The sequence below is a fragment of the Papio anubis genome, chromosome 1 (assembly GCF_008728515.1).
Source record: "Papio anubis isolate 15944 chromosome 1, Panubis1.0, whole genome shotgun sequence".
Lineage (NCBI taxonomy): Eukaryota > Metazoa > Chordata > Mammalia > Primates > Cercopithecidae > Papio > Papio anubis.
In genome coordinates, this window is record NC_044976.1 from 18,203,288 (window position 1) to 18,346,848 (window position 143,561).

Here is a 143,561-nt window from a genome sequence, read left to right on the forward strand (position 1 = left end):
TGGAGGGAGGGGCGATGGCTCTCAGAGGGAATTTGGGGAGCTGGGGCCACAGGAAGCGAATGGATAGTGGGGAAGATGATGCACGCGAGCTGTGTTCTAGTTTTCAGGATCTTGGGCTTCCAGGCAGAGTGAAGATCTTCAGCTAGAAGGAGCAGGAGGAGCAGGCAGGGGAGACCACAGCAGGGAGAATGGCTTGGTGCCCAGTCCACCCATTTTATGTATGGGGAAACTGAGGTGTAGAAAAGGAAAGTGACTGCCTCAAGACTCTAGAGCTGCTTTGCAGCAAAAGACAAGAACCCGGGGGTCTTGACTCCCTATCCATTATAATGCCCTTCCTATTATTTAAAGGTAGTGGTTTTGGGGAGGTGGGGGGTAAATGCCCAGGCCTCTCATTAATCCAGAAGCGACTTTCTTGTCCCTGAGTGGCAGGAACCAGGGAGATTCTCCCTAGTCTTCCAGGAGGTAGCGGAGGATGGGTGAGCCTGTGTGTGTGGTGGAGGCTCAGCGGAGCTGTGGGAGTGCCTGGACAGGGTGGCAGTGAGAGTCCGGGTCTGGTCCCCGGTGGTGCTTGTCTGCCTGGTTCTCTGGAGGATGGTCTGGGGTTTGGAGCAGGCAGCAGCAGTGTACTTCAAGCTACCTGGGTCTCAGCCTGCTGAGAGTAGGAGTCCGCCCCTGCCGCTGCAATTGGCCACACGTGGCCACTCCCACTCTAAGGAGGCTGTACTGGGGGTGAGGGCCTCAGCATCCCTACAGCTATGTGGAGGGCCTGAGATGGCCAGCAAAGCGTCCATGAGTGGACAGCAGAGGGTGCATAGACAGGGCTGTGGCCGAAGAAGAGGCCAAGTCTTGGAGGTCCCAGGAAGAGGCTTGGCTCTCATCCTGGGGGTACTGGGGAGTCTCCGGAGGGATTTAAGCAAGGGACGACCTGGGAGTAGGTGGAGGATGGATGAGGGAAGGTGAGAGATGGTGGAGAAGCTAGTGTGGAGACCCAGGGGAGATGCAGTGGACAGAATCAGAGCGATGATGACAACAGTGGGAATGGAAGGGGGCGGAGCCCTGATGGATATGCAGCAGGGGAATCGGATGCACCTGTGCCTGGATGGGGAGGGGAAGGAGAGCGGTTGTTAAGGTGATGAATGTGTTCTCATCTTGGGCAGTTGGGTGGAGATTGGGTGGAGATGGGTGCACCTCCAGATGAGCTAAGGACCCTGGGAAAAGGTCTTAGATGGGGCTGTGTGGACTGGATGAGCTCAGGTTGGCCCATGTTGACTATAAGGGACTTATGGGACCCCTGGGGAGATGTCCAGTGACATCTGGTGTATGCACCCTGCAGCTCTTGGGAGGGGCTGTGCTGGGACCCTGGATCGGAGAGTCATCCGATGAGAATGGAAAGAAATGACCCATTTGGTGACGTTTAAGCACCCAGAAAGCAGCAGAGAAGGAACAATCAGGAAGGTGGGAGTGGAACCAGAGATAGCCGTGTCATGGGCATCAGCAGGTAGAGGGGTTAGAGCAGCCAGAGGTGGTTACTAATGTGAGAAATAGCGGCGTGATCGGTGATAAGGAGGGAGAGACCTGGGCCCAATAGAAACCTGGGGGAGTGCACATTTCATGGAGTGGTGAGGACGAAGCCAGACTGCTGCGAATCAGGGGAGATGGGAAGCTGAGGAAGGAGAGGCAGTGAATGCAGATAATTTGGTTTTAGAGAGTTTGATAGTGAAGGGGAGAAGAGAGACACTGGGCTTGCTAGAGGAGCTGCTCAGTCTGAGACTGATGATGTAGAGTCTAGGATGAAGCTCTGAGCTAAGCCTTGGGGGTCTGCTCCCTGACTTCCAGGACCTCCTTCATCAGAGTGAGGCTCCCTTAGTTCAGCAGCAGTGTTCCCTTAGGGCGTGGAGTGTGTCTTCTCCTATTAGATCAAGAGCTCCTTCAGAGCAGCAGATGCCTTCCATTGGACTGGGAGCTCCCCAAAAGTTGCAGTTGTGTCTCCACCATCAGGCTTGGAGATTCCTGGTGAAAGACCATGTCTCCTCCAGTGGACTGAGAGTTCCTGGAGGGCAGAGGCTGGGTCTCCCTCATCAAAATGAGAGCTCCCTGAAGCCAGGTACTGTGTTGCCCTCACTTGGTTAGGAAGTCCTGAGGGAGGTACTGGGTGTATCCACGGGTCTAGAAGCCTAAGAGGTGAGGGGTGAGTTTCCTTTGTCCTCTGTCCCTCCTCATGGTGTCCAGCAATAGAAACTGACCAGTGTCTTTCCCTTGCCACCTCCCCCACCCCATATCTGTTTCCTGTGATTTCAGACGGAGGTGACTTCTGGCAGGAGGCAGCCTGTGATTGTGACAGAGAGGCCGCCCACTGTTCCTTTGACAACCTTGGCACCTACAATAAAACCATGTGCAACTACCCCAGCTTCTTATGTGAAAAGCTTGTTCCCAGTGCTGAGCGCCCCCTCTTCTCTCTTGCCTTGTCTGAGACAGAGTCTTTCTTTCCTCCAGCTGCACCATAATCCTTTTCTGTCCCCATCCTCTCCATGCAAGAGTAGGATGTGGTCACACCGAAGAACAGAATGGCCAAAGCCAGGCTGAACCCCTATTCCCTCTCCCAGGGCCTTGGTTCCTCGGTGGTGGTTGGGGTATGTGAGACTTTCTGGATGGGGTCTCAGTCCTCCTTCTGCTTCTAGGTCCATTCCCTTAGTCGTGTTGCACTTGCCTTTGAAATAAACCAACTCCATTGCTAATTGTGTGAGGGCATGGGAATGTGTGATAGGTGTGTCGAGTGCAGGCATTTCTGGGTAGGGGGCATGTTCATTCACTTATTCGCTTATTTATCTCACAAATAGTGATTCAAGAACCTACTGCATGACTCGCTCTGTTCTGGGGTTTCAGGATCCAGTGGGGAGCAAGACAGCCAGAAAGAGAGCTCCTTGTTGCCTGCTTCACTCCAGCCACTCTGGCCTTCTTGCTGCTCCTGGAATGAGATGAGTCTGTTCCAATCTCAATGCCTAAAAGGTTCTTTCACAGTGGCTTTCTACTCTTCTCTCAGTTTCCAGCTGAAATGTCACCTCTCCAGGGAGCCCTTCCATGGCACCCAAGTTAGAGCAGCTCCTCCCTTTACCCTTTCCGGCATCATCCTGTTTGTTTCAGTCTTGGCAGTTGTCACAGTCCCGAGTAATCTACTTATTTCAGTGTTTTATTTTTTGGTTAGCTAAAGGAAAGCTGAAAAGTGGAGATCTATAAGTTTCTTGGTAGGGAGCTTAAAGGTTTTCCTTCTTTCTCCACTCATCTACTTGCTTTCCCCTGAGAGATGATGTGTGAGTTCGGATCCTCTGGAAGCAGATGCCAAGATGCAGTTGGAAGTGCAGGAGATGTATGGGGGGAAGCAACTCTAAAAGATAAAGGACGCAGGAGAGGAGTAGGGAGAGAGAGTGTTCAGATCAGGAAGCAGGTCTGACACCTCTGAAGGGAGAGAGGAAAGGAAGGAGCATTGAGTAGAAAGAGGCTCAAGCTGTGGCACAGCTCTGAGAATGTCTCAGCAATCTGATGGGGAGTTCTCATGTGAACAATGCCCATTAGAGGAATCCTCTATCGGGAAACAATTGCCTGGCTCTAGTCCCCTGTCATCACCATCATGGGAATGGCACTGGAGAACATGGCTTTGTCGTGAATACTGTGGCAGATTCCAAAGCAGCATGGGCTTGGGGCTGTTCACTAAGTACACTCCCTGAACAGGTTCTCATGTGAAGGGAGAGCTGAGTGGTGCTGTCCAAGGTTGTCACAGAAAGAGTTACTGTGGATTGGTTGGACTTGAGGATACTGATTGAGCCTTTCCCCGCCTCCCCGCCCTGGTGGATGGGTCACTGTGAATTCAAAGGTTAAGCACAGATGGTGGAGCAACTGGAACTCTCACACCTTGCTGGTGGAAACGTAAAATGGGACAAGCACTTTGGAAAGAAGTTTGATCTGACTCTGTAACATTAAACATACCCTTATCCATTGAGTAAACATTTCCAGTCCTAGGTATTTATTCAGGAGAAATGAGAACGTAATGTTCACACAGATACTTGTATAAGAAATGGTCATAGCAGTTTTATTCAAAATATCCCAATACTGAAAATAGCAAAAACGTCCATTACCAGGAGAATGGATAAACAAATTGTAACATGTGCATGCTATGGAAAGCTACTCAGCAATAAGGAAGAACAGATTATGGACATTCGCAACACCACGAATGGATCTCATCATCATTATACTGAATGGAAGAGGCCAGATGTAAAACAGTACACATATGGGAGGTGGAGATCATGCCACTACACTCTAACCTGGGCAACAGAGCCGGACCTTGTCAAAAACTAAAAAGTGCACATAATATATGATTCAATTGATAGAGAGTTCTAAAATAGGCAACTAAGGTGAAAATAATCACAATGGTAGTTTCTGTATGTTATGAGCTGAATTGTGATTCCCCAAAATCCATATGTTGAAGTCCTAACTTCCAGTACTTCATAACGTGACTGTGTTAGGAGACCGGCCCTTGAAAGGGGTGTTTAGGTTAAAGTGAGGTCATTAGGGTGGGTCCTGATGCAGTATGATTGGTGTCCTTAAAACAAGAGGAGGTTAGGGCACGGACACCTGAGAGAGAAGGCCATGTGAAGACACAGGGTAAGACAGCATCTATATGCCAAGGAGAGAGATCTCAGAAGAGACCAACCTGTCAATGGCTTGATCTGAGATTTCTAGTTTCCAGGATCGTGAGAAAATAAATCGCTATCGTTTAAACCCCCCAGTCTGTGGGACTTTGTTATGGTAGTGCAAGCCGACTAATTCATCCAGAGAGGGGGTTGACAGGGAAGGGATGTGAGGGAATTTTCTGGGAGACGGAAATGTTCTCGCGATGGGATGTGGGTGTATCCATTTGTCAAACATGTTCAGCTGTGATTTATGCTTTTCAACCTATATATAGTTTACTTTTAAGAAAGAACTAAAGGTGATGTTGGTGATGATGGTGATTGATTGGAGGTGCAGAGTGGTTGGAGGTGTAAATGATAAAAGAAGGCAGAATCTTGATAAGTGTTGAAGCTGGTTGATAGACACAGGAGAGTTCACAATATGATTTTGTTACTTTGTATGTGTTGGAAATTTTTGTGAATTGGAAGTTCAAGCCCATGGGAGTGAAGTTTTCTTCTCTCTTCCTTTTTTCTTTCTTTTTTTTTTTTTTTGAGACGGAGTCTCGCTCTGTTGCCCAGGCCGGAGTGTGCTGACACGATCTCGGCTCACTGCAACCTCCACCTCCTGGTTCAAGTGATTTCTCCTGCCTCAGCCTCCAGAGTAGCTGGGACTACAGGTGCCCGCCAACACACCTGGCTAATTTTTGTACTTTTAGTAGAGACAGGGTTTCCACCATATTGACCAGGTTCGTCTTGAACTCCTGACCTTGTGGTCTGCCTGCCTTGGCCTCCCAAAGTCCTGGGATTACAGGCATGAGCCACCACGCCTGGCTTCTCTCTTCCTAGCTGGTAGGGGACTTCCTGGCTCTGTCTTCTTGGATAGTAGGGTGTGGAAAGATTCTGAGATTTCAGGGTTTCACAGAGGTAGTGTAGCACTGGAATTAGGTGCTAGTCTTTGGAGCTCTGGGGTAAAGTCCCAACTACCATTAACTAGGTAAGAGTTTGTGTTAATTATTTGATCTTTCCTAACCTCTGTTTTCTCATCTATACAAGGAAGTTAATAATAGCTACTTCGTCAGGGAGGTTGAAAAATATTAAATGTAAAAATGTATACAAATCTATTTGGACACTTTTATTTTATTTATTTATTATTATTATTTTATTTGAGATGGATTTTCGCTCTTGTTGTCCAGGCTTTGAGTGCAATGGCTTGATCTCAGCTCACTGCAACTTCCACCTCCCGGGTTCAAGTGATTCTCCTGCCTCAGCCTCCCAAGTAGTTGGGATTACAGGCCTGCACCACCATGCCCGGCTAATTTTTGTATTTTTAGTAGAGCCAGGGTTTCACCATGTTGGCCAGGCTAGTCTTGAACCCCTGACCTCAGGTGATCCACCTAAGCCTCCCAAAGTGCTGGAATTACATGAGTGAGCCACCATGCCCAGCCTGGACACTTTTAATATTAAGCAACAGAAGACCTGACTCAAATTGGTGTAAATAATAAAATAAATTTATTGACGTGTAATGGAAATGACCAGAGGCTTTCAGGTATGGTTTGATCCAGAGGCACCTGTTTCCTCCTCCTCCTTCTCTTCCTTTTGTTTCTCTTTCCCAAAGCTTCCAGCTAGCTGTGCGTATATTTACATATTTTATTCCGGACTCCTAGAATTGGTTTTTTTGTTTTGTCTTTTTGTAATCTGCCTGAGAAGCGATCTCACACATTAGCCACATTAAATATCCTAGATTTCCTCATTTTCTGCACTCTCCTGCCTGCTAACTGCACCTTCTTTTGGTTTCTTGTTTCTGTTCTGCAGCACAATTTTCTACTTTTTGTCCTCAAATGTGTCAGGCTCAGACCTGCCTCTGTATCCTTGCCTTAGCTGTTCCCCCTGCCTGGATCGATTTTCTCCTTGATTATCTTAGGGCTGACTCCTTCATATCATGGGTGATCTTGCTTCCAGTGCCTTTTCCCATCTCTGCAGAATCTTTCCTGATCTGAAACACAAGCCTTGCCTTCCCCCGCCCTCTCCTATTCTGCTGTTTTGATTCTCTTTATATTACTTATTACTGTCTCTTTTCTCTCTTGAAATTTGCTTATTGACTGCATCTGTTCCTGTCAGTGCCTTGTAAGTGCCAAGAGGGAGGGGCCTTGCCTGTCTGGGTTTCGTGGTGTTCTTAGTGCCTGGTTCTGTGCCAGACATGTTGCATGTACTCAAAAGATGTCCTGTGGAATGAATGAATGGAAGATATGAATAGCGATATTATTATTGGACTATTAAGAGGATTGCACAAGAAGATACATTTAAAGTACTTGGCCCACGACCTGCCATGAAATCAGTGTCCATTTTTCAGTAAGTGGGAGTGGTCGAGGCATGCTTTTGCTGCTGTTGTCATCGTGTTGTCCCGTCCTGGCTGGGGAGTGCCTTTCTCCACCATGCTCTCATTTGGATGAAAGTTACTCCCAGATCACGGCCCACGTGAGGAATGGGAACATCCCTCGGTTGGCCAGCTGGTTCTTTCATCCCTCTATGCTGCATAAAGTGGTTGAGGTAATTTATTCCCTCCAGGGAATGGAATTCATCTGTAGCTTTGCCCTTGAAAAGTCCCCTGGGCTGGGTTTGATCCGCATTCGGGAAGCTCAGATGGTCCGGATTTTGGTTTCCAAGGTCTTCAGAGACCAGTAACAGCCTCAGTGCCTCGCTGGCCAAATAAAAGAGTTGGAAATCAAACTAAAGATGTGCTTGTGGAAAGTGACTAGAGAAAAGGTCATGTTTTCTCAAGACATAGCCTTTTTCCGGGAATCCATTCTTGAGCTAAGACAAGCAGCAGCACCATCCTTGGACCTGGTAACTAGGACCTCTTCCCTAGTGTGAGGACTCCTAGGCCAAGGGAGGCGCCTGCTAAAGCCCTTGGTCTCCCTTCTAAACCATGATCTGAGTGTCTGTGACTCTGGAATTTCTTGCTCAAGTGACCCTGAATCACTTCCAGAACCTTTCTGGGTTGCCTGCCTAGGTTTATCCTGTTGAGTGAAGGTGACATTTGCTATAGGAGCAAGAAATAAGCTGTAGTGCTGATGGAGGGGGAGGGACATCTGAAATGAGTGGGGAGAAGGGGATAATGAGTTTTAGTTAAGACCGTGGAGGCAGCTGTAGCGGCAGGGACTGCAGCTCCTTCCCTTCCCTTCTACTCAAGTCCTTCAGGCCATCTGGATGAGATGTTGAAGAGGGCTCTGTGATCCCTCGGCCTTGCACTTCTCTCTAGGGTGAAGTGAGGGCACATGTTATCACAGGATGGAAGAGGGCCCAGGTAGTGGTGTGGGAACCAGGCACAGAGGAAGGGCATGGGAGCATCTGATAGGCTCATAGGGTAACCTCTGTGGGGTGTAGGATGTGCCTATCAGATTCTTTTTTTTTTTTTTTGGAGACCGAGTCTCATTCTGTCGACTAGGCTGGAGGGCAGTGGCATGATCTTGGCTCATTGCAACCTCCACCTCCTGGATTCAAGTGATTCTCCTGCCTCAGCCTTCCAAGCAGCTGGGACTACAGGTATGCACCACCACGCCCAGCTAATTTTTTTAAATTTTTTTTGATACGTAGTCTTGCTCTATTGCCCAGAGCTGGAGTGCAGTGGCGCAATCTTGGCTTACTGCTAGCTCTGCCTCCCGGGTTCACGCCATTCCCCTGCCTCAGCCTCCCGAGTAGCTGGGACTACAGGTGCCCACCACCACGCTGGGCTAACGTTTTTGTACTTTTTTTTTAGTAGGGGTGGGGTTTCACCGTGCTAACCAGGATGGTCTCGATCTCCTTACCTCGTGATCTGCCCACCTCGGCCTCCCAAAGTGCTGGAATTACAGGCATGAGCCACTACACCCTGCTTACTTGTTGTATTTTTAGTAAGAGACGGGGTTTCACCATATTGGCCAGGCTGATATTGAACTCCTGACCTCATGATCTACCAGCCTTGGCCTCCCAAAGTGCTGGGATTACAGGTGTGAACCACCGTGCCTGGCCCAGATTCTTTTAACTTCACAACTTCAGCATCTTGCTGTGCCCTAGGCCAGTCCTGGGGCTAACAGTGAACCAGGCTTGGTTTCTAGTCTTCCATTCACTCATTCATTGACTTGGTTAGTCTCCTATTCCATCATCTACAGAAAACATTTGCTCTTAAAGAACCATCGCTCTGCCATCCAGTATGGACCTGACTTGATTTCCCTAGTAACTAGGCAGGATGTGCCAGTTATATCCATCTTAAAACTGAGGACAAAAGTGAAATATAAATGATTTTTGGATTATCTGTGATCACCATTCATCTAGCCAAGCAAAGGCAATAATTGAGAAACTGGTACTTCATTCTGGTCCAATGGTATAAACTAGGACCCAGAGGTGCAACTGGCTGGCCTATCAGCTGACTCTTAAGGTGGAAAGACCAGACCTTAGATGGAGACAGCTCTGGGTTTGAGTCCTCACTCTCTCTCTTACACACATGAGACATGATACACTCTCACGCTCTCGCTTACACACTGCTCATGTATCATGCATTGATAGGGTACATTTCCAGAGGTGAGTTGCTGAGTGAAAGGCTAAGCACATTTATAATTGACCAAGCCTTAATCCGTGTGCACCACGGCTTCACTTCATCGCACACTGTTATTGTTGGTTTGTGCAAGGTACCAATTTTATTTCGTCCTTCATCTTCCATCTCCACTACCAATTTATTCTTCCTATGTTTATTTAGATACATGGTTTCTCGAAAAATGTTTAGTGTTTGTTCGACTCTCTGTGGATGCTTTTAAACTGGTACACAGATATTGTGCTATACATCTCCCTTTTTCTCTGCCAAGTTTGCAAATTAGCAAAGGCGCTGGCTCCCTGTGCCAAAGCCATCCTAACAAATACATGTCTGAGAGAGAACCTTGGAAGATGGAATAGCAGAAGAAGCTTTGCAGAGTCTTGCAGGAAGTTAGAATCTGATCTTGGCTGCTGGGTGTGGTTGTGGGGGAGAGGGGTTAGCTGTGCCCTGGAGCAGTGGATTGGTGGGTTTTGGCCAGCAGCGAGTAGGTTGGGAGGAAGCTGTTTAAGTTTTGTTCTTCTTCTCCTTTTGCATCGTCATCCTAGAGCAACAGCTGAAATGCTCAAGTCCTAGAGATGATTTTAGGGCTGCCCCAAAGCCCTGCTTGGGTGAGAAATTGACCTAGATGGATGCAGGCTTCTCAAGTGCCCTCAGCTATTCATTGCCCCATCTCATCCTGCACTGCCCTGCCACCTTGCACCATATCAGGGAGGGCCGGTAACAGCTTTGGGGTGCTGCTTCCTGCCAGGGCTGCTACTTCCCAGATGTTCAGGGATGAAACCGTGTCAGCAGGAGCACCTGCCTGGGGTGGCAGCAAATGGGAATCATCAAATCTTGGACTCATCCCCTTCCCCTTCCCTAAGTTTATCTTGAAACACCCAGACTACACCCACTAGAAAGATGAAATATACTTGTCAACACATACCATCTAAAACAGAATTGCCAGAGTGGATGAGCAAGAAACTAAAATATGCATATTAAACATACTTATGTAGATAAGGAAAGATGTTAGCAATATCAGGCAAGAACAAGTCATTATTTAAAAAAATCCCAATTGTAAAAGTTACTTAGGAAGAGTATAATCATTGAAATGGGACAGCTAGCTGAAGAATGTCACAGATAGAGTTAGAAGCTTAGATTGAGACGTCTTCTCAGGGAAAAAGAATAAAAAGAAAATAGAGAAAATAGCAAGGAAAATTCAAACCAGATGCAGTGGTGTGTGCCTGTAGTCCCAGCCACTTGGGAGGCTGACGCAGGAGCCTTTCTTGAGCCCAGGAGCTTGCGGCTGTAATGCGCTGTGCAGATCGGGTGTTCCGCACTGAGCTGGGCATCAGTGTGATGAATTCCCGGGAGTGGGAGACCACCAGGTGGTATAAGGAGGGGTGAACTGGCCAAGGTTGGAAATGGAGCAGGTCAAAATTCCCGGTGCTAATCGGTAGTGGGATCACACCTGTGAATAGCTGTGGCACTCCAGCCTGGGCAACATAGGGAGATTCTATCTCTTTGTTGTTGTTGTTGTTTGTTTGTTTTTGAGATGGAGTTTTGCTCTCGTTGCCCAGGCTGGAGTGCAATGGCGTGATCTCAGCTCACTTCAAACTCTGCCTCGCAGGTTCAAGCGATTCTCCTGCCTCAGCCGTCCGAGTAGCTGGGATTACAGACATGGGCCACCACACCCAGTTAATTTTGTGTTTTTAGTAGAGATGGGGTTTCTCCATGTTGGTTAGGCTGGTCTCGAACTCCTGACCTCAAGTGATCCACCCCCACTCAGCCTCCCAGAGTGCTGGGATTACAGGCATTAGCCACCATGCCGGGTGGAGACTCTATCTCTTAAAAAAATCCAAAGAGATATGGAGTACAGATGCACCAACTTCCAGATGGTAGAAGTCCCAGAAAGAGACAGGAAAAAGAGAGGGAAGGAAATGTTCGAAGAAATAATGAATATAAAATTCCTATCATTAAAGACAGGTGAAAGGACTTCAGCGTACAAAAAGGCCAGATAAAGAAAAATTGTCAACTAGACACATTGCAGTGAAAATTAAGAACATCAAAGACAAAGAGAAATTTTAAAGGCTTCCAGAGGGAAAGAGCAGATATCCAATCAAAGATGAGGAGTCAGATTAATATCAGACTTCTTATTAGCAATATTGGAATGGGATTGGAAGAAATGGAGGAATGCTTTTAAGGTAATAAGAATGGAAAAAAATGAACTGAGGATATTGTATCTTTCCAAATTGTTATTCAGTGTGAGGTTGTAAAAAAATGCTTTCAGGAATAAAAGGCCTTCAAAATTTTGCACGCAAAGACCCATGTTGAAAGTATTCTTAGATGAATACTCAGAAATGCAGTCTTTTTTTTTTTTTGAGACGGAGTCTTGCTCTGTGCCCCAGGCTGGAGTGCAGTGGCGCGATCTCGGCTCACTGCAAGCTCCGCCCCCCGGGTTCACGCCATTCTCCTGCCTCAGCCTCCCGAGTAGCTGGGACTACAGGCGCCCGCCACCACGCCCGGCTAGTTTTTTGTATTTTTTAGTAGAGACGGGGTTTCACGGTGTTAGCCAGGATGGTCTCGATCTCCTGACCTTGTGATCCGCCCACCTCGGCCTCCCAAAGTGCTGGGATTACAGGCTTGAGCCACCGCGCCGGGCCGAAATGCAAAGTCTTTACTGGAGGGAGAGATGTATACTCTTTCCCTAGATCTTTCTTTTCCCTAGATCAAGGCAGAGGAAAAGAAAGCCCTTGGCAAGCATTTGACTAAGGCTTTATTTCAAGCAGTTTTTCACCGCCTCTGTTTAGAAGCTAAAGAGCAATCACTGAGGAGTAATGTGGTCCCAACCTCACCCCGTCAGTCTACGAGGGTAGCCGGAAAGAAAATGACTCTATTTATGTTGTAATAAATGGTACTTATTCTAAGTCAAAGGACGAAAACAAACCGCTAATTCTAAAATCATTAAGGTCCAGACATGGTGGCTTACACCTGTAATCCCAGTACTTTGGGAGGCTGAGGCAGGAGGGCCGTTTGAGCCTAGGGAGTCAAGACCAACTTAGACAACGTGGTGAGACCTCAACTCTACAAAACATAAAAAATAAAAATAAAAAATAAAAAAATTTAGCTGGGTGTGGTGGCGCACACTTGTAGTCCCAGCTGCTTGGGAGGCTGAGGCGGGAAGATCACTTGAGCCCAGGCAGTGAGTGATTGTGCCACTGCACTCCAGCCTGGATGATAGAGTGAGATCCTGTCTCAAAAAAGAAAAAAAATTATTAAGGTCATTGTCTTTCCTCAATTCAAATTCAACCAGTATTTCCCAACTGGGGTTCATGGGGCGATGCTGCTCTGTGAACTGCTTCCCCTTCGTGGGGAGGTACATACAGAGACTGAGAGTGTTAGGAAATTTCAAAGCAATTTGACAGAGTAGTTTTATTATTGCTTCCAATAATAAAACATCTGGGTTTGTATTTTGTACGTTTTAAATTTAACAAAAGTCTCGATTTGAGACAGAGTTGGAAAAAAAATAAAGAATAAATTGGTCCATTACCACGAATGGTTTGAGAAGCACTGGATTATACTGGGTATTGGTAAATTCTTTCTGCAAAAGACCATACGTTCTCTGTGCAATGATTCAGTTCCACTGTTGTTACGTGAAAGCCAACACGAGAATTTACAACCCAAAGAGCATGGTTGTATTACGAGAAAACTTTATTGCCACTAAAATATGATTTTAACGTATTGTTTTTGTATGAGAGATTCTTCTGATTTTTTTTTTCAAGCATTAAAAAACATAAAAGCTATTCTTATCTTGCCTGCTAGACAAAAACAGGCAGTGCATAGATTTGGTCCACAGGCCACAGTATGCCAATCCATGGGTTAGACCATATTGTCTCTGAGAGTTAGTATCTGCCTTAGACACAGGAATGTTTGTGTGTGTTTGATGATGCTAATTTTCTTTTGAATAGGAAATATATTCATAAAGTTAAAAATCAAAACAATATAAAAAGTTATGTATCAGAAAATCTTTCTGTCACCCCATCTGTGCCGGACTCATTTCTTGCCAGCCCTGTTCCCTAAAGGTAGCCATTTTGATGAATTTCTTGCATGTTCCTTGAGTGTTACTTGAAATACTAACACGAACATATTAACAGATGTATTTTTCTACATAAATGTGGCACACTGTTTATACTATTCTCCTCTTTGCTCTTTTTTGTTACCACCATATCCTGAAGATCTTTGTCCACTGGAGCAGAGAGAGCTTCCCTCGTTATATAGTGTGTTGGGTCTCTTCTCTTTTTTTTTTTTTTTTTGAGACGGAGTCTCACTCTGTCACCCAGGCTGGAATGCAGTGGTGCAATCTTGGCTCACTGCAAGCTCTGCCTCCCAGGTTCACGCCATTCTCCTGCCTCAGCCTCCCGAGTAACTGGGACAATAGGCACCCGCCACCGCGCCGGGCTAATTTTTTTTGTATATTTAGTAGAGACTGGGTTTCACCATGTTAACCAGGATGGTCTCGATCTCCTGACCTCATGATCCACCCGCCTCGGCCTCCCAAAGTGCTGGGATTACAGGCGTTTGTGTCTCTTTTTGAGTTGGTATCATGATTTATTTAACTAGTTCTCTCTACACATACTCTTGGATTATTTCCATCTCAATTCAGAACAATGCTGCAGTGAACAAACTTGCTCATACATCACTGTGTGTGTGCACGGGTATGTGTGTGTGTGTGTGGTGTGCGCCTGCATCCATAGGGTAAATTTCCAAGTAGATCCAGTGACTGAAAGGATATATGTGTTTGTAATTTTGATAGATATTGCCAACTTGCCGTCTGTGGGCGTTCTGCCCTCCTACCAGCTACCTGTGAAAGTGCCCATTTCCCCAAGCAGCCTTGCTAGTAGATCAAGTTGTCACACTTCTGGATTTTTATTCATTGTAATAGATAAAAATGGCATCTCAGTGGAATTTTAATGTGCGTTTCTCTTGCTATGCGTGAAAGTGAACACGACCAGGGCCGCCTCCAGCAAATGAAACATTTGGTGCAGAATCAGAAAAGGTGCTGCTTCTGGGAAGACAGATTATGGGAAGGCACCTCCTCTGGGGGAATGCAGAGCTTGCTGGGCTGTGCAGGGGCTTTCTCCTGTGGGAAACTCAGCTCCCACCTGTGTCCCCTGTGCAGGGTGCCTTTGTGAAGCGATCCACACCCAGTAGCCCAGATGGGTGTTATTAGAGAAACAGGCAGGGCTGGAGCTGGTCCAGGTGGCAATTTCCCGGCGGACCCCTGAACAGCAGGAGGGGAAGTAGCATCCGAGTAAGGGTAGGACCCGCTACATAACGTGTGTGACCGGGTTGGGTGCGCTGGCTCATGCCTGTAATCTTAACACTTTGGGAGGCCAAGGCAAGAGCATTGCATGAGGCCAGGAGTTTGAGATCTGCCTGGCCAACATAGTGAGACCCCATCGCTATGAAAAAATAATAAAAATAAATAAATTTGGGCAGCCCAGTGCAAAATGAAGTGTGGGAAGGAACTCTTGATTAAAGATTAGTAAGACTTTTCAGATAGCCACAGCAGAGCATTAAACCAGGCGTGGCACCCTTCCAAACACAGGACGCCGTGGGACTGTAGGGGTTGCGCACCTGGGAAACCAACCTTGGTGACGGGATAGCACCCCCAGGGTCCAGCTGGTGGCCAGCATTATATCACCCCGCTTTTCCTCCTTACTAGACTAGGCAACACAGGAGAAGAGCATTCCATGTGGAAGATGTGGACTACAGCTTCTCAGATTAAGACCAGCCTTCCTGCTTTCTCCCAGCAGGCCAGTAGGAGCTGCTATTGCCTAGGGAAGGGGAGGGAGGTGTCTGGGTTTCCTCGTAATAGTCATGGCAGCTGTAGACATGTCAGACCCAAGGCTTTTTTCATTTGTCATCATTCTAATTCTCAAACACGCCCTTGCAGGAGGCACCAGTGTTATCTCCATCCAGATGAAAGAACTTAGGCTTAGGGAGATGGGGGAGTGGGGATTTGACACAGCCTGTCCGATTCCAGAGCCTATTTTTTTCGTTTGTTTTGTTTTATTTTTATAAAGACAAGGTCTCCCTGTGTCGCCCAGGCTGGCCTTGAACTTCTGAGCTCAAGCAATCCTTGCACTTCAGCCTCAGCCTCCCGAGCAGCTGTGACAATGGCACACACCACTACACTGGGCTCAGAGCCTGTATTTTTAACCCCTACCCCTGTTTGTTCTCACACTCACAGTGCATAGGGCAATGCACACACACACACATATACGTGATTTGCTAATTGCTTTATTCAGAAGAGACTCCTCGGAGTACAGTTTCTTTGGTTAAGCATGGAGTTGAGGTGGAGGAGTGCAGTGGAAGGCTGGAAATCTGCTGGGCGTCTCATTCTGGGTGGGTATAGAAGGGCTCCTGCCTGGCCTCTAGGATGGTGAGGGATGCTTTCTGCATTGCCAAGGAACTTGGTTAGGGTAGGGAAGGAGGGTATGAGAGAAGGAAACTCAGCATTGGGTGGAAGGTTTCCAGGGAAGAGGGGACTCAGCAACGAGGGGTGCTCCCCCTGCAGAGTTTATTGGAATAGTACTGGTAGTTTTTATTATAGGTACTCTTGTTTCTAGCAAAACAGTAGGCAGCAGCCTTATCACATTCACACAGTTGACTTCTGCAGGAGTCCTGTTTTGCTGAAATCACAAGAAAATAAACACAAGATGGGAGTTTGTTAATATTCGGTGGCTTCTTGTGGGAACCCTGGGGTAGAAGACACAGCCCTGGCCTCCAGAAGCTCCTAGTTGGAGACTAGGAGCTCCGGATATTTCTGACCAAAGGGGAGACAGAATTCTTGCCCTTGGGATGCTGGCCTCCAGCCTGGTGGAGACACAGCCAGGCACTGGGATACTCTCTCAAAGGCCTTCCTAATAGCCATCATCTCTTCCTCTTGCTAACAGATGTGTTCAGGCGGCAAAGCCCTAGCCCCGGGGGTCTGGGAATGGAGTGTGATTGGTTTAAGCCAGGCAGGGTCATCCATTTTTCCTTTGCAGTGATTGGTCTTTGTGTATTATGTAACCTTGAACAACCAATGAACAACAAGGGGAAGTCTGCTGGGGGAGGATCTATTTTCTCCCTCCAAAAAGAGAGATGCCCAAGAGGAAAGCCTCTTCCATAGTGTGAGGCCAGGAGGGTGGAACTGCAGCCTGTCTCTTGACATCCCAGGTGTAGACACTGCCCACGTGGCGTAGCTGAAGGCCAGGAGAAGGCTGGCTTCTTGATGACATGCTGGAAAGCTGCCCCAGGCCTGGCACTGCCCTCTTCCAGAATTCTAATTATGTGACAGTCACCTATCCCCATTACCCAAGCTACTATCAGCTTGGCATCATGTGGCTTGTGACCTAACGCCTGCTGGATACATGCTTCTATGGAGAGGCCATGATAGGAGACATAATTTCTGATCTTAAAGGACTCAGGCCATGGGCAGGAGTCCACGCTTTCTCCAAGTCCCACTCATGGGTCAGCTGTCTGGGTACACCAAGCACAGCCTTCCAGTGCCACCCACCTCTCCTCCCCTTCAGGGCCAAGCTTTCTCCAGAACGTTGTCTTTGCCTTCTGCCTCTACTTCCCTTCCCATCAGCCCCCACCCGCTCTAATCTGGCTTTGCCCTCCCCACTCCATGGAAGCAGCCTCCCCTGAGTCCCTCATGCCTTCCTGCCTCAACATCCAGGGGAGCCTGTTGGCCCTTTACATGGAGGACTCCTCTGTTCTATTGGCCCTTGCTAACCATCTCCTTACCGACTCCTTGACCTTCTTGCTCAGTTCTCCTTCTCCCTCTCTGTCCATCCCTCCTCTGTCTCCTTTCTAGGCTTTTAAGCAGAAAATGAGTGATCACACCCACCTCTCAGCTCTCCGCTGCCGGCTTCTGAATCTGTGTCCCCAGTCCTGACCTCTCCCCTGAGCTGCATTTGTACGGCCAGCTGCCTGCTGGACCCCTCTCTGGGTGCTGGAGGCCCCTAAACTCCACATGCTGGAAATAGAACTGCTCCTCCCCGCCGTCCACCACAACCTGCTCCCATGGTCTTTATCACAGTTGTGCTATCCATGCAGCCACATATCCATCCTCCATCCAACAGCTCCCTCTCCCCGTCCCACCCCACTCAGTCACCAGCTCAGCTGATTCCACCTCAAATACATCTTGATGTTTTCTCCACCTTTCCCATCCTGACCTCCGTTGTTTTATGTCAAGATGTTACTCCCTCTTGCCTGCAGGATGGCAATAGCTTTCTCTGCCCCCCTTCCACTTGTCTTCATCCACCCTGTCCTCACAGTGAGTCCTCTAAAATGCAAATCTGACCCTGTAGCTCCTCTGCTTAATAGCATCCTGTTGCTTTAGGGCAAAACCTAAATACAGCCTGGCCTGGAGGGCCGGATTGACCTAGCTCCTTCCTTTGTCTCCAGCATCATGGCTCAGCACTGCTTCTCTTCCTCATGTTTCTGCTGGGCAGCACAGAATGGCTTACACAACCCTTTGGTGCCTTTGACCATGCTGTGTCCTCTTCTGGGCATGCTCCCAGCCCTCCTCTTCCCTGACTCTGCACAGCCTTTCAGACTCAGCTTAGAGGTCACCCCTTCCAGGAGCCTTCCTCAAGCCTCAGGCTGTGTTCACACCTTATCTGTTTACTTCCCACTGGAGTCTTTACCACATTGCATTTTCACTTTCCTGGCTTCCCACTCAACTGTGAGCTTCCTGAAGCAGGAACTGTGTCCCTCTGTGTCTATCTTTGGTGCCCAGCACAGTCCTCAGCACTGTCTAAACAAATGAGGGCCACTCAATGGTGATGTAGGTCTCTTACCACAGGTGATTGTGCTCCCCTTGTTGCTAAACTTGTAGCTCAGAAATTTGGTGCCGCATCCACGTTTCTCCAGACGTTTGTAGCAACAGTCATGAATGACACAGCAGCTGCAAGGAGACACCCTATTGGGGCTGTTGTCCCACAGCTCCAGGAGACCTGGTGCCTGTGGTCTCACCCCCTTGGACCCTGGACAGAGACCCAGTGACTTTGCAACAGTCTAGAGCAGAAGTTCCAACATGCTGGCTGCTTTTCCAACCAGGCCATCCTGAGACCTCTGTGCCCATCAGGAACCGGCACTGTCTTTGCAGCTCCCAGCCCTGCCTGGGCCAGAGTCTAGGAGGGTAGGGAGGGATGGGTAGCCTCACCGATCCGTTGCATCCTTGGGGGCTCCTTTGCCACCCACGCCACAGTGGCAGCCGTAGAAGCCATAACTGAGTGCAGCTTCCTTTCCTGTCGTCAACTTGATCATTCTCCGGAACTCCACCAAATTCCCATGGGCCTGCAGAAGGCCTGGAAGGAAATTTGGGAGTTGTCTGGTGATGTGGCATGGGGTCCTGTGCCCTCCCTCTCTGCTACTCTCCTTCTTCCCAAACGGCTTCTCTTCTTCCCCTGAGAGAGGATTGCTGCAATGGGAGAGAAAACTAAAGGACAAGAGTGCTTCCCTTCTGGGGCTATCCCCCATGCTCAGAGGTCAGGGTCAGCACTTACCAAAGATCATGATCACTGCCAACAACAGGAGGGTCTTCATGGTAAGAGTTCTTAGGTGACAAATGCAGATGGACTGGCCTAGCTCCTCCGCTGGGTGGTCTCAGCTTCTGCCCTGGCCGTTGCGCCCCTGCTCCTCCTTGGTGGCTCTGAGACACACAGACATGCTCTCCCATCCAACCTAAGTCCAGCGTGACTCCCTCTGTCACACTCAGAGCACACAAGGAGTGCCCTCCAGCAATACACACAGACACACACACCACCTCCCGACCCGTTCTCAGCTCTGCAGAATGGTTTCACACACATCAGGCCCTCAGACGTGTGGAGAACCCCATGAGACACTAATGAGACCTCCCCTGTGCCTCATCAGACTGAGAGTTCTTGGGAGGTTGGAACCAGGTTCCTCCCAACTAACTGGGAGGTTCCTGAGGTCAGAGGATGTGGAAGACATAGCTTGCACATCTCCAAACTAGATTCAAGGCTTGGAGTCTCCAAGGCACCCATGGAGTCTCAGCCTCAGTATTTTCCTCCAGAATGAAAGCATCAACCTATCTCGGCAAGGCTTTCTAACCCCGTCCACATACACACGTTCCCAAACACATACATGCTCACAACACCTATGCCCACATACATACACTCTTGTACTTACCTGCGAGTGCAAACATCCTCTCATACACTACAATCACATACCCACTCAACATACTTATGCACACACACCCTCTTGTGCATATCAAATCATGCACATGCATGCACAGCACAGCCACTCTCAAAGGCAGCGAATGAGCAGGAATTCTGCTCTTGACAGGACATCAGCTTCACTGGCTGTTTACCTCTCAGAGGACCTCAGCGTTGTATCCCCAGGCTGTCTTGTTTGTTCTGCACTCCTGCTCCCCTTAAATAGCCGCTCCTTCTGGGAGGTTGGGGGTAGGTGAGGTACGAGGCTGGGGATGGGCGTGGTCAGTTGGTGGACTCAGGATTGGCCGCCCATACCCCTAGGTAATCCCTTTCCTTCCCCTCATCAGCTGGCAGGACAGAGTTGAGGATTGAGAAACCTTACGTGTCCGTAGCTGATGCCAAAACACATTTCAGGCCGTTTTGCAGTCTTTCCATGGAGTAAATTCCCATAATCAGCTCTGGGTGTGATCAACGGTCAGCCACCTCCCTGCAGCCGCCTCTATGGGGGGCAGGGACTGTCTGCTGTTGCCGGCTGTGGACTCATTTGTACACCCAAAGGGACCACCAATTGCTGAGCAAGGATTGCTCCCTTTTGCTCACTGTGGCATTTGGGAATAGAAAAGAGGGCTTTTAGTGGTACTCATTCATTCAGCCGCTCAATCATTCATTCGCAAGAAGTATGTACTGGGCCTCTAGCATGTTCCAGCACCTGTGCAGGCCTCACTTGTGCACCCCACAGTCCACCAGGGAGAGGGTTTAATGGGGGTGGATTTCCCTTCCCACTAACTTGGGCCAGGGCCTCAACCTTCTCTTCTTCCTTCCCTTTCTTCTTTTCCTCCGCCCCTGTCCCATATGAGCTTCTAAACCTGGAAAAAGCCAGAGGCTATCCTTAAAGTTCCCACCAAAGCACTGCCTTCACTTTATTCCCCATCCTCACCTGTTTGGAGACAGGGGAGGTGAATGCTCCCTGGATCTGTTGCTCTTTTTCCTTCAGGCTTCAGGCTCACACTGACTCCAGCTTTAATTCATAAAGTAAATATCTTTTTCATTGCTCTCCAGCACATGCTAAGAATTTAGCTTCCATGGCCTTAAGTAAACACTCTGCGATTCCAGTCCTTAAAAAGTCACTGTGGCAGAGGCTGTCGTGCTTGTGAACATTCCATCTGTTCCATATACTCTAGAGCCCCTTGCAGGGATGGAGACCTAGGGCCCTGCTGCTGGCTGGGAAAACATAAGCATTGGTATTAAGGCTCACTTCCAGGTTTCTCCAGCAGGGGGACTATGAGATGCAACTCCCCAGCCCTTCCTTGCCCCACCGGTAGAACAAGAAGATGAAAGCAATCTGGGGTGTAGAATCATAGCATGGAAGACAGTTGTCCTAGAAAGTCCTGCAGTGCACAGTGGTCTTAGCGTGAGTGAGAAATAGACTTTTGCTGTATTAAGCTGCTGATAATTGAGATGGGCAGCTACTGCCGCATAACCTAGTCTATCCCAAGAGCCATCAGACAGCTTTCCTCTCAAAAATACCATTTACCTCCAGCGCTCGACTGTGTAAGGGGTTGGACTCTGGTCTTCCTTCCTGCCCTCATGTGTTGGAGTCCCAGTACCTTAGAATGTGATCTTATTTAGAAATAGGGTCATTACAGATATAATTAGTTAAGATGAGGTCACTAGGGCAGCTAGGATGGGCCCTAATCCATGATGACAGATGTCATTACAAAAAGGGGAAATTTGGAGACAGGAAGCACACTGGGAGAAAGCCATGCAAAGATGAAGGCAGAGATCAGGGTGAAGCTTGTACAAGCCAAGGAATGGCAAAGATGACCAGAAAACACTGGAAGCTAGGAGAGAGGGATGGAGCAGATTCTCCCTCACAGCCCTCAGAAGGAATCAGCCCTGTTGGGCTCTTTGATGTCTGCCGCTGGAACTGTTAGACAATGAAATGTCTGTTGTGTAAGCCACAAAGTACCTAATACAAAGCTGAAGCAAACTAATACAACCTCCAGGGATCTCTTTTGACTTCCTTCATTCTTCTTATTCTGGGTTGCCACTCCTATAGCAGTTGGCTTTTATGGCCATGTCAGGGTTCAGAGGTCTCATCCCCCAGCGTAGACCACTGCCTTTGTTAAACATTGGACTTCTGGAAACAGTAGTTCCTCCAACAGGCAGAACCGCGTTCCTCTCTGTATATCTGGATAGCCCTGGTCCAGGCTTCAGGCGGAAGAAATACTCCAATGCTCAAGGACTCTGGTGACGTCAGATAGAGCCTCTCCTTTTCCCATCACTTCAGGATGTTTTTCAGGAATTCGAAGTCCATGAATTGGCCTCTTGTTCATCTTCCATCCCGCACCTAATTCAAGCCCTTGGACTCAGTGAGCCAAACAGAAATCTCTGCTTTCATGGGGCTTCCACTTTAGCAGAAAGAGACGGATAATCAGCAAAAGACATCCTAGTAAATGACATCGCATGTTAGGTGGTGACACTGCGATGGGGAGAGAGGCAGTAGGTGACAGAGCAGGAGCACCATCATCTCAGACAAACATCACCACTTTAAGTTCCAGCTCCCTTTCTAGCCTCATGCATTTCAAGGAAATCATTTCTCTTGTAATTACAAACAGGCAGAAAGAGTAGACAGTAAAACACAGGTAAGACAGCTCGGGCACAGAGGGAGGTGTGGGGAAAGTCTGTCTGGCAACTGCCAAGCTTCACCCTCATACAATGGGCCCCAGTAAAACAGTGGGCCTTAATAAGCACATTCTTTTCCCTTCAGGTGCACTAAGATAAGAAAGCTAAAAGCAGACTCGGGGGGTATGCCTGCAGCTGCAGAAAGATGTATGGGAACAGACACACAACTCTCCCTCCCAGATAAGCATAATGAAAAGACACAGAAGCAGTCCAAGCCTCTGTTAAACTCTCCTACCCTGAATCCTTAAAAACTCTTAGCATGTAAGAGTGTGCCTCTGACCTAACTCAGCCAGCTGCCCCTCTCTAAAATAAACCTGTTCTTGACTGCCAAGCCATCTTTCATGTTTCTTTCCTCTTTCCTTAATTCTTACAGTAGGGATGGAGGAGGGGTATCCGGAGTAGGTGGGTGGCAATTTTACACAAGATTGGAGTGCTCAGAGAGAGGTGCTTTGAGTTTAGTCGGTGCTCAGAACACTTTCCTTGCATTATTAGTAACTAAAAGAATCAGCATTTGAGACGGAGTCTCACACGCCAGGCTGGAGTGCAGCAAGGATCTTGGCTCACTGCAACCTCCACCTCCCGGTTCAAGAGATCTCCTGCCTGTGCTCCTGAGTACCTGGGACCTGCACCCACCACCATGCCCAGCCGCCTAATTTTGTATATTTTAGCACAGATGGGTTTCATGTTAGCCAGGTTGGTCTCATCTCCCCTCGACTCCCATGAACTGCCTGCCTCAGCCACCCAAAGTGCTGTGATTACAGGCATGTACCACTGCGCTCAGCCTTCCCCTTCCTTATTTATAACTCCTTTCTCTGACAGGTTTATTTTTCACAATATATTTACTTATTTGTTCAATTGTAGTACAATTGAAGTAGTTTCAGAATTATTAACCCATAACTCTGTGAGAAATAAATTTACTAACTACAGTACCGTGTTAGTGCATAGTTTCTTTGACTCAGCCTCGGAAGTACTGTAATTATAATACTGTTTTCAGTTACAGGTTGTCTGTTTTCTGTAGCTCACCCAAGTGTGTATTATATGATTTGTCAGTGAGAAGGTATGTTTATCGTTACCATTCTGTATTCCATTTTGGTTTCTACCTTTTTCCGGTTGATTTTAATTATTTATTGCTTTTGAGGGTATGTGGCTTTCCTACGCGAAAACAAGGTGAGCCAGTTAATTAAAAGTGTACTCAGAGGTGCTGCTTTCAATCATGCCTAATTATCGCCTATAGCCTCTTCTTCTCCACCTCATTCTCTCTCCCCTCTGCCTATAGACAAGTACAGTTATCTATTGCTTATTAATAGATGACTAATACACAACTGTATTAGTTTGTGCATGACTTTGTATTAGGTCAAAGGAAAGGATTTCATGCAAAGGTAAACTCACTGGAGGTCATTCTGGGGTGTATTTCTCATAGTAGCCAATCTCATTCATATTTGGTTGATTCTTCCTGAAATTTTTTTGCATAAATGTGTAGGTGCATGTTTATTTTCTTTTAACCACTGCTTTCTTACACAAAGGGTAGCATACCATAGATCATTTTGTACTTTGCTATTTTAACCCAACAGTATATCTACGAAATCACTTCATATAAGCAGCTAGAGATCTTCTTTCTTTTTAAAAAATATGTTTAATTTTTTTTTCCCTCCTAACTCAGGGAAGTCTTTCCTAGTGGCTTCCCTGACAGGGTCGAAGCCCCTCTTGCATTTCTATAGTCCTTCATTGCGGGAATGTACTATAATTTTTCCAACCATTCTCCGAGAATAGGCATTTAGGTTTTTTCTAGTGTTTCGTAATTACAAACATTGATTCAGTCAGCGACCTGTGCGTGTGTATTTTCATAACATTGGAGGTGCCTCTTCTGGACAGATTCCTAGAAGTGGGATTACTGGGTCAAAAGGTAAGTGCATGTGTAAATTTTGTTAGGTAATGCCGAATTCTCCTACAGAATGGTTGAACTAGCTCACATTCTTAGTAGTAATGTTTGAGACCGACTTTTCCTCCATGGCCTCAGCAACAGAATGTTCTGTTAGACTTTTCCTTTTGCATTCATTCTTCTTATAGTTTTAAAAATATCACTGTTCCTTCAATAAATATTTATTGAGGACCTACTCAATAATCCAGGTACTGTGTGGTAATGCAATGGTGGGCAAAACAAACAATTTCTTCCTTGAGAGCATTTTTCAATCTGGCAACAGAGACAGACATCAGTCAGATGATCACACACACACACACACACACACGCATGCACACACACACAATTATAGAATGTCATGTGCTGTGTTGTTCAATGATCCATTGGGACAGCATGAGGCAGAGAGCCCTCAACTAGTCTGGGGATTCGAGAAGGTTTTCTAAGGAGATGGCACTTTACCAGAGGTCTGGAGGGAGTTTAGGAGTTATCTGGGTAAGTGGTTTCTGTGGTTTAGCTCACTCAACATTTATTCCAGCCTTCTGGTATGTCTGTCTGTATTGCAGAGCCTAGAAGTCTAAACACTGCATTTCCTTCTCTCTCCCTCTCCTTATTTTAAAAGGATTTTTGAAAGAGCAGTGATATTCAAAGTAAACTTGATCTGAGAGTAGAGAGAGTCCCTACATATCCCCTCTTCCTCAAACACACATCTTCCTTCACCATCAACATCCCCCACCATTGTGGTACATACGTTAGAATCAATGAGCCAACGTTGACACATCAGAGGAAGTCCATAGTTCATATTAGGGCTCATTCTTGGTATTATACACTCTATGGGTTTTAGCAACTGTAATGTGACATGTATCCACTCTTACACTGTGAGACAGAGTAGTTTCACTACCTTGACAATTCTCTATGCTCTGCCTACTTAATCCTCCTTCCCCCAAACATCACCCTGACAACCATGATCTTTTTACCGTCTCCATAGTTTAACCTTTTCTGAATGTTATGTAGTTGAATCATACAGTATGTAGCCTTTCAAATTGATTTCTTTCACTTAGTAATATACCTTTAAGTTTCCTTGATGTCTTTTGATGACTTGATAGCTCATTTATTTTTATTATTGAATAATATTACATTGTCATGTGTACCACAATTTATTTATCCATTTACCTACTGAAGGACGTCTTGGTTGCTTCCAAGTTTTGGCAATGATGGATAAAGCTGCTATAAAGATTTGAAACATTTCATGTGCAGGTCTTCGTGTGGAAATAAGTTTTCATCTTATTTGGGTAAATATCAAGGAGCACAACTGCTGGATCATACAACAAGAATTCAATGTGTATTTTTGTAAGAAAATACCAAACTCTCTTCCAAATGGCTGTACCATTTTGCATTCCCTCCAACAATGAATGAGAATTTCTGTTACTCCACATTTTCACCAGCCATTTTGAGACCAGCCCAATTGTCCTGTAGAACTGATGTTTATGGTTTCTTTGAATAAACATGGAAATTGACTCTCCCAGTCTTAAAACTTGAGAAAGTTACGTTTGTCTTATCTGACTTCCTTTTTCAGGAAACCAACTAGCATTCCTCTTAGATAGTATCAAGGAATTGAAACTTACCAGATAACTGCATCTGGACAATAAGACACCAGATCCCTCACCTGTCATAATGGCCTAACTGACTACCTGCTTCCTATTGACCAACTCCTCTTCCTTATCCCTTCCTAATTGCTGTTTTCCTACACATGGATACATTTCTTCCCTGCTGTATAACTTCCCAGTTTTAATTGGTTGGGGAGTTCGTTTTGAGACTGATCTCCCATAGTCTCAGCTGCAGAATCTGATCAAAGCCTTCTTCCCTGGCAGTACTCGTTGTCTCAGTGATTGACTTTCTGTGCCGTAAGCAACAGGACTTAGACCAAACCCCTGACACTTCAGTAACAATTTGATATTTTCAGTATTTTGGACATTAGCTATTTTAATATGTGTGTAATAGTATCTCATAGTTTTAATTTGTAATTTTTTTTTTTTTTTTTTTTTTTTAGTTTTTTGAGACAGAGTCTAGCTCTGTCACCCAGGCTGGAGTGCAGTGGCGCGATGTCAGTTCACTGCAACTTCTGCCTCCTGGGTTCAAGTGATTTTCCTGCCTCAGCCTCATGAGTAGTTGGGATTACAGGCATGCACCACCACGCCCTGCTAGTTTTGTATTTTTTAATAGAGATGGGGTTTCACCATATTGGCCAGGCTTGTCTCGAACTCCTGACCTCAAATGATCTGCCAAAGGACTGGGATTACAGGTGCATCGCAAAGGGCTGGGATTACAGGTTTGAGCCACTGTGCCCAGCCTTAATTTGTAATTCTAATGACGTATCATGTTCAGCATCTTTTCATGTGCTTATTTGCCATCTGTGTACCTTTGGTGAGATATCTCGTCATGTCTCTTGCCAGTTTTTTAATTGGATTGTTCTTTTTTTAAAATTTTAGCTTAAATTCTGGGATACATGTGCTGAATGTGCAGGTTTGTTACATAGGTATACATGTGTCATGGTGGTTTGCTGCACCTATCAACTTGTTGTCTAGGTTTTAAGCCCCACATGCATTAGGTATTTGTCCTAATGCTCTCCCTTCCCTTTCCCCCCAACCCCTAGAAGGCCCCGGTGTGTGGTTGTGGGTTTGTCATAAAAGCTTTTATTATTTTGAGATATGTTCCATCAATACCTAGTTTATTGAGAGTTTTTATCATGAAGGAGTGTTGAATTTTATCGGAGGTCTTTTCTGCACCTATTGAAATAATCATGTAGTTTTTGTCATTGGTTCTGTTTATGTGATGGATTACATTTACTGATGTGTGTATGTTGAACCAGCCTTGCATCTCAGGAATGAAGCCAACTTGATCGTGGTGGAGAAGTTTTTTGATATGCTGCTGGATTCAGTTTTGCCAATGTTTTATTGAGGGTTTTTGCATTGATTTTCATCAGGGATATTGGCCTGAAATTTTCTTTTTTGTTGTCTCTGCCAGGTTTTGGAATCAGGATTTTTTCTATTGTTTGGAATACTTTCAGAAGGAATGATACTAGCTCCTCTTTGTACCTCTGGTAGAATTTGGCTATGAATCCATTTGGTCCTGGGCTTTTATTTGGTTGGCAGGCTATTAATTACTGCCTCAATTTCAGAACTTGTTATTGGTCTATTCAGGGATTTGACTTCTTCTTGGTTTAGTCTTGGGAGGGGGTACGTGTTCAGAAATTGATCCATTTCTTCTAGATTTTCTAGTTTATTTGCATAGAGGTGTTTATAGTATTCTCTGATGGTAGTTTGTATTTGTGTAGGATCAGTGGTGATATCCCCTTTATCATTTTTTATTGTATCTATTTGATTCTTCTCTCTTTTCTTCTTTATCAGTTGGGCTAGTAGTCTATCTATTTTGTTAATCTTTTCAAAAAACCAGCTCCTGGATTCATTGATTTTTGGAAGGGTTTTTCATGTCTCTATCCCCTTCAGTTTGCTCTGATCTTAGTTAATTTCTTGCCTTCTGCTAGCTTTTGAATTTGTTTGCTATTGCTTCTCTAGTTCTTTTGGTTGTGGTATAAGGGTATCAGTTTTAGATCTTTCCTGCTTTCTGATATGGGCATTTAGTGCTACAAATTTCCCTCTACACACTGCTTTAGATGTGTCCCAGAGATTCTGGTATGTTGTCTCTTTGTTCTCACTGGTTTCAAAGAACTTCGTTATTTCTGCCTTACTTTTGTTGGTTACCCAGTAGTCATTCAGGAGCAGGTTGTTCAGTTTCCATGTAGTTGTGCTGTTTTGAGTGAGTTTCTTAATCATGACTTAATTGATTTTGCACTGGTCTGAGAGGCTGATTTGCCATCAATATGTCCATTATTTCACACTTGCTGAGAAAACGTTTATTTCCAATTATGTGGTGGCTCACTTTAACAGCAGTTTGAGGAATAAATGTATAGTCTCTGATTTGCAAGTGAGTGGTCGAGATGCCCTATTAGGTCCGCTTGTCCAGAGCTTTCGAGTTCAGTCCTGAATGTCCCTGTTAATTTTCTTGTCTCATTGATCATCTAATATTGACAGTGTGAGATGTTTAAAGTCTCACCACATTTTGCAGTTGGAGTGTAAGTCTCTTGTAGGGAGGGTATCTAAGAACTTCCTTTATGAATTGGTACCCTGTATTAGTGTGACATATATGATAGTTAGCTCTTTGTGTTGAATTGATCCCTTTTACCATTATGTAATGCCCTTTTTTTTTTTTAATCTTTGTTAGTTTGTGTCTGGTTTTATCAGAGACTAGATTTCAATCCCTGCTTTTTTTTTTTTTTCCATTTGTTTGGTAAATATTCTCCTTCCCTTGAGCCTCAGTGTGTTCTAATAGATACCCTGAATACAGCACATTAGTGGATCTTGACTTTATCCATCTTAATTTGCCAGTCTGTGCCTTTTTAATTGGGGCATTTATCTTATTTACATTCTATGTTTAATATCATTATGTGGGACTTGATCCTTGCCATCATGATGCCAGTTTGGTTGTTTTGCACATTAGTTTATTGCAGTTTCTTTCCATAGTGTCATTCTTTTATATTTTAGTGTTTTGCAGTGGCTGGCGCCTCCAGTTGCCCTTTCCAAGTTTAGTGCTTCCTTGGCGAACTCTGAAGGCAGGTCTGGTGGTGACTAAAATCTCTCAGCATTTGTTTGTTCTATAAAGGGTGCCCTATTTCTTCACTTATGAAACTTAGTTTGGCTGGATATGAAATTTGGATTAAAAAATTATTTTCTTTAAGCACTGCTATAGCTGGCCTCCACTTTCTGGCTTTGTAGGGTTTCTGCAAGAGAGAGATCATGTCTGCCACCAGAGGCTTCCTCTGGTAACCTGACTTTTCTCTCTAATGTTCTTAATATACTTTCACTTCCAAACCTGAGAATCTGACACTTGTGTCTCTTGGGTTGTTTTGGAGGAGCATTCCTAGTGATGTTCTCTACTTTAAATGAATGTTGGCCTGCCTTTGTTAGGTTGGGGAAGTTCTCCTGGATAATCCTGAAGTGGCTTCAGCCTCGGCTCTACCTTCCTATCACTTTCAGTGACCCCAAACACCCAGGCTTGTTTTTCTCAACCCACATTTCTGGAGGATTTTTTCATTTTTCATTCCTTTTTTTCTCTGTTATTGTCTCTGCCATCTTATTTAAGCAAGTTATTTTTCAATCTCTGATATCATTTCTCAAGTATCAATAGCTTGACTGATTCCAAAGATGATATCAGTGCTCTGTCACCTCGTATGTGTTTTTCAGCTCCCAGCCTATGTTCTTCTCTCACAAACTGGTTATTCTTAGTTAGCAGTTTCTGCAACATTTTCCCACAGCGGTTTTAGCTTCCTCTGATTGGGTTAGAAACATGCTCCCTTTAATGAGGAGTTTGTTATTACTCCATCTTCTGAAGCCTACTTCTGTCAATTTGTCACCCCATTCTCTGTCCACAGCTCTAGCCTTAGCTGAGAGGAAAGCTGCAATCATTTGAAGAGGCATTCAGTTTCTGGGGAATTTCAAAGCATTTTTCATCCTGTTTTTCCCTCACTTTGTGGATTTTATTCTGGTCTTTGAGGCTGATGAACTTTATTTGGGGTTTCTGTGTGAGAGTCCTTTTTGTTGATGATGATGTTATTGTTTTCTATTTGTTAGTTTTCTTTTCTAAGAGTCAGCCCCTCTTCTGCAGGTCAGCTGCAGTTTGCTGGAGGTCCACTGTAGACCCTATTTGCCTGGGTATCACCAGCGGAGGTTGCAGAACAGCAAAGATTACTGTCTGCTCCTTCCCCTGGAAGCTTTGTCCCACAGGGGCACTGGCCTGATGCCAGGCAGAGCTGTAGTGTATGAAGTGTCTTTTAACACCTGTTGGGTGGTCTCTCCTAGTCAGGAGGCAGGAGGGTCAGGGACCCACTTGAGAAGGCAATCTGTTCCTTAACAGAGCTTGAGTGCTGTGCTGGGAGAACCCTCCTTGTCAGGGTCCACTGCTGTCTTCAGAGCTGGCAAGCAGGAACGTTTAAGTCTGCTGAAGCTGTGCCCACAGCTGCCATTTCCCCCAGGTGCTCTGTTCCAGGGAGATGGGAGTTTTATCCATAAGCCCTTGACTGGGGTTGTCGCCTTTCTTTCAGAGATGCCCTGCCCAGTGAAGAGGAATCTAGAGAGGCAGTCTGGCCACAGCCGCTTTGCCATGCTGTGTTGAGTTCCACCCAGTCTGAACTTCTAGGCCTCCTTAACACTGTCTGGGGAAAACTGCCTACTGAAGCCTCAGTAATGGTGGATGCCCCTCCCTGCACCAAGCTGGATCATTTCAGGTTGACTTCAAACTGCTGTGTTGGCAGCAAGAGTTTCAAGTCAGTGGCTCTTAGCTTGCTGGGCTCTGTGGGAGGGGAGTGGGACCGACTGAGTGAGAACACTTGGCTCCCTGGCTTCAGCCCCCTTTCCAGGGCAGTGAATGGTTCTGTCTCACTGGGGTTCCAGGTGCCACTGGGGTACAAAAAAAAAAATCCCACAGCTAGCTTGGTATCTGTCTGAACAGCTGCCCAGTTTTGTGCTTGAAACCCAGGGCCCTGGTAGTGTAGGCACATGAGGGAATCTCCTGGTCTGCAGACTGCAAAAACCATGAGAAAAGCGTAGTATCTGGGCCAGGTAGCACAGTTCCTCACAGTTTCCCTTGGCTGGGAAAAGGAGGCCCCTGACTCCTCACACTTCCTGGATGAGGCAACTCCCCACTCTGCTTTTGCCCACCCTCTGTGGGCTGGACCCAATGAGATGAGCAGGGTACCTCAGTTGGAAATGCAGAAAGCAGTCCGTTCCAAGATGGCCAAATAGGAACAGCTCTGGTCTGCAGCTCCCAGTGTGATCAATGCAGAAGATGGTGATTTCTTCATTTCCAACTGAGGTACTTGGTTCATCTCATTGGGACTGGTTGGAGAGTGGGTGCAGCCCACGGAGGGTGAGCTGAAGCAGGGCCGGGCATTGCCTCACCCAGGAAGCACAAGGGGGTCAGGGGATTTCCTTTTCCTAGCCAAGGGAAGCTGAGACAGACTGTACCTGGCAAATCAGGACACACCCACCCCAATACTGTGCTTTTCCAATGGTCTTAGCAAACGGGACACCAGGAGATTATATCCTGTGCCTGGATCAGTGGGTCCCATGCTCATGGAGCCTTGCTGACTGCTAGCACAGCAGTCTGAGATTGACCTGCGAGGCAGCAGCCTGGTAGGGGGAGGGGCTTCCACCATTGCTGAGGCTTGAGTAGGTAAACAAAGTGGCTGGGGAAGCTCGAACTGGGTAGAACTCACCGCAGCTCTGCAAGGCCTGCTGCCTCTGTAGACCTCACCTCTGGGGGCAGGGCATAGCTGAACAAAAGGCAGCAGAAACTTCTGCAGACTTAAACATCCCTGTCTGACTGTTCTGAAGAGAGCAGTGGTTCTCCCAGCATCGTGTATGAGCTCTGAGAATGGACAGACTGCCTCCTCAAGGGGTTCCAGAGCCCCATGAAGCCTAACTGGGAGACACCTCTCAGTAGGGGCCAACTGACACCTCATATAGGCAGGTGCCCCTCTGGGATGAAGCTTCCAGAGGAAAGATCAGGCAACAATATTTGCTGTTCTGCAGCCTCTGCTGGTGATACCCAGGCAAACAGGGTCTGGAGTGGACCTCCAGTAAACTCCAACAGACCTGCAGCTGAGCGACCTGACTCTAAGAAGGAAAACTAACAAACAGAAAGGAATAGCATCAACATCAACAAAAAGGACATCCACACCAAAACCCCATCTCTAGGTCACCAGCATCAAAGACCAAAGGTAGATAAAACCACAAAGTTGGGGAGAAACCAGAGCAGAAAAGCTAAAAATTCTAAAAACCAGAGTGCCTCTTCTCCTCCAAAGGATTGCAGCTCCTCGCCAAGAAATATGGGACTACGTGAAAAGACCAAATCTATGTTTGATTGGTGTACCTTAAAGTGATGGGGAAAATGGAACCAAGCATGGAAAACACTCTTCAACATATTATCCAGGAGAACTTCCCCAACCTAGCAAAGCAGACCAGCATTCAAATTCTGGAAATACAGAGAACTTCACTAAGGTACTCCTTGAGAGCAACTCCAAGACACATAATTGTCAGATTCACTAAGGTTGAAATAAAGGAAAAATTGTTTAGGGCAGCCAGAGAGAAAGCTTAGGTTACCCACAAAGGGAATTCCATCAGACTAACAGTGGATCTCTCGGCAGAAACTCTACAAGCCACAAGAGAGTGGGACCAATATTCAACATTCTTAAAGACAATAATTTTCAACCCAGATTTCATATCCAGCCAAACTGTTTCGTAAGTGAAAGAGAAATAAAATCCTTTACAGACAAGCAAATGCTGAGAGATTTTGCCACCATCAGGCCTGCCTTACAAGAGCTCCTGAAGTAAGCACTAAACTTGGAAAGGAACAACTGGTACCAGTCACTGCAAAAACATGCCAAATTGTAAAGAAAACCAATGCTAGGAAGAAACTGCATCAACTAAGAAGCAAAATAACCAGCTAACATCATAATGACAGGATCAAATTCACACATAACAATATTAACCGTAAATGTAAATGGACCAAATGCCCCAATTAAAAGACATATACTGGCAAATTGGATAAAGAGTCAAGACCCATCAGTGTGCTGTATTCAGGAGACCCCTCTCATGTGCAGAGACACAGATAGAGGGATGGAGGAAGGGATGGAGGCTCAAAATAAAGGGATGGAGGAAGATCTACCAAGCAAATGGAAAGCAAAAAAAGCAGGGATTGCAATCCTAGTCTCTGAAAAAACGGACTTTAAACCAACAAAGATCAAAAGAGACAAAGAAGGCCATTGCTTAATGGTAAAGGGATCAATTCAACACAAAGAGCTAACTATCCTAAACATATATGCACCCAATACAGGAACACCCAGATTCATAAAGGAAGTTCTTAGACACCTACAAAGAGACTTATACTCCAACACAGTAATAGTGGAAGACTTTAACATCTCACTGCCAATATTAGACAGATCAATGAGACAGAAAATTAACAGGGACATTCAGGACTTGAACTCAGCTCTGCACCAAACAGACCTAATGATATCTACAGAACACTCCAACACAAATCAACAGAATATACATTCTTCTCAGCACCACATCATACTTATTCCAAGATTGACCACATAGGTGGAACTAAAGCACTTCTTAGCAAATGTTAAAGAACAGAAATTATAACAAGCTGTCTCTCAGACCACAGTGCCGTCAAATTAGAAGTCAGGATTAAGAAACTCACTCAAAACTGCACAATCACATGGAAATTGAACAACATGCTCCTGAATGACTACTGGGGTAAAAAACAAAATGAGGGCAGAAATAAAGACGTTTTTTGAAACCAATGAGAGCAAAGAGACAACATACCAGAATCTCTGGGACACATCTAAAGCAGTGTGTAGAGGGAAATTTATAGTACTAAATGACCACAAGAGAAAGCAGGAAAGATCTAAAATCGACACCCTAACATCACAATTAGAAGAAGCAGAGAAGCAATAGCAAACAAATTCAAAAGCTAGCAGAAGGCAAGAAATAACTAAGATCAGAGCAGAACTGAAGGAGATGGAGATACAAAATCCCTTCAAAAAATCAATGAATCCAGGAGCTGGTTTTTTGAAAAGATCAACAAAATTGATAGACCACTAGCAAGAATAAAAAAGAAGAAAAGAGAGAAGAATCAAAGAGATGCAATAAAAAACGATAGAGGGGATATCACCAGCGATCCCACAGAAATACAAACTACCATTAGAGAATACTTTAAACACCTCTATGCAAATAAACTAGAAAATCTAGAAGAAATGGATAAATTCCTGGACACATACACCCTCCCAAGACTAAACCAGGAGGAAGCTGAATCTCTGAATAGACCATTAACAGGCTCTGAAATTGAGGCAATAATGAATAGCCTACCAACCAATAAAACTGCAGGACCAGACGGATTCACAGCCAAATTCTACCAGAGGTACAAAGAGGAGCTGGTACCATTCCTTCTGAAACTATTCCAATCAATAGAAAAACAGGCAGTCCTCCCTAACTCATTTTATGAGGCCAGCATCATCCTGATACCAAAGCCTGGCAGAGACACAACAAAAAAAGATAATTTTAGACCAATATCCCTGATGAACATCAATGCAAAAATCCTCAATAAAATACTGGCAAACCAAATCCAGCAGCACATCTAAAAGCTTATCCACCATGATCAAGTCAGCTTCATCCCTGGGAATGCAAGGCTGGTTCAACATACACAAATCAATAAATGTTATCCATCACATAAACAAAAGCAATGACAGAAACCACATGACTATATCAATAGATGCAGAAAAGGCCTTTGACAAAATTCAACAGCCCTTCATGCTAAAAGCTCTCAATAAACTAGGTATTGATGGAATGTATCTCAAAATAATAAGAGCTATTTATGACAAACCCACACCCAATAGCATACTGAATGGGCAAAAACTGGAAGCATTCCCTTTGAAAACTGGCACAAGACAGGGATGCCCTCTCTCACCACTCCTATTCAACACAGTGTTGGAAGTTCTGGCCAGAGCAATCAGGCAAGAGAAAGAAATAAAGGGTATTCAATTAGGAAAAGAGGAAGTCAAATTGTCCTTGTTTGCAGATGACATGATTGTATATTTAGAAAACCCCATTGTCTCAGCCCAAAATCTCCTTAAGCTGATAAGCAACTTCAGCAAAGTCTCAGGATACAAAATCAATGTGCGAAAAATCACAAGCATTCTTATACACCAATAACAGACAAACAGAGAGCCAAATCATGAGTAAACCCCCATTCACAACTGCTACAAGAGATTAAAATACCTAGAATCCAACTTACAAGGGATGTGAAGGACCTCTTCAAGGAGAACTACAAACCACTGCTCAACAAAATAAAAGAGGACACAAACAAATGGAAGAACATTCCATGCTCATGGATAGGAATAATCAATATCATGAAAATGGCCATACTGCCCAAGGTAATTTATAGATTCAATGCTGTCCCCATCAAGCTACCAATGATTTTCTTAACAGAATTGGAAAAAAATACTTTAAAGTTCATATGGAACAAAAAAGAGCCTGCATTGCCAAGACAATCCTAAGCCAAAAGAATAAAGCTGGAGGCATCAGGCTACCTGACTTCAAACTATACTACAAGGCTACAGTAACCAAAACAGCATGGTACTGGTACCAAAACAGAGAGATAGACCAATGAAACAGAACAGAGGCCTCAGAAATAACACCATACATCTCAAAAAAAAAAAAAAAAAAAAAAAAAGTCAGGAAACAACAGATGCTGGACAAGATGTGGAGAAATAGGAATGCTTTTACACTGTTGGTGGGAGTGTAAACTAGTTCAACAATTATGGAAGACAGTGTGACGACTCCTCAAGGATCTAGAACTAGAAATACCATTTAACCCAACGATCCTATTACTGGGTATATACCCAAAGGATTATAAATCATGCTGCTATAAAGACACATGCACATGTATGTTTATTGCAGCCCTATTCACAATAGCAAAAACTTGGAATCAACCCAAATGTCCATCAATGATAGACTGGATTAAGAAAATGTGGCACATATACACCATGGAATATACTATGAAGCCATAAAAAAAGGATGAGTTCATGACTTTTGCAGGGACATGGATGAAACTGGAAACCATCATTCTGAGCAGACTATCACAAGGAGAGAAAACCAAACACCACCTGTTCTCACTCATAGGTGGGAATTGAACAATGAGAACACTTGGACACAGGGTGGGGAACATCACACACAGGGGCCTGTCGTGGGTTGAGGGGCAGGGGGAGGGATAGCATTAGGAGAAATACCTAATGTAGATGATGAGTTAATGGGTGCAGCAAACCAACTTGGCACATTTGGCACATGTATACCTATGTAATAAACCTGCATGATGGGCCCTAGAACTTAAAGTATAACTTAAAAAAAAAAAAAAAAAGGAAATGCAGAAATCACCTGTCTTCCGTTCGTCTCACTGGGAGCTGCAGATCAGAGCTGTTCCTTTTCAGCCATCTTGCCAGATCTCCTGTTCTTTTTTTCGTTATTGAGTTTTAAGAATTCTTTGTGTATTTTGGAGAATAGTTCTTTATCATATATGTCTTTTACGACAAGTAGCTTCCTCCCTCATCTCTTTACTCTTTTCTACATAATCCTATCTATTTCCTTCTTGGCAGTTATCTCAATCTCGGGTACCTATTTATTTAGGTGGGTTTTTTTTTGTTTTTTTGTTTTTTGTTTTTTGATTAACTAAAAGACGGATGAAAAGTGGAGATCTGTAGGTTTCTTAGGTAGGGGAGACTTAAGACTTTTCTTGTTTTCTCCACTTCTCTACTTGTTTTCTCCCTGAGAGATGATGTGTGAGTTCTCATCCTCTGGAAGCAGATGCCAAGATGTAGTTGGAAATGTGAGACATGTACGGGGCAAAACAGCCATGAAAGCTAATGGGGGGAATTGAGAAAGGAGTAGGGAGAGAGAGTAAGGTGATGCAGGGCAGGTGAACCCCAAAATTGGGACTTAGCCTGTGAGGCTTCTTGGCTTCACCCAGGAAAGAATTCAACGCTGAGTTGGTGGTGTTAGCAACTTTGATTGAAGAAACAGTATGCAGCAGCAGAGGTACTGCTCCTTGAAGACCAGGGCTACTCCACAGGCAGTGTGCCCAGAGTAGCAGCTCAGAGGCAGTTCTGTAGTCATAGTTACACCCGCTTTTAACTACATGTAAATTAAGGGATGGATTATGCAGCCATTTCTGGGAAAAGGTTGATAACTTCTTGGTCATCAAGTTTCCATGGAAAGGAGCGGTAACTTCCAGGTGTTGCTGTGGCAATAGTAAACTGACACAGCACACTGGTGGACGTGTCTTATGGGAAGCTGCTTCTGATACAGAATGGCTGGGCTCCCAGCTAAACCCCACCCTCAAGCTTAGAATCTTGGCCCTAAGTGAAAACAGTGGACATTTAGCCCAGCCCTGAAGGGTCAGCTGTTTCACTTAGGGCCAAGATTCCAAGCTTCAGGGTGGGGTTTAGCTGGGAGCTCAGCAGTTCTGTATCACTTCTACCCTGATTCTGTTTTAGTCCTCAGTTTGGTCTGGTGTCCAAGCCCCATCTTTAGAGTCAAGTCCCACCTCCTACCTCAAAAGGAGAGAGAAAATGAAGGAACATTGGGTAGGAAGAAGCTCAAACTGTGGCACAGCTCTGAGAATGTCTCAGCAATCTGATGAGGCGTTCTCATGTGAACAATACCCATTAGAGGGGTCCTGCACTGGGAAACAATTGCCTGGCTCTAGTCCCCTCTCATCACCATCAGGGGAATGGCACTAGAGAACATGGCTTTGTCATGAATACTGTGACAGATCCCAAAGGAGCATGGGCTTGGGGCTGTCCACTAAGCACACTCCTTGAACAGGATCTCATTTGAAGGGACAGCTGAGTCGTGCTGTCAAAGTTTGTCACAGGAAGGGTTACTCTGGATTGGTTGGACTTAAGGACACTGAGCCTTTTTTTTTTTTTTTTTTTCTGTTGGATGGTTCGTCGAGCATTAAAAGCTTAAGCACAGAAGGTAGAACAACCGGAACACTCACACCTTGCTGGTGGGAATGTAAAATGGGACAAGCACTTTGGAAAGAAATTTGACCTGCTTTGTAACATTAAACATAACCTTATCTGTTGAGCAAACATTTCCAGTCCTAGGTATTTATTCAAGAGACATGAAAACTTAATTTTCAAACAGATACTTATCAAAGAATGCTCAATCACAATTTTATTCAAAGTATCCCAGTACTGGAAATAGCAAAAATGTCCATGATCAGGAGAATGATAAACAAATTGTAGCATGTGCATGCTGTAGTAACCTACTCAGCAATAAAGAAGAACAAATTACTGATATATAGCAAGTTTGCCAAAGGGATACACCCAGGTAATCCCCATTTGATCACAATATAGAACATTTCCATCTACCAGAAAGTTTCTTTGTGTCCCTTCCCAGTCAATTCCTTTCTCTGGGTACATTAGCTTGCTTGGGCTGTGTTTGGTAAATATCAATTCTTCATAATTTGGTCTTGAGGTCCCCACCTCTTAATACCTTTGCATTGGGGATTAAGTTTCAACATGAATTTTCAAGGAGACACAAACATTCAAACTATAGTACTCTGCCTCTGCTTGCTAACAGTTTATATCTTTCTCATATACAAAATACATTTATTCCACCCTAGTAACCCCAAAAGTCTTAACTCATTCCAGCATCAACTTTAGAGTCTAAGTTGAAATTTCATCTAACTATCATCTAAACCAAGGAGGATAATTGCAAATTCTCCTCCTTGATTTTGATGATATTTAGATGATGATATTTAGATGTGAGCCTGTTGAGCCACCTCTCTTGATGGTGACTATAAATATAGGCTGACCAGGAAAACAGTTAGGTTCAGGTGTGTTGGTCAGGTGAGACACAAAGGAGGCAGCACAACAAAGCACATGGAATAACAGAAGCAGTTTTGTTACTTACATGTCCCAGAAAGAAGAGGACAGCATGCCTCATAGGGATTCAAAACATGCATGCTCCTCTCAGCCAGTGTGTAGAGAGCAAGAGAGAGAGAGAGAGTGAGGGACCTGTAGGTCAAAGCCTTTACTGGGGTCCAGCGCATTACTCAAGCATGTTCCTGTGGGGAGTTCTCTCTGGTAGGTTTAGAGCAAGTAGGCCAAGTTCCATGGGGTCATGCTGTGGCTGAGAGGTGGTCCCTATGGCATATCTGAGCCGTCCTTGAAGGGTGTAGGGAACAAGAGGAGTGAGCCAAGTATGTTGTACCTAGCTGTCCCACAAGGAGGTTGGGGAGGTGGTCACCAGTGGCAGAGGTTTAAGGCAGATATCTGTACTGACAATCGAGGAACTGGGATGAAGTATAGAACCAGAAACTGTCAACGGTGACTGCACCCTGCTTCTAGTATGAGAAAGTTCAGCTTATATTAAAATGGATGCCAAGGAAACATACAATTATGAGAATTTACTACAGGCTGCCATAGACAAGCACCACAAAGGCCAGGCATGGTGGTTCATGCCTGTAATCCCAGCACTTTGGGAGGCCAAGACAGGCAGATTACGAAGTCAGGAGTTTGAGACCAGCCTGACCAACATGGTCTCTGCTAAAAATACAAAAATTAGAGGGGCATGGTGGCATACGCCTGTAATCCCAGCTACTCAGGAGGCTGAGGCAGGAGAATCACTTGAACCTAGGAGATAGATGTTACAGTGAGCCAAGATTGAGCCACTGTACTCCAGCCTGGGTGACAGAGTGAGACTCTATCTCAAAAACAAAACAAAACAAAAAACCAACCAACCAACCAAACAAACAAACAAACAAAAAAATCAGAAAAGTACCACAGACTAGGGGTCTTAACAGAAATTTATTCACTGTGGGCCAGACACAGTGGCTCATGCCTGTAATCCTAGCACTTTGGGAGGCCGACATGGGGGGATCACGAGGTCAAGAGATTGAGACCATCCTGGCCAACATGGTGAAACACTGTCTCTACTAAAAATACAAAAATTAGCTGGCCGTTGTGCATGTCTGTAGTCCCCGCTGCCTGGGAGGCTGAAGCAGGAGAATAGCTTGAACCCAGGAGGCGGAGGTTGCAGTGAGCCAAGATTGCTCCACTGCACTCTGGCCTGGCAACAGAGTGAGACTGTCTCAAAAAAAGAAAAAGAAATTTATTCACTGTGGAAAATAGAAAGAATCTAGATGTCTGGTCTGAGATCAAGGCATCAGCAGGGTATTTCTTCTGAGGACTCTCTCTTGGCTTGCAGATGTCTGTCTTTGCCTTGTGTCCTCACATGGTCATCCCTCTGTATATGTCTGCGTCCTAATCTCCTTTTCCTATGAAAACACCAGTCATGTTGGATTAGGGCCCACCCTCATGACCTTATTTTAACTTAATCGCACCTTTAAGAGCACTATTTCTAAACACAGTCACATTCTGAGGTACTGGGGTTAGGGCATCAACATAGAGATTTTGGAGGGACACAGTTATACATTGGGAAAAGCACTGATCTCATCATTTTCACCTTAGTTAGCCTACTTTAGAACTTCCCATATATAAAATCATGTATTGTGTGTACTCTTTTATGTTTGGTTTCTTCCATTCAACATAATAATGATGAAGTTCATTCATGTTGTTTCCTTGACTGTGCAGAAGCTTCTTTCTTTGATGGAATCCTATTTGTCTACTACTTTTGGTTTTGTTGTCTGTGCTTTTGGGTTCATATCCAAAAAATTTTTGGCCACCAATGTCATAGAACTTTCCCCCTATGTTTTATTCTAGTAGTTTTACATTTTTCAGTCTTACATTTAAGACTTCAATCCATTTTGAATTGATTTTTGTATATGGTGTGAGATAAGGGTCTAATTCCATTCTTCTGCATGTGGATATCTAGTCCCAACATCATTTATGAAGACATTGTCTTTTCCCCATTGTGCATTTGTCTTAGTTCATTTGTGCTGCTACAATAAAATGCCAGCAACCAGGTAATTTATAAACAACAGAAATTTATTTCTCACTTATGAATGCTAAGTTCAAGATCAAGTTGCCTACAAGTTCAGTGTCTGCTGAGAGCCTTGTCTCTGCTACCAAGATGGTGCCTCATTGCTGTGTCCTCTGGGGGTTGGTGGGGAATGGGTGCTGTGTCTTCACATGGCAAGGGTCAGAAGGGCAAAAAGAGCCAAATGCTATATGAAGTCTCTTTTATAAGGGCTTTAATCTCATTCATGAAGGAGGAGCCCTCATGACCTAATCACCTTCTAAAGTCCCCACCTCTTAATACTTTTGCATTGGGGATTATATTTCAACATGAATTTTCAAGGGGGACACAAACACTCAAACTATAGCACTCTGCCTTTGCCTGCCAACAGTTCGTATCTTTCTTATATACCAAATACATTTATTCCACCCTAGTAAACCAAAAAATCCTAACTCATTCCGGCATCAACTTTACAGACTAGTCAGAAATCTCATCTAAATATCATCAAAACCAAGGAGGATAATTGCAAATTCTCCTTGATGCAGATAATAGTTAGATGTGAGCCTCTTTAGATGTGAAATCAAACAAGTTATTTCCAAAATACAGTGGTGGGACAGGAATTCTCATTTTGAAAAGGAGAAATAGGAAAGATGAAAAAGGTAACTGATCCCAAGTAAGTCCCAAACACAACAAGACAAAAAACATTAAATCTTGAGGCCTGAGAATAATCTTTGACACCATGTCCTGCCTTCCAGACACACTGGGGCACAGGTTGTGTCCCCAAGGCTCTGGGGGGCTGAGCCCCATGACTTTGCCTGGTGAAGCCTACATTACAGCTTTCATGGGTTGGAGTCTAGTGTCTGAGACTCTCCTTGACGGCAGTTGCACGTTGGTGGCTCTACAGTTTTGGGGTCTTTGGGGTGACCCCACTCTCATGGTTCCACCAGACATCTTTGTGGAGTCTCTCTGTGGCGGTCCTGACCCAATGACTCCTCTGGGCATTGCCTTAGTGGAGGCTGTCGGCAGTGGCCCCACCCCTGTGGCAGTTCTCTGCCTGGGCCCTAAGGCTCTCTGGGACATCCTTTGAATTCTAGATAGAGGTATCCATCCATGCTTCTGCACCTCTTGCATTGTGCACACCATCAGAATTAGCACCATGTGCAGGCTGCCAAAGGTTACCCCATGCAATCCAGAGGGATGGCCTGAGTCACAGTTTGGCCCATTTGAGCCAAAGGTGGGGTGGCTGAGAAATCTAAGCCATACTGTGGGGAGCAGAGACATGAGGTGGCACAGGGAAGCGAGCTCTAATGTCCTATGGGCACCCTGGGCCCCTCCCTTGAAACCATTCTGCCTCCAAAGCCCTGGCACTCGGGCCTTGAGTGGCAGCCCTGAAGATCTGCAAAATGTCTTCAGGGTCATTTTTTCATTGTCTTGATAAATAGCATCTAACTTTTTTCTGTCCATACTAATCTCAAATGTTCACTTGGTCACACTTTTGATATTTTCTCCCAAACATGACTTTTTATTCTTTACAGGAAGGCTGAGAATTTTCCAAATCTTTAAGTTATGCTTCCCTTTTGATTATAAATTCTGTCTTTAATTTGTTTCTCTCTTCTCACATTTTGCTATAAACAGTCAAAAGAAGTCATGCTGCTCCTTCAATACTTCATGTAGATATTTCTTCCACCAAAATCCTCTTTCATTGCTTGCAAATTCTGCCCTCCACAAAACATGAAGACATTGACACAAGGCCACACCCAGCTAATTTTTGTATTTTTAGTAGAGATGGGGTTTCATCATGTTTGCCAGACTGGTCTTGAACTCCTGACTTCAAGTGATCCACTTGCCTCGGCCTCCCAAAGTGCTGGGATTACTGGTGTAAAACACTGCAGCCGTGGCTGCGCCTGGCCTGGATATTTTATTTTTGATTGACAGATTTTTTTTTTTTCCTTTAGCAACTTTGAAAATATCATCACACTATCTTTTGGCCTGTAAGGTTTCTGCTGAGAAGTTTGCTGCTAGCCTTCTTAGAACTCTGTTATATGTGATTTGCTTCTTTCCTCTTGCTGTTTTCAGTATCTTTTCTTTGTCCTTGATTTTTGACAGTTTGATTTTATGTCTTCATGTAGTTATGCTTGGATTGAATCTGATTGGAGTCTTTTGACCTTTCTATACCTGGATATTTATATCTTTTAAAAAATTTGGGCCGGGCACGGTGGCTCACGCCTGTAATCCTAGCACTTTGGGAGGCCGAGGCGGGCGGATCACAAGGTCAGGAGATCGAGACCACGGTGAAACACCGTCTCTACTAAAAATACAAAAAATTAGCCGGGCGCGGTAGTGGGCGCCTGTAGTCCCAGCTACTCAGGAGGCTGAGGCAGGAGAATGGCGTGAACCCGGGAGGCGGAGCTTGCAGTGAGCCGAGATCGCGCCACTGCACTCCAGCCTGGGGGACACAGCAAGACTCCATCTCAAAAAAAAAAAAAAAAAAAAAATTTGGAAAGTTTTCTGTTATTATTTCTTGATATACACCTTCTATCCCTTTGTGTTTCTCTCCTCTAACTGAAACATTTGCTTTTTTGATACTGCCCATAAATCCTATAAACTTTATTCATTTCTTTTTATTCCTTTTTCTCTTCTAACTGCATTTCCAAATAACCTGACTTCAAGTTTACAGATTATTTTCTGCTTGTGTCTACTGTTGATACTGTGTATTACATTTTTCATTTCACTCATTGTGTTTTTTAGTTCCAGAATTTCTGTTTGCTTTTTTGCTTCTATTATGATTTTTAAAATTGACATATAATAATTGTATTTATTTGTGGGGTTCAGTGTGATATTTTGGTACAGGTATATAATATGTGTAATGATCAAATCAGGGTAATGGGCATATCCATCACCTCAAACATTTATCATTTATTTGTATTGAGAACATTTAAAATCCACTCTTCTAGCTATTTGAAAATATACAATACTTTGTTGTTAATTATAGTCACACTATAGTGCCATAGAACACTGGGACCTATTCTTCCTATATGGCTGTACTTTTGTATCCATTAACCAACCCTTGAGAGTGTCCTCTCTTCTCTTCCCTTCTCTGCCTCTAGTACCACCATTCTACTCTCCAAGTCTGTGAGATCAACTTTTTAAGTTTCCATATGTTAGTGAAAACATACAGTATTTGCCTTTCTGTGCCTGAATTTTTCATTTAACATAATGTCCTCCAAGCTCATCCATATTGTTGAGAATTACAGAATTTCATTCTTTTAATGGATAAACAGCATTCCATTATTTATATATACCTCATTTTCTTCATTCATGTGTTTATAGACACTCAGGTTGATTTCATATCTTAGCTATTGTGAATAGTACTGCAATAAACATTGGCACACAGATATCTCTTTGTTATACTGATTTCCTTTCCTTTGGAGGTATATACTCATTAGTGGGATTGCTACATCATTGGTAGTTTTAGTTTTTTGAGAAACTTCCATATTATTTTCCACAATGGCTGTACTAATTTACATTCCCACCAACAGCGTATAAGAGTTTCCCTTTCCCTACTTCCTTACCAGCATTTGTTACATTCTTGTCTTTTTGGTAACAGTCATTTTAACCAGGGTGAGATAATACCTCATTGTGGTTTTGATTTGCATTTCCATGATGATTAGTGATATAGAGCATTTTTTCACAGACTTGGGCATCTGCATGTCATCTTTTGAGAGATGTCTATTCAATCATTTGCCCATTTTTAAATTGGATTATTTCAGTTGTTTCAGTTCCTTGTATATTCTAGTATTAATCCCTTGTCAGATGAATAGTTTGCAAATATTTTCTCCCATTTTTCAGGTTGTCTCTTCATTCCATTTGTTTCCTTTGCTATACAGAAGGCTTTTAGTTTAATGTAATATCGTTTGTCTATTTTTGTTTTTGTGCTTGTGCTTTGAGGTGTTCTCCATAATACCTTTGTCCAGATCAGTGTCCTAAAGTGTTCCTCCTATTATGTTTGTTTTTTTTCCTTGTACTTCATAGTTTGGAGTCTTATGTTTAAATCTTTAATCCATTTAGAGTTTATTTATTCCTTTATTTATTTATTTGACCAAGTCTCACTCCATTGCCCAGGCTGTAGGGCAGTGGCATGATCGCAGTTCACTGCAGCCTCAACTTCCCAGACTCAAGTGATCTTCCCACCTCAGCCCCCCAAGTAGCTGGGACTACAGACATGCACCACCATGCTCAGCTAATTTTTGTATTTTTTGTAAAGGTGGGGTTTTGCCATGTTGTCCATGGCTGGTCTCAAGCTCCTGGACTCAAGCGATCTTTTGCCTCAGCCTCCCGAAGTGCTAGGATTATAGGTGTGAGCCATGACGCTCAGTCTAGAGTTGATTTTTTTATACAGTAAGAGATAGTGGTCTAGTTTGTTTTTTGCTTGTTTGTTTGTTTGGTTGGTTTTTGCCTGCATATGGATATCCAGTTTTCCCAGCACCATTTATTGGAGAGACTGTCACTTCCTCCATGAATGGTCTTTGAGGCTATGTTGAAAATGAATAGGCTGTAAATACATGGATTTATTTCTGGGTTATCTATTATTTTTCAATGGTCTATATGTCTGTTTTCATGACAATACTATCCTGTTTTATTTTTAAATTTATTTTTATTTTTGGCAGAGACGGATCTCTCTTTGTTGCCCAGGCTGATCTTGAACTCCTGGCCTTAAGCAATCTTCCCATCTCAGCCTTTTAAAGTGCTGGAATTACAGGCATGAACCACTGTACCTAGCCACCATACTGTTTTGGTTAATACAGGTTTGTAGTATATTTTGACATTTGGTGGTATGATGCCTTTAGCCCTGTTCTTTTAGCTGAGAATTGATTTGACTATTCAGGGTCTTTTGTGGTTCCATAAAATCTATAGTGTTTTTTTTTCTATTTCTGTGAAGAATGCAATTGGTATTTTGATATGCATTTTATTGAATCTGTAGATCATTTTTGGTAGTGTGGTCATTTTCGCAGTATCAATTCTTACAATCCATGAACATGGGATGTCTTTTTTTGTGTGTATGTGTGTGTCCTCTTCAATTTCTTTAATCAGTCTTATAGTTTTCCTTGGAGACATCTTTCACCCACTTGTTTAAATTTATTCCTGGGTTTTTTTTAAAGCCATTATAAATGGGATTACTTTCTTGACGTTTTCCCACTAGTTAGTTGTTGGTATATAGAAATAATACTAATTTTTGCATTTGATTTTGTATCCTTTGACTTTACTGACTTGTCAGGTCTAAGGTTCTTTCCTGTGAAGTTTTTAGATTTTACTATATATAAGATTATGTCCCTGTAATCCCAGCACTGTGGGAGGCCAAGGCGGGTGGATCACGAGGTCAGGAGATTGAGACTACGCTGACCAACATGGTGAAACCCTGTCTCTACTAAAAATACAAAAAAATTAGCTGGGTGTGGTGGCATGTGCCTGTAGTCCCAGTTACTCAGGAGGCTGAGGCAGGAGAATCGCTTGAACCTGGGAGGTGGAGGTTGCAGTGAGCCAAGATAGCGCCAGTGCACTCCAGCCCGGGTGACAGAGCGAGACTCCATCTCAAAAAAAAAAAAAAAGAAAAAAGATTATGTCATTTGCAAACAGGGAAAATTTGACTTCCTTTTTTCCAATTCCTTTACTTCATTTTGTTGCATAGTTGCTCTGGCTAGGACTTCCAGTACTATGTTGAATAAAAGTGGTAAAAACGGGCATTCTTGTCTTGTTCCAGACCTTAAAGCAATAAGTGGCAACTTTTCACTGTTCAGTATGATTTAGGCTGTGGGTTTGCAATATATGTATTTTATTGTGCTGAGATACATTCCTTTTATATACCTAACTTGTTGGGAGTTTTTTTTTTTTTTTTTTTTTAAATCATGGGGAGATGTTGAATTTTATCAAATGGTTTTTCTGCTTCTATTGAAATGGTCATATAGTTTTTGTCCTTTGTTCTGTTGATATGTTGTACATTTATTGATTTGTATATGTTGAACCATTATTGCATTCCTGGAATAAATCTCACTTGACCACAGTGAATGATCTTTGTAATGTGCTGCTGAATTAATTTTGCTAGTATTTTTTTGAAGGTAGAAGAAATAATTAATAATGTTGGTTTTGCTGATTAACATTAGGGAAAGAATAACTTTCCTTATTCTTGTAAAATACCTTTACATGAATAAAGAATTTAAATGTAAGCTCCAACCATGAAAATATAATTATAGACACTCATGTAGTTGATAGTTTAGTACATCTGGAAAGTTTGAAGAAGAAAGACTTCCTAAGTACTATTTATGTGATTTTTAACAATTAGAAATAACAATAAACAGATATGATAGAAAAGGATTTTAAATACCTACACCACAAGAAGCATTACTAACAAAAGGAAAACATAAAGTAAATGTGATATAGAAGGGATTGATATTTTTGGCACACAAAAGTTATTACTTTGAATGTCTTTAGAATTCTTGGGGAGAGGGGAAGAAGGTTAACGCAATTTGCAATAAACGCTAAGACCTGAGTAAATAAACCAGAAGATAACAAGATAATAAAATTTATAAACATAAAATAACACTTTGTCAATTATAAAAATAATGCAAATTAAACAAACACTAGTGTACATATCGTACGTATTAACAAAACAAAAGTTGAATGGTAATTTATTTGCTAGTGATGGTGTATCAAAAATGTTGTCACCTACATTGCATATAGCACTTTATTTTATTTATTGTTTTATTTCAATAGGTTTTTGGGGAACAGGTGGTGTTTAGTTACATGGATAAATTCTTCAGTGGTGAATTCTGAGATTTTTGTGTATCCATCACCCGAGCAGTGTGCACTGTACCCAATATGCAGTCTTTTATTCCTAAGCCTCCTCCTACCCTTCCCCCCCGAGTCCCCAAAGTCCATTATATCATTCTTACGCCTTTGTGTCCCCATAGCTTAGCTCTCACTTATAAATGAGAACATATGATGTTTGTTTTTCTATTCCTGAATTCCTGAGTTACTTCACTTAGAATAACGATCTCCAACTCCATCTAGGTTGCTGCAAATGCCATTACGTCATTCTTTTTTATGGATGAGTAGTGTTTCATGGTGTGTGTGTATATATATATATTTAAATATATTTATATTATATATGTATATTTACCACATTTTATCTACTCATTGATTGGCATTTGGGCTAGTCCCATATTTTGCAATTGTGAATTGTGCTGCTATATACATACATATGCAAGTGTCTTTTTCATATAAATACTTCTTTTCCTCTGGGTGGATACCCAGTAGTGGCATTGCTGGATCAAATAATCGATCTACTTTTAGTTCTTTAAGGAATATTCATACTGTTTTTCATAAAGGTTGGACTAGTTTACATTCCCATCAGCAGTGTAAAATTGTTCCCTTTTCACCACATCTATGCCAACATCTTTTTTTTTTTTATTTTTAAATTACAGCCATTCTTGTAGGAGTAAGGTGGTATTGCACTGTGGTTTTGATTTGCATTTCCCTGATAATAGTGATGTTGAGCATTTTTTCATATGTTTGTTGACCATTTGCATATCTTTTTTGAGAATTGTCTATTCATGTCCTTAACTCATTTTTTGATGGGATTATTTGTTTTTTCTTGCTGATTTGTTTGAGTTCCTTGTAGATTCTGGATATTAGTCCTTTGTCAGATGCATAGCTTGCGAAGATTTTCTCCCACTTTGTGGGTTGTCTGTTTACTTTGCTGATTATTTCTTTTACTGTGTGGAAGCTTCTTTGTTTAATGAAGTCCCATCTATTTATCTTTGTTTTTGTTGTATTTGCTTTTGGGTCCTTAGTCATGAATTCTTCGCCTAAGCCAGTGTCTAGAAGGGTATTTCTGATGTTATCTTCTAGAATTTTAATGGTTTCATGTCTTAGATTTGAGTCTTTGATCTTTTTTTTTTTTTTTTGAGAGACAGGCTCTCACTCTGTCATCCAGACTAGAGTGCAGTGGTGTGATCTTGGCTCACTGCAACCTCTGCCTCTGGGTTCAAGGAATTCTCCCACCTGAGTCTCCTGAGTAGCAGGGACCACAGGCGTGCACCACCATGCCTGGCTAATTTTTGTATTTTTTGGTACAGACAGGATTTTGTCATGTTGGCCAGACTGGTTGGTCTTGAACTCTTGACCTCAAGTGATCTGTCCACCTTGGCCTTCCAAAGTGCTGGGATTACAGGTATGAACCATCACACCCGGCCTTTTGATCCATCTTGAGTTCACTTTTGTATAAAGGGAGAAATGAAGATCCAGTTTCATTCTTCTACTTGTGGCTTGCCAGTTACCCAGAACAATTTGTTTGATAGGGTGTCCTTTCCTTACTTCATGATTTTGTTTGCTTTGTCTAAGATCAGTTGGCTCTAAGTTGGCTTTATTTCTGCGTTCTCTATTCTGTTCCATTGGTCTGTGTACTTATTTCTATACCAGTATCATGCTGTTTTGGTGAGTATAGTCTTATAGTATAGTTTGAAGTTGGGTCATGTGATGCCTCCAGATTTGTTCTTTTTGCTTAGCCTTACTTTGGCTATGTGGGCTTTTTTTTTTTTTTTTTTTTTTTTTTTGATCCATATGAATTTAAGGATTGTTTTTTCTAGTTCTGTGAAAAATTATGATGGTATTTTCATGGGAATTACATTGAATTTGTAGATTGCTTTTGGATGTGTGGTCATTTTCACAATATTGATTCTACCCATTCATGAGCATGGGATGTATCTCCATTTGTGTCGTCTATAATACTTTCAGCAGTGTTTTGTAGTTTTGCTTGTAGAAGTCTTACACCTCCTTGGTTAGATATATTCCTAAGTATTTTATGTGTCTGTGTGTGTGCAACTATTGTAAAAGGGATTGAGTTCTTGACTTGAGTCTCAGCTTTGTCATCATTGGTGTCTAACAGTGCTACTGATTTGTGTACATTGATTTTGTATCCTGAAACTTTACTTAATTCATTTATCAAATCTAGGAGCTTTTTGGATGAGTCTTTAGGGTTTTCTAGATGTACGATCATATCATCAGTGAACAGTGACAGTTTGACTTCCTTTTTACCAATTTGGATGCCCTTTATTTTTTCTCTTGTCTGATTGCTCTGGCTAGTACTTCAAGAACTATGTCAACTAGAAGTGGTAAAAGTGGGCATCCTTGTCTTGTTCCAGTTCTCAGGAGGAATGCTTTCAACTTTTCCTTGTTCAGTATAATGTTGGCTGTTGTTTGTCATAGATGGCCTTTATTATTTTAAGGTATGTCCCTTCTATGTTGATTTTTCTGAAGGTTTCAGTCTTTATGATTCTTGATTTCGTCAAATGCGTTTTCTGCATCTCTTGAGATGATCGTGTGGTTTTTGTTTTTGATTCTGTTTATCTGGTGTATCACATCTATTGACTTGTGTGTATTAAACCATCCCTACATCACTGGTATGAAATCCACCTCGTCATGGTAAATCCACCTGGTCATGGTGAATCCACCTGTGCTGTTGGATTCAGTTAGCTAGTATTTTGTTGAGGATTTTTGCATCTATGTTCATCAGGGATATTAGTTGTAGTTTTTATTACTGTTGTTTTTATATCCTTTCCTGGTTTTGTTATTAGGGTGATACTGGCTACATAGAATGATTTAGGGAGGATTCCCTCTTTCTCCATTATTTGGAATAGTTTCAATTCCAAAAGATAGAGAAATACCAATTCTTATTTGAATGTCTGATAGAATTCAGCTGTGAATCCATGTGGTCCTGGACTTTTTTTTGTTGGTATTTTATTTTATTTAAATTTTGTTTTATTTCCACAGGTTATTGGGTAACAGGTGGTGTTTGGCTACATAAGTTCCTTTTTTTTTGAGATGGAGTCTCGCTCTGTCGCCCAGACTGGAGTGCAGTGGCTCAGTCTTGGCTCACTGCAAGCTCCACCTCCCTTGTTCACACCATTCTCCTGCCTCAGCCTCCCGAGTAGCTGGGACTACAGGCACCCACCACCACGCCTGGCTAATTTTTTGTATTTTTAGTAGAGACGGGGTTTCACCATGTTAGCCAGGATGGTCTCGATCTCCTGACCTCATGATCCGCCCACCTTGGCCTCTCAAAGTGCTGGGATTACAGGCGTGAGTCACCACGCCCGGCTGTGAGTAAGTTCTTTAGTGGTGATTTATGAGATTTTGGTGTACCCATCACCCGAGTAGTATACACTGTACCCACTTTGTAGTCTTTTATCCCCCACCCCTTCTCACTCCTTTCCCCTGAGTCCCCAAAGTCCACCATGTCATTCTTATGCCTTTGCATCCTCATAGCTTAGCTCCCACTTAGGAGTAAGGACATACAATTTTTGGTTTTCCATTCCTGAGTTACTTCACTTAGAATAATAGTCTCCAGTCTCATCCAGGTTGCTGTGAATGGTAATAACTTATTACTTTTTATGGCTGAGTAGTATTCCATTGCATATATATACACCAGTTTTTTTATACACTCATTGATTGATGGGCATTTGGGTTGGTTCCACATTTTTGCAATTAGGAATTGTGCTGTTATAAACATGAGTGTGCAAGTATGTTTTTTGTATAATGACTTCTTTTCCTCTGGGTATATATCCTGTAGTGGGATTGCCAGATCAAATGGTAGTTCTACTTTTAGTTCTTCAAGGAATCTCTACGTTGTTTTCCACAGTGGTTGTACTAGTTTACATTTTCCACCAGCAGTGTAGAAGTGTTCCCACATCCATGCCACCATCTATTATTTATTTATTTTTGGATTATGGCCATTCTTTCAGGAGTAAGGTGGTATCACACTGTGGTTTTGATTTGCATTTCCCTGATCATTGGTGATGTTGAACATTTTTTCATATGTTTGTTGGCCATTTGTTTATCTTGTTTTGAGAATTATCTATTCATGTCCTTAGCCCACTTTTTGATGGGATTGTTTGTTTTTTTCTTGCTAATTTATTTGTGTTCATCGTAGATTCTGGATATTAATCCTTTGTCAGATGTATAGATTGCGAAGATTTTCTCCCACTTTGTGGGTTATCTGTTTACTCTGCTGACTGCTCCTTTGCTGTGCAAAAGCTCTTTAGTTTAATGAAGTCCCATCTATTTATCTTTGTTTTTATTAAATTTTCTTTTGGGTACTTGGTCCTGAAATCCTTGTCTAAGCTAATGTCTACAAGAGTTCTTCCAATGTTATCTTCTAGAATTTTTATAGTTTCAGGTCTTAGATGTAAGCCCTTGACCCATCTTGAGTTGATTTTTGTATAAGGTGACTGATAAAGATCCAGATTTATTCTCCTAAATGTGGCTTGCCAATTATCCCAGCATCATTCGTTGGATAGAGTGTCCTTTCCCCATTTGATGTTTTTGTTTGCTTTGTCAAAGATCAGTTGACTGTAGGTATTTGGGTTTATTTCTGGGTTTTGAAAAAATTACCATTTCTATCTCTCTGCTTGTTATTGGTCTGTTCAGAGTTTCTGTTTCTTCCTGGTTTAATCTAGGAAGGTTGTATATGTCCAAAAATTTTTCAGTCTCCTCTAAGTTTTCTAGTTTGTGCACACAAAGGTATTCATAGTAGCCTTGAATGATCTTTTGTATGTCTATGGTATTGGTTATAATATCTCCCATTTTGTTTCTAATTGAGCTTATTTGGATCTTCTGTCTTCTTTTCTTGGTTAATCTTGCTAATGGCCTATCAATATTGTTCATCTTTTCAAAGAACAAGCTTTTTGTTTTATTTATCTTTTGTATTTTTTGTTTCAATTTTATTTAATTCTGTTCTGTTCTTTGTTATTTCTTTTCTTCTGCTGGGTTTGGGTTGGTTTCTTCTTGTTTCTCTATTTCCTTGAGATGCGACCTTAGGTCTCTTTGTGCCCCTTTAGGCTTTTTGATGTAGGCATTTAATGCTATGAACTTTCCTCTTAACACTGCTTTTGCTGTATCCCAGAGGTTTTGATAAATTGTGTTACTATCATTCAGTTCAAGGAATTTTTAAATTTTCATCTTGGTTTCATTGTTGACCCACTGATCATTCAGGAGCAGATTATTTAATTTTCATGTATTTGCATGGTTTTGAGGGTTTCTTTTGGAATTAATTTCCAATTTTATTCCACAGTGGTCTGAGAGCACTTGATATAATTTTGATTTTCTTAAATTTGTTGCGACTTGTTTTGTGGTCTATCATACAGTCTATCTTGAAGAATGTTCCATATGCTGATGAATATAATATATATTCTGCAGCTGGTGGGTAGAGTGTTCTGTAAATATCTGTTGGTCCATTTGTTCTAGGGTATAGTTTAAGTCCATTGTGTCTTTGTTGACTTTCTGTCTTGATGACCTGTTTAGTGCTGTCAATGGAGTATTGAAGTCCCCCACTATTATTGTGTTGCTGTCTATCTCATTTTTTAGGTCTAGTAGTAATTGTTTTATAAATTTGAGAGCTCCAGTGTCAGGTGGATGTATATTTAGGATTGTGATATTTTCCTGTTTGATTCGTCCTTTTATCATTATTTAATGTCCCTCTTTTTCCTTTAAACTATTGTTGCTTTAAAGCCTGTTTTGTCTGTGTTAGGTTTTGAAGGGAAGATGAGGGTTACAGAAAAATACACACACACACAGAGGGCAGCTTAACAGCAAGTGCAGGCTTTTTGTCCAGCATAAGACCTATAGAGGTGGGAGACCAGCTTAATGTCAGTGCCCATCCCTGCTTACAGGCTGGGGCCATCTGTAGGCCTGGGCAGGAGGGATTTGGGGAGACATGGCCTGCTGTCTGGGAAAATACTGATAACATGTTCCCAGGATGAGGCAGTTCTGGTCTGTTGTGGTGGAATGTGGTGTTCCTTGTACTTTCTCCCAGCAGAATATGATAAGAGGCAGGCTATTTCTCATGGCCTGAATCCCTGTGGAATATTTCACTTTGAGCAAGGTCTGTGAAATGGCGGGGGACTTACAAAATGGCGCAGTTTGGACGTTCTTGTCTTCTACTTTAATATAAAAGGAAAAGGGGAGTTGTTGATTATCTGGCTGTTTCCTGTTGAATTAGGGGCACTGTAACTAGGGTTTGGGTTTTGAAGTAGTGGGTGTTCGACTTTAGAGTTGAACTGGACTTGGTGGAGGAGAAGGGACGGTATCAATGTGTTTCCGGATGGCTGCCTGGACAAGGGAGTTCAGCTTTTGGGAGACTGACTGGGCTATGAAGGTGAGTATATATAGGCCAATTGTTAGTTAGGAGGAGGACGATTAAGGGCCCTAAGAAAGGGGTAACCTGCTATCCCGGTTTTGAGTGCAGCAGAGATGTTTAGTCTGAAACAAGAAAGGTTCCCTTGTACTCCTTGCAGGGTGTGCGATGGGATTGTGACTGCTTCTTCAGTGCCCTGCTGCTCAAACCTCTAGGGCAGAATACAGATGGGCAGGCTGTGGGGCTCCGACCCCACGACAGTGTCTAGGGGTGAGTGTTTACAGCTGAGGCCCCAGTGAGCATGTGTTACAGTGTGCTCTTTTAGTTTAGCCATTTATGGGTGACTTGTGTTAACCAGTTCAATTAGACCCTCTACCTTGTTCCAAGGACAGACGGCTTTCTGTATCCTGGATTCTTGCCTTGGGGTACCACAAGAATTGGATCACACATGGGCTTGGAGAATGAATGCAAGATTTTATTGAGTGGAAGCTCTCAGCAGATGTGGGAGCCAGAAGGGAGATGGTTTTCCTCTGGAGTAAGGCCGCTTGGCACCCTGGGCTCTCCTCTAACTGCTCCGCCAAACTCCATGTCCTCAGGCCGGTCGGTGGCCTGCCAGCATGCTATTGCCTGTTGGTGCATTCCTGTTGGTGCATTCCTCTGGACTTCCAGCCACCCGTGTGTTCCTCCACTGCTATGCGTCTCTCAACTTGCAGCTACCTGTGTGTTCTTCCGCTGATCTGCTCCTCTCGACGTCCAGCCGCTTGTGTGTCTGCCTGCTAGCGTCTCGGGTTTTTATAGGCACAGGATGGGGGTCTGGCAGGCCAGGGTGGTCTTGGGAAATGCAACATTTGGGCAGCAAATGCCTGTCCTCACCTAGGTTTATGGGGATGGAGCCCTACCAGGGGCCATGCACTCCTCTATGCAGCACTTCTCTTCCCCACTTCCGTATCATTTAAAGGGACCACAGTCTTCTGTTCCCAGAACTTACGTATCAGTCCTGCTAACAGAGGAATGATGTGTATAGTTAGTGTGGGGTGTGTGGAGGAGGAGGAAATAGAGATTAGGAAAAGAACATGAATAGTTTGGTTGTTAGGCAAAATGTTAATGTCTGGTGATTCAAACACCAGTGTGTATGTTCCTGACCAACTTGCCGGCAGGCAAAGATAAGAGTTTGTGCTACACAGAAAGAAAACAATAGGGGTGGACAGACAAAAGTTGTAGGTTATGGTGGCAAACCATGAGAAGGTGGGGGTTGAATCCTGGATAAAGTTTTTGTTCCAACTTTTTTTTTTTTTAAAGTTGAATAGTTGTTGAAGGGGGCCAGCCCCTCCACACCTGTGGGTATTTCTTGTCAGGTGGGAAGAGAGACAGAAAAGAAATAAGACACAGACACAAAGTATAGAGAGAGAACAGTGGGCTCAGGGGACCGGCGCTCAGCATACAGAGGACCCGCACGGGCACTGGTCTCTGAGTTCCCTCAGTATTTATTGATCACTATCTCTACTATCTCGATAAAGGGGATGTGGCAGGACTATAGGGTAATGGTGGCGAGAGAGTCAGCAGAGAAACATGTAAGCAAAGGTCTCTGTGTCATAAATAAATTTAAGGAAAGGTGCTGTGCCTTGATGTGCACATAGGCCAGATTTACCTTTGACTTCACATAAGCATCTCAGTGCAGTAAAGACGCAGTACTGACACCAGCATGTCTCACTTTCAGCCATAAGGCAGTTTTCTCCTATCTCAGTAAATAGAATGTGTGATTGGGTTTTACACTGAGATGTTCCATTCCCAGGGATGAGCAGGAGACAGATGCCTTCCTCTTATCTCAATTGCAAAGAGGCCTTCCTCTTTCACTAATCCTCCTCAGCACAGACCATTTATGGATTTCGGGCTGGGGGATGGTCAAGTCTTTCCCTTCCCATGAGGCCATAGCTCAGGCTGTCTCAGTGAGGAGAAACCTTGGACAATACCCAGGCTTTCTTGGGCAGAGGTCCCTGCGGCCTTCTGCAGTGCATCGTGTCCCTGGGTACTCGAGACTGGAAAATGGCGATGACTTTTCCCAAGCATACTGCCTTCAAACACATTTTTAACAAAGCACATCCTGCACAACCTTAAATCCTTTAAACTTTGAGTCAACACAGCACATGTTTCTGTGAGCACAGGGTTGGGGCTAAAGTTACAGATGAACAGTATCTCAAGGCAGAGGAATTTGTCTTAGTACAAAACAAAATGGAGTTTCTTATGTCTCTTCTTTCTACATAGACACAGTAACAGTCTGAACTCTCTTTCTTTCCCCTACAGTTGTTAGTAAGGGTTGCCCCTGTGAAGGCTTGATAGGGAATGTTGGTCAGGGAGGAGACGAAGGCTGTTTGGTTTTGGAGAGAGAGAGAGAGAGAGAGAGAGAGAGAGAGATGGGTTTTTGTAATTAATAGCCATTGTGGTTCTGATAGGGCCGAAGGATATAGGTTGCTGTCGAGAGAATGGATTGGCTGACTAGGTGAGAGGTAGGTTTAGTTTGGACGGGGTTTATGTGGTTAGATTAACAGGAAGGGCTGTGAACTGCTGGATTTGTGTGGACAAACAAATCTAACAGTTGGAAGAAACTGGGGAGTGTGACTGATATAAGAGGTAATGTATGAGGTTGACAAAGGGGGCCCTACTGCCAGAGGCTGGGGGCGGGGACTTAGAGTATCTCACAAAGAAGACAAAAGGAGATTTGAGTGGTAGTGAAATTTTGGAAGATACCCTGCAGCCGTAGCTCCTGGATTAGTGTAGGAAATTGGAGTGGACTATCCAGGGACGTGGGGAAGGAATACCAGGAAAGATCTGAAACAATGTACGAGATAAAAGATTTGAAATTGGAGGTGGAGAGTGTTATGGACCAGGACCTTCTGGATTGGCAACTTCTGGAATTTTTGTTAAGTGCAACTAGGTTAGTCCTGTAAGGAAGGAATAATTTTTTTTTTTTTGGTGGGGGAGGGAATTTCTGGATGTAAATTTGGTGCTCTTTTTAGTTTGGAATGGTGTATCCGGTGTGGAAAGGATGTTAGCTTTCCTGATGTGGGAGTAGTTAGGATAACCTGGCGAGTACTCTTCCACTTAGGTTGGAGAGGGGAGGAGGAGAAGTCTGTGATCCAGATCCAGTCCACTGATTGTAGGGACAGGGAGGAGTGTTTTGATGATGGATTTTTAGGCTGGGGCAGTTAAGTGTTGGGGTACTGTCTTATTAGATGTTGAGTGAGGTGTCATGCAGGCCAAGTATCCAGTATAGAAGTGGGAGGAGATACAGGGAGATTCTGGAGGATAAAGGGGCATTGTACATGAGTTTAAATGGGCTTAGGCTGAGGGGCTTTTAGGGCATGACTCATAAACCATGAGGGCCAATGAGAGAAGTGAAGTTCACACCATCTTAACCTCTAGGGACTGTTTGGTTACTTGTTGTTTTAAAAGGGCATTGGGCCGGGCGCGGTGGCTCAAGCCTGTAATCCCAGCACTTTGGGAGGCCGAGGCGGGCGGATCACGAGGTCAGGAGATCGAGACCATCCTGGCTAACATGGTGAAACCCCGTCTCTACTAAAAATACAAAAAACTAGCCGGGCGTGGTGGCGGGCGCCTGTAGTCCCAGCTACTCGGAGGCTGAGGCAGGAGAATGGCCTGAACCTGGGAGGCGGAGCTTGCAGTGAGCCGAGATCGCGCCACTGCACTCCAGCCTGGGTGACACAGCGCGAGACTCCGTCTCAAAAAAAAAAAAAAATAATAAATAAATAAATAAATAAATAAATAAAAGGGCATTGGTCTGTTTAATTTTACCTGAAGATTGGTGGCGATAAGGAATATGGAATGCCCAGTTAATGTTTAGAGTCTTTGCTAGCTGTTGGTTAACCTGTGAAACAAATGCTGGCCTGTTGTCTGACTGGATGGAAGAGGGGAGTCCAAACGGGAGAATAATGCGGGTAATACAGAGAATAGAAGTGACGGTGCGTGTGTTTTCTTGGTGGTGGTAGGAAAAGTTTCTATCCATCCAGAGAATGTATCTATTATTGTCAGAAGGTATTGGACTCGTTTTATGGGGGGTCATGTGGGTGAAGTTGATTTGCCAATCATTCTTGCCCTGGCAGGTGTCCTCAGGCCTGGTGTGTGGGGAAAGGAGGTGGTTTGATAGCTCCCTGAGGGGGAATTTGAGTGCAAAGGGGACATGCCTTAGTAATACCTTTGAGATTGGCAGTCATGGCAGGAAAATGCATATAAGAGTTGGCGTAGGGGGCGGTAACCAGTATGGAAATGGTTGTGTACGTGTGAAAGTACAGAAGGTTCCTGGGACTTGGGCAAGACAATTTTATTACTGAGGTAAAACCATCCTCCTTTCTGAACAGCATCAGCCTGGACGAGTGAGGTTTGTTGTTCCTGGGTATATCAGGGTGTATGTTGGGAAAAATGGGCAGTAATGATGGGGTTTTAAGGGCTGCCTGCCAGGTTGCCGAATTTGCTAAGACGTTTTCCTTGGTTATGGCATTTGTAGACTTTCAGTGTTCCTTGCAATAGATAATGGTGGCCTTTAGTGGTGGTTTAGCCACCTCCAACAGTTTGTGTATGAGTTTGCCATTTCCTATGGGGATTCCTTTTTGTAGTTAGAAACCCTTTTTCTGTTAGATTAAGGCGTGAGAGTGTAGGATATGGTATGCATATTTGGAATTGGTGTAAATTGGTTAACACTTTCCTTTTTCCCTTTGCTAGGATGGGCAACTAGCTCCTTTTGTTGAGAGGTAGTTCTACCTGTTGAGAGGTAGTATGGGGTGGGAGAGCATTGGATTCTAGGAGTTTGTTTTTGGCAATGATGACATAGCCAGCTGCTGGACATGGCTCCCTAAAAGAGCTTCTGTTAATGAACCATGTAGGTGTTCGCTGCAAAAGGGCTTGCAAAATGTGTTGGAAGCAGGAGGAGAGGGAGTCTAAGAGGTCCAGGCAGGCATGAGAGAGCTCAGGTGTTTACAGAGAGGAGGGTGGCTTTAATCTCTGGAAAGTGACTAGAGGGTTACCTATGAATAAGACGTAAACCTGCTGTAAGCAAGATGGCAGGAGGGATAGAAGGAATTGATGGCTTATGAGGTCCTGTAGGTTATGGGAAGATGCAATAGTAATTTGTTGGTTAGAGCGTGAGTTTCTGTGCCTCTGAGGCCAGCAATGTGGTCACACCCAAGGTTTTTAGGCAGAGTTGCAAGCCTTGGATGACAGAGTCCAGTTGTTTTGAGAGGTATGCAATGGTTTGTGGGGTGTTGCTGTATGTTTGGCAGAGTAGTCCAAGAGCAAGGCCTTGGTTAGAATGTACCTACAGAGTAAAGGGCTTGGTGGGTTGGGCAGTCCCAGTGCTAGGGTCATTAAAAGGGCATTTTGTTTTGTTTTTAAAGAGGTAGTTGATGGGGTGAGCTGGGTTCAGGGGTTCTAGGATTGGCCTTGTGAGATACTTCTGGCTGTGAATTCATGTAGAGCAGCTTGGCCAGCAAGCTGAAGTTGGGAATTCACAGTTGGAAGTATCCCACAAGGCCCAAGAAGGAGAGGAAGCCCTTCTTTGTGTGGGGAAGGGGTTTGTCCCTAATTAGCTCCTTTTGTTGGGTTGGGATGGCCAAAGAATTAAGGGTTAGAGCAATCCCAAGGTAAGTGACCTGGGTTTAGGCTACCTGAGACTTTGTGGGTGAGACCTGATATCTTCAACTATGGAGGAAGTTTAAAAGCTGAGTGGTGTGTTGGATGGACAGGTCAAAGGGGGGCTACAGAGAAGGAGGTTATTGATGTATTGGAGGAGGGTGTTAGGAGCAAGGGGAAGTTCAGCTAGGTCCTTGGTGAAGGCCTGTTCGAATAGGAAGGGGCTATTCCGGAACCCCTGTGGAAGTCCATATTAGTTGGGTGGACGTGTGAGTATCAGGATCTGACCCAGTGAAAGTAAAAAACTTTGGGAAGCCAGATCCAAGGGAACAGTAAAAAAAGGCATTCTTTGGATCCAATACAGAGAAGTGTGTGGTAGATAGGGGAATATGGGAGAGTAGAGTATGTGGGCTGGGGACCACTGGATGGATTGAAACCACTGCCTGGTTATTAACTCAGAGATCCTGGACCAAGTGATAAGACCCATCTGGTTTTCTTGACAGCCAGGATAGGGGTGTTTTGGGGAGAGTTGACAGGCTTGAGAACTTGAGCTTGTAAAAGTTTACAGAGTAGGTTTGAGGTCCCTGAGGCCGGCTGGGTTAAGGGGATATTGAGACTGATGAAAGGAGGAAAAGGGAGGTTCACCCACTAATTGGAGACAGGTGTTGGATGTGTTGTCCAGCAAAGGGGTTGATCCTTGCCAGAGTCACCCAGAAAGAGGAAGGAAGGAAAAAGAGGATGGAGAGTTTGATCAGGATCTGGAGGTCAGCCCAGGGCTGGAAAAGAAGTGAGAATGAGGGAAGGGGGCTGGGAACAGGGAGTCTACTCAGGATCTGGAAGCAGGCCTGGGTCTAGTTTTTGCTGCTTACTGCTTTCCAGATTGCAGGAGAAGACTTACCAATTTAGAAAATCCCTGTTCCAGGTTTTGGCACCCAAAATGTTAGGCTTTGAAGGGTAAGTGAGGGTTAAAGAAAGACACAGAAAGAGAGAGAGAGAGAGAGCAGCTTAACAGTAAATCCAGGCTTTATGTCCAGAATGTGACCTATAGAGATGGGAGACCAACTTAATGCCAGTTCCCACCACTACTTACAGGCTGGGGCAATTGATAGGCCTGGGTGGGAGGGGTGTTGCGGGGCATGGCCTGCTGCCTGGGAAAATGTTGATAACGTGTTCCCAGGATGAGACAGTTCTGGCCCTTTTCCGGCAGAATGTGGTGTTCCTTGCATTTTCTCCCAGCAGAATATAAGAGACAGGCTGTTTCTCACAGCCTGAACCTCTGTGGAATGTTTCACTTTGACCAAGGTCTGCAAAATAGTGGGCGTCTTACAAAATGGTGCAGTTTGGACTAACAATCTGATGTAAGAATAGCTACTCCTGCTTGCTTTTGGTGTCCATTTTCATGGAATATCTTTTTCCACCCCCATACCTTAAGTTTATGTGAGTCCTTATGTATTAGATGAGTTTCTTGAAGACAGCAGATACTTGGTTGGTGAATTCTTATCTATTCTGCCATTCTGTATCTTTTAAGTAGAGCATATAGGTCATTTAAACATTCAATGTGAGTACTGAGATGTGAGGTATTATTCAGTTTATTGTGCTAGTTGTTGCCTGAATACCTTGTTTTTGTTTTGTTTTTTTATTTAATGGTGTTACCGTTTTATAGGTCCTGTGGGATTTATGCTTTAAGAAGGTTGCATTTTGGTGTATTTCAAGCTTTTGTTTGAAGATTTAGAATTCCTTTTTTGTAGTTCTTGTAGTGCTGGCTTGGTAGTGGCGAATTCTCTCAGCATTTGTTTGTCTGAAAAGGACTTTATCTTTCTTTCATTCCTGAAGCTTAGTTTTGCTGGATACAAGATTCTTGGTTGATAATTGTTTAGTTTAAGGAGACTAAAGATACAACCCCAATCGCTTCTAGCTTATAGGGTTTCTGCTGAGAAATCTGCTGTTAATCTGATAGGTTTTCTTTTGTAGGTTACCTGACACCTTCACAACTCTTAAGATTCTTTCCTTTGTCTTGACTTTAGATAACCTGATAACTATGTGTCTAGGTGATGATCTTTTTGTGATGAATTTCCTGGGTGTTCTTTGAGCTTTTTGTATTTGGATGTCTAGATCTCTAGCAAGGTCAGAGAATTTTTCCTCAATTATTTCCTAAAATACATTTTCCAAACTTTTAGATTTCTTCTTTGGGAACACCAATTACTCATTCTTATATTTGGTCATTTAACAATTTCAAACTTATTGGAGGCTTTGTTCATTTTTTAAAATTCTTTTTTCTTTTCTGCTTGTCAGATTGGATTAATTAGAAAGCCTTGTTTTCGAGCTCTGAAGTTATTTCTTCTACTTGTTTTCTTCTATTGTTGAAACTTTCCAGTGTATTTTGCATTTCTGTGTGTCTTTTATTTCCTGAAGTTGCAATTGTTTTTTTATTCATGCTCTCTATTTCTCTAGAGACTTCTTTGTCCATATCCTGCATTCTTTTTTAAATTTCTTTCTTTTTTTTTTTTTTTTTGTTTGAGACAGAGTTTTGCTCTTGTTGCCCAGGCTAGAGTGCAATGGCATGATCTTGACTCACTGCAACCTCTGCCTCCTGGGTTCAAGTGATTTTCCTGCCTCAGCCTCTGGAGTAGCTGGGATTACAGGCATGTACCACCACGCCTGGCTAATTTTGTATTTTTAGTAGAGATGAGGTTTCTCCATGTTGGTCAGGCTGGTCTTGAACTCCCGACCTCAGATGATCTGCCTGCTTTGGCCTCCCGAAGTGCTGGGATTACAGGTGTGAGCCACCGCATCTGGCCTTTTAAAAATTTCTTTAAGTTGGTTTTCACCTTTCTCTGGTGCCTCCTTGAGTAGCTTAATAATTGACCTTCTGAATTATTTCTCTGGCAATCCAGAGATTTCTTCTTGGTTTGGATTCATTGCTGGTGAGCTAGTGTGATCTTATGGGGTTGTTAAAGAACCTTGCTCTGTCTTATTACCAGAATTGTTTTTTTCTGGTTCCTTCTCATTTGAGTAGACTGTGTCAGAGGAAAGATCTGGGGTTCAAGGGCTGCTATTCAGATTCTTTTGTTCCATGGAGTGATCCCTTGATGTGGTGCTCTCCCCCTCCTTTTAGGGATGGGGCTTCCTGACAGCTGGACTGCAGTGATCATTGTTGTTCTTCTGGGTCTAGCCACCCAGCAGAGCTACTGGGCTCTGGACTGGTACTGGGGAATGCCTTCAAAGAGTCCTGTGATGTGATCTGTCTTCAGGTCTCTCAGCCGTGGATACCAGCACCTGCTTCAGTGGAGGTAGCAGGGAAGTGAAGAGGACTCTGTGAGGTTCCTTGGTTGTCGTTTTATTTGGCGTGCTGGTTTTCTTGAATGCTGGTTGTGCTAGCAGTGAAATTGTCACATGGACAGACTCAGGACCTCTAGTTGGCCAGGATGTTACAGGCAGTGGAATTAGTTGTTGTTTTCTCCTTTCTTGGAGCAGGGTTGTACTGTTATGAGTTGCTGTAATGGCTTGCATTGGCTGGCCTCCAGCTAGCGGCTGATGCTTTCAAGAGACTATCAGCTGTGGTAGTATGGGGGAATACAAGTTTGCCCTAAGGTTGCCTAAGTAAGTATTCAGGTTTTTCAGGCAATGGGCAGGATCATAGAGCTCCCAAGAGATTATGTTTTTTGTCTTTGGCTGCCAGGGCTGGTAGAGATGGACCATCAGGTGTGAGTGGGGTTAGGCATGTCTGAGCTCAGATTCTCCTTGGATGGGGCTTGCTGCAGTGGCTGTGGGGGATAGGGATGTGGTTCTCAGGCCAATGACATTATGTTCTCAGGGCTGCTTTTGCTGTGTCATACAGGTCACCAGGGAAGTAGGGGAAAGCTGGCAATGACAGGCTTCACCCAGTTCCCATGCAGCCAGCAAGACTAGTCTCATTCCCACTGTGCTCCACCATCAGCACTGAGTTTATATCCAGGCAGCTGGAGAGCAGGAAAGGAAAGTGGAAGATAAACCAAGTGTATAATTTCTAAGAAATTGACCTTTTGTTTTAAATGTGGGGACATGAACAGTGGACTTTATAGTCTTTGGTGCCTTCTTACTGAGAAATTTCCTTTAGCACCTATTTTTATTAGTTTTTAGACCAAAGAAAGTCAAACACCATTTTATATTTAATAATGCTTCTTGTATGATTTTTATACCAGAAAAGCTAAATTTCACCTTTATATTAGTGTGTTATTAATGTTAAACTTACATTTCATAAAACCTTGTAGACATATTTATCCAATTTTTAATGTCTGACCATAAGGTACGATTTCTATAGAGTCTTTTTAACCTTTTTAAATAAGTTTTGTTAAAGAGCAGGTTAGTGCTTTAAGAAAAACCTGCTGTGCTTTGATTTTAATGTTCAGTTCACAGAAAACCTAGATGATACTCCTTTAACTTTAGCCAATATGCTTACACATAGAATTTCCTTTACAATTAATGTTTTAAAACTTGCTTAAATGTTTAAAACAATTTTTTAACCTTTTAATGTAAAAATTCACATTCTTATGCCTCCTTATAATCCTTTTACCAGAGGTATATTTTACTTTCCTTATACACCTTGCACATACACTGTTTCTTCAATAGTTTTACATTCAGGTGGGCTAATTACTTTTAAATTATACAACATTTCTTGCATAAATTCTTTTTTTATAACTTTTTTTCTCTTTCACAACTTTCACAGACAATTCTTTGACATACCTCAATTTTCTGACTTATTACAAACATTTCTTTCTTTAAACAACCAGTTAATTTATTTCAGAACAAGAATTTACCATATAACATTCTTTTTACATAAATTTCCCTGCCCCCTTTTTTCTCTCTTTTTTTTTGAAGATGATAACCATTTTTTTCAAAAGCAAATTTCCTTTATATCTGTGGACTAGACTGTCTAGGGCCACAAGATTAGAAGTTACTGTATGTTACACTATTAACTTTTAGCAAAGTTTATTTTTGTTAAAAACCTTGTAAATTTGGGATTTCAATTATCCTTTGCTATTAATAAGACCTGTTTAGTCCAAATTAACTTAGAATTGGTATAGATGGCTTTTTTTCTCCCTTCAATTACCCAGGAGGAAGCATCCACAATCCTGTCCTGAAGGGAGTTCCTCCCATACAAAGTTGGACCTTTGTATGGTAATTAAGATTTAGATCCCCCGTTAGGAAACCTGCTAGGTTAAGAGAATTTTCAGTGGTTAATGTTAAATCATCTTTTTTTTTCCCTTAGGATACTTCCGAACTGGTAAGGTGTGCTCACAATGAGGTTTCCTCTGAAAGTTATTTTTCTACTTTCTTCTGTTAGTAAAGCGATTGCCACTAAAGATTGAAGGGTTAAGGATTTTTGATAGGAAGGCCTCAGTGCTTTCGGGATATGCCCTTGTTTACACTGACAACAAAGTGGTATTGGAGTGTTATAGGGTTATGGAGAATACCTTTAATTATCAATTATAGGTTTTAAATTTACCTTGGCTTTTAAAGGAATAGGGTACACTGTGTTTTCCTTAACTCCTAGTATATCTCTCTCTTTCTTTCTCTCTTTGACTTTCTGTCTTTCTTTCTCTCTTTGACTTTCTGTCTCTCTCTCTTTGACTTTCCTTTTGCCTCTGTCTCTTCCTCTCTCTCTCTGCCTCTCTCTCTCTCCTTGACTCCCTCTTTGTCTCTCTACCTCTTTCTCTCTGTCTCTTCCTCTCTCTCTTTGCCTCTTTTTCTCTCTGTCTCTTTCCTCTCTCTCTCTCTCTGCTGGTCTTTCCCTGCCTCTGCCAGCCACTTATACTGCTGTTCTCTCAACCACTGTAGGGCGGGGGGGGGGGGGGGGGTCTAAAACCAGCTGTAACTAAGTGTTTATGTATGGGAACTGGTCTGGGTGCCCTGGCTTAAAGGTTACCTTCTGCCATACCTTTGAAACAAGAGACCTGTCCAGGCTTCCTTCTGATGGCCAACTCACCTCTAATGCTGGCCAGTCTATTTCACACAAAGTTCTAAGTTTTCCTGGTGTCATAGTAACACCGTAATCTCCCTTGAATCCTTTCTTGAAATTTTTCAACATAGTTCCTAGTGGGGTGGGCTTCCTTTGTGTCTAACCCATGCTTCCTGGAGATAAAACACCATGCTCACATCACACGCACACTACAGATCAAAGAATGGGTAAAAAGGGCACACATACACTTTTACAGTTTATACAAAACCAGAATCAAAACCGAAATCAGAGTATCAAGAAATCCAAGCTAGGTTGAAACCAAAACCAATGTATCAAGCAATCCAAGTCAGGTCAAAAACAAAACCAAAGTGCCGGTACAGGCTGCTGTGGGTGATCAGGCCACGCTTCTACTCAAATGGAGTGGGCAAGTTCCAAAGACCAGTCTTACCAAGTTTCAGATGTCCAGACCCCAAGTGCCAGTTCCTTCCCGGTGTTCAGCCACCACATTGATCCTCCATGGAGGCCTGCCACATGCTGCTCTGGTGAGGCATCCCACCAGGGCAATTGCCTAGCCGGGAGTGCTCTTTGGATCTGCATCACTCAGACTGGTTGGAGTCCCCTGCAGGGATGCTCCACAGGGCAAGCCTAAGTTGCTTAAGGGGCTGCCTAGACCGTCCACCAATTACCTGGCTTTCCAGTCAGGGAACCAAGAAATGTAGCAGAAAAAGCCACAGACAAAATTCCTCAGACACTGAGTTAAAGAAGGAAGGAGCTTTATTCGGCAAGGAACTTTGGCAGACTTAAGTCTCAAAAGCCAAGCTCCCCAAGTGAACAATTTCTGTCCCTTTTAAGGGCTTACAACTCTAAGGGGGTCCACATGAGAGGGTAGTGATGATTGAGCAAGCTGGGAGTATGTGACTGGAGGCTGCATTCACCAGTAATCAGAATGGAACAGAAGAGGACAGGGATTTTTCACAGTGCTTTTCCATACAATGTCTAGAATCTATAGATAACATAACCAGTTATATCAGGGGTCGATCTTTAACTACCAGGCCCAGGGTGGAGTGCCAGGCTGTCTGCCTGTGGATTTCACTTCTGCCTTTTAGTTTTTACTTCTTTCTTTGGAGGCAGATATTGAACATAAGACAATATGAGGGGTGGTCTCCTCCCTCACTTTGAGCAGAATTAGGGGCAGTGTGGGAACCTAGAGTGGGAGAGATTAAGCGGAAGGAAGATTTTGCGGTAAGGGGTGGTGGTATTGTGGGGTTGTTAGAAGGAATAGTTGTCATATAGAATGATTGGTGATGGCCTGGATATGGTTTTGTATAGTTGAGAAACTAAACAGAAGACACAAGGTCCAAATAAGAGAAGGAGAAAAACAGGTATTATAGGACTAAGAATTGGGGGGACCAGGGACATCCAATTAGAGAGTGTCTAAGCGGGCTCAGTGTAATTATTTGCTTGGTTGGCGAGTTTTTGGGTTCTAACCTTGAGCTTTTTTATGTTGTCATATACCAGGCCAGATTGATTTGGGTAAAAACAACACTCTGTATTTAAAAATATATGGAGGTTTTTTTTTTGTTTTTTTGTTTTTTAAGTAAATGAAGGCCTTGGTGATTTTGGAGGAAAGAGAAATGCAAAGCCAGCAATTGTTTGTTAAAGAAGGATTAGAAACAACTAGGAGAGAGTGAGTGAGATTGATAGTATGGTGGAGATAGCTGGGGAGAGGTAGAGGGTGGCATAAGAATGGGAATGAGAATGCGAGTAAATATAAAAGTAAAGAATATGACTTCATCAAGGTGAAAGAATTGGAGTGTACCTTTCCACTGAAGATCTTCTATCCACTTTAAGGAGACTTAAGGATGGTGGTTTGAGATAAAATCAGGAGATACCAGTTAAGATGGTTTGGAGGAAAAGTGTAAACCAGCAGTGTAAACAAGGGCAGGGCATTTATGAGTAGTTGAGAATGGTGAAGGAGTATGACTAGACAGAAGATGGTAGGGATGACAAATTTTTGGGGTGCTGTCCAAGTTGGGCTGGTGTCTGGAACGAGACTGGGGCCTAATAAAAAGGGGTGTTTATACAGGAGCTCAAATGGGCTGTACCCTGTAGCATCCTGAGAACAGGCCTGAATTCTGAGAAGCGCAAGTGGTAAAAGTACTGTCCAGATTTTTTTAAGTTGGTGGCTGAGCTTGGTGAGGTGTGTTTCTAAAAGACCATTAGTCTGTTTTACCTTTCCTGAAGATTGAAGGTGATAAGGGGTATGAAGGTTCCACTGAATACCAAGAGCCTGAGAAACTGCTTGGATGATTTGACTGATAAAGGCTGGTGGGAAGGCCAAACAGAGGAATTATATCTGACAGAAGGGAAGAAATGACCGTGGTGGCCTTCTCAGACTTTGTGGGAAAGACCTCTACCCATCCAGTAAAAGTGTCTACCTAGACCAAGAGATATTTTAGTTTCCTGACCTGGGGCATGTGAGTAAAGTCAATTTGCTAGTCCTGGGCAGGGGCAAATCCCCGAGCTTGATGTGTAGGGAAGGGAGGGGGCCTGAACAATCCCTGAGGAGGAGTAGAATAGCAGATGGAACACTGAGAAGTGATTTCCTTGGGGATATATTTCCATGATGGAAAGGAAATGAGAAGTTCTAAGAGATGGGCTAGTGGCTTATAACCTACATGGAAGAGGTTATGAAATGACGACACAATAGAATGGGCCTGTGAGGCTGGAAGGAGATATTTTCCTTGGTCTAAGAACCATTTGCCTTGTGTGGGAAGTGATTGATAGGTGGAAGTTTCAGTGGGGGAGTAGGTGGGAGTGACTGATGAGAATGAGAAAACCTGGAAGTGAGGGACAGAAATTGGAATGCTAGCTGCTTCTTTAGCTACCTTATCAGCATAAGTGTTGCCCTGAGTGATGGGATCTGATGCCTTTTGATGGCCCTTGCAGCGAATGACTCCATCTTCCTTTGGAAATAAAGTGGCCTTGAGAAGAGTTTTTATTAAAGAAGCATTAAAGATAGAAGACCCTTGCATAGTGAGGAAACTTCTTTCAGCCCATGTAACAGCATGGTGGTATAGGATATGGAAGGCATATTTAGAGTCAGTATAAATATTGACATGTAGTCCTTTTGCAAGAGTGAGGGCCTGAGTTAAGGCAATGAGTTCGGCTTGCTGAGAGGTAGTGGAGGGGGGCAGAATGGTAGCCTCAATGATAGATGTGAAAGATACTATAGCATAACCTGCCTTTGCTGGTGAGTGGTGATTAGGCCTGGTGGAACTGCCATTAGTAAACCAAGTGTGATCCGAGTGAGGAACAGGAAAGAAGGAAATATGTGGAAATGGAGTGAATGTCAGGTGGATCAGAGAGATACAGTCATGGGGGTCAGGTGTGGTATTAGGAATAATGTGGGGCTAGCCTAAAACAGTAAGGTCAAGTTGTTTGGGCAGAAAGGCTACACGGTGTGGTCCTGGCTCTTGTGTAAGAATTTTGACCTCACAGCCCTATAGGTTGACTGTGTGTAATGAAAAGGGTAGGGATGAGTTAAGGAGAGCTAGCGTGAGAGCAGATTTTAGGGCTGTTTTTAAGGAATGGAAAGAGGAGCGGTGAAGGGATTTAGGATCTATGGGGTCAGCTAGGTTTGCTTTTGTGAGTTTATATAATGGTTTAGTCAGGATGGCAAAACCGGGTATCCAAAGGCGAAAATACCTAACTATGTGTAGGAAGGAAAGGAGTTGTTACTTTGTAGAAGGGGTTGGGGTTTGGGAGATTAGCCAGACATGATCAGCAGGGACAGCGTGTGTGTTTTTATTAAGAATTATGCAGAGATAGGTAATGGATGAGGAAGAAATTTGGGCTTTGGAGAGGGATACGTGATATTCTTTTGACAACAGATGTTGGAGGAGCAGGAGGGTATCTTGTTGGGAAGATTTGTAGGACAGGCTATAAAGTAGAAGCTTGTCAAAATATTCAATAAGGTGAGAAGCAGATGGATTGAAAGAAAGTAAATCATGAGAAAGGGCTTGACTGAAGTAATGGGGGCTGTTCCTGAAGCCTTGTGGCAGTACAGCCTAGGTAAGTTACTGAGACTGATGGGTGTCAGAGTCAGTCCAAGGAAAGAGAGGCTGGGATGAGGGGTGCAGGGGAATAATGGAAAAAGCATCTTTAAGATCAAGAATGGAATAGTGAGCTGTGGAGGGTGGCATTGAGGACAAAAGAGTGTACCAGTTGGGCACCATGGGGTATATAGGCAAAACAATTTGGTTGATAAGGTGCAGATCCTGAACTAACATGGAAGACTTGTCCAGTTTTTGGACAGGTAAAATGGGGAATTGTAAGGAGAGTTTATAGGCTTTAGAAGGCCATGCTGTAACAGGCGAGTGATAACAGGTTTTAATCATTTTAAAGCCTGCTGTGGGATGGGATACTGGCTTTGAGTGGGGTAAGGGTGATTAGGTTTTAATGGGATAGTAATGGGTGTGTGATCAGTTGCCAGGGAGGAAGTAGAAGTGTCCCATACCTGTGGGTTAAGGTAGGGGGATATGAGAGGAAGATGCAAAGGAGGCTTTGGGTTGGGAAGAAGGGCAGCAAGGAGCTGTGGCTGTAGTCCAGAATTAGTCAGGGAAGTAGATAATTTGGTTAAAATGTCTCAGCCTAATAAGGGAACTGGGCAGGTGGGGATAACTAAAAAAGAGTGCATAAAAGGAGGTTGTCTAAGTTGGCACCAGAGTGGGGGAGTTTTAAGGGGTTTTGAAGCTTGGCTGTCATAACCCATGAGAGTTGTGGAGGCAAGGGAAACAGGCCCTTGAAAAGAAGATAATGTGGAGTGGGTAGCCCCCCTATCAATTAAACAGGGGATGGACTTACCCTCCACTGTGAGAGTTACCCAAAGCTCGGTGTCTGTGATGATTCAGGGGGCTTCCGAGGTGATCGGGCATTGTCAGTCTTCAGCCACTAAGCTGAGCAGATCTGGGAAGGAGTCAATCAGAGAGCCTTGGGCCGGAGTGTTAGGGGCTCCAGGAGTGGCTGCCAGGCAAGCTGGGCAGTGTGATTTCTAGTGGGTCCCTGCACAGATCGGACATGGCTTGGGAGGACTCCTGGACTGTGGGCATTCCTTGGCCCAGTGGCCAGATTTCTGGCACTTGAAGCAAGATCTTGATGGAGGAGGTCCTGTAGGAATGCTTGACCACTGTGGCTTAGGCATGTGCAGCTTAGGCATTTTGAAGTTCTTGCGTGGTGGAGGTGTGGCTGGGTTTTGTCTCACAGCAGAGGCAAGTAATTGTAACTCAGAAACGCGTAGCTGTCTGGCTGCCTTCTCTCTATTATTGCACACCTTGAAGGCAAGGTTGATTAATTCCTGTTGTAGGGTTTGAGGGCCAGATTCTAATTTTTGAAGCTTTATTTAATGTCTGGAGCAGATTAGGTAATAAAATATATATTGAGAATAAGACGGCCTTCTGGTACCTCTGGGTCCAAGGCTGTAAAATGTCTAAGGGTTGTTGCCAAACAAGCCATGGACTGGGCTGGGTTTTTATAGTTGATAAAAAAGAGCCTAAATGCTAACTGATTTAGGAGAGGTTAGATAAAGAAAAAGGAGCATTAACCTTGACTACGCCTGTAGCTCCAGCCACCTCTTTAAGAGGAAATTGTTGGGCAAGTGGAGGAGGGCTAGTCATGGAATGAAACTGAAAGCTAGACTGGGTGTGAGGAGCGGAGTTGATAGAAGGATTATAGGGTGGAGGAGCAGAGGCTGAGGAAGAATTGGAGCCTGATTCAGCCTGACGGGGAGTGACCTGAGGAGGAGCAGTCTGGGGAGGAGGGGAGAGGTCAGATGGGTTGGTAGAAAAGGAAGATTGAAACGACTCAGCAAAGCTTGGGGTTGGGACTGAGGGGACAGGTGGGAGGGAAAGAAGGAGGATTTGGGATGAGTTGCATTGGGAACAGAGACTAAGGGGGGACCGATGTGTAAAAGAATGCCTAGACATCAGGCATTTCAGATAATTTGCCCATTTTATGACAAGAATTATCTAGATCTTGTAGGATGGAGAAATTGAAAGTACCATTTTCTGGCTATTTAGAACCATTGTCAAGTTTGTATTGGGGTCAAGCAGTATCGCAGAAGAAAATAAGGCATATAAGGCATCTAGGTGTTCTTTTGGTTTTGTTTTGTTTTGTTTTTTGTTTTTTGGTTTTTTGAGATGGAGTCTCGCTCTGTTGCCCAGGCTGGAGTGTGTAGTGACGCAATCTCAGCTCACTGCAAACTCCGCTTCCTGGGTTCACATCATTCTCCTGCCTCAGCCTTCTGAATAGCTGGGACTACAGGCACCCACCACCATGCCCGGCTAATTTTTTGTATTTTTAGTAGAGACGGGGTTTCACTGTGTTAGCCAGGATGGTCTCAATCTCCTGACCTCATGATCCACCCACCTCAGCCTCCCAAAGTGCTGGGATTACAGGCATGAGCCACCATGTCTGTCCGGCATTTAGGTTTTAGGTCAGGTGTGAGCTGAAGAGGTTTTAAGTTCTTGAGAACACAGGCTAAGGGAAAAGAAGAAGGAATGGAGGGTGGAAGGTTGCCTATAGTGAAGGAGGCAAGCCCAGAGAAAAGAGAGGGTAGAGACACAGAAAGAAGGGTTGGGGGATTACTTGCCCCCCTCGGGGAGGTGGTGCTTGCCACCAAGGTGAAAGGTCAAGGCAGGCATCCCCGCAGTGATCAGACACCTCTGAAACATGGGTGAATAATCAGGCAGTCATCCGCGCAGTGATTAAACACCAAGGGAAGACTGTCTTCCTGAGTCTGTGACCGGCGCTGGAGTTTTGGGTTCATGGATAAAACGTGTCTCCTCTGTCTCTACCAGAAAAGGAATTGAACTGAAATTAAGAGAAGGGAGAGGTTGAAGGGTGGTGCCAAAATTGAAAGGAGAAAGAGGTTGATGGATAGTGAGAGAGGTTGGAGAAGAGTAAAAAGAGGCCACTTACCCGATTTAAAATTGGTGAGATGTTCCTTGGGCTGGTTGGTCTGAGGACTGGAGGTCACAGGTGTATCTTTCTCAGGAAGCAAAGAGCAGGAGGATAGGGGATTGATCTCCCAAGGGAGATCCCCCATCCGAGTAACAGCAGCAAATGTCACGCACCTCCGTGCGCAGGCTGCACCCAGGTGAAATAAACAGCTTTATTGCTCACACAAAACCTGTCTAGTGGTCTCTTCACACTGATGCGCATGACACTGAGAATCCCTGATATCCCAATATTTGGTTGAGATCCGAAGTTTATTTTGCTGTACAACTGCCCCCCTCCCCACCCCCTTTTTTGAGTTTTACTTGCTTCCAACAAGGAAAGCAAGATTTTCTGTTTCCATGATGTCAGAAGGCAGGTAACTCCTTTATGGAATTTGAGCTCACTCCCAGCAGGGAGGATGAGTTTGAGTTTTTTCCTGCTTCTAGGATGGTAGAGGACAGTCTTCAGCCTGAGAGCCATCCCTAGGTAAGTAGCTGAATTTGGATTTTGTCTTGTCTAAAGTCTAACAACCAGCTTGTCTCAATTTCTTTTTACCATTAGAGTGCTCAGCGATCATGTTGTTGGTTTTTTGTTGTTGTTGTTTCTTCTGGTCTTTTGCCAATCAGATTTGACCAACTCTACCTGACTTGGTTAAATCCAAGTGAGAATTCCAAATGATGGGTAACAAAACCTCTCTAATTTGGTTAAAATTCCTTGCAACTGCAAAAGAGGAAAACACAAACAAACAAACAAAAAAAGAAATGAAACCACGTGCTTGGTTTCTGTGTTTACTTCCTGTCTTAAAAAAAAAAAAGTTCTTTTACTTTTTTTCCACCCTACGTCTCCTTCCCTCTCTTGCCATCTGCAACACCAAAAATCTAGAAAAGTCTTCTAATGACTTGAACCCCTTTAAAGAATTCGGAACAAAGGCACCAATCACCCCTTTTGGGATGTTCTTCTTTCTTTGTGGAATTTTGAGAGTCATGGGCAGATTCTTCTTAGGTCTAAAGCTCCGTTTTCCTGTATTGAATGACCTGACCTCTTTGGCTTTGGGGATACCAGTGATTACCTTGTACTGTGAGAGGATTTGACCTTGGCATGTGTAATGGCAAATGGGAGCTACAAAGTAGGGGTGGCTGGGCACAGTTTACAGAAAGTGGTCTTGACTGTTGTTTCTTGTTTTCTCCTAGGAAGTTGTTGTTTAAGGACCCTAATTCTAGTTTGGAGATGCATTCTAAAGGGTCTTCTCTGTTTATTTTTTCTCCCAAAATTCATCTTGATTGAGCTTGTCTGTGTGCATTTGTGTGAGGAACTGTTGTTTTCATAGGTAAATGAGAGACTGAGTTTTCTCAGCTCTGAAGAGAAAGGTCATTTTGCCCCTCCCAGCCAAAAAGTGCCCCTGGGTGACCAGGGGCCTTGTGGGAGCATCTGGGGGTTTGGCCCCTGTGATTTACAGCAGCCCTGCGGGGAAATCCTCAACAACAATTAATGTGAAAGAATAAGGCTCATCCAGGAAACTCATATAAGGGCTGATGGCCCAGCGTTTTGAGACCTCTCTGAGGTCATATACCTCTGGAGAGAGAAACTGAGACATGTAAGAGGGTGGAAACAACTCAGTGGTGACACACTGTGGAGTCCTGCCCACAAGCAAGCACACATTGATCCACCACCCCAAAAACCTAGGCCACAACCCAGTTCCTCCTTTTAGGAATTAAAAAAGCGGGAAATAAATGATGTAAGAATGAGGAGCAAACAAAGAGAATGACTCCTCTGTGAGTACTCTGTAAGTTTTATGGCATCTCTACTTGGGAGAGTTTATGTAAAATGGAAGTAGTATGGTCTTTGTGCACATTTACATTAAGGAAAAAGAGCCATAAGGCCAACCTGCAAAGTATAGAGTTCCTAAGTTCTCTTTTTTCCTCTGTTTTATTTTCTGCCTGCTTTAAATCTGCTGTTATTTTTCTATTAAGATAAAAATCACTGTTTGGATCCAACAGGTTTTTTGTTTGCAAGCTGGTGAATTTGCATTTATCTCATGGCTAAAATTCTGAAGTAAAAGCTATAGGATCTTTGTGTGTGTGTGTCTGTGTGTGTATGTGTACGTGTGTATATATTTAAAAGGCCTTATAATTTCTATAATTTGATGTTTAATTGGCAATTCAATCCATTTTAATTTCCCTCTAGTTCACTGGACTTTTTCTCTCTGTACCTAATGATGTAAATTTTACTATTTGATTTTCACCTGATTTGTTTCCTTTAATATGCGAATTTAAGACGACTTACCTGACAACTGCCTAGGGTTGCCAATAATTGATACAGGTTATTGAAACAGGTTTTCAAGAATTTTAAAGTCTGAGAGGGGAAAAAAGAGTTTTTTATGACTCTATAAGATGTACTTCTATTGGCATGCCTAATACATCTATCTATTTATGTGTTGTATACACAATGTTTCACTACTGAAAATATATAAAAGAGCTCTAATTAATTGGCTTAAGAAAATAAAAGCTCTTGAATCAAATACTTTGTCAGGAAAAAAGAAAAGACTAGTCAAATGCTTTTTCAGGTTTACGTAACTTAAGTAAAATCTTTAATAAATAAGATAGCTTTAAAATTATTGGTAAAGCATAATAATATTAGAAATGTCTTAAGAATTTCCAGCATACATTTTTGTTTGCACTTATTAATCAAGAAATTCATACATATCCCTGCAAATACTATAAGGCATCAAAATTTGGAATAGGGATTACAAAACTCTAAACCAAGCCCCAAACAGAATGATCTTTGCTTGTGTAATTTCTAATAAATAAGACATTGATATTTGTTTAATGAAACTAGCTACATCTTGAATTTAGTAAGATTACCATAACTTCTAATCTTGTGGCTTTAGGCAGTCAAGTCCACAGGCAGTAAGGTTTGTTTTGGGAAAGGACTGTTATCATCTTTGTTTCAAAGCTAAAGTATAAACTAAGTTCCTCCAAAAGTTAGTTTGGCCTATGCCCAGGTATGGACAAGAAGAGTTTGGAGGTTAAAAACAAGATGGAGTCAGTTAGGTCAGATCTTATTTGCTGTCTCTGTTGTAATTTTGCAATGGTGGTTCCATAACTTTAAATGATGAGTATGACAGTTTTCATAAATAATCTAGATGAATGATTAAAATAAAATAATTAGGTAAATGTAATGGCATAAATACTTGTAGACAAATGTCACAATTTAGAATCTAAAGTTATATTAAATTAAGTAATAGATATTTCATTATTTGGGTATTTTCTAATAAAAATACATTTGTAGGAAAACATTCTTTCTAAAAAAATTGTGTTCTTTTTAAAAAGTTGAACAATTTTTGTCTAATTCAAAGCTTATTTAAAGGTTATATATAAAACAAGGTAAAAGGAATAAGGAAATAAGAGAGGTGGAAAGAAGTTATAAAAATAAAGAGGTTTTTTTTTGGTTAAAAAAAATTGCTTAGAAAGATAGATAATTTTATATGAGAAAGAATCTTGTATGGTAAATTTAGTCCTAGAATAAAATGACTAGTTATTTAAGAAACAGGGATGTTCAGGACAAACCAGAAAGCTCAGGCATATCATGAATGGTCTGTGTAAGTCACAATAAGAGGATTTATTTTAAAAAAGTTTTTATACAATCAAGTTATCTATAATTAAAGGTACATTATAATGGTCTTTCTAGAGATTGGGCTTGATGTAAAAAAAACTTACACACTAAATTGGTTAGAACAATGAAATTTTCTTAAGGAATTGATTTACTCTTAATAAATTATAAGAGCTTTTAATTTTTTTTAACCCTGAGATGATTTGGCTCTGTGTCCCCACCCAAATCTCACCTTGAATTGTAATGATCCCCACATGTCATGGAAAGGAGCCAGTGGGAGGTAATTGAATCATGAAGGTGGATTTTTCCCATGCTATTCTCATGATAGTGAATAAGTCTCACAAAATCTGATGGTTTTACAAAGGGAAGTTGCCCTGCACATGCTATGCGCTCTTGCCTGGTGACATGTAAGATGTTCCTTTGCTCTTCCTTGGTCTTCTGCCATGATTGTGAGGCCTCCCCAGCCATATGGAAGAGTGAGTCCATTAAACCTCTTTTTTTTATAAATTACCCAGTCTCAGGTATGTCTTTATTGCCAGCATGAGAACAGACAAATACAAACCCAAAGTTCAACTGTTATTACATCTCACCATTTTCAGTTTTCTCTCCTCCTTTAAAGGGCGTGAAGTAGTAACACTCTCCTTTAACTTATTTTCAGCTCATATAAGTTTTCTCCTCAAGTTTTATTTGTTGTGGCCTAATGCTAACAATGTTTTCTTAAAGATCTAAAGGAAATGTTGTCTTCTGACATAATATTCTGTGCAGTGCAGAAGGTCTTTTCTTTTGCGTTTTGGTAACTGGCCTAACAGATTTTATGGTTTATTGAAACAATTCTTATGTCATTGTTATTAAGTTTTGGTTTGCTTAGGAAAAAAACAGAAATAAAAATTTTTTAAAATTAAGATTATTACATTCATGTATCTATCTGTATGTGCTTTTAAAGTATTTGTGACATTGAGTTACAGGGCTTTGACTCCTGGGTCTAAAAAGGACACCAAATCCTGCTAGATCTTAAACAGTGTCAGCAATTAAAGCCTCATCTTCAGGCCTAGTAGAAGACACCAATCAAAATAAACTGCATTCTTAGACACAGGGCTAGAAATTAAAGCTATTCAACGCCTTAAGGCCTAGGGGCTATCATGGAAGAGGTGGGCATGTGAGATTGTAAGGGCCAATTTTGAGAGATAAAATAAGTTCAGTTTCTCTATAAGTTAATCATTAATGTCAAATACACACTGACGCAAGACCAGCATATGGGGCCCTGTATCAGATTAATAAGGTTTTCTTGAAGCATTAACTGACTTTTTAATAAAGGTTATAAAAAGCTTATGGAAGTTATATCTTATGGTCAAGATTCACACTTTATAGATTGTTCATAAAATTTTGAAAAACAAATTTATTTGTTTTATTTGGGCTTCATGCTGTTTTATTTGGGCTTATAGTTTGGAAAGTTAAGTCTCCTTTCTCAAAGAATGAAGGTTTTTGCCTTTTTTTGGGAAATAACTTGAGTTATCACTTTGGTCAAATGAATGACTTATTTTACAATGACCTCTGATATCAAGTGTTTTAAATCTTTGATATTTTACAAACTTTCCAAAATCAAATTATAAATTATGTATTTTTCTGACCTAATTAATCCTTTAAGATGTTAGTTTCCCTGAAGTCCAAAGATGACATAATTTGGCTTATTTGGTATAAAAATTATACAGGAAACATTGTCAAATATGAAATAGTGTTTGGTTTTCTTTGGGTTATATTTATGTAAATATGTTATTGGTATGTGTTCCAAAATCATAGAAAACGTCTATAATTCTGATTGACTTAGTGTATATTATCAGTAGTAATTATGTTAATTAGTTATGTTGTGTTAATTAATTATGGTAATTTAACATAATTATGTTAAATTATCGTGTGCCACAGAGGTAACAAATTTCCTTGTCAATTGTGTCTTTGACTATGGCTGCCCTAAACTTTTTGTCATCCACAGACAATTGTCTTGTTTTGGTCCTCTTTAGAAGGTGGTATTATAATCAGTTATGAAACTCTAACAGGTGCTGTTAAATACAAGTTTCTGATAACTTTGGAGATTGTGACATTAGAATAGAAGAAAAACTTTCATGACTCATGGAGAACTGAAATATTCATGAATATGAAGCAGAACAGGAATTAACTACATGGACTGAACTAATAGAAGACTGAAGTAATCTTTTTGACTTTGTGCTTAAAACGTTGCTGATCCTTTGTTTTTTCAGAGTCAAGGAAAATTTTCTTTTGAGCTATTAACAGCTTTTAACAGTTTAGTATATGCCTATGGAACAACATTTAGAATATATTTGTTTATCTCCACATGATTCCTCCAGAATTTGGAAACTATTTGTGAGTATTCATAACTTATGGCCCTACAATTCATTGCATAAGTGCAATAAGAATCTATTTTCATTTATAACAGGACACAATTGGAGAAACTGATTATTTTACCAAGGCTTTGACTGGAATGGCATGCTTTCCTTTAAGGAATCAAACTTGAGTTATGGAGTCAATACCTTGTCTGTACAGTCCCTGTATAGGGTTCCTGACCTGTGCTAAGTAAAGAATGTCACTTTCTGACAGGTCCAGGAGTCCCAAGTTTATCTTGGAACCTCAAGAGGAGAGGAATTCACCCAACTCAGGTATTTGTTGGTACAAATCTACGTCTTGGCTTGGCTTTAACAAAGTTTTATCTGAGATTCCTTCTATGGAACAAAGTTCCATCAAAGCCAATTTAAAAGCCTATGTAAAAAATCATTATTCTTGCTGTACTGTGTACAAATAATCAGTCCAAGTATAATAAAGCAAATCAGTCCTACCACGATTTGTCTTTAGTAAAAATGAGAAACTGGAGATTGAAAAATTATGTTTCAAAAAATATAGTACACCTATTGTTAGCTTGGATTGAATTATAATTTTTCTTGGCTACAAGTCTTTCAAATAATGTTTCCATTTTTTTTCTTTCTTTATTTCCCCATTTTTCCTAATTTGGAGTCACTGAAAACTAAGCTGTGCTTTTGTAAAGCTCTGTGAACTGAAGCTAGACAACTCAAATTTCAGAAGAAAATAACAGCAACCTATTTACATACATAAGCAACTTTCATACCTGCCTACTGATGTATGGACTTCAGAGTAATGTGGCCTACGTCTATTTTCCAGGATTGTTATTTCATTTGTTGTTGTTTTTCTCCTTTCCTCTCCCTATGTTCTCTTCAGAGGACATGAGATTTCACAACCTGCTAAAAATGAACTTTCATAATAACTCTGGGCCTACTCATCTAGGAATCCATGAGTAATCAGAACAAACCTGAGACTAGAGACTCATTTTCTTCTGAATTTCTTTCTCCAAAATATTTTAAAAAAGAAAAGGGGGTAAACGTGAGAGGAAAATAGATCTTGTGACCTCCAAATCACTAAGCTAAAGGGAAAAGTCAAGCTGGGAAATGCTCAGGGCAAACTTGCCTCCCATTCTGTTCAGTCACCCCTGCTTACTAAGATAAATGCATATCTGATTGCCTCCTTTGGAGAGGCTAATCCAAAACTCAAAAGAATGCAGCCATCTGTCTCTTAACTACCTATGACCTGGAAGTCCCCTCCCAGCTTCCAGTTGTCCTGCTTTTTCTTTGAGTTGTCCCACCCTTCTGGACCAAACTAGTGTTCATCTTACATATGTTGATCGATGTCTCATGTCTCCCTAAAATGTATACAACCAAACTGTGCTCTGACCACCTTGGCCTCATGTCATCAGGACCTCCTGAGGCTGTGTCATGGGTGTGTATCCTCAATCTTGGCAAAATAAACTTTCTAAATTAACTGAGACCTGTCTCCAATATTCAGGGTTCACAATGCCTAACCTTCCCTTTTTCAATTTATAACTCTTTTATCTGACAGTAATTTTTTTATTTATAATATTTTTACTTATTTGTTCAATTGTAGTACAAATAAAGAACTTTCAAAACTGATAACCCATACCTCTGTGAGAAAAAAAATTTACTAATTAGCAGGTAGTGTTTGTGTACATTTCTTTTTATCTTTAGCCTTATGGTATACCATCAAAGTACTGTTTTCTGAAGTTATTTAGGTCAGTCTTTTAGTTTTTTTCCTGCCTCCCTGAAGTGTGATTATGAAATTTATTTTTCATATAGTTATATTTATTTGTGGTTGTATTCTATTTTGGGTTTCATTCACCTCCTAGTTGATTTTAATTATGTATTACTTTGGAGGGGGACAGTATGTTAAACTTTCCCTTGTGAAAGATGAAAGTCATACTAAAAGGAATACTCAGAAGAGTGTTGCTTCTCACTTGTCTCTACTATTCTCTTTCCACTTTCTTCTTCTTTCCACCTAATTCCCTTCTCCTCCTGCAGATTTAGTTATCTTTTGTTAATGGCACCTCTGTGCGGTACCTCTGTTACCATTAATGCCGCAATGTTGACACATTATCAAACAAAGTTCACAGTTTACACTAGGGTTGACTCTTTGTGTTGTATATTCCATGGATTTTGTAAAATGTATATGGATGTGTTTCCACCTTTATCGTACCATACTGTACAAACTAATCTACAGTATTAGTTATCTATTGCTGTGTAATAAGTTTTCAGAAACTTACAATTTAATACAAAACAAGCAGCTTAAAACCACATAGATTTGTTATCTCACGAGGCTGCAAACAAGATGTTGTTTGGGCCATGTTCTTATGTAAAGATCATAACCCTCTGCTTGGTCCTCCCCCATGCTCCTCCATGGCCTCAACTCCTAGAGGTCCTCTCCATAGGCAGTTACAACAAGACAGCTACCATCTTCAAGGCCACCAGGAGAATTTCTCAATTCAATCCGCTAAGGCAGAGTCTTCTATAATGTAATATAATCAAGTGACTGACTACCCCACATCCTTTGCTATATTTCATTAGTTAGAAGCAATTCAGAGGTTCTTCCTGTAGTCAAGGAGTAAGGATTATTCAAAGGTGAACTCAGTGGAGGTCCCTCTAGGGTGTGTCTATCATAGGAGCTGCATTCATTTTTGATTAGTTCTTCCTGAAATTCTTTTGCATAAGTGTGTAGATACACATATATTTTCTTTTAGCCTCTTCTTTCTTATATGATGAATAGGAGACGATTGATCATTTTGTACTTTGCTATTTTCACCTAGCAGTAGATGTGGGAAATCATTTCATACAAGCAGATAGAAATCTTTTTCCTTTTTTTTCAAAATATGTTTACTGTTTTCCTCCCAACTTGGAGAGGTCTTTTCTGGTGGCTGTCTCGGTGGGGTCTAAGCCCCTCTTTCATTTTTACAGTCCTTCATTGTTGGGATGTACTATAATTTTTCCAACCATTCTCCCAGGATAGACATTTAGGGTTTCTCCGCTGTTTTGCAATTACAAATATTGCTTTAGTCAGTGACCTGTACATATGTGTTTTCATAATATTGCAGTTGTATCTTCTGGACAGATTCCTAGACATGGGATTACTGGCTTAAAGGTAAGTGCATATGTAGTTTTGTTAAGTGACACCAAATTCCCCTACAGAATGGTTGAACTAGCTCACATTCTCACTAGTGATGTATGAGACTGCCTTTTCTACTATGCCTTCCCCAACAAAATGTTTTATTAGACTTTCCATTTTGCAAGCGTCCCTCTTTTAATGAAAAAATAATTTTTCCAAGTCATTGCTGAAATCCTAATAAAAAATTACTGTTCCTCCAACAAATATTTGTTGAGGACCTACTCAATAATCTAGGTAATATGTGGGAATGCAACTGTGAGCAAAACAAAAACAGTCTCTTCCCTGATGGTATTTCAATCTGGCAACACAGAGAGATGTATGCCAGATGATGAAACCCCACACAGTCACAGAATGTTGCATGCTGGATTGTTCCATGATCCATTCAGTGAATCTGGGAACTGTGTCTCCCAGAATCCTCTTTCCTGTATTGTTCTAGATTAGAGTGGGCCAACAGGTAAATCTGCCCAAGATTTTTAGGGGTGGAAATAAATCAGTGACCTTTATTCTCTGCAAGTCCTTGTAACCAGAATTCTGGATGGACTGGTGCTTGGGTTTCTGGGGTGGTTTCAATTGTTCCCATTCTCCTCTGCTTTGTGCCCAGCTTTTCTTACTGCCCACTGGTCTTGATGACCAACTACAGCTCTGGTCCACTACCTGATGTTAGGCTGCAGAACCATAGAGCTGGTAGCTGCACTGGGATAACCCCGTCTAGTAGACCTCTCCAGAAGCTTCCGTTTGCCATCTTACTCTGGCAGTTGGAGACAATTTCTCAGACTTCCCTGCAGATCCAACTTGTCCACCTACCCAGTGCTTTGGGACTAGCAGTGACCCTTCTTTGGTTGTCTCACTCTCTCTTTTAGACGTTTGCTACCCTAGCTCCTCTTAAAGTTGCAGGAGGTCTATTTCCCATAATAAATCTCTCATTCTTTAATGCTCATAATGTTTCTGCTTCCCTCACTGAACCCTGACCGATACATGCGGTAAGTGCGGTGGAGAACCAAGTGCTATAACAGCATGTTGAACAGAAGGTCTTCAACTAATCTGGGGATCAGATAAAGTTCTCTGGGAAGATGACATTTTGTCTGAGGTCTGCAGGGAGTTTAGGAGTTATCTGGGTATTTGCTGCATCTGGGCTCACTCAACATTTATTCCAGCCGCCTGATATCTCTTCCTGAATTCCAGAGGCTAAAAGGCTAAACACTGCATTTCCTTTTCCCTCTTTCCCCTTCTTTTAAAAGATTTTATTTTTAGAGCCTCTAGGTTCAAAGCAAAATTGAGCTGAAAGTACAAAGGGTTCCCACATACCCTTTCCGCCCCAAATACACATCCTCTTGCATTATCAGCATCCTGCCCCAGTGCGGTGGCTCCCAATGCCTTCCCTCTAAAGATCTACTCAGAGTGTGGCAGTCTTCCCAATGTCCCACTCCCTCAGGGGCAGGTGTTCCTCCTGACTGCATCTAGTCAGCCATCTTGCCCCTCTATCCTAGGTTCAATCTTTGGAACTCAATGAAAGTTCCTTTTTATTTCTAGTTTGCTGAGAGTTTTAAATCATGAATAAATGCTGGACTTTGTAAAATGCCTTTTCTGTATCTATTGCTACGATTGTGTTGTTTTTCTTCTTTAGGCTGTTGATATGACAGAATACAATAATTGATTTTAAAATGTTGGATCAGCCTTGTATATGTGGAATAAATCCGACTTGGTTGTGGTATGTAATTCTTTTTATGTATTATTGGATTCAGTTTGCTAATGTTTTGTTGAGGATTTTTGCATTTATGTTTTTAAGATATAGTGGTGTGTAATTCTCCTTTCTTATAATGTCTTTGTCTAGTTTTGGTGTTAGAAAAGTACTGGCCTCATAGAATGAGTTAGGGAGTATTCCTTCTGCTTCTACCTTCTGGAAGAGATTGTAGAAAATTAATATGATTTTTTCCTTAAATGTTGGTGGAATTTACCAGTGAAACCATCTGGGCCTAATGGTTTCTATTTTAGAAGGTTATTAATTATTGATTCAATTTATTTAATAGATGCTGGCCTATTCAAATGATCTATTTCTTCTTATGGGAGTTTTGGCTAATTGTATCTTTCAAAGAATTGGTCCATTTCATCTAGGCTATCAAATTTCTGAGCACGCAGTTGTTTATAATATTCCTTTTATTCCTTTAATGTCCATGGAATCAGTGGTGATGGCCCCTCATTTATTTATAGTATTAGTTTTTTGTGTATTCTGTCCTTTTTCTTAGTTGCCTGGCTAGAGATTTATTAATTTTGTTGATCTTTTCAAAGAATCAGCTTTTGGTGTCATTGCTTTTCTCCATTGATGTCCTATTTTCAATTTCATTTATTTCTACTCTAATTTTTGTTATTTCTTTTCTTCTGCTTACTTTGGACTTAATTTGCTCTCCTTTTTTTGTTTCCTAAAGTACAAGCTTAGATTATTGATTTTAGGTCCTTTTTTGTTTTTTCTAATGTGTGTGTTCAATATTATACATTTTCCTTTAAACACTGTTTTAAAGGGGTGGGGTGGCGGGGAGGGGAGACAGAGTCTCACCCTGTCACCCAGGCTGGAGTGCAGTGGCACAATCTTGGCTCACTGCAACCTCCATCTCCTGGGTTCAAGCGATTCTCCTGCCTTAGCCTCCCGAGTAGCTGGGAACACACGTATGTGCCACCACACACAGCTAATTTTTGTATTTTTAGTAGAGATGGTGTTTCACTATGTTGGCTAGGCAGGTCTCAAACTCCTGACCTCAGGTGATTCACCTGCCTTGACCTCTCAAAGTGTGGGGATTACAGACATAAGCCACCGCACCTGACTGCATCTTACAAATGTTGATGTTATATTTTCATTTTCATTTAGTTCAAAATATTTTAAAATTCCTCTTGAGAGTTCTTTTTTGACCCACGTGTTATTTAGAAGTATGTTGTTTAATCTCCAATTATTCTGAGATTTTCTAGCTATCTTATGTTATTGATTTCTAGTTTAATTTCGTTGTGGTCTAAAAGCATGCATTGTATGATTTCTTTTCTTTTACACTTGTTAAGGTATATTTTATGGACTGGAATATGGTCTATCTTGGTGAGTGTTCCACATGAGCTTGCGAAGAATGTGTATTCTACTGATGTTTGGGAGAAGTATTCTATAAATGTCATTTAGATCCAGCTGTTAGATGGTGCTGTTCAATTCAACTATGTCCTTACTGACTTTCTGCCTGCTGGCTCTGTTCATTGCTGAAAGGGCTGTTATGTCTCCAACTATAATAGTGGCTTTGTCTATTTCACCTGCAGTCCGTTTTTGCTTCACGTGTTTTGATGCTCTGTTGTGAGTGGCATTCACATTAAGGACTGTTACATCTTCTTGAAAAATTGACCCCTTCATCATTATGTAAATGCCCCTCTTTATTCCGGATAATTTTCCTTACTCTGAAATCTGCTTTGCAGAAATTAACATAGCTATTCCAGCTTTCTTTTGATTAGTATTAGCATGGTATATCTTTCTCCTTCCTTTTACTTTTAATCTATATATGTCTTTATATTTAAAGTGAACTTCTTATAGACAACATGCAGCTAGGTTTCTGAATGAGAGTCAGGATTTGTAAATGTGACACAATCATATGAGCCTTGAATTCAGAACTGATTTAACGGCCGAGTGAGTCAAGGCTGGAGGAAGTGGTTTTGCCAGTACGGTGTGTAGGAGGGGTGTTAGATTCTGGAGCTGCAGCTCCAGCAGCAACTTCTTGGTTTGACAAGTTGGTTTCTTGATTGTATCAGGGCCAACAGCTTCCTCTGCCGCCCAGTCATGAGGTTGAAGATATTAGTAGCCTAGTGAGGAATGCCTTTACTAGGGTGTGCAAAATTGGTTCAACTAAACTAAATGTTAAAGATGATCACATGGGCCAGATGCAGTGGCTCACGCCTGTAATCCCAACACTTTGGGAGGCCCAGGTGGGAGAATCACTTGAACTCGGGAGTTCAAGACCAGCCTGGCCAACATGGCGAAACCCCGTCTCTACTAAAAATACAAAAATTAGCTAGGCATGGTGGTATGCACCTGTAATCCCAGCTACTCGGGAGGCTGAGGTGAGAGAATCACCCAGATTGGGTGACAGAGCGAGACTCTGTCTAAACAACAACAACAACAACAACAACAAAGGTGATCACATGGCCGAGTGTGGTGGCTCATGCCTATAATCCTAGCACTTTGAGAGGCCAAGGCAGGAGGATCGCTTGAGCTCAGGAGTTCAACTCAAGCCTGGTCAATATAGCAAGACCTTTTCTCTACTAAAAAATATTAGCCGGGTGTGGTAGCACATGCCTATAGTGACATCTACATGGGAAGCTCAGGTGGGAGGATAGCTTGAGCCTAGGAAATCATGGCTGCAGTGAGCCTTGATTGCCTCACTCCAGCCTGGGTGACAGAGTGAGGCCCTGTAAAAAAAAAAAAAAAAAAAAGAGAAAGACCATATGACCATATGGCCATTTTGGGGTCTTCATGCTACTGGAAAATAGGCTCAAAGGGGGACCACTTAGTTGGAAGTGAAGTACAAATATGGGAAGAGGGTTATGCATATCAGTCAGATAAATGAAGGGATTACTAACTGTGGAGGTTATCTATGAACTGGCTTGCTCAACACCTATTTCATCTCCTTCTAGTGTACCTTTCTACTCTTTCCAGCAGAGGCTGGAAAGCCAAAAATGATGACTAAGACTTCCTTGCAGGTAAGCTTTCATCCATTTTAAGATTCTGCCTATCAGAGATATTTGCTTGGTAATTGAAATCGGAATTGAGTGAGTGGGAAAAGAGGCAGGATGTAAAGCACGGATTTGCGGGTATAGGTTGTCATAGTGGAGGTGTAACTCTGGGGATAGAAGTGGTAACAACAGCTTCATGATTTGATGAGCAGCTCCTTGTTGTGGTAGAAGCAGCCGTTCCCTTAACAGATCAGTTCTGGGACGTGACTCTGGGAGTCTTTTCTGGAAACTCAGTCTAGGGCCTGCTTTTCCGGCACCCTCAAGGATTCTGGAGAATAATGTAACCACTAGGGTTGCACACAAGGAGGAAATGCGATGTTGGAAGAAGTGAGAAAAACCCAGCCCAATGGAGCACAAAGGGTGAAACATAGGTTGGAGGTCAGCAGGGGCCAGATTGCTATAGGCCACTGGCCTTCTTGGCTTAACCTATGGCACTATGAAGCTATGCTTTTGAAGGTGGAATACTGTTTTTTTTTTTGTTTTTGTTTTTTTGTTTTTTTTTTGAGACGGAGTCTCGCTCTGTCGCCTGGGCTGGAGTGCAGTGGCTGGATCTCAGCTCACTGCAAGCTCCGCCTCCTGGGTTTACGCCATTCTCCTGCCTCAGCCTCCCGAGTAGCTGGGACTACAGGCGCCCGCCACCTTGCCCGGCTAGTTTTTCGTATTTTTTTTAGTAGAGACAGGGTTTCACCGTGTTAGCCAGGTCTCGATCTCCTGACCTCGCGATCCACCCGTCTCGGCCTCCCAAAGTGCTGGGATTACAGGCTTGAGCCACCGCGCCCGGCCGAAGGTGCAATACTGTTAATCAGCCCTTATCTTTATCTTCAATCAGGTCACTATTTACTTACTTACCTTCTTTCTTTCTTTCTTTTCTTCTTTTGAGATGGAGTCTTGCTCTGTCACCCAGGCTGGAGTGCAGTGGTGCAATCTTGGCTCACTGCAACCTCTGCCTCCTGGATTCAAGCGATTTTCCTGCCTCAGCCTCCTAGGTAGCTGGGATTATAGGCAAGCGCCACCATGCTCAGCTATTTTTTTGTATTTTTAGTAGAGATGGGGTTTCATCATGTTGACCAGGCTGGTCTCAAACTCCTGATCTCAGGTGATCTGCCTACCTCGACCTCTCAAAGTGCTGGGATTACAGGTGTGAGCCACCATGCCCAGCCAGTTCAGTGTTTTCAACAGAAAGACATTACATTGCAGTGGTCAGTTTAGGCTAGATGTGAAGACCTTTTAGCAGGTGGTTTTAAGACCCAAAGGAAACGAGTGGCTAGTGTTGACTTTTAGGAGGAGGCCAGCAACACATTTAGGGGCTACATAGAGCAAGTCTTTCTTTTCTTTTTTGAGATGGAGTTTCAGTCTTGTTGCCCAGGCTGGAGTGCAATGGCGCACCTCTGCCTCCTGGGCTCAAGTGATTCTCCTGCCTCAGCTCCCCGAGTAGCTGGGATTACAGGCATGCGCCACCATGTCCAGTAAATTTTGTATTTTTAGTAGAGACGAGATTTCTCCACGTTGGTCAGCCTGGTCTCGAACTCCTGACCTCAGGTGATCCACCCACCTCAGCCTCCCAAAGTGCTTGGATTACAGGCGTGAGCCACCACACCCAGCCTAGAGCAAGTCTTTTGTTGCAGCAGGAAACTGGACTGGATGGCCCTTCATGGACCAGGCAGCCTGGTGATTCCGGACCTCCTCCCCAGATTGGCCTCATCTCTCCATTGTGCTCACCTCTCTGTGGGATTTGACCCAGGGATACAAATGAATCCACCTCTTCATCTTTTCCAGAGAGCATACTTCATGCTGTTTTCTACTTTAAGAATTGTTGCTCCAGAATAGCCATCTCACATCCACCCCACCCTGGCCTGACTGCCCCACTCATATTATAAATCTCTCAGCACATACCAGGCGTGGTGGCTCACACCTGTAATCCCAGCACTTTGGGAGGCTGAGGCAGGAGGATCACTTGAGCTCAGGAGTTCAAGATCAGCTTGGGCAACACAGGGAGACCCCGTCTGTAGAAAAAATTTTAAAAATAAGCTGGACATAATGGCACACATCTGTAGTCCCAGCTACTCAGGAGGCTGAGGTGGGAGGATTGCTTGAGCCTAGGAGGTTGAGGCTGCATTCAGCTGTGATTGCACCACTGCATTCCAGCCTGGGCAACAGAGTAAGACCCTGTCTCCAAAAAAAAAAAAAAAAAAAAATCTCTAAGCACGATTATGAAAGCAAATTTCTCCTTTGTGGTTGAATTAAACAGGGCCTACAAGAATCCCTCTTTCCATATATCTTACTCCAAAGGCCTTCCCCTGTGGGTAACCCACCTCCTATCCTTCCTTCAGCAATAATCCATCCCTCTGCCTTTTTATAAAGTGTTGTACATCTTTGCATATTCTTATTTGTGTATCTGATCTGTCCCCCAAACAAGGGGCTTCTCAAAGCCTGGGGGTCTCTAAGGATAGAGGCTAACAGAGTTCGGATGTTTGTCTCCACCTAGATCTCATGTAGAAATGTAATTCCTAATTTTGGAGGTGGAGCCTGGTGGGAGGTGTTTGGATCAAGGAGGCAGATCTCTCATGAATGGCTTGGGCCATCCCTTTGGTGATAGGTAAGCTCTCACTCTGAGATCTCTTGCTTGTTCCTGTTTTCTCCATGTGACGTGCCTGCTCCCTCTCCACTTTCTGCCATGACTGTAAGCTTCCTGAAGCCTCCCTAGAAGCCGAGCATATGCTGGCACCATGCTTTCTGTAAAGCCTGCAGAACCATGAGGCCGTTCAACCTCCTTTCTTTATAAACTACCCAGTCTCAGGTATTTCCTTATAGCAGTGCAGGAATGGCCTAATACAGAGGCTGTCTCTTCCTTCAGACTGAGAATCCCTGGAGAATATGAAATGGTCTTTCCCATCAGACAGGAAACTCCCTGCACCTCATACTCCTCTGTCTCTCTCCGTCACACGCCAGGAAGATGCAAGAAACTTGTCCTTCAGTTTACAACAAATGGGGAGTTCCCAGACACAGAAGATGAGCAGGGACAGCCTCTGAGAGGAAAACTCTGGTGGCTTTAGGGGGATCAAAGCAAGTCCCTACTCCTCTCCTCTCCTGTGCTGAAAACTCAGAGCAGACTCGGCATGGTAGCTCATGCCTATAATCCTAGTACTTTGGGAGGCCAAAGTGGGAGGATCAGTTGAGCTCAGGAGCTTGAGACCAGCCTGGGCAACACAGTGAAACTTCATCTGTATTAAAACAAACAAAACAAAACAAAAAAACAAAATTCAGAGGGGACGGGGGAGGTGGCACACTGCTGTCCTTCCTGTTCCCCTGCCATGTAGCACAGGGCCTGTGGAATGAAAGGGGCTCTGTCAATGTGTGCTGAGTGATGGACTGGATGAATAAATGGTACATCTGTGGGCCTAGGGGGCCCATTCCAGACACCAGGTAGTAAGGCAGCCAGATGAGTTCTAGGCCTGGCCTTTGAGAGACTCTGAGCTGATGGACAAGTTGCTTGTCTGGGCCCCAGTCAACTCACCACTGGACAGATCTCTGAGAGGTCTGTGGCCTAAAGTTTCCAGAGCCCAAGCCTTACTACTGAGAAGATCCATGGACGTGGGGAAGCACTTACTCATGCTCCCTCAGAGAGTCTGTGTTTGGTTTACGTTGAAGCCAGGCATAGTGCCATGTGCCTGTAGTTCTAGCTACTCTGGAGGCTGAGGTGGGAGGATGGGAACCCGGGAGTTCAAGGCTGCAGTGAGCTGTGATCACACCACTGTGCTCCAGCCTGGGCAACAGAGTGAGACCACCTCCCTAAAAAAATAAAAATGAAGATGAAAACGAAAAAAACTAAAAGAATTTGATTTTCTCACAACAAATAGGTGCCCTGGTTAGTGCTGGCCGCCCATTCCATCATTTTTTCAGTCGACTTTCTGAGACTATCAAACTGCAGTAAAGTCTCCTTTGGCTCTGGGATGCAGCCAGGATCTTCTCTAGTCAAATGTCTCTGAGGCCAGCTGGGGTCAGTGGAAACTGTGGCGAGTGGGATGGGGAAGAGCGGGTTCTATCTTGGCTCACATCCTGGAGTTATTTCTGTCCTGCCCAGGAGAGGCCGCCCACCCTGGAACTGGACTCTTCCTTGGCTTTAAGATGTGAAGTCAGGCAGCTGGAAGGACAGACACCTCATCTGACCACTGTTCTATGGACCAAAGGCAGGATGAACATGGTCGGTGCAAAGGCTGCAGTTGGAAGCTTGAAACCCTTGCCTGGAAAATGAAGAGCCAGGCTCTGATTTGGAATGAATATGCTTAAAATAAAAATAATTATGCAGAGTTGGAGGAGCTTTTAACACAGATGGAGTTCAATCATCCCAATGTATTGATGGAGAAACAGGCTCAGCAAGTTCATGGCAGAAATGGGGCTCTAATCCTCTGTAAGGCTTCGCCCAGAGCCATAGCTATCAGGGAACATGAAATCTGTCCAGTGCAACCACCTTCTCTCATCATGTCTGCCACCTGCTTAAGACTCTCCTTCAAGTAAGCAGCGTGTTCTTACTGACCACAAAGTAGCCACTGTCAGGGTGACTCTGGCAGTGACCTTGATAGCCTCTAGAATGCAAAATGCACTTGACTTATGCAAATACAAACACTTGGTGGCCCTTTGACTGCCAGGGAGCATTATGGACCCTTGGTTGAGTTTCACTTGGACATATGAACTTCTGATCTCAACTGACTCATTTAGTTGGAGCAGGGAATCCCAATGCCTTTAGAAATAGAAAATGAATATGACTCAGGATGAAACATCAGTGGAAACAGACCTTTCAAAATTGATTTAAAAAAATATAACTACTGGTTAGCATAGTCATAAAATTAGACAGTTCTTCCTCCTTATTTAGAAAACAGAATACAGACCGGGTGTGGTGGCTCACGCCTATAATCCCAGCACTTTGGGAGGCTGAGGCGGGCAGATGATTTGAGGTCAGGAGTTTGAGACTAGCCTGACCAACATGGTGAAACCCCGTCTCTACTAAAAATACAAAAGATTAGCTGGGCATGGTGGTGCATAGCTGTAGTCCCAGCTACATGGGAGGCTGAGGTAGGTGGATCGCTTGAACCTGGGAGGCGGAGGTTGCAGCGAACTGAGATCGTGCCACTGTACTTTAGCCTGGGTGACAGAGCAAAACTCCATGTCAAAAAAGGAAAAAAAAAAAAAGGAAAAAAAGAGAAAACTGAATACAAGGTCAGGCGTAGTAACTCACACCTGTAATCCCAGCACTTTGCGAGGCCAAGGTGGGAGGATTGCTTGAGGCCAGGAGTTCAAGGCCAGCCTGGCCAACATAGTAAGACCCTGTCTCTACAATAAAAGAGAAAGAAAGAAAACAGAGTACAAAGGGTGGAGTCTGGGTCTCCAGTCTTATTCGTCTGTTTGCAGGTCCTGCTATTCCAAGTGTGGTCGTACCTGCCCCATGGGAATCACCAGGGAGCTTGTTAAAAATGTAAAAATCTCAGGCTTTCCGCCAGACCTGGTAGATCACAATCTACATCTTAGCAAAATCCCCCAGTTGACTTGTAGACACAGGAAAATTTGAGATGTACTGCCCGAGAGCACCAAAACATGTCAAACAAAAAATGGACCTGAAACAAAGGAAGAAAATAAAGTATTTACCATGCTTGCATTGTAATGAGAATGCATGCAATAACTTCAGGACATTTACGGCAATAGGATTTCTTTTTAAATTAATAGATGGTTCTTTTTAGAACAGCTTTAGATTTACAGAAGAATTGTATAGAGTTCCCATATACCGCCCCCTTATCCCAACACATGCATAGATTTTCCTCCTATTAGCATCATGAATTAGTGTGACACACTTGTTAAAATTAATGACTCAATATTGATATATTATTATTAAAGCCCATAGTGTACATTAAGGTTCACCTTTGTGATGTACAGTTCTATGGGTTTTGACAAATACATAATGTCCTGTATCCACCATCACCATATCCTACAGAACAGTTTCACTGCCCTGAAAATTCTCTGTGCTCTGCCTGTTCATCCCTCTGTCCTCCCAACCCCCTGGCAACCACTGATTTTTCTATTGTCTCTGTAGTTTTGCTTATTCCAGAATGTCATATAGCTGGAGTTATATAGTATATATCCTTTTCAGATTGAATTCATTTATGTCTTTATGTTCCTCCATATCTTTTTGTGATTTGATATCTTATTTCTTTTTGATAGCTTATTTCTTACACTGTTGCTAAATAGCATCCCATTGTATGGCCGTATCACAGTTTGTTTATACATTCACCTATTGAGAAACCTTTTGGTTGCCTGCAGTTTGGGGAAATGATGAATAAGGCTGCTGTAAACATTTGTGTGCAGGTGTTTGAGTGAACATAAGTTTTCAGCTCTATTGGGTAAATAACTTAGGAGTACAATTGCTGGATCGAATGGTAACACTATATTTAGCTTTGTAAGAAACTGTCAAATTGGAGCAGGGTGTGGTGGCATGCACCTGTAGTCCCAGCTACTCAGGAGGCTGAGGCAGGAGGGATTTCTTGGGTTTAGGAGTTTGAGACTGGAGTATGCTATAATCACACTTGTGAATAGCCACTGCACACAGGCAAAAAATAAACTGTCAAACTGTCTTCCAAAGTGGCTGTGCCATTTTGAATTTCCACTGGCATTGAATGAGAGTCCCTGTTCCACATCCTTGGCAGCATTTTGTGGTGTTAACGTTTTAGATCTTAGCCATCCTCATAGGTAGGTCATGGTTATTTTGATTTGCAATTTCTAATGACACATGATGTTGAGTGCTTTTTCATATGCTTACCTGTCCTCTGTGTGTCTTCTTTGGCGAAGTGTCTGTTCAGATCTTTCACTCATTTTTTAATTGAGTTATTCGTTTTCTTATTTTTGAGTTTTAGGAGTTCACTGTAAATTTTGGACACAAGTCCTTTATCATATATGTGTTTTAAAGCATTTCTCTTAGTCTGTGACTTTTGTATTGTTCACAAAGCAGAAGTTTCATATTTTAATAAAGTCCAACTTAACATTTACTTTCCCAGCTCCACATTTAGTGGTATCATGTTGGTAACTTGGAATAGGCCATATTGGGGGCATTTACACTGAAGAAATTGGCAGACTCTACAAACCAGGGATTTCCCTCTTCCTTACAAGGGTGATTGTTAAACCATTTTATAGCACACGACTGCCTCCTGTGAACTTTCTATTGAATCATTCCTGTTGGTCTGACTATTACTTTAGTTATAAGTTCTTTTATGTACCAGAGAAGCTTTTTGTTTTGTGTACATGTGTAAGATATTGGTATTTTATTTTGTTTTATTTTGATTTAATTGCTCTTGGCAAGGCATGGTAGCTCATGCCTGTAATTCCAGCACTTTGGGAGGCAGAGGCAGGAGGACTGCTTGAGGCCAGGAGTTCCAGAGCAGCCAGAGCATCCAGAGCAACATAGCAAGACCTCATCTCTAAAAAAAAAAAAAAAAAAAAAATTAGTCAGCTGTGGTGGCATGTGCCTGTAGTCCCAGCTACTTGGGAGGCTTGGGTGCAAGGATCTTTTGAGCCCAGTAGTTTGAGACAGTAGTGAGCCATTATCACACCACTGCATTCCAGCCTGAGTGACGGAGTGAGACCTTGTCTTTTTTTTTTTTTTTTTTTTTTTGAGACAGGGTCACACTCTTTCACCCAGGCTGGAGTGCAGTAGCATGATCATGGCTCGCTGCAGCCTCTACCTGTGAGGCTCAAGCAATCCTCCCACCTTAGCCTCCCAAGTAGCTGGGACTACACGTGCACACCACCATGCCCAAGTAATTTTTGAATTTTGAGTAGAGATGGAGTCTCCCTATGTTGCCCAGGCTAATCTCAAAATCCTGGTCTCAAGTGATCCCACCTCAGTCTCCCAAAGTACTGAAGTATTGAGATTACAGATGTGAGCCATCCCATCCAGCAAGACCTTATCTCTTGGAAAAAAAGAATAATCAAAACATGTCTAAAGAAGAGAGAAGAGGGATTTTCCTTAGTATATATGAAGACTTAAAAAAAATTATAGTAATTAGGCCAGGTGTGGTGGCTCATGCCTGTAATTCCAGCACTTTGGGAGGCCGAGGCGGGCAGATTGCCTAAGCTCAGGAGTTCGAGACCAGTCTGGGCAACATGGTGAAACCCCATCTTTACAAAAATACAAAAAAGTAGCTGGGCATTGTGGTGTACACTTGTAGTCCCAGCTACTTGAGAGGCTGATGCAGGAGAATTCCTTGAACCTGGGAAGTGGAGGTTGCAGTGAGCCGAGATTGCACCATTGCACTCCAGCCTGGGCGATAGAGCGAGACTCTGTTTCAAAAACAAAACCAAAAAAACCAGGTGTGGTGGCTCACGCCTGTAATCCCAGCACTTTGGGAGGCCGAGATGGGTGGATCGCTGAGGTAAGGAGTTCGTGACCAGCCTGGCCAACATGGTGAAACCTCATCTTTACTAAAAATGCAAAAATTAGCAGGGCGTGGTGGCAGGCGCCTGTAATCCCAGCTACTCCGGAGGCTGAGGAGGAGAATCGCTTGAAACCGGGAGGTGGAGGTTGCAGTGAACCAAGATCGTGCCATTATACTCCAGCCTGGGCGACAAGAGTGAGACTCCATCTCAAAACAAAACAAACAAACAAAAAAAACATAAAAATAAAATAAAGTCAGAGGGGAAAAATTGGTCTGTTCAACAAAAGGTGTTGGAATCATTGACTTTCCTTATGGGTCAATAAAACGAAATTTCAGCCTCATACTACACATGAAAATAAACTCCAAATGGATTAAAGGATTAAAGCCCTAAGTGTAAAACCCCCAAATTTAGAACCAATAGAAGAAAGATATTCAGAAAAATATTGTTAACCTCACAATCAGAGAGTCATGCAGGACTTTGCAAACAAGGTACTAAACATCACAGATTGATAAGTCGTATGACATGAAAGTTAAAAGTGGTTGTTTTTTTTTTTTTTTGAGATGGAGTCTCACTCTGTTGCCCAAGCTGGAGTGCAATGGCACGATCTCTGCTCACCGTAACCTCCGCTTCCTGGGTTCAAGTAATTCCCCTGCCTCAGCCTCCTAAGTAGCTGGGATTACAGGCATGTGCTACCACACCCGGCTAATTTTATATTTTTAGTAGAGACGGGGTTTCTCCATGTTGGTCAGGCTGGTCTGGAACTTCCAATCTCAGCTGATCCGCCTACCTCAGCCTTCCAAAGCGCTGGGATTATAGGAGTGAGCCACCAAGCCCAGCCAAAAGTTTTTATGTTATAAAAATGCCATAAATAAAAGACAACTGGCATGCTTACAGCATATATTTGCAACATATGTAGCAAACACTTGTCTTGTCCTCCAGTGTCCTGCCTCCTGGAAGCTGCTGATACAGAAGCCTGAGGGAACACACTCCCCCTACCTCCTTCTCCAACAGAGCAGAGCCAGGAAGGACCCGGATGGAAGTTAGGACAAAGAGGCCCAGAATTGGCACAGATACCAACAGACCATTCATTGAAGAAGAAATCCAAGTGGCCATAAGGTGTATGTAAAAATGCTCAGTTGCACCAACAGCCAGGGGAAGCAAGTAAAAACAATGATACACAATTTTATACTCATCAGGTAGAGAAGAACCGATAGATGTAATATTATCGAGTGCTGGCTATGGTGCCTCTAGGAGTGTAAACTGGCACATCCATTGAAGAGAGTATTTGGGGAATGACTAGTAAAGTTGAAAATGTGCATGCCCCTCATCTGGCCTATATAGTATTCTTACAAAAAACGTTTAACCTGATAATCATGAGGAAGCAATAGGCAAATCCAAATTGGTGAGTATTCTGCAAGACAAATGGTCTGGATTCAAGAGCATCAATGTCATTTTAAAAAACAGACCAGATTAAGTCTGGGCATGGTGGCTCACCCCTATAATCCCAGCACTTTGGAAGACTGAGGCAGATGGATCACTTGAACTCAGGAGTTTGGGACCAGACTGGGCAACATGGTGAAACCCCGTTTCTACAAAAAATACAAAAAATTAGCCAGGCATGGTGGCATGTGCCTGTGGTCCCAGCTACTGGGAGGATCGTTTAAGCCCAGGAAGCCGAGGCTTCAGTGAGCTGAGATTGCACCACTGCACTCCTGCCTGGGTGACAGAGTGAGACCTCAGCTCAAATAAACAAACAAACAAACAAACAAACAAAGAAACCAGATGAAAGATTAAAGGACTCCAAAGAGCCACAATAATTAGATGCAATGCTTGATTTTTGTTTGGATTCTGGATCGGAAAAAAGTCAATGAATTGGATATAAAAACCATTATTGGGACAATAGGGGAAATTTGCATATTAGATAGTTTTACTGTATACTAGAAACAGTATTGTGTTCATGTTCTTGTCCCCGCCAAGACTGATGAGCTCCCAGGGACTCAGATAGTCAAGATACTTAGCAGCCTGTCAGAGCCTTAAGAAGGTTCTGAGCCCAGGACTGAGGTAGGGGTTACTTCTGGCTGAGGGGATTAGCAAAGGCTTGTGAAGTGGCTAAAGCCGTGACCTGGATATTTCAGGACTCAAATCCACCCTCATTGGAATTCTCTGGGTGACCGCCCAGCCCCTTTGGCAGGACAGCCAGTCACAGGCCCTGACTGTGCAGGACTTCCTGCCTCTGCAAAGGCAGTGAGGGGCTGAGCGGGGTTCTACCCGGCTGGGTCCGGGCAGAAGTTTTTCCTCCCCTCCTCCGAGTTTGTCCTCCTCATCGGTCACTCCCACTCACAGCTTTAAGATTCTGGAGCCCAAGAATTGATTCTCCCTGGATCCATGGTCTGTGGATCCCAATGTTCCGACTGGAGACGGGGAGCCAGCGAGACCTGGGGCTCCAGGGTCTGCCCAAGGAGGTTGCTCATGGGGGCAGACCTCTAGAGCAGGATTTGAGGCCAGGCCAAAGAGGTTAGTTACTGATGGGGGCTGCACAAATTGGGGGTTGTGGAGGGACGCCAGCTGGGAGGGAGAGACTGGAGAAGGGGGTGTGTGGAGAGCCCAAGAGGAGGTCCAGGGGGAGGTAGGCAGGCACAGCCTCTGTTGAAGGAGTCTCTCTAGGGCTGCTGGGTCCTTCACCTGTCATTGTCACAGCTGGCTCTTAAGGAAGCCAGGCCACACCTCAAGGGAAGATGGAGGTTACCGGAAGGTCATACCTAAAATTACGGGCAAAACCAGGGAGAGTTATGAATAGGCTGAGTCAGGGCTTGTGTTTACGCTAATCTGAGGCCTTGCTTGGATTTCTTTTTAACCTAAACCACAGGCAAATATTCCCCTTTAGGGAGAGAACTCGCCAACATCTATTTAACATCCATTAACTGTTGAGAGCATCCACTGTGTGCCAGACACTTCGGTACACACAGAAAGAAACCCAGAGATGGGTGAGATGCCCTTATAGGGAGATCTTCCTCCTCCCTTCCTCAGTCTCTCTCTCTCTCTCGCTCCCCTCTCTGAAGGCGGTTTAGCTTTGAGCTAAGTATACGTGGCCTTGGGAGTCAAACGGATTAGGACAACTCCGAGCTTTGTCACTGACCAGCTCAGTACACGTTTGAGCCATTTCTGTTTTTCAAGCCCGGTGTCCTAATCCGCAAAGCGCATATGATAGTAATATCTACCTCATAGGGCCACCTTAGGGATAAAATGAGAGAAGCCCCATAAAGAACTTAGTGTGGTATCTGGGCTCAATAAGGCATCAGCTATTTTTATTAGCCATTCAACAAACATTTTTTTCCTAGGACACAATCTGTGCCACAGAGAGTGCCAGATGCTGCCAGGGAGAGATAAATGAGACACCCTCAAGGATTCCTAGTCTAGTTTGTTCACTCGTTGATTGATTTCATCAATAAATGTGTGTCATGCCCTACGCTGAGCATTGGAGATGTCAAAGTATTAATGAAAGACACTGCCCCTGTCCACAGGTGGCTCACAGCCTCCTGGGAGAGACATTGCAACACAATATGATTGGTGGTGTGAAGAGAGAGAGCACATGGTACTGGGAGAGCTCAGAACGGGGGTTGATCCAGTTCAGGGCAGGGCGATGGATTCACAAGACATTTTGGCAAAGCAGACCCAGCTTCCATGTTTCCCAGCTCACAGGTGCGCTCCTACACTGGGGCCTTTGTACTTGCTCTTCCCTCTGCCTGGAGCTTTCTTCCCCTAGGATGTCCCCATAACATGCTCCTTCACCTCCTTCATGGCTTTACTCAAGTGTCACCTCCCCAGCAAGACCTTTCTCGGTCACCCTGTTTAAAGTGGCCACTCCAGGCCAGTGCGGTGGCTCATGCCTGTAATCCCAGCACTTTGGGAGGCCAAGGTGGGTGGATCACTTGAGGCCAGGAGTTCGAGACCAACCTGGCCAACATGGTGAAACCCTGTCTCTACTAAAAATGCAAAACTTAGCTGGGCATGATGGTGCACGGCTGTAGTCCCACCTACTCGGGAGGCTGAGGCAGGAGAATTGCTTGAACCCGGGAGGCAGAGGTTGTAGTGAGCTGAGATTGCACCACTGCACTCCAGCCTGGGTGACAGAGCAAGACTGTCTAAATAAAGTGACCACTCCCACCATCAACAGTCCCCGTCCCCATCCCCAAACACACACACTCAGCACTCTACCCTGCTCCCTGCTTTATTTTTCTCCATTGCATCGATCACCACCTAACAAACTGTACATTTTACTTATTCGCTTGTCTATTTCTGTCTTCTCCCTCCAGAATGCAAGCTCTGCCATGAGGGCAGGGTTCTCAGCTGTGTTGCTCTTTGCTGTATCTCCAGGGTCTAGAACAGCATCTGGCACATAATAGGTGCTTGTTAAATAGTTATTGAATGATAAGTATGTTAAGTTTACAAAGATGAATAGGCGTTGAGTAAGAGAAGAAAGGGAGGGAATAACAGATGAAAAGGGAAGGGGGGAGGGAGAGAGAGAGAGGTAGAGAAAGAGAGAGAGAGAGAGAGAGATTGAAATTAGTGGGTTTAAGGAACTAAAAGCCTTCACATCTGGCTTCTTCCCAGGAATGTCTTAGGAGTGGTATAAGGCAAGGCTGGAGTAGGTGCGGGACCATGTTCTGTGAGGGGAGACAGGTGCCTCTGACTTGGGCGGATGTGCTATGTGCTGTTACAGAGGTTAGGAAGATTGACCCAGGAAAAAAGGAGGAAGCCATGAACTCTGCTGGGGAGGTATCTGGGAAGGTGTCTCAAAAGAGGAGGCACCTCCTCTTAGGCCCAGGGAAAGAGTTCCAATGTTATTCTAGACGTGACGGACATTCTGAAGGCCTGTTCCCACATCCCCTGTCTTAAGAGACAGAAACTAGGTTAGAAACTCTTCGGTGCTTGCACTGGTGGATTTCACTTTGCATTTGGTCCTCGTAGTGCCTAACGGGACCTCTGCCCACAAAATTGCTCAAGAAACATTTGCTGGGTTGGATTGGGATTGAGACAGGTGGAGTGACCTTGAATTGCAGATGATTCAGGCTCGTGAGCCTGGAACCTTGGGCACCATCTGTGATCTTGCCAGGCAGAGTGACGGCTTTTCCTAGGGTTTCTCCCTCCTCAGAACAAGAAGGGACATTACCATGTGGAAAAATAAGTAGGCTTTAACTAGTTAGAAAAAGAGATTGGAGAGCATTTTAGGTGGAGGGAAAACAACAGAAACGAAGACAGCAAGGAAGGTTAGTTCATGGTAGATGTCTTAAGAGTGAACAGTTTAATGGATTACATTTTTCAAAGATAAAACATGTATTTGCTATGAAGTTGGTGTGTGGATTGCCTTCTTAGCCAAAGTTATGGTGAAAGTTGAAATTGAGCCTGTTATTAACCAACAGCTGTAACATATGTATAAGCTGCATGTGCATCCTAGGCTGACACCCAGATAGAATTAGCTGTGTGTATCTTTACAGGAAGCTGCCAATTTACAACCTGGCTGAAACCCACATGGGGCTGCTTCTACTTCCAGATTTAATTGGTTCATCAATCCCATCATTCTTTTATTCCACAAATAATTATCAGCCACCAGATACACTTTAGGGGTCGGGTGTGGTGGCTCACGCCTGTAATCCCAGCATTTTGGGAGGCTGAGGTGGGCGGATCACTTGAGGTTGGGAGTTCGAGACTAGCCTGGCCAACATGGTGAACCCCTGTCTCTATGAAAAATACAAATATTAGCCCAGTGTGGTAATCCTAGCTACTCAGGAGGCTGAGGCAGCAGAATCACTTGAACCCGGGAGGCAGAGGTTGCAGTGAGCCGAGATAACACCACTGCACTCTCTGGGTGACAGAGGGAGACTCCATCTAAAAAAAAAATATATATATATATATAGATATATAAATATCTATATAAAATAAAAATTTATATATAAATATAAATATTATATATACACATATACACACACACACACACATATATATAATATATATATTAGGCCCTCTGCTACCTGCTGATAATATCACAAAGAACAAGATGAACATGTTTCCTGCCCTCAGATACCTATATTCTAGGGGAAGGCATAAGATACATGAGCCATAAACAAGTAAGTTAAAGAGAGTTAAAGATGACGGTTGGTGCCATGAAGGGGAAAAACAGGGTGACCTTGGGTAGGTAGTCAGGGGAGGCCTCCTGGAGAAGGTGGCATTTAAGGCGAGACCTGGAGGATAAAGAATCCAGGACTAAGTATTCTAGGCAGGGGGAGCAGGAAATGCAAAAGCTGTTGCTGGAAAAGCTCAGAGAGTTCAAGAATAAGTCAATTCCAGAGCACAAAATGTCAGACCCCACGGGCATCCTGGAGCTCATCTGCTTCTCTCATACTGGTCATTGCTCTCGCAACATATCTGCACATGACTCCGACCTGCATAAAATGTTGCGGGGAGGGGGCCCTACAGGGCAGGGAGCACGAAATAGTTGACAGCTCTCTCCATGTCATGGAGCAACTGAAGGGCTCATGAGTTTTCTTTGTTTTTGAACCTTGACAAAATGTAATTTTAAAAACATTTTTTACAGGATGGAACCGAGGCTTCGTAACTGACAAAGCTGACTTCATGAGCTTTGATAGATCTCGTTTGCATTTTGGGTGTTTCCAACACTTAAAGATTAAGTTCCTTTTCCTGAGAAGCCGAGCGGGGGCATAGCCCACACACTCAGTGCCCACCTCCCATGCGACATTTCTTTTCCTAAAAAGTGGCAAATAAAAAGTGCCTTCCGGGGAGAGGAAACTCACCACTCCCAAGACAGCTCGTTCAATTCCCAGGACACATGAGCTGTTAGAAAAACGTTCTTGCATCGAGCCAAAATCTGACTGCTTAGTGCGTCCGTGCCTGGTGGGTGTTTGTTCCGCAATCTGGAGCCGCATGGGACAGCTCTGATTCCTCCTACTCCCCACAGCCCTTCAGAGATTTGGAGACAGACTGGGTACCCCCAGCCACCTTCCAAACCCAAGTCAGCCCCAATTCCCTCTCTTCTGTCTCCTGTGATCCAGACACCTCCTAAGCCTGCTCACATGCAGGCCGAGGGCCAGGCACATCCCTCTGGGTGTGGGCTGCTAGGAGCCCTTGTTCTGGGCACCATACTCCTGCCATCACCACCAAAGATGACCACTGCTTCTGTGATGTGACTAGTACTGGGTTTGGGGGTCACGCATGTGATTGCTGAACTGTGTTACCCACCCTCTCCTTGCGCATTTCAGCTTTGGGGGTCTTTGGACACTCTCCTCTTACTGAACTCAGGTTATCTTGCTCTTGATCAAGATCAGGACAAGATCAAGATCCAACCTCCTTAGCCTAACACCCAAGGGCCTTTGTGACCTACCCAGCTCCATCTTTTTGGCCAGTCCTTCCCACCATTCCTGAATTCCTACTAAACACTTGAGGAAAGTTTCCGCGCAGTCACTTGGGGGCATGTCCCACCATCCTGTTAAAAATAATCAACATTTGGCCGGGCGCGGTGGCTCAAGCCTGTAATCCCAGCACTATGGGAGGCCGAGACAGGTGGATCGCGAGGTCAGGAAATTGACATCATCCTGGCTAACACGGTGAAACCCCGTCTCTACTAAAAATACACACACACACACAAAATGAGCCGGGCGTGGTGGCAGGCACCTATAGTCCCATCTACTTGGGAGGCTGAGACAGGAGAATGGCATGAACCCAGGAGGTGGAGCTTGCAGTGAGCCAACGTGGCACCACTATACTCCAGCCTGGGCGTCTCAAAAAACAAAACAAAACAAAATGAAAAAAAAAACCCCAACATTTATTGAGACCTTGCTGTGTGCCTAAATACCTGCTGTGTATCGACTCAGAACATAGAGATGAGACAGGCAAAATTATTTACCCTATTATTCATGATGGTGAACTAAGGCACAGGGCAGTTAAGACACTTGCCAAAGGTCACACAGCTAATAAGTGGTGGTTCCAGGGCACCAGCACCATGCATTCAGCCTCAGTCCATGGTGTGCAGCTTGTATTGGTTTATGAAGGCTGACCGAGATTCCTCCAGCAGAGAGCAAAAATTGTGAGGCAGACTGGACCTAAGACTATAAAGAGTGGTTGAGGACTAGGGCAGAGTGAAACACATACCTTGTATACGGGGGCAGCTACTTCTCGGCAATGCCAGTTGTTGCCATGTAGGGGTCCAGACCAAGGATTGCCAGATCTTTTAAAGAGAAGTTGGAAATGGAAATGTGGAAATGTGGGTTTCTTTCTCTCTCTCTCTCTTTTTTTTTTTTTTTTTGGCACTTACTCTCTCCCCTAAGCTGGTGTGCAGTGGTGCAACCTTGGCTTACTGCAACCTCCGCCTCCCGGGTTCAAGCAATTCTCCTGCCTTAGCCTCCCAAGTAGCTGGGATTACAGGTACTTGCCACCACACCCGGCTAATTTTAGTACTTTTTAGTAGAGACGGGGTTTCACCACATTGGCCAGGCTGGTTTCGAACTCCTGACCTCAATTCAGGCCTGCCTCGGCCTCCCAAAATGCTGGGATTACAGGCGTGAGTCACTGTGCCTGGCCTAGGAATGTGGATTTCTGTCTAAGATCTCTTAGCATTTATACATTGGCAGCTAATTCCATTTTGTCTTTTTAAAGCACCGTGTAGACCAAGCAAAGCATTTCCTAGGGCTGTATGGAGCCCTGGCCTGAAAGTTTAAAACCAAAAATCCAGTTCTACTCATCAGCAATTATTGGAACACTGAACCCACTTAACCAACTGTACCTCAGTTCTCACTTTTCCACCTTGTTTATAAGGAAACCACGTGACACTCTGGTTAGAGGTCTTGTGAAAATCCCAATCATTATATCCTTATTGGGTCTCAACCCTTTTTTGTAAAGAACATGGATTTGACAGACAGATGGGTCAGGTGTATGATTCTGGGTCCTCCTCTTACTAGCTGTGTGACCTTGGACGAGCTATGTAACATCTACTCCTCTGTTTCCCTGCTCACACACTGGGATCATAATGCCCCATGAGATTTTGTGAGAATTAAGGAATACCATGAATGCTGAACTTGCCTTGCACTTGTGGCATAGCAAATGTTCATTAAAGACTGAGTTCTTCACTCATTCCTTTCTGAGCCATCAGCCTTGTAATCCCCTCCAACAGGAAATGCCAGAGTGGACAGCATATCAGATGAGTTCTATAACATTCCAGAGACAAGTAAGCTCCCTGTGGAAGGAGGGATCATGGAAGACTTCCTGGAGGAGGAGGACTTGATGTAGACTTTCTGCCAGTGAGCCCTGGGTAATCCTGTTCCATGTGCCAACAAACCATTTGACAAGGCCAGGGATATCTCAGCAGCTAGGGTTCTCAGGGTGAGGGAGTGTCCAGGTTTTCATGGCTACCCTTGGCAGGGCTTTAGCCCTGGGGCGAGCCTGCACGTGATAGACCCAGCAAATGACAGAGGACAAGTGTGTTTATGTGATGTTTAATTTGTTCTACAAATACTTCCTGGGGATCTATAATGGGTCAGACATTGTTCTAGGTGCTGGGATCAGAAATGGATCAGAGAAGAATTTTGCCCTCAACAGGCTTCCATTCAATTGGAAGTGGAAGTGGTTGGGCCATCTTTAATCACTGAAGTGTGAATGGTTGGATCCATTACCAAGAACGGGGAACTGGGAAGGACTGAGTTTTGAGGGGACAGTGAGTTTAGTTCTGAGGTTCCCAAGGGTTATTGGGATAGAATATCAGACTCTATCTATCTATCTATCTATCTATCTATCTATCTATCTATCTATCTATCTATCTATCTATCTATCTAATCTACCTACCTACCTACCTGTCTATCTATCTGTCCATTTCTGTGTAATCATATTTGACGTGTGGACTGGGCAATGGGGTGAGAAGGGGGCTGGAGCCAGAGGAGTCATGCATTCACTCAGCAAACTCTTACTGAGCACCTACTATGTGCCAAGTGCTGGGTTACAGAGGTGAAGCAGACACAGAGCCTACCCTCATAGAGTTCTCAGTTTACTGGAAAGACATAATCACAATAATATTTATGGTAGTTATGACTTATTGAGCACCTACAGGGTGCCAGGCACTGTCCCGGCCCCTCTGCCTGACTTATCTCATTGAATTATCAGCATTACTAAGCGAGGCTGGTTCTATGATTATCCTATTTTACTCAGATAAAACTGAGACCCAAAGAGGTGAAAAAGCTGGTTCAGGTGGACACAGGTGGTCACAGCTGAGATGCAGATTTGAATACACGTCTCTCCTACGTTGGATCTTGGATCTGACATTGTGCTTTCTCCTGGTTCCTGTATTCAGTCATTCCTTCATTAAGCATTGTTTGCTGAGTCAAAGCTGGGGCCAGACTGCTCTGTCCAGGACACCCCTGGATGCCTGCATAGAAATAAGAGCTAAATCCCTGAACTCAGATGAGCTCAGCCAGAGAGCGGCTGAGACAGAGAAGGGCAACCTTGTGAAGCCCCGAGGGAGAGAGAGAGTTTTGAGAAGGAGGAGGTGGACTTCGAGATGAGTGCCCTGAGGGACCGAGCGGGTGACCCCCAAGCTTGGGCTATGCCAGGCTTTGGGGGTCCCTGAGAGCAAGCTCAAGAATGCAGCAGATGCCAGGCAGTGAAGGGTTCAGAGTGGGGGATGATGAAGGGCAGCCTTCTCTGTTTAGAAATGTGGCTTTTTGAGAAAAAAAGAAGTAGAATTGTCACCAGAGGCAAGGGATTAGTTTTTTCCTTTTCATGGCTTGATTTTGTTTGGTTGAGAATGGCGGGGCAGGTGTGTGTTCGTAGGTGGGGGAGGAAACTGGTTGAGAAGGAGAAATGAAAATACAGGACGGGGAGAGGATGCTTCCCCATGGCTCCGATCACCACCAGACACCATCTATGTTCACTTCTGTCTTCACTATCTGTTTCCCACCAGCCACAAGGGCAGCTCTGTAAAGGCACAAGTTCTGTCTCATTCACTGTGGGATCCCAGTGCCTGGCACGCAGTAGACACTTCATAAATACTTTTGGTATTGAGTTGAATTCACAGGGTTCTTCTGGGAGCCCAGTTGTTAGTCCTAGGAAGAGAAGGATCCATGGGGGCCTTAAGGAGGGACTTCTCTCTGATGCTACCATGACAAGAGAGAGGGAGAGAAAAAGAATAGAACAGCAAGGAGAGGCAGGAGCCAAAAATCCAAGTCTTTGGCGGGGTACAGTGGCTCATGCCTGTCATCCCAGCACGTTGGGAGGCATGGGTGAGAGGATCACTTGACCCCAGGAATTCGAGACTAGCCTGGGCAACATGGTGGGACCCCAACTCTATAAAAAATGCACAAAGAGACTGGGTGCGGTGGCTCACGCCTGTAATCCCATCACTTTGGGAGGTTGAGGCGGGCAGATCACGAGGTCAGGAGATTGAGACCATCCTGGCTAACATGGTGAAACCCCATCTCTACTAAAAATACAAAAAATTAGCCAGGCATGGTGGTGGGCCCCTGTAGTCCCAGCTACTCGGGAGGCTGAGGTGGGAGAATGGCATGAACCCGGGAGGCGGAGCTTGCAGTGAGCCAAGATCGTGCCACTGCACTCCAGCCTGGGCGACAGAGTGAGACTTCATCTCAAAAAAAAAAAAAAAAAAGAAAAAGAAATTAGCCAGGCATGGTGGTGCCCACTGTAGTCTCAGCTACTCGAGAGGCAGAGGCAGGAGGGAGGATGGCTTGAGCCCAGGAGGTGGAGGCTGCAGTGAGCTGTGATTGTGCCTTTGCACTCCAGCCTGGGGGACAGAGACAGACCCTGTCTCCAAAAAAAAAAAAAAAAAAAAATTCCAAGTCTTCTCAAAAAAGTGTGTGTGGGGTGGTGGGGTGAGGGGCAGAATTAACAGAAGCAGAAAATGGAGAATACTAGTAGGTACCTATGTCTTGTGAAAACACTCTAGAAGGTGAGCTGTCACTGATTTATTAGCATTACTCTGCATTTGCTATGGCTCTAAGCTATACATGTATAAATTCATTTAATCCTAACAACAACTCTCTGAGGCAGGTGAGCTTCAGTCAGTCCTGAGGCGCTGTGGCCAGTGGTGAGGAAGCCAGGATTTGAACCCAGGACTTGGAGCTGATACAGAACCTGTGATGTTACCCACTGGGCCACACACTTCCCCAACTGACATGAGTTTATATACCTTATTTTTATGTTTATGTATTCATTTATTCATTAATAGAGACAGGGGTTTGCTGTGTTGCTCAGGCTAGAGTGCAGTGGTGTGATCATAGTTCACGGCAACCTTGACCTCCTGGGCTCGGGCCATCCTCCCACCTGAGCCTCCCAGGGTGAGCCGTTGTGCCTGACCCACCTGTGCCTTGTTTTATATGGTACATTCCTCACTAGGAGCCTCTGCGGCTGGAGGGGCTCATAATTCTCACATTTTACATGAAGAGTAGAGAAATGTAGTGACTCGCCCAGGCACACACAGATACTAGGTGGCTGAGCTGGGACTCCAGCTTGCATCTCTCTAACTGCAAGCCTGGCACTTTCCCCTTCCCTGAGGGAGGACCTGTAGGAAGTTGGCACAGAATCAGGTGCCAAAAAAGGGCTACCACCTGGACGTGGCAGGCAACGTTCTGTGGTGTTTCTACAGGCATCTCCTGAGTCACCCCAGCTCAGGAACGGGGCAGAAAAAGTTGGGGGTTGGCAAGTTAGGAACAACAGGAAGAGGACGGGGACAAAGCTTCAAGTCCGCGAGTGGGGCTGCCTGTCTTCCCTGGCCGTTCCTGGGTTGAGGCTGAGCGAGACAGGATGAAATCTGAGCAGAAGCCCAGGGCTGGGGGACTTGGCAAAGACCCAGTGTGGTGGGTGGGAGGGAGGCCGTGCCCTGGAGGGGGATTCCAGGGTTCCTGTTCTTGGCGGGGAAGAGCCCTGGATCGTGGGTGGCCCAAGCCCGACTGATCACCATCTCTCCTGATAACTACCTGGGTACTGTGACCTGCTTCAGAAAACAGCTGCTTCTGTGGCGGTAATCCCAGCACTTCGGGAGGCTGAGGTGGGTGGATCACTTGAGGTCAGGAGTTCGAGACCAGCCTGACCAACATGGTAAAACCCCGTATCTACTAAAAATACAGAAATTAGCCAGGTGTAGTGGCGTGCGCCTGTAATCCTAGATACTTAGGAGGTTGAGGCAGGACAATTGTTTGAACCAGGGAGGCAGAGGCTGCAGTGAGCTGAGATAGGACCACTGCCCTCCAGTCTGGGCGAAAGAGCGAGACTTCGTCTCAAAAAAAAAACAATCGAAAGAAACAACTTCTGAGTACGCAGTGGAAAAAATTCCCCAGGGGTTGTGCCAGGGTGAGGGGAAGTAGAGTTTCCTATGCGCGTTACCAGGAATCTTGGAGCTGGCCCACGCAGGAGTGTGGGAGGCAACAGAGAGGTCCTTAAAACCAGGCGGGCCCAGCCCCGGCCTCTTCCGCGGGCCTGAGGACGGAGAAAAGGTCTCACTGGTGAGGAATCTCATCTTTGGGGCTGCTTTGCCTGAGGGAGGTGCAGAGAGCAGGGCCGAGAGAGGGGCTATGAGAGGAAACACCTGTCCCCCTTGGTCAGGGGAGCAGGGCCTGGAGAGGGGTGAACCCCCATCACCTCCCTCACAGACAGCAGGAGGTGTCCGTGCTGTGAGGCTCCGCACTGTGCATTCTTTCCAGCCAGGAGACGTGAACTGGGAGGTCCTGGAGCTGCTGCATGTGGACTTGGGGGACCCATCCCTTGGCGACCTCGCCACGTCCCAGCCTCCACATCTTCCTTTGGGCTGTCCATCTCTATTCTCTCCCCTCTCATTACTGCAACCGCTGCCCTCCTCCGAAATTCTCTCGCGGCTATGCACTTCCTCTCTGTGGTGGTTTGATTAAAATAGCTGAGCCCACATCCTCCTCCTGGGGCCCACTTTGGGCTCCACTGAGTGGAGTGGCTGTGCACTCTTCAGGGCAGCCACTCCACGCCTCTGCCACCACCACCATGAAACTGCTTTTTTACTCTTTCCAGGGTGTTCTCAAATGCACCTGGGAGGCTGGTTTTCTCCAGGTATGGGGAGGCCAACAGATCAAGAAATGATTGCCATTTAAAAGATAGCTTGTTATTTACAGCTCCCAGAAGAGGGCGTGATCCGCACCCAGGGACACGCAGGAAGTGCCAGGTCGGCAGGTCAGGAGGAGCCGTGGGAAGCATCGCCCAGGGCCTTTGCTGTGATCTTTGGGAAAGGCTGGTAGGGCAGGAGACACAGTTTAGGACTGGCCAGTTTGAATCAGGTCAGCGGGACTCCAGGCTTCCCTAGTTGTCCAGTGTCTGGCCCTGGGGTGATTTAGGGCAGGAGAAACCTTGGCTTAGAGTGTGAGGGTAAGGGAAAGGTGGCCTGGGTGTGCCAAGGGACTGGCTGTGTCAGCAGTGGGATGTATCCATACAGGCCTCAGCACCCTCAGTTCTTGCCTCCTCAGAAGAAAGAATTCTCATGCCTGTAATCCCAGCACTTTGGGAGGCCAAGGTGGGTGGATCACGAGGTCAGGAGATCGAGACCATCCTGGCAAACATGGTGAAACACTGTCTCTATTAAAAATACAAAAAATTAGCTGGGCATGGTGGCGGGCACCTGTAATCCCAGCTACTTGGGAGGCTGAGGCAGGAGAATCGCTTGAACCCAGGAGGCGGAGGTTGCAGTGAGCCGAGATAGTGCCACTGCACTCCAACCACGGAGTGAGACAAAAGAAAGAATGTGACTGAGGGGCATAAGGCAGAAGGAGAGACTGAGGCAAGTTTCACAGCAGAAGTGAAAGCTTATTAAAAAGCTTTAGAGTAGCGATGAAGGGGAGTAAAGTATACTTGGAAGAGGGGCCAACCAGGTGACTTGAGAGATTCAGGGGTTCTGTTTGACCTTTGACTTGGGGTTTTATACATTGGCATACTTCTGGGGTCTTGTTTTCCTTATCCGCCCACCTGCTAGCACTTGGGAGGGAGCATGCGCAGTGTGTTTACTGGCGTTGTACGCGTGTTCCCTTGAGGCGTTCTTCTCTTACCAGCCGAACATCCCTAGGAGGTCATATACCAGTTAAACTCTGCCATTTTGCCTGTTCATGCGCATGTGTGAGCCTACTCACCCAATACCTGAGATCTGACTGGAAGCGACTGACCACCAGCTTCAGGTGTTCCTGTGTATTGGGAGACTGCCTTTCCCTGGTGCTGGCTGTGACCAGTTATTATTTTAGAGAGACGGTTAACAACTGCCTGCCCATCACCTGATGGTCACCTGACATTCCTGTCCTGCTCCTGTCTGACCAGCTACCTACTGTCACAGTCGGTCTGCACGTGAAAGGCACGCTCACAGAGGAGCCATGTGAGGTGTCTAGGAATTAACTAGCCCTGGAAGGAGCAGGCTGTCTCTGGCCTCCAAGATGTCAAAGCGTCCTAAAATACAGAAAATCAAAAGCATGTTTAGTGCCCAGGGATGCTCAGAGGCAGTGGAGTAGAGTCAGTCAAGGAAATAGATTGACAGTCCTGGTCACTTAATCTGCCTGAGCCTCAATTTCCTTATCTGTAAAATCAACAACTGTTATTCATTCAACAAGTGGCTGTTTAAAAGGACAGACTTCAGGCCTGCCAAGGTCATTGATGGGTTTAGAGAGAGAGCGCGTAGTGTTTGGCACACCAGAGATGCCCAGCGAGTGGCAGTTGGTGTCACTGTGCTGCAGGCTCCAGGGAGCGGCAGAGAAAGATTGGTGTGGAATGGTGGTGTCTAGGGCCATTTCTTTGGCTGTTTGGAGCCCTTGGAGCAGAGGCTATGGGTGGACAGAACCCTCAGGAATGTTCTTGGGATTCAGAGTTGCTGCCGGACAAGGGTTGTCATGGAGGCCAGCTGTGGACAGAACCCTCAGGAATGTTCTTGGAACTCAGAGTTGCTACTGGACAAGGGCAGGAGCCCCGGGGAGTCTGAGGCATATTTGGAGGCCAGGTCTTGGGAGGTGCCAGGGGTTCAGGCAGAGCTCTGGCACAAGCGACCATTCAACTCAGGGACTTGAGACAACAGAGCACTGAAGGGGAAAGCCCCGGGCCTGCCCAACTGTGGACAAACAAGGACTTTGGATCCTGGGAGGAAGGGAATCAGGCAGCTGCTGGTGAGGAACCTCTGAGAAGCCAAATTAGAATCAGGTGCTGGCCTGAGACACATGGAATTTCCTGGACTCTAGGCTGGCAATGGCTGTTTTTACCAAAGACAGATTCTAAGGAGTGAAGCCAAGGGCTCTGGCCTGAGAGGTAGAGCACGAGAAGGAACAAGCACAGACCCCTCAAAGGATTCATGCCTCTGGGAAGCGAGGTTGTGTGGTGCAGTGAGGGACACAGAAGGACGGGGCTCAAATCCGGCCTCCACTGCTTAATGGCTGTGTGACCTCTGGCAAGGTCCCGGAGCTTTCTGAGCCTCAATTTTCCCAGTGGCAAAATGAAGACAGTGATACTTACCCTGCAGCACTCTCATGAACCCCCAGTGTTGACTTATTCTTTAGGTAGACATAGTGCCTGGGTCCCAGGAGAATGTCTTAATTTTATAAATTCTTTCAAAATCAAGAGGAAAGAAATGAACATAATAATAATGAATATATAATAATAAATCCAGCTTGGATTATGTTTTTCTTTATACCAGCATAGTTGTCAAAAATAATCGTGTGAATATAGAGATAAATATAAAGGTATAGCAGAAAGATACCTGCAAAGGCAAAAGTGCTTGGGGCCCATAAGAGCCATAACCAGGCCCTGAAAGCCACTGGCACATTGTGGGTGCTCAGGCTTCACGGCTGAGCACCTACTCTGGGCCAGGCACTATTCTCAGTGTTAGAATAGAGGGGTGCATCCGCCCAGCCTCTGCCTGCAGAGAACCATCAGGGTAAACATCCTTGAAAACAGTCAACTACAGCACCGTGAGCTAAAAGGAGTATGAGACATAGAATCGTCGGCTTTCCTTCTGCCCTCCTGCTGTGGGCGTCAAGTGCTGTCTGTCCAGGAATTTTTTTCTTCCGTCTTGCATCTTTCATCAAAGGCCATGTCTAGGTTATATCAAGTCCTGCTTCTCCACGTATGCCACCAAATCTCCATTTAAGAATCCTGCCTATTCTCTGGTCCCTTTTAGCCATTTTGCCAACAGGGTGAGTATGTCTGGGGTGTTTGTGGCTAAGAGTGCACTGGTAGTAGGGACAGTGTACCTGCAAATGCTTCCATTATCCCCTCTGCCTCCAGGGCCCTCCGTGGACCGATAGGTTTTTTTGCCTCGTCTTTTCTGGCTGGACTCACCTTGTTTATTGCCCACCATGATGGGGAGTGGAATAGGCGGGGCCTGATGGGGAGCCGGGGTGGGATCTGAATGGGCCACGGGGGCATTGCCTGATAGACCTGTCATGGGGTGTGTTTTCTTTTCCAGAACCCTAGAGATGAAGGGCTTCCTCCCACTGGCTTGGTTCCTGGCTTGTAGTAAGTGCTGGCCCCATGACCTCCGAATGAACTTCTACCCCATGGGAGTAACAGGGTGGTGAAAAGGACACCAGCCATTGAGGTTGTAGAGACTTGGGTTTGAATCTTGGCTCTGCACTGACTTCATAGACGTCAGCAGGAACCTTCATGCCTCCGAGCCTCTGCTTCCTCATCAGGCACGGGCTAATGCAGTCCATGCTTAAGGCATAAGGCTGTGGCAGGGTCCTAGGAGATATTGTACCTCAGCTGTGTAAAGGTTGTGGACATGGAGGTTATGTGGCTGGCAAATGTACGAGGCAGATTTTTTCCTTGTATGCAAATAAAATAAGATTTTAAAAATCCCCAAATCAATCCAAATAAAAATCAAAACTCTTATCTAAATGTCCCAGCCTATGATTCCTGGGTCATTCTCAGCTCAGACTTGTCCAGCTGGGAAGTGACTGTACAGATGGCTTTAGTCCCATCCTGCAGCCCCGTGACCGTATATACAACAACCCCCTGATAGGCTGTCCTGCTCTTTGATGTCTTGCCAGGTCCCTGGAGATGCCAGGAGGAGCTGGAGGCCTGGTGCAGGGAGAGCCTTGGGCTCGCTGTGAAACCCTGGACAGGGCACCTTTTCCCTCCATGCCTCAGTTTCCCGTTTGTAAGATGAGGGGAACTGGCTTCAGCGATTTTTAAGAGTCCTATCCTGCTTTTAGATTCTCTGCCTTATGTTCTAAAGGGTGTGAGGGGAGGGAGTGGTGGGGAGGAGGGATGTATTGCCAAGAGAGACAGGAAACTCCTGTCTGCTGCTTCATGCAGATTCATTATGAATTACACCTTATACGTCATGGTCACTTACTTTGTGTCTGCTACCGTGCTCAAAATTTACACACTTAATCTTATTTTAACCCTCATGATAACTCCAAGATGCAGCTGCTAATTTTGGGTCGCCGTTTTCCAGATGATGAAACTGAGGCTCTGACTCCATTCAATACCATACTTTGAATTAGTGGCACAGCCAGGATTTGAACCCAGGTCTGCTCATTTTTCAATTCCAAACTCTGAACCAATTCTCCATACTGCTTGCACCTCCCTTCCCACTAATTGAGAGAATAAAAAAGAGACACACAGGTCCATCCCTCCAAGCCCTGGGTGGGAGAAAAGGTAGGAGATGTTGGGCAGTGGGCCTAAAGCAGGGCTGGGCTGCCTGGGTGTCACCTGGGGACATGGGCTATCTTCCAGGTGTGCCTGCTGTGCAAGGAGGCTTGCTGGACCTAAAATCGATGATCGAGAAGGTGACAGGGAAGAATGCCCTGACAAACTATGGCTTCTACGGCTGTTACTGTGGTTGGGGTGGCCGAGGAACCCCCAAGGATGGCACTGATAGGTGAGCTGATTGCTATAACTGCCCTTTGGGCTCCAGGCTCTGCACCCATGTTTTCTTGTTCAATTACATATCAGTTCTGGAAGATGAGTATTAAAGTACCATTTTACAAATAAGAAAACTGAGTCTGAAAGAAGTTAGCCGGCAATCCCAAGATCTCAGTGGCCTAAGGTGTCAGTTGGTCGACTGTGGCGTAACAAGTGGTCCTCAATGTAGTAGCTTATACAGCACTGGTCATTTACTATGCTTATGAATCTGCCATTTGGGTAGGGCTTGTGGGGGTGGCTTGTCTCAGCTTCAGCTTGGACAACTGGGGCTGGACAATCCACCTTCCAGATGGCTCACTCCTATGGCTGGCAAGTGGTCAGCATCTCCTGGCGTAGGAGCGGGTCAGAGGCCTCAATTCCTGTCACTTAGGCCTCTCCAAGGATGTTCAGGATTCCTCCCAGCATGGTGACTCTTGGGTTGCAAGACTGAGTGTCCCCAAACTGCAAGACCAAAGAGTATGCTGTTTTATGGTCAGCCTCAGAAATCCCATTGTGTCACTTACACTGTCCTCTTGGTCAAGACAGTCACAAAGGCTTTAAGAGGGAGGGGATCTAGAGTCCACCTCTTGATCGGGAAGTGCTAAAGTTCTAGAAGAATGTGTGAAATGGGAGATTTTGTTCCTTGGAAAGCATACCCAGCTGGGTTAACAATTCCGATACTGCTAGACATATATAAAGGAAAGGGATGATTAAGCAAATGAAGGACAGATGGTTGGGGCCAAGTTTCTCACTGTTGGAGTGGGATAAGCCAGGGCAGGAAGCCAGAATGATCCATGTGCAAAAGGACTAGAGTTGGAGACGTCAGTGTGGACTCCTGTTTAGCTTATTGTAGATGCAGATGTTTACATGTGGAAGTATGCATAGGTAGCAGTATGCATAGATAGCGTGGATATATTAGTATCATACTAATATAAGATGTAAGTAATAGGAGAAAATGGTGTTTCCTCTGTTAGATCTTCTCAGTTTTTCTGTAAACCAAGAATACTTTTTATGTGCAATCTGCTACACCTAACATACAGTCATCCCTCGGACTGGTTCCAGGACCCCTGTGAATATCAAAATCTGCAGATGCTCTAGTCCCTGATATAAAATGGCACAGTATGTGCATATAACCTGTGTGATCATATACTTTTTTTTATACACATGGGCAAATAGAAACATTCTTTTGCTATCAGTGGAGAGGGTCTAAAAGAAATGACACCCCAGTAGCAACAAGCACACTTAATGCCTAGATCTAGTTTCCAATGTCATTCTTCAATAGAAGGCCCCTTCCAAGTCATATATATATATATAAATATAAATTATATATAATATAAATTTTATATATATACATATTCATATATAGCCAGGGTTCCTTGAAGAAATGGCCAATTCTAGGACCAAGGCAGGAAATATACAAGATGAACCTGGAACTTCTTTTAGTGCCAAAAAGTAAGGAAGTGCTTAAATAAACACAAACAAAATGAAAGCCCACATTGATGGGGATGTGACAAGGGGCACCTGTGCCGACTGAAAGAGCCCCCAGTGGCCAACACTGGAACAATTTAGCAACAAAATAACCCCAAACTCCAGTCTTATGAGAAAAAAGAATATCAGACCAATCCCAATAGTGGGCATCTTATAAAATATCTAACCAGTACCCCTCAAAACAGTCAAAAACAAGGAAAGTGTGAGGAACTGCCACAAACAAGAGGGGCCTAAAGAGACAAGACAATGGGCCAGGCATGATGGCTCATGCCTGTAATCCCAGCACTTTGGGAGGCCGAGGGGGTTGGATCACCTGATCACCTGAGTTCGGAAGTTCGAGACCAGCCTGACCAATGTGGAAAAACCCCATCTCTACTTAAAATTTACAAAATTATCTGGGCATGGTGGCGCATGCCTGTAATCCCAGCTACTCAGACGGCTGAGGCAGGAGAATTGCTTGAACCTGGGAGGCAGAGGTTGCGGTAGTGAGCTGAGATCACGCCATTGCACTCCAGCCTGGGCAATGAGAGCAAAACTCCATCTCAAAAAAAAAAAAAAAAAAAGAAGGACAAAACAATGAAATGTAACATGGCATCCCCAGTGGGATCCTGGGACAGAAAAACGACATTAGGTAAAAACTAGGGAACTCTGATTACGGCTTTTTTTTTTTTTTTTTTTTTTACAATTAGTAAGATAATAATGATGTACTATTATTTAGTGAATAATTTTCATTAATAATGTATCAATATTGGTTCACTAATTCTAACAAGGGTATCATACTAATATAAGATGTTAGTAATAGGAGGAACTAGGTGTTTCCTCTGTAAGATCTCAATTTTTCTGTAAACCAAGAAAACCTTTTATATGCAGTCTGCTACACCTAACATACAGTCATCCCGTGGACTGGTTCCAGGATCCATCCCCGTGGATACCAAAATCTGCAGATGCTCTAGTCCCTGATATAAAATGGCATAGTATTTGCATATAACCTATGTGATTGTATCCCCCCAAGCTTTTTTTTTTTTTTCTTTGAGACAGGGTCTCAGTGGTTACCCAGGCTGGAGTGCAATGGTGCGATCTCAGCTCACTGCATCCTTGACCTTCTGTGCTCAGGTGATTCTCCCACCTCAGCCTCCTGAGTAGCTGGGACTACAGGCACGTGCCACCATGCCTGGCTGATTTTTTGTATATTTTTAAGTAGAGACAGGGTTTCACCATGTTGCCCAGGCTGGTCTCAAACTCCTGGACTTTAGCAGTCTGCCTGCCTTAGCCTCCCAAACTGCTGAGATTATAGGCGTGAGCTACTGCGCCCGGCTGTGATCATATACTTTAAATCATTTCTAGACTACTTGTCATAGCTGATACAATGTAAATGCTATGGAAGTTGTTGTTGTATTGTTTGGGAATAATGACGAGAAAAAAGTATGTACATTGTTTAGTACAGACACAAGAAATTAGGCCTGCTTATATTTTCCATCCATATTGGTTGATCCACAGATGCGGGACCTGTGATATGAGAAGTTTATTTCTGGCTCACATAACAGTTCAGTATGAATCACACGTTGGCTCCTCCCATCTTGTAGTTCTGCCATCACCTATGGCCTCAGAATCCTCAGAATGCTGGGTCATCTCCATCCAGCCAAAGGATGGAGGCAGAGGTTACAGTAGAGTAAAGTGTGGGAGGTTTGTCTGGGCAGGTCTGGAGGTGGAGTGCATTAATTCCACCTACCTCACCTAGCTGGGACCAAGTCATGTGGCCACACCTACCTGCAAGGGAGGCTGGGAAATGTAGTCTAATCACGAGACCAGGAGGAAAACGAGGGTCCATGACCTGCTGGCTGGAAATGAGGAACAGGAAATTACTCAGTCACACTACAAGATCCTCTCTGCCACATCGCGTCCACCAAGGTGGCCTCTGCTAAAGTGACATGGTTGAATTTTTGCTTCTATTAGGGACGGGGGTCAGGAGGGCATCCCTCCCACTCGGGATCTAAGTCTCTTGCATGGACAGGTGCTGTTGGGTGCATGACCACTGCTATGGGCGGCTGGAGGAGAAGGGCTGCAACATTCGGACACAGTCCTACAAATACAGATTCGCATGGGGCCTGGTCACCTGCGGTAAGGCTGGGGCTTCCTGTTCAGGCCATTGGAAGAGCACCTGACTTTAAGTTCAGCTGCCCTAGAGGACAGCCAGCCTGTATCTTGTTGAGGGAGGAGGGGTTGGGTACAGAACTGGGATGAGAGGAACAGGATTACTGTGGCTATATCAGTCCCCCAGGGTAGGGCTGAAACATCTTAGCATCCACCGGGTGCAAATGCTTGACATGCTTCCTTTTCCTTGATTCCCCCCAAATATACCTGTAGAGTAGGTTTAGTCTCCTCCATTTTAGACATCAGGAAACAGAAGCTTGAAGGCCTGCCAGTGCACACAGCACGATTCAGGCTCAAGGCCTCTGAGTTCAAGGCTAAGTCTGGGGGTGGTTCTGCTCTGTGAGAATGAGAGTTCCTCCAGAGCAGCAGCTGCCTCCATCATCAGACTGGGAGTCCCCCAGAGGAAGGAAGGTGCTTCCTCTATCAGACTGGGAACTCCCTGAGGGCAGGAACTGTCTCCTGAACTGAAACCTCACCCTGAGCAGCAGCTGCGCCCCTTCCATCAGATTCTCTATTCCCCTGATTTAGGAGCCATGCCTCTTTCATCAGGCTGAAAGCTCCTTGGAGCAGGAAGTCCATGGGGTCTCTGCTGAGACTGGAGCATGCTCTTCCCGCCCTCATTCTGCTCTTGGTGTCCTGTTGCAGAGCCCGGGCCCTTCTGCCATGTGCAGCTCTGTGCCTGTGACCGGAAGCTCGTCTACTGCCTCAAGAGAAACCTATGGAGCTACAACCCGCAGTACCAATACTTTCCCAACATCCTCTGCTCCTAGGCCTCCCCAGCGAGCTCCTCCCAGACCAAGACTTTTGCTCTGTTTTTCTACAACACAGAGTTCCGACTCTGCTGGGTTCCTGAGAGAGGCTCCTAAGTCACAGACCTCAGTCTTTCTCGAAGCTTGGAGGACCCCCAGGGCCACACTGTACCCTCTAGCAAGTCCCTGTAGAGTGACTCTGGTCACAGGACTTGGTAGGGTCCCAGGGTCCCTAGGCCTCTACTTCTGAGGGCAGCCCCTCTGGTGCCAAGAGCTCTCCACCAACTCAGGGTTGGCCGTGTCTCTTTTCTTCTCTGAAGACAGCGTCCTGGCTCCAGTTGGAACACTTTCCTGAGATGCACTTACTTCTCAGCTTCTGCGATCAGATTATCACCACCGCCACCCTCCAGAGAATTTTTACACAGGAAGAGCCAAATTGACTCTCTAAATCTGGTGTATGGATATTAAATAAAATTCATTCTCAAGGCTAATAAAAACCACACAGACATTTTCCTCTGCTGTGGGGGATCGCTGGTGCCTCCTTCTCTGCCGCTGGGGTAATAAACCCAAAGTTATCTACGTTATCTCAGAGACAGAAAAGAAGATGAGTAAATGCAGGGTTTTCTGGGATGAGCTTCAGGCTTTCTCTTGGGCTTATTTCCTTAAACCTTGGGGTCCTCTCCAGTGTTGGGTCTCATTCTTCCTCGATGGGGTGGGGGAAAGATAACTGGTGATTATGCCAGCTTCAGCTTCCAGGCCAGAGAGGGTGGCATTGAGATCCCAGTGCTGGTTTCTTCAGCTGTGTGGTCTTGGACCCATTACTGAACCTCTCTGACTTTCAGTCTATTTGAGAAAGAAACCGTCTTGTTCCTTGCAATGTAAAATGAGACTTCTAAAGCCCACCTTGATGCTGATATGGGGGATGCTAAGATTCTAGAATTTCACACAGCAGGAATTTGTTTTAAATAGGTGTCAGCTATGGGGTTTATTTTTTACAAAGTAAGGACATTTAAAAAACCAACCTGTCTATCAATTCACAAAAGAAAGGATGTTTGTTCTGATACCAAGACTGCAAGAAGAAAGGATGTATTCCAAAACAAAGGAACATCCTTCCAAGAAAGTACCTATGGCTTCTTTATTCCGACATACCCCAAAATAACTGCATGATAAATAGGGTCTATATTTAAAAAGCTCTAGTGTTGAATGTTTTCAAAATAAAATTTAATTTTATGAGATTACCCTGAATGCACCAGTGCTTTAGAAAAGTTTGATTTAGACTCGGTGTCTATATTTGACAATGCCACACAGGGAGGGACTTAAATGCCGAATTTGCTCATGAAATATTTAAAATCAAAGCCATTTCCCAGATCCAATTTTGAATGGGTATGTGGGTGAAATTGAAGGCTTCACTCTAATTCCATTTTCCTTCAATCGTGATATTCTGGATGACAGAGAAGACAACCCAGTCCAGACCTCTCCCTTCTCCCGTGAGAGTCAGGTGGGAGGCAGAGCAGTGTTTTGCTGGTAAGTTCTGCAGGAGGTGGCTGTGGGCAGGCGCTTCTCATTGGCACATCCCAGCTCAGAGTCCCAGCATCCACACAGGAGCGGGATGCCACGAGGTTATGAAGGCAACACTATAGGCTGTCATGGGTTTGAGCTGGAAGGAATCATAGAGAACCTTCATTTATCTACCAAGAAATTGAGGTACAGAAAGGTTAGGAGACCGTCCAAAAGTCACACAGCACATCAACAGCAGAAGTAGGATTCAACCTCAGATCCTAACTTTAAACCCTGAACCCTGGGCTCTGGCCACTATCCCACATTGCCTTCAATCCCAGCCCACAAAAGGAGCAGTTCAGGGACTCATCCACATTAGGGGTTCATCGGGGGAGCCCCTGGATTCCAGCTGAAGACCAGCTCCATGTCTTCTCTGCTCCAACTGCCTCTTTGGATTCTGGAGGCTGTCCCCAGGTGGTCAGTCAGTCTACGGCTCTGGGCTTCATCCTCAGTGGAGGAGATCCCATTGCTGTCTTCTACCTTGGCTGCTGTGAACAGTTCTGGGGACATGAGAGCTAAGGGAGCCTCGAAACTTGGGGAAAGGCGTTCTCCTTGACTGTTGCATTTGCTGATCCCTTGGCTGGCAGGAGAACCATCAGGGAGGTCATCCCCTTTTAAGAGAGCTAGTGAAACATACAGACCAGATTGCAGTGCCTCCCTAGCTAGATCTTTATACATCCTTAATGGACAGATTGCCCTGTACATACAGATCCTTTACTGTCATCTGAATTGGGCTTCAGTCACAAATGTGAACCTCCAAACATAAGTAAAATGATCTCTATAAGCATATGTACAGAGGGGTTGGGCAGTGGGAGCTCCCTTATAGTTGTTACCAAACTGAAAAGGCCTCAAAGGTAAAGCCCACTAATCAGGATGGAAGGGAGGAGGACAGAGCTAAGGTGGGCTGATGAAGTAGGAGGTGTATGGAGTTTCTTCTTCTTCTTTCTTCTTCTGCTTCTTCTTCTGCTTCTCCTTCTCCTCCTTCTCCTCCTCCTCCTCCTCCTCCCTCCTCCTCCTCCTCCTCCTCCTCCTCCCTCCTCCTCCTCCTCCTCCTTCTTCTTCTTGTCCTCCCTCTTCTTTTTCTTCTTCTTTCTTCTTTCTTCTTCTTTTTTGAGATGGAGTTTTGCTCTTGTCACCCCGGCTAGAGTGCAATGGCGTGGTCTTGGCTCACTGCCACCTCCGCCTCCCAGGTTCAAGCGATTCTCCTGCCTCAGCCTCCGTAGGATTACAGGAATGCACCACCATGCCCAGCTAATTTTGTGGTTTTGGTGGAGACAGGGTTTCACCATGTTGACCAGGCTGGTCTCGAACTCCTAACAGCAGGTGATCTGCCTGCTTCGGCCTCTCAAAGTGCTGAAATTACAGGTTTGAGCCACCGAGCCTGATTGGAGTTTCTTCTTTGTGCGGGACACCATGTAGACATTATTAACTGCCCAGTGAGGCTACTGTTTTCATTCCCATGTGAGGGGTGGGACCTGACACCCAGGAACGTGAAGTGTTTTGCTTGAGACCGCACAGGTAATAAGGAAGAGAGGTGGGAAGGAAGCAGTCTGTCGATCTCAAAGACATGTTTTGTGGTCTCTCTCTTTTTTTTTTTTTTTTCCAGGAACAGGATCTCACTTTGTCACCTAAGCTGGAGTGCAGTGGCACGATCATAACTCACTACAGCCACAAACCCCTGGGCTCAAGTGATCCTCCCATCTCAGCCTCCAGAGTTGCTAGGACTACAGGCATGCACCACTACACCTTGCTAATTTTATTTTTTTGTAGAGCTGAGGCTTTTGTTATGTTGCCCCGGCTGGGCTTGAACTCCCTGGCCTCAAGCGATCCTCCCACCTCAGCCCAAAACTGTGTTCTTAGTAGAACATCACACAGGGGTAGCTTGGAGCTGGGGCCAGGTCTTGCAACAGGCACCGGGGAAAACATATTTTTTTTGTTCAGGGTGGGTGTGGCAAGTTTGGATTGTGTAACTTTAGCTAAGCTATGTTTCCCAGAATTCCTTTCCCTGTAGAGTTCTGGGTTAGGTTCTGGTTAGTTGCTGTAGTTTAGGGCCCAAAGAGATGTTTTGCTGAGATTTGGAAGGCAGATGGGAAGTGCAGTCATATTCTCTTTACACTTGGGAGCAGGGCATGGTGTGTTTGTGGCTCAGGCCCATGGATCACGGATCTGCTGGCTCGCCTTACTGGGGCGAGCCTGCTGGATTTCTTTGTTTAACTTCTCTGACTCTTGGTCCAGATGTGTGTTTAGCTCTGTAAGTAAGGGAACCAGCTTCCCCTGCAGGGTGCATAGGCAATGAAGCTAGGCTGGAAGGTATTGAGACCCATCTGGTTCTTGTTTGTTCTTTTGGGTTCCATGCATCCTCCCAGGTTCCAATTTGTCCTTGCTGTCTCCTGCCCCTTCACACCCATCTTCCGTTTCAGACTGTGTGCCTTGCTAACTTCAAGCTGTAGCACCTGGCACAGGAGAAACAGCCTCCTATGAAGGACTAAGCCAGCAGTCCCATCTGTACCAGGTCAAATCTCTACCAAAAAAATATTGTTGTATAAGAGTACTTTTGCCTTTCTGCCTGAACTCCTTAACCTCTTCAGAACTTGGTACTAGGAGAGTTTTCTGAGGAACAGAGCCAGAAGGATGGGCTCTTCGAATTGCTTCTGGGTCATCTGGAATTGGTTTTCTTATTTGATTAGAATTAAAGGCATAAACGACTGGTTTTTAGTGGTAAGGGGAACATTGATTGACCACAGCCTGAAGAGATAAAACAGCTGCTTAAATGATCACCTCTGTACACACCTGTTCAAGGGTGACCAAGTCGTTGATGGCACAGAGTGCTTTAGTGGAAACAGAAAAATTATTATGGGTTGGAGAACTTGGAAAAAGAAAGTGATGGTCTCAAGGCTTTAAAATCTCACTCAAGATCCACAGAAAGGGCCAGGCATGATGGATTACGTTTATAATCCTCATGCTTTGGGAGGCTGTAGTGGGAGGATTCATTGAGCCCAGGAGTTTGAGATTAGCCTGGGCAACATAGTGAGGCCCTGCCTCTACAAAATAAAATTGGCATACAGGACATGAATGCTTCTTTGTCTACCTGTATGGAAGACAGATGCCTGTTAAAGAAAGCCAGTGGAGTACTGCAAACTTAATCAAGCAATGCCTCCAATCACAGCTGCTGTAGTTTTGTTGCTGCAGCCAATCAACACATCCTCTGGCACCTGTTTTATAATTATTCCACTGCAGAATGACTTTTTCCTTATACCTATTAGTAAAACTGTCAGAAGCATTTGCTCTCAGCTTGAAGGGACAGCAATACACTTACACTTTCCAACTGCAGGACTACGTTGACTCTCCAGCTCTATGCCATCATCTAGTCCAGAGGGATCTTGATTATCTTTGCATCCCACCGGACGTCAGCATTGGTGATGACATGTATGACAAGTATGTGCCTTAGGGGGGAAAATCCCACAAGAATTCAGGAGCCTGCTACTGCAGTGGCATTTTCCAGGGGGTCCTTCAGTCTGGGGCGTGTTGAGATATCCCTTTCAAAAGGTAGGACAAGTCACAGCATCTGGCCCTCCCATCTATTGAGAAGGAAGCACAGTGCCTTGTGGGCACTTCAGATTTTAGAGATATAGCTAATATTTCAGGTTAAAGTACCACTGAAGTACCATTTACCAATGGTACCAATGAAGTACCACTTCAACCCACTTACCAATCAACCTGAACAGTTGCTTGTTTTGAGTGGGGCCTAGAACAAAAAGGTCCAGGCTGCCATGCAAGTGGCTCTGCCACTTGGGTGGTATGACCCAGCAGATGCAATGATGCTTGACGTGTATATGCACATAGAGATGCTACATGGAAGCTCAGAGGGGCCTCTGTGGGTAAAGCATAGGGCAGACCTTAAGGGTTTTGGAGCAAAGCCATGCCATCAACTGCAGAGGACTACTCTTCTTTTGAGAAACAGTATCTGGCTTGCCAGCAGGTCTTGGTAGACACTGAATGCTTGACCTCAGGTTGCCAAGTTATCATGAGGCCTGAGTTGCCTATCATGAACTGGATGTTAACAGGCCCATCAAGACAAAGTTCAGCATGGATAGCAGCAATTGCAAGTCAAATGGAAATGGTCTGTGTGAAATCGGGCTTGAATAGCCTCTGAAGGCCCAAGTAAGTTGTATGAGCATCCCCGTGGCCCCAGTGCCTGCCACAAGCCTCCTCCTTCGCCTGTACCTATGAGTTCATGGCAAGTTCCCTGTGGCCAGATGCAGAAGAAGGAAAAAGACCCAGGCCTGTTTTACAGATGGCTCTCCACATATGCTACCATTCCCTGACAGTGGACAGCTGCAGCATTGCAGCCTCATCTGGGGTGCTGCTGTTTACATAGGGTGTATTAGTGTTGTTAACCTTATATCTCAATATTCAGGTCAGAGGATATCAAAAGGTATTGTCACTCAACTAGAATAGAAATGAACATTGCCTAAAGATGGATAAAAGGACTTTGTATCCTCTATCCACTTTGGGGAGAGGTTAGCTTGTTTTAGATTGTATACAGGGAAAATCGCATTATGCTTGGCAGGATGTGGCTATTGCCTTTGTCTGGAAGAGGGGCATATAGGTGCCAAGTCAACAAGGGGTGGACTCTTAGGGGTTTGTATTATTTCACTTAATTAAGCTGAAGTTTCATTTCCTAGAATTACCTTCCCTGCGGAGTTCCAGGTTAGCATGGGTCTCAAGAGATGTCTTGCATAAGATTTGGAAACTGGTATGGAGTAACTTAACTTTTACAATCTCATAGTTGGAACAGGCCATGAAATGCTGTTGCAGCCAATGCATGCTGGCCTTTATGTGCTGGCTCATGGTGTTGGTGCGGGGAAGCACTGGGAGCTGCAGCAACTCCAGGTCCTGGCACAGCATCTTCAGATCCTCTTACTTCGGAACCAGGAACATACTTGGTTCCATGATGAAGGGCACTGGCTTCCCTTGGAAGACACTGTGTCATCAACATGGAAGACGTGGGGGTAGCCAGAGGCTGAAGGGTGTCATTGTCTGTCCTCATGGGGCTCTACTCATCCTTGTAGTTCCACTCTGCCTTGCCACTTGGGACATGGGACTGCAGGCCACATGAAACAGAAACAGCCCCACCCGCACCATTTTACTGGCTCCCATAATCATAGCAAGCTAAATCCCTATAGTACATACCTTATTTTATATATAAGTATCTCCTAGTAGTTCTGTTGCTTATATCAAATCCTGGTTGATACAGGCTTCCCAGTGCCTGTATCAACATGTCAAGATGCTTGGACCATAGCAGGTGCTAGGAAAATGTTTGTTGAATGAATGAGTGACTGAATAAATAAGTAAATGACTGAGACACAGCTCCTCGGGGAACTCACATACCAGTGTGGAAACAGAGAAAACCAATGAGTCGGGCAGACAACACAGTGATTGTGGGATTTTGACATCTGCAGTGGGCAGTCTGGATGAGAGCTGGGCTCACTGGTGACCTCCCTGTCCCTGAGGTCTCCCTGGGCTGGGCTTGGCTGGGTAAGGGGATGGGCATTGCATTAGGACTGGCATGCTAGGTGGTGTCCTCAGGGGGCTGAGAGTCTTTAACTCAGTCCCCCAGTATCCCACAGGAAACTGTCTTCTTGCCGAAAATGAGCTTCCTGCTGAAAATGAGCTTTCAACCATTGTACGTGTCCAGGTGCTGCTGCACACACGAAGCCAAATTCAGGTCACACTTGCAGATCTGCTTCTGGTACTTGCTCCTGGAACCTGGATCAGCCAGGGAAGAAATCTGGAGTTCTCACTTCTGGCCAGACAGACCATCCCACCTCTACCCTGACCCAGGTGTCAAGACCTTCCCAGGGTGGTGCCAGAGTCCCTTTCCTTGCTGAATTTAGAAAACCCACAACTATACAGTGTCTTCCCTGGCAAGGGTTTGATATTATCAATCAAGGGTCTGCTGACCACCTTCTCTTTCATGAACTCCAGTTGCATCACTCCCTTCCTCTAAGGCCTTCAATGGCTCCCCATTGCCAAGTTCCTCAGCCTGACATTAAGGTTCTTCGCTGTGGCGGCACTGCCTTTCTAGTTTGAATTCCCAATTATTCCCCACCTCTCAAACCTCCACTCTCTGCTCTTGCCCTGGTTTTCCCACCTTTTTGCCCTTGCTCTTGCTGTTTCTTCCCCCTCTGGAATGTTCATCCCCTATCTCTAGCTATTCATTGCATTTTTAAAATCAGTAACAATAATAAGAGCTACCACCTGCTGATTGTCTACCAGGTGCCAGGGACTTTCCTACAGGTTATCTCATTGAATCTTTCCAACAGCCCAACAACTACGTGTAATCATCCCACTTAATGAGGGAGTAACTTTCAATTTGAGGCTGAACGTGTGCCCTAGGCCATGCAATCAGAGATGGGCAGAGTGGGGATTTGAGCCTGGGTCCCTGCAAATCCCAAGGCTGGGCCCACTGGCACAGAGCCTAGGCCTCGGTGCTCTCACCACTCTCCACTCTGCTTGGCACAGGGTCTGGCACAGAGGGAGCATCCAGTAAATGTCCATGAGTTAAATCCCATGCATGCCTCTACATGATGACTGCCATCAGTGGTGCCCAGAGGGCAGGGGTCACAGTTGTGTCTTCTGGGAACCACACCCAGGAGTCAGATTTCACAACATGAGAGGCAGAAGTCAGTTAGGAACTCAACACAGAAAACCTGGTCTGGGGGAAGACTGGCCCCCAGGACTCCCACTGGGTCTCTTACTGGCCAGAGGCATTTGAAGCACCTTCTGAACTCCCTTAGAAGCACAGAATTAGACCCTCTGTAGCTGTGAGGTCCAGTCCAGTGTCTTGCACCCCAAATTATCCAAGTACTTCATACATACTAAGATGGGCTAACATTCTATTAACCACAGTTTTGGGTAACTAGAAGTATTAGAAACTAAACGCCGGGCTCGGGGCCGGGCACGGTGGCTCACGCCTGTAATCCCAGCACTTTGGGAGGCTGAGGCAGGCAGGTCACGAGGTCAGGAGATCGAGAACATCCTGGCTAACACGGTGAAACCCATCTCTACTAAAAACACAAAAAATAACCAGGTGTGGTGGTGGGTGCCTGTAGTCCCAGCTACTCGGGAGGCTGAGGCAGGAGAATGGAGTGGACCCGGGAGGTGGAGCTTGGCAATGAGCCGAGATTGTGCCACTGCACTCCAGCCTGGGCAACAGAGCAAGACTCCATCTCAAAAAAAATTAAAAAAAAAAAAAATTATATAAAAAGAAAAGTAAAAAGAAACTGAACACCAGGCTCTAGTCATGACTTTGCACATGTACTGACTTTGGGCAGCCTTCTTACCTGTCATGGGCCTTGGCTTTTCATCTTTACAGAAGAATTGATAGATCTTGTTTGAAAAACTGCAGTCCCTGTCCACTAGTGGGTCATGAAATCAGTTTAGACGGTTGCATCCAGTGTGTGTGCACATGTGTGTGTTAATATATCACACGTAATAAAGTGCTGCTTCAGCACATTATGTGTCTATGCTGGCTGTGTATGTGTGGGTTGACTGGGTCCAGATGTCAATTTTAATACATTTCGTGGGTTGCCTTCAAAAGGATCTGAGACACCCTCATTCCCATAACCTTTCAGGGCCCTTCTGGCTCTGAAGTTGCAGGTGTCTGAGTGACTTTAGTGTCTTAGCCTTAATTAAACAAACCCCCAAAGGCTCCCCTGGGGCTCAGTGTCCCTGGACTCCCCCTCATCCTTCTCTTTTGTCTTCAAACATTAGATCAGAACTGGTCTCTGAGGTTGGGTGTGGTGGCTCACACCTGCAATCCCAGCACTTTGGGAGGCTGAGGCAGGTAGATCACCTGAGGTCAAGAGTTCGAGACCAGCCTAGCCAACATGGTGAAACCTGGTCTCTACCAAAAATACAAAAATTAGCCAGACATGGTGGTGGGTGCCTGTAGTCCCAGCTACTTGGGAAGCCGAAGCAGTAGAGTCACTTGAACCCAGGAGATGGAGGTTGCAGTGAGCCAAGATTGTGCCACTGCACTACAGCCTGGGTGACAGAGCAAGACTCTGTCTCAAAAACCAAACACACACACACACACACACACACACACACACACACACACAAACCCAAAACAAACAAAGCAAACAAACAAACGGAACTGGGCTTCTGGCCTGGAATCTCCAAGGCTCTGACAGCATCAGTCCCAAGGCGTTCACTGACCGCCCAGCGCTGGAACTAGCCACACAAGCACAGGTATTGGTTTCTCTGTGGGACAGACATCCAAGCCACTGGGTTTAAATCACACAGAGCTTGTGTTGTAAGGGCCTTAAAATCAGATCAGGGCTCATATCTTGGCCCTGTGTGTTTCCTCACCGTGTGACCTCAGACAGGTGATTCCAATTATCTAAGTCTCAGTGGTCTCTGCTGTCAAGTGGGCTAATGACACTTTCCTCACTAGGTTGCTGGGAGTATTTGATAAGACAATGCACACAAAGCATCCAGTACAGGGCCCTATATACAGTAGGTGTTCAACCAATGACACCTGTCATGGAAGAGGACCACAAAACCCCAGCCCAAGAGTTTTGACTCCAACCATCGAACCTAAACCCAAGTCCTAGGGGCCAAGGCAGGTGTCTGGGGCAGAAGGTAGCCCCTCATCTCGTCTTCCCAGGCTGCCCCATGAAACACTGACTACACTGGATGTGGCCACCGGTGACGCTGGAATTGCATCGTTCCCACTTAAGGGAGCGCTGGTGAGCTGTCAAGAGGGAGCAGCAGCAATCATGGGGGAGACAGCACCTGTGGGGAGATCCAAGCTGGGTCCAGGGCACACAGCCCTGCAGCCCGTCCCAAAGTGACACATCTCAACACTTCCAGCCCTTGCCTGGGTGATGCCCTCTGTCTGGAACGCCTGTCCGCCTACCCCACCGGCAAAATCCCTCCCTCCATGGAGGCTGCCTCATGCACTTCCCCCGCTTCCCCAGCAGAGGTCCTCCTTTCTCTTCTGGCTCCCACACCGTCGGGTTCATTCATCCGCTCAAACACCCGCGGTTAGTGCTTCAACACACATTTATTGTGCCAGGCCTGGGCTAGGCACTGAGACTACCACATTCCCCACCCTCACTCCCCAAGCACCACCACCTGTTAGTCTCCCAGGGACTGACATGCAACAAGCAAGAACTCCACATTGTGATGAGAACAGGAGGCTGGTGAAAGCATTTTGAGTTGAACCAAGAGGTTGTAGTGACTCACACCTGTAATTCCAGCACTGTGGTAGGCCAAAGCGGGCAGATGACTTGAGCCCAGGAGTTTGAGACCAGCCTGGGCAACACAGTGAGATTCCATCTCTACAAAATATTTAAAAATTATCTGGATGTGGTGGTCCACACCTGTAATCCCAGCTACTCAGGAAACTGAGGTGGGAGGATTGCTTGAACCCAGGAGGTTGAGGTTGCAGTGAGCTGTAATCATGCCACTGCACTCCAGCCTGGGTGACAGAGTGAGGACCTGTCTTAAAAACAAAAATGAAAGCAGCTATGTCTAAGCAGGAAGGTGGCAGTTTGCCATGAACCCCCCAGCTCCATCTCCACCAAAGCTAGCAGAGATTGGCATGTGCTGTGTGTAAAGGGTCTGATTTACCATCACTCAGCCTCCTCCTCCCACAGGGGGAACCTCGTGACTCCTGTTCAGTGAGCACCTCTCCCCAGTGGCACGGCACAGCCTCCCCTGAGACAGAAGGAATCCAGGCCTAGGGGAGAGGAGAAAGCTCTGCCCGGCTGGGACCTGGTGGATTCTGAGGCTGTCCCAGGGACTGACAGGTAGAAGGGCTGCATCGGAATGACCAGAGCTCTGAAAGGACTCAGCACAGACGGTCTAGGGCCTGGACATCTGTATCTGCCAACCAGCTCCCCAGTGATGCAACCGATGGTCAGGTGTGGGACACTGGGAAGGGGTGCAAGCCCTAGGGAGCCATATGGGTCACTCACACATGCTATTTTGTTATTTCGCGCCAAGAGATGAGCAAAGCTTACTTGATCTATTCATACATATCCGCAGGTACACCTGATGACATACCCAGAGACTGAGACAAGCTTTGGTCCTGCTACTAATTTTTTAGGTTTCTAAATGTGGGACTGTGCACCACTCAGGGGTAGAGGGGTAGGAGGTGCACCCTCCTAATGAGTAAAGAACAAAACATCACCATCATCAGCCCCCTAACGTGGACATTTTATAGCTTTCTCCTTTAAAAATGTACTGAAGCTCGGCACAGTGGTTCACACCTGCAATCCCAACACTTTGAGAGGCCAAGTGAGGAGAATCACTTAAGGCCAGGAGTTCAAGACTGGCCTGGCCAACATAGTGAGACCCCATCTCTACAAAAAAAGAAATTAAAAATTAGCCAGGCACAGTGGTATGCACCTGTAGTCCCAGCTATTCTGGAGGCTGAGGTGGGAGGACCGCTTGAGCCCAGGAGATCAAGGCTGCAGTGAGACGTGCACTGCTCTCTAGCCTGGGCAACAGAGGAAGACCTTGCCACATATAAAATAAAATAATAAAAATGTATTTAAAACATTTTTCATCTTTTGATAGAACATTTTCTTTAAATGTGTTATGCACCTCTTTGCCTTTTTGAACTGAATACAACCCCTATAATTTGGTTAACCTTTTAAAAATAATTTGGGGTCGTTGTGTTAATGCCCTGGCGGTGACCTATTCCTGGCTCAGCAAAGAGTTGGGGGGATAGTGAGATAAACCTTACAGAAAGAAAAGTTGGAACTCAAGGTAACCTATGCATCAATTCCAAAATGGTCGATTCTGAGAATCAGTGAACAACTCATTCATCAAATCAGGGCAAGTCTGATTCAGAGAACCGGACAATTCTTCAGTTACCATGTCTCTTTGAGTCATCAGTTCTAAACTGTTGATCCAGTAAATTCAGAATGTTGCATAATTGTTTTCCTATAAATCAAAGTGAACCAGCTGCTGGACGCTGAGGTTACTCAGGTTTCAAATAAACTCGTGGGTTGCAAGCAAGTGATTGCTACGTCTTCTGTACAGATTTACAAGCAATGGTCACATGTGTTTGTCTTAAGAAACTCTATCTAGAGACAGCTATACTGTCCTCTTGAACATCTAGTTGAAGTTCTAAAGACTCAGTTTACAGACTTCCCTTTTACACAGACCTTTTCACATTTTATGCTTTTCTAAGTGTTTTCAAATCCATGACCCAATTTGCACCTCACAACATCTCATCTTACAGAGTGGAAAACCGAGAGAGAGAAAAGTGTCTCACCTAAGGTTGCCTCCAAGTTAGTAGTGAAGCCAGAACTTGAACCAGGCTCTCAGATCCTGGCATTTGGGGCAGTCCCGCCAGCCTGAGCTGGTTCCCAGCGGCCATGGCACAGAACTTCTCATGGGACGGGAACTGTGGCTCCTCTGTGCGCCCCAGGGTTTTCCTACTGCTGGATACCATTGAGCAGGTCTCAATGTGGACAGTGTCCCAAGGGCCCTTCACGATGCCCTGGCAGTGACCTATTCCTGCGACTCCTGAATTGTCACATTAACCCTATGAGGGAGGTCCTGAGAACACCCCATCCTAGGCATGAAGAGGCTCAGGCACAGAGACGTTAAGGAGCTTGCCCCAGAGCCATCGCTGGTAAGCTGTATAGAAAGCGTTGAACCCTGGATTCTCTGTCCAAGGCAATGTGTGTTGAACCAGCGTGGTTCCCCATGCTCAAAAAGCTGCCCAGGCAAGGCTTCCGTTCAAAGTTCAGCCAGCCTGGCTGCAGTCTCAGAAGGGGAGCATTACCAGTTGGTGACACTGTGGGCTGCCCCAGTCCCCCAAGTCACAGTAACAGCCACAGATGAGGTGACTGAGGAGAGGCCACTTGCCCGTGGCTTGTCAGATCATTTCATAGAGCTCTAAGAAGCCGCCCTGGGTGAGGACAAGCCCAGTGGGGAAAGAAGGAAATGTCAGTGAATATTACCGCTGCTGCTAATGGAACCACTCATGACCACCACGACAATGGCAACAGCAGCTGCCCTGAGCTCCCTGGTCCCTGAGCTGCCCAGTACTCTCTTCCTGTCATTCCTTCCTTACAACACTTTGTGAAGACAGCACTAGAATCCCCATTTTATGGGTAAAGAAACTGAGGTTCGGAGAGTTTCAGTGACTTGTACCTAAGATCTCATAGCTGGGAGTCAAGAGACCCCAGAGCTGACAACCCTGGTGTGTGGGACCCTGAGCCCATGCTCTTGACTACTACACTAGAGTATTTCTCCTGCCACTTTCCCATGGCACACTTTCCCCAGACAGTCAAGATGGACAGACTGTTGTGCCTCATGTTTTCTTTTTTTTTTTTCTGTCGTGTAACCTGAGCTTTTTCACTTTGGTCACTTTGGTGTTGATGGGGAATTGCAGGTCAGTGTCAGGGAGAAAGACTTTTCCTCTACTCTTTTTTCTTTCATTTTTTTTTTTCTTTTTTTGTGATGGGGTCTCACTCGGTTGCCCAGGCTGGAGTGTGGTGGCACAATCACCGCTCACTGCAGCCTTGACCTTCCTGGTTCAAGCAATCCTCCTGCCTCAGCCTCCTGAGTAGCAGGAACTACAGGCGTGGACCACCACAACTGGACTTTATTCTCTTATTTTCCTGCACTGGGGCCCTGTGAATGAAACTAACAAAAGACATATTAGCAGAAGAAAAGGCACTCAATTTCTATTAATATTTAGACACATGAGAGTTCACATAAAATAAGTAAAACTCAAAGAAGTGGTTAGGCTCAGGGCTTCCATATCCTTTTAACAAAGGAAAGTGGGTTTGGGCTTCAAGGGACAATAAATTGTGGGGAAGTCACTACGAAAGACATGGGGAACTAATGTGAGATAAGGGCTACTACACTGAGGTCAGTTTATGTGAATTCATCTTCAAGGATAAGAATCATACTTCTGTCCTTGATGCAATGAATGGGGGGGGGCACATTTCTTGAAGGGAAATTATATTTATTTTTATGGTCACCCTCTGTTTACGACAAGCGATACTTGTTTCCCCTATGCAGAGGGATATGAATTTCCTTCTTAAATAAATACATTTAGGCCAGGCGCTATAGCTCATGCCTGTAATCCCAGCACTTTGGGAAGCTGAGGCAGACAGATCACCTGAGGTCAGAAGTTCAAGACCAGCCTGGCCAACATGGAGAAACCTTGTCTTTATTAAAAATACAAAAATTATCTGAGCATGGTGATGGATGCCTATAATCCCAGCTACTTGGGAGGCTGAGGCAGGAGAATCATTTGGACCTCTGCCTCCCAAGTGGAGGCAGAGGTTGCAGTGAGCCAAGATGGTGCCATTGCACTCCAGGCTGGGCTACAGAGCAAGACTCTGTCTCAAAAAATAAAAATAAAAATAAAAATAAAAATAAAAATAAATAAATAAATAAATTTAGATTAAGGGAAAAAAAACCCCAAAAGCAAATATTCAACCAGACTTCAGGAAGGTGACCTGTGGCAAGCTGAGCTCTGAGCATAGTCCTTCCCTATCTTCTACTTGACAGATGAAGCATTGGAGGCTTGGGTGCAGGTGAGGAATGTGGTCTCCAGTTTGGCAGCCCAGGGAGCTGTGTCTACACAGGGTGGACAAACCTTGGTGTGAACAGCTGCTCCGTCACTGGGTTGGCAATGGAGACAGATCTCTGTCTGCTCCAGGTGCTGTGAGTAGGGGAAGTGGGGGTAGTGGGGGTGATAGAGGAGTGGGGGCCTACACGCCTTTCAGCATGTAATCCCTGGCCAGGTACATCCGGATCTTGGGAAGCACTTGTTAAAAATTGTCAACCAAGGCCGGGTACAGTGGCTTACGCCTGTAATCCCAGCACTTTGGGAGGCCAAAGTGGGCAGATCACGAGGTCAGGAGATCGAGACAATCCTAGCTAACACGGTGAAACCCTGTCTCTACTAAAAATACAAAAATTAGCCGGGCATGGTGGCAGGCGCCTGTAGTCCCAGCTACTCAGGAGGCTGAGGCAGGAGAATGGTAGGTGAACCCAGGAGGCGGAGCTTGCAGTGAGCCGAGATCGCGCCATTGCACTCCAGCCTGGGTGACAGAGGGAGATTCTGTCTCTAAATAATAATAATAATAATAATAATAATAATAAAATTTAAAAATTGGCTACCAAAACAGTCAAACTCTGCAAAATATTTGAAGGATTTATTCTGAGCCAAACATGAATGACTGGTGGCCCATGACAGAGCCCTCAGGAGATCCTGAGAACATGCGCCAAAGGTGGTGGGAGTATGGCTTGGTTTTATACATTTTAGGGAGACATAAGACATCAGTCAATACACGTAAGATGTGTATTGGTTCGGTCTGGAAAGGCGGGACAACTGGAAGTGGAGGTGTCAGAGGCATTAGAACAAGACCAACTCCATCTTGAACGAGGGCTGGGTAAAATGAGGCTGAGACCCACCGGGCTGCATTCCTAGACAGCTAAGGCATTCTAAGTCACAGGATGAGACAGGAGATAGGCACAAGATACGGGACATAAAGACCTTGCTAATAAAACAGTTTGCAGTAAAGAAGCCAGCTAAAATCCACCAAATGCAAAATGGCTACAAAAGTGGCCTCTGGTTGTCCCTCAGTGCTACACTCCCACCAGCACCATGACAGTTTACAAATGCCATGGCAACATCAGGAAGTTACCCTATATGGTCTCAAAAGGAGAGGCATACATAATCCACTGCTTGTTTAGCCTATCATAAAGAAGTAACCATAAAAGTGGCAACCAGCAGTCCTTGGGGCTGCTCTGTCTATGGAGTAGCCATTCTTTTATTCCTTTACTTTTTTAATAAACTTACTTTCACTTTACTCTGTGGACTCACCCTGAATTCCTTCTTGCATGAGATCCAAGAACCCTCTTTTAGGGTCTGGATCTGGACCCCTTTCTTATAACAGAGGCTTCCAAGTCATAGGCAGATTCAAAGATTTTCTGATTAGCAATTGGTTGAAAAAGTTATTATCAATAAAAAGGAACATCTGGGTGATGACAAGGGGTTGTAGAGACCAAGGTTTTATCATGTAGATGAAGCCTCCAGATAGCAGGCATTGAAGTTAACAGATTGTAAATGTTTGTTATCAGGCTTAATAGAGTCTGTCTTATGAGCAATTCCAAAAGGGAGGAGGGTTTAATGAGGCATGTCTGGCTTCTCCTTCCCATCATGGCCTGAAAATAGTTTTTCAGGTTAACTTTGGAAAGCCCCTGGCTGAGAGGACGAGGTCCACAGTATGGTCTCGATCTCCTGACCTCGTGATCCGCCTGCCTCGGCCTCCCAAAGTGCTAGGATTACAGATGTGAGCCACTGCACCCAGCCCCCTGTGTCCTTTTAATAAGTCCCCCAGCACCACCCAGCAGACTTCCCTGCAGGACAGGCTCCCCTAACCCAGAGGTTACCCAAGACAATAGATGAGCCTGCTTGGTTTAGATTCCTTAGGATTTATTTACCCCCAAGAGGGAACAGGATCAATGTCCCTGAGGGGTTGGGTAGCTGATGAAATTTGTGTTGGGTGAGCAAGCCCGGAGCCAGGGACTGTCACCCGCTCTCACTTTGGCCGGGGGCTGAGCTGTGCCTGGGGTGCTCCCATTTCTGACCACCTTATCACCAGGGCAGGCTTGATATGTAGTAGGTGATCAATAGGGAGTTTGTTGAACAAATAAATGAATTATGAAAGAATGAATGAATGAATGGTGAATGAACTAGTTTAAGCAAACATGGGATTTATTTAGATTGGGAGGCTAGATGCTGGGTGGAGACTCAGGCAGCAAGGACTTGGAATGTGCTGCCAAGTTCTTGCTTGTCCCTGTGGACCAGCGTTCAGCTAGTTTGAACTGGGCGAGAGCAGCAAGGAAGGGAGTGAGGATTCCACCGGTTCTCCACTCCCGCCCCGTCTCAGTGCTCCCTGGATGAGGGCAGCTACAGTAGCTGTTTCCCTCTGAGGTTAGACTCTGCCAGTGTGCAGGAGGTGGAGTGGACCCACTGAACACCTGTGGGTGCCCATTCACCCCTCCTCTTACCTGCCTTGACATGTTGCTGTTACCACGTTTGACAGCTGTAGAAACTGAAACTCCAAGGGTGAGTCACTGGCTGATGGTGGCGGGTTGGGATTCGAACCCAGGTACCAGCTTAGGGCCATGTCCCCTCTACCTCCTAGCCACACCCAGGGACTACCAGGTGGGGGTGTGTCAAAGGCAGAAACCTACCCATTGGTGGGTACAAGCCTCAGGCCACCTGGGATGCAGGGTTCCACCTCCAGGGGGCCCAGCGCAGGAAAAAGTGACAGGGACGACTTCTCCAAGGCCCTGCCTGTCTTTCCAGCTGAATCCTGCTCCAAATGCCCATGTTCCTTCCCCACATCCTCACCTTGCTGTGATGTGCAGGAGGGGCTGGGCTCCTGCCACCCCCTGGCCACCCTATCTCAGTGTCCTCTTGAGAAGGACTGGGGGGCATTCACACTTGGGGTTCCTGACTGAGCTCAGCCAGAGGGTCATCCTGACCTCAGGGCACCAGGGCAGCTGAATAGCCCATGTCTCCCACTGGGTGACCTGGCTTGTTCTCTAGAGCTCAGAGTCCCCTGTGTGTGTGTGTGTGTGTGTGTGTGTGTGTGTATTTTTTTTTTTAATTTAAAATAAAGAAGAGATTTTTAAAGCAGTTTGTAAAAGCTCAAAGCAAGGTCAGAGAAGGCAGGCTGAGGATTCCTCTCTGGTCCCTTTCAGTTTTTGGTTCCTGGCCAAACCCTGTCCACCTTGGGGCCTCTGCTGGGGGAAGCCTCCTCTGGGTCTTGGCAAGATGGGCTCCTTCTTCACCCAGAGCTCAGCTGAACTGCTTCTCCCTCCGAAAAAATGTCCCTGCCCTCCCGACCGAAAGCAACCACTGCTCACCCTTGGTTACTCCCAGTCTCCCTGCTCTGTTTTAATTCTCTGCTGTACACTTTCTGATGGTTTTCTTAATCAGCCTTCAGCAATTCATTTCTCTCACCCAACAGTCGGCAAGAATATGACTGCGTTGGACACAGGAAAGACCACAACATTCCCAGCATCAAGAACAATGCTGGGGGCATAGGACGTTTCTGTTGAATGAATGAATGAATGAATGGGGATTGATAGGGAGGCTCCTCCTATTTCTTTCAGCTAGTACTTCCCAGCTGTGTGACCAACACTAGACTGTGGTTTGTTACCAAGAAGTTAGGATCTAGACCCAAGACAGGGTTCACCAGGATCTCCAAGAAGAATTCAGAGGGTGACTCCATAGAGAAGTGAAATCAGTTTTATTAAAAATAAGGAATAAAGAATGTAAACACTCATAGGCAGAGCAGCGAGGGGCTGCTGGTTATATTTTATGGTTATTTTTGATGATATATGTTAAACAAAGGGGTGGTTTCTTCCATGCCTCCCCTTTTAGACCATATAGAGGAGCTTGCAATGTCGCCGTGGCATTTGTAAACTGTCCAGGGTGCTTTCGTGGGAGGTGTAGCAGTGAGGATGACCAGAGGTCATGGTGGCAGCTTTGGATTTGAATTGGGTTTGGCGGCTTCTTTACTGCAGCCTGTTTTATCAGCAAGGTCTTACATTGACTTGTATGTTGTGCTGACCTCATCTCCATTCTGTGACTTAGAACACCTTAAGCATCTGGGAATGCAGCCCAGTAGGTTTCAGCCTTATTTTCCCCAGCTTCTGTTCAAGATGGAGTTGCTCTGGTTCACACACCTCTCACAGTTTTACTTCTCAGGCCTTAGAATTTTCTTTTCAGTTTACAAACTACAGGTTCCTTGGCTCCATCCTAGACCTACAGAATCATACTGTAGGGGTGTGGGGCCCAGAGAACCTGCATTTTAAACTTGCTCCCCTGGGTGATTTTTGTCTGCCATAAAGTTTCAGACCTGCTGCTTTTGAAGCCATCCTCAAGAATTCTGGACAGAAATATGGTGATAACGAAGCATTAATCAGGCTGCATGTTGGCTCACTTCCATGTTGCTAAAAGTCACAAAGCACTAGATACTGACCCACTTTCATCTCGTGTTACTATAGATAAGATTCCTGACACTACAATTGATTTGTATTTCCATTGTTCCTATAGATAGGATTTCTGACATTAGAATCACAAGATCGACTTGTTTAAGGATTGCTTAGGGTGCTTTTCAAACCCCAAATTCCAGCCACCAGCTTGAAGCCTCTCACAGAGGAACGAGATCGGCATGAGAATGCGTGTTCTTCCTCTCCGGGTCCTGTGACATCACCCTGCACTCTTCCACCATTCAGTGATCTCCACACTTCATCCCACTCCAAAACCCTTAAAAACCCCAGCCCCAAACTCCTCAGGGAGATGGATTTAAGGTTCTCTCCCGTCTCCTTGTTTGGTGACCCTAAGTTTTCGGGGTTTTTTTGTTTTGTTTTGTTTTTTGTTTTTTGAGACAGAGTCTCGCTTAGTCGCCCAGGCTGGAGTGCAATGGCGCGATCTCGGCTCACTGCAAGCTCCGCCTCCCGGGTTCACGCCATTCTCCTGCGTCAGCCTCCAGAGTAGCTGGGACTACAGGCGCCCGCCGCTTCACCCGGCTAATTTTTTGCATTTTTAGTAGAGACGGGGTTTCACCGTGTTAGCCAGGATGGTCTCGATCTCCTGACCTCGTGATCCGCCCGCCTCGGCCTCCCAAAGTGCTGGGATTACAGGCGTGAGCCACCGCGCCCGGCCGATGACCCTAAGTTTAAACCTCCTTCTCTGCTGCAACCTGGTATCTCAGCGTATTAACTTGCTGTGTGCACCAGGCAACAGACTTATTACAGTTCTAGCATAGGGAGCACACTACCTGGGGTGGTGAGGGTCGCACCAGGACCCCGGGCTTAACACGGCTTTTGCTTACTTTTGCCCAGCCTCCACCACTTCTTTTTGGGGGCAGGGGGTGGGTGGGGGGGGGCACCGACTTTTGCTCTGTCACTCAGGCTGGAGTGCAGTGGTGCAATCTTGGCTCACTGCAACCTCTGCCTCCCTGGTTCAAGCACTTTTCCTGTCTCAACCTCCCAAGTAGCTGGGATTACAGGCAGGTGCTACCACGCCCAGCTAATTTTTGTATTTTCAGTAGAAATGGGGTTTCACCATGTTGGTCAGGCTGGTCTTGAACTCCTGACCTCAAGCGATCCGCCTGCCTTGGCCTCCCAAAGTGGCCTCCACCACTTCTCCATGAGTGAGTTACCGCAGGCAAGAAGTTTAACTCATCAGAACCTGTGTCCTCATCTGTACTATGCGGCCAATCATACCCACCTAAGTTTTTAAAAAAGTCATACCCACCTTGCTGGGTCATGCAGAATGAAGTGTAAGTGTAAGTGAGAAAATGTATATAAGGTTCTTAGCACAGGGGAACCCAGAAATTGGCATTTTCCCGTTCCCTCTCAGGAAACCGGAAGCCACTATGGCTGAATTTCCCTCCCTTCCTTCTGCTCTGCAGTTCCTGGGCTGGTGTTTGGGGCAGGGAGGGATGCTCACCGCAGGGCCAGGGCCAACTGCTGCATCATCTCAGGGCTGAATCCTTGAGGAAGGAACAGGGACAGCCTCAGCTTCCTCTCAGCCCAGCCCAGCCCTGGCTCCTGGAAGGGGCTCCGGCAGAGGCAGCTCACCAGCAGACTGCACTTTGACCCCACTTCAATGGCCTCCTGAAATTAGGGGGAGTGTTCCTGGCAGAGGATGAAGGGCTAATTTCTGATCATCCTGAGAGAAGGACTGGGAGGTGATAGAACGTCCCTGCCTTTCCTACCTGCCCACCCACCCCTTCTACCCTGTCCCAACCTTCTCCCTGGTAGGAGGTTCTCAGTAGGAAAGAGATGAGGGTTTGGTCAAAAATTCCCCTTCGAGGGTAAGAAGCGTTATGGGTTAATTTTTTACTAATCACAAATTAAGAATCTGAAGAAGTAAAGCTGTGAGAGGTGTGTGAACAGAGCAACTCCATCTTGAACAGAAGCTGGGGAAGAAATAACTGGGCTGCATTTAGGTCTTGGGTGTTCTGGGAGTCTGGGAGAATGGAACAGGAGATCAGAAGCTACAACATACAGTCACAAAGACCTTGCTGATAAAAACAGGTTGCAGTCAAGCGGCCAAACCCACCAAAACTAAAGCGTACGAGAGTGACCTCTGGCCGTCCTCACTACCTCCCACGAGCACCCTGACAGTTTACCATGGCGACATCAGGAAGTTCCCTATATGGGTCTAAAAGGGCATGAAGAAGCCTGTATTAACATATCATAAAAATAACTTCATAAAAATGGGCAGCCAGCAGCCTCGGGCTGCTCTGCCTATAGGTAGCCATTCTTTTATTCCTTTATTTTTTAATAAACTTGATTTCACTTTCCTCTGTGGAGTCTGCCTGAATTTCTTCTTTGGTGGTCCCAGAACCTCTCTTGGAGTCTGGAGTCCGGACCTTTCTTGTAACAAAGCCACAGGCCCAAGAATCTGCAACTGAGGAAGTAGCCAGCTGGCCTCCTATCAATCCCATTCATTCATTCATTCGTCAACAGCGAAGCGTCATGGCATTGTTGATGCTGAGAATGTTAATGATCTTTCCTGTCGTCGCCTCTATGGCGGAGCTGTTAGTGAAGAATGGTGAGCAAACCATCGAAAGCAACAGAAATTAAACAGGGCGAGAACTGAAACTTCGTTGAGGAGAGGCTTTGATTCGCTCTGGTGAAACCCATCTTTCCAAAGACGAGGAAGGCTTTCCCCAACGAAGGCCAAGAATGTTTGAAAACACAAAACTGAAAGGACAATCAACCTGTTTGCTTTGAACTTTTACAAACTGCTTTAAAAATCTCTTCTTTATTTTAAATTAAAATATATATATATATATAAAATATACATATGGGTGTGTGTATGTGTGTGTGTGTGTATATATATATATATATATATGGGACTCTGAGCTCTAGAGAACAAGCCAGGTCACCCAGTGGGAGACATGGGCTATTCAGCTGCCCCGGTGCTCTGAGGTCAGGATGACCCTCTGGCTGAGCTCAGTCAGGAACCCCAAGTGTGAATGCCCCCCAGTCCTCCTCAAGGGGACACTGAGATAGGGTGGCCAGGGGGTGGCAGGAGCCCAGCCCCTCCTGCACATCACAGCAAGGCGAGGATGTGGGGAAGGAACATGGGCATTTGGAAGCAGGATTCAGCTGGAAAGACAGGCAGGGCCTTGGAGAAGTCGTCCCTGTCACTTTTTCCTGCGCTGGGCCCCCTGGAGGTGGAACCCTGCATCCCAGGTGGCCTGAGGCTTGTACCCACCAATGGGTAGGTTTCTGCCTTTGACACATGTCACCCCCACCTGGTAGTCCCTGGGTGTGGCTAGGAGGTAGAGTGGGACATGGCCCTGGAGCCAGAGATACCTGGGTTCGAATCCCAACCCTGCCACTTATCAGCCAGTGACTCACCCTTGGAGTTTCAGTTTCTACAGCTGTCAAATGCGGTAACAGTACCAGCGCCTCAAGGTAGGTAAGAGGAGGGGTGAATGGGCACCACAGGTGTTCAGTGTCCACTCCACCTCCCACACTGGGCAGAGTCTAACCTCAGAGGGAACAGGAAGCACAGTAGCTGCCTCTGCCATCCAGGAGCACTGAGAGGGGTGGGTGGAGAACCGAGGCTCCCCTGGGAATCACTCCTTCCTTGCTGCCTCTCGTCCAGTTTCAATCATTGAACGCTGGTCCAGGACAAGAACTTGCAGCATGGGACATTCCAAGTCCTGCTGCCTGAGGCCCCACCTGTGCATCTAGCCTCCTAATCTAAATAAATCCCATGTTTTTGCCAGTCTGAGGTTCATTCACTCATTCATTCATTCATTCTTTCATAATTCATTTATTTGTTCAACAAATCCCTATTGATCACCTACTACATATCAAGCCTGCCCTGGTGATAAGGTGGTCAGAAATGGGAGCACCCCAGGCACAGCTCAGCTCCTGGCCAAAGTGAGAGCGGGTTGCAGTCCCTGGCTCCAGGCTTGCTCACCCAACACAAATTTCATCAGCTACCCAACCCCTCAGGGACACTGATCCTGTTCCCTCTTGGGGGTAAATAAATCCTAAGGAATCTAAACCAAGCAGTCTCATCCCACTGTCTTGGGTAACCTCTGGGTTAGGGGAGCCTGTCCTGCAGGGAAGTCTGCTGGGTGGTGCTGGGGGACTTATTAAAAGGACACAGGGGGCTGGGTGCAGTCCCAGCACTTTGGGAGGCCGAGGCAGGCGGATCATGAGGTCAGGAGATTGAGATCATCCTGGCTAACACGGTGAAACCCCATCTCTACTAAAAATACAAAAAAAATTAGCCGGGCGTGGTGGTGGGCGCCTGTAGTCCCAGCTACTCGGGAGGCTGAGGCAGGAGAATGGCGTGAACCCTGGAGGCGGAGCTTGCAGTGAGCTGAGACTGCGCCACTGCACTCCAGCCTGGGCGACAGAGCGAGACTCCGTCTCAAAAAAAAAAAAAAAAGAAAAAAGAAAAAGAAGACACAGGAAGAGAGGAAGACACAGCGTCTCCTTGGCTGGATGCTGTCACATCCCGCCCTGCAGGCTGGCATCATGGTTGCCAGCTTGGAGCTGTGAGGGGAGTCACCCAGAGGGCAAAGCCAACACACAGAGGGTGGCTTGCCAGGAGCAGGAAGGAAATCAGGCCCTGATGATATCAAGCGCTGAAGAGCCAGACTTGGAACCACCTCCTCTCTGATCGTCTCATCATGTGAGATCATAAATGCCCGCATTGTTTCAGCCCACTGAGTCACAGTTTTTAGCTGGAAGCTTCTTAACCAATACAAACGTGATGTGGCGAGGGAGTGGAGCCAGAAGAGGCTGGGGTGAAGCTGTGGCTCTGCCTTTCTCGGGTTGTGGGACCTCAGGAGGATCCTTAATTATGAAATGGGGATCCTAATGGCTAAGTCAGCCCACATTAATATTAAGAGAGATGTTACTGCAAAGCCATAGGGAGCTATTGGGCCAAATTTGGTAAACCAATAAGAGTCGTCAGCTCCCGATGGAGTCTCTTGAATAAATGGACATTATGCATCCAATGTCCCTGGGAGAAGACTTGGTGGGGAAGGAGGAGGACACTTTCTCCTCCTGATTTCTCTTGGGGGTGACTTTAGATCTGGTCACTACGAAATAACAACAGTAACCATGCCATTAACATTTAAAGTTAACACCCTGTGCCAGGTGCCTGCTGTGCTAAGAATTTAATCTACACTAATCTTATTTAATTCAAACACAAACACCTTCTTATTTTCTTCTTTTTAAAAAATTTTCAGTCGAGTGCAGTGCCTCAAGACTATAATGCCAACACGTTGGGAGGCCAAGGCAGGAGGATCACTTAAGCCCAGGAATTTGAGGCCAGCCTAGGCAACATAGTGAGGCTCCATCTCTACAAAAAATACACAAATTACCCAGGCGTTCGGGTGCCTGGCTACTCAGGAGGCTGGGGCAGGAGGATCACTGGAGCCATGGAGGTCGAGGCTGCCGTGAGCCACGATCGTGCTGCTGCATTCCAGCCTGGGCAACAGAGCAAGACCCTGTCTCAACAACAACAACAACAACAACAACAAAAATTCATATTTTTTGTAGAGATGAGGTCTATGTTGCCCAGGTTGGTCTCTTCTTATTTTCATTTACACTTTACAAGCAGAGAATGTTGACTCCTGTAAGGTACATGGTTAGTCACTGATATAAGTGAAATTTTTTTTTAAACTTAGACTTTTTATTTTATTTTATTTTTTGAAACACAGTGTCACTCTGTTGCCCAGGCTGGAATGCAGTGTTGCGATCTTGGCTCACTGCAACCTCTGCCTCCCGGGTTCAAGTGATTCTCCTGCCTCAGTCTCCCGAGTAGCTGGGATTACAGGAGCCCGCCATGAAGCCTGGCTAATTTTTGTATTTTTAGTAGAGACAAGGTTTTGCCATGTTGGGAAGGCTGGTCTTGAACTCCTGACCTCAGGTGATCCCCC

General features: G+C 44.7%; 2 protein-coding genes across 9 annotated transcripts; one reads left to right on the top strand and one right to left on the bottom strand.

Moving 5' to 3' along the window:
* Positions 1 to 15,490: 15,490 nt before the first annotated feature.
* Positions 15,491 to 19,802, bottom strand: PLA2G2A (phospholipase A2 group IIA). The gene is made up of 5 exons (XM_031664943.1): positions 19,598 to 19,802; positions 18,771 to 18,916; positions 18,428 to 18,572; positions 18,063 to 18,169; positions 15,491 to 15,902 (listed from the first exon to the last, which is right to left on the bottom strand). Exons 2-5 carry the CDS (start codon positions 18,808 to 18,810, stop codon positions 15,760 to 15,762), a joined length of 435 nt encoding a protein of 144 aa, XP_031520803.1. The 5' UTR covers positions 18,811 to 18,916; positions 19,598 to 19,802; the 3' UTR covers positions 15,491 to 15,759.
* Positions 19,803 to 52,998: 33,196 nt separating this feature from the next.
* PLA2G5 (phospholipase A2 group V) lies at positions 52,999 to 119,243 on the top strand. Of its 8 annotated transcripts, none has more exons than XM_003891250.5 (5): positions 96,438 to 97,225; positions 112,176 to 112,225; positions 113,450 to 113,594; positions 117,117 to 117,223; positions 117,902 to 119,243. In XM_003891250.5, the coding sequence occupies exons 2-5, from the start codon at positions 112,186 to 112,188 to the stop codon at positions 118,024 to 118,026; spliced, it is 417 nt and encodes a 138-aa protein (XP_003891299.1). In that variant the 5' UTR covers positions 96,438 to 97,225; positions 112,176 to 112,185; the 3' UTR covers positions 118,027 to 119,243. The 8 variants fall into 8 exon arrangements, with proteins under 8 accessions (XP_017813290.2, XP_031520812.1, XP_009199088.2 ...); XM_017957805.3 differs by lacking the exon at positions 96,438 to 97,225 and adding an exon at positions 109,486 to 111,903 and having other exon boundaries at positions 118,326 to 119,243; XM_009200818.4 differs by lacking the exon at positions 96,438 to 97,225 and adding an exon at positions 109,491 to 111,903.
* Positions 119,244 to 143,561: the final 24,318 nt, after the last annotated feature.

Bases quoted from the DNA above. Each gene is read 5' to 3' on its own strand.
- PLA2G2A (XM_031664943.1), bottom strand. From the start codon at position 18,810: ATGAAGACCCTCCTGTTGTTGGCAGTGATCATGATCTTTG. The intron at 18,573-18,770 runs GTAAGTGCTGAC...ATTTCCTTCCAG, and splicing joins GGCAGTGATCATGATCTTTG to GCCTTCTGCAGGCCCATGGG. The intron at 15,903-18,062 runs GTAAGAGACCTA...TTGTGATTTCAG, and splicing joins GGGGAGCACAATCACCTGTG to CAAAACAGGACTCCTGCAGA.
- PLA2G5 (XM_009200811.4), top strand. From the start codon at position 111,836: ATGCCACCAAATCTCCATTTAAGAATCCTGCCTATTCTCTGGTCCCTT. The intron at 111,904-112,175 runs GTGAGTATGTCT...TTTCTTTTCCAG, and splicing joins TTAGCCATTTTGCCAACAGG to AACCCTAGAGATGAAGGGCT. The intron at 113,595-116,602 runs GTGAGCTGATTG...GTTGATCCACAG, and splicing joins CCCAAGGATGGCACTGATAG to ATGCGGGACCTGTGATATGA.